The 144,179-nt window shown below is 44.7% G+C and overlaps 2 protein-coding genes across 2 annotated transcripts; one reads left to right on the top strand and one right to left on the bottom strand.

Annotated features, from left to right (window-relative positions):
* Positions 1-15,479: 15,479 nt before the first annotated feature.
* On the bottom strand, positions 15,480-79,521 carry LOC144142036 (lipase member K-like). The gene is made up of 9 exons (XM_077673461.1): positions 79,394-79,521; positions 67,046-67,253; positions 49,976-50,087; positions 39,563-39,713; positions 38,109-38,201; positions 36,220-36,372; positions 35,453-35,524; positions 22,370-22,438; positions 15,480-17,090 (listed from the first exon to the last, which is right to left on the bottom strand). Exons 1-9 carry the CDS (start codon positions 79,487-79,489, stop codon positions 16,836-16,838), a joined length of 1,209 nt encoding a protein of 402 aa, XP_077529587.1. The 5' UTR covers positions 79,490-79,521; the 3' UTR covers positions 15,480-16,835.
* Positions 79,522-89,207: 9,686 nt separating this feature from the next.
* LOC144141234 (dipeptidyl peptidase 1-like) lies at positions 89,208-115,778 on the top strand. Its single transcript, XM_077672793.1, has 8 exons — positions 89,208-89,454; positions 96,965-97,091; positions 103,617-103,772; positions 105,327-105,491; positions 106,571-106,689; positions 107,318-107,449; positions 108,861-109,032; positions 115,262-115,778. The coding sequence occupies exons 1-8, from the start codon at positions 89,295-89,297 to the stop codon at positions 115,596-115,598; spliced, it is 1,368 nt and encodes a 455-aa protein (XP_077528919.1). The 5' UTR covers positions 89,208-89,294; the 3' UTR covers positions 115,599-115,778.
* The last annotated feature ends 28,401 nt before the right edge of the window (positions 115,779-144,179 follow it).

The following is a 144,179-nucleotide window of genomic DNA, read 5'->3' on the forward strand; positions in this document are numbered from 1 at the left end:
AATGTTGAAATGTATTTGTGGTTACACAAAGCTTTTGTGCAAATACAGTATTAAACACAAAAGTTTTGCTAAAATGAATATGATTGCTTTGCAAACACTGAGCTTTACAGTTTCTGACTCTTGCAATTTTTTCACCACATTTTGAAATTTTTGTCAACAGATGGCGTTCTAAGTCAAAATAAATGCCAGGGACAATGCCTTCACTATTACAAATGTTATGTGCTAGTGGCTTCGTTTTTTTTATATTTATTTCGTTTGAAGTCTCCCAAGCTTTTACTGCGTTAAGTAGGAAGAGATGCATAGCTTAATAATTGTATTGTGCAATTCTAAGTCCCACACAAACAGGGCTGGTTTTATTCAGTATGTAAATACCCAATATTCCTTGAATAAATTGATCAAACACGTAGAAGAAAAGAAAGAACTACAATGTGGGATCATGTTGTGATGCGTTTAGATAAAGTATTGACTTCGCGAAAACTGACCTATGCCGGCGCAGGTAATATTAGGGGTCAAGTTTTGAATCTTGATTACCTTTATTATTACTTTACAGAAGGGCCACATCTCAACTGAGGAACTGTGCAATTCCGGCTTGCTGGTACGTATATGAGGACTTTAAAGCAAAGCGAGCAGTGGTGAATGAAGGGAGACAAAATATGGCGGGCCCATTGTCCTGTCACCATTCTTATTTCCCTTGAAGCCCCTGTTTCCTATCACCAGATCAACTAAATGCGTGGGAACGGCAGAGGAATAGGATATGGGCTTACCATGCCACTCTCCAAACGATTGCGTTGATGGGTAACACTATATCTGCCTCATCATTTAGGTCCTGGGAGAGCTTCTTCATTTCAGTTTGATAGACAATCACTTTTGTGTATTCCGAAGTTGGTGAAACAAATACTTTATGCGCCGAAATTTTGTGAGTGGGTACAAAATGTCTGCTGTTTTGGGTTAAAAAGTATTCAAAACTGCCACCAAATTATTTGTTTTGTAAATGGTGGTGCGGTCTCTTACGGTAGAGGCTTTACGTCTCGAGCCAAACTAAGAGAAATGTCAGAGAATAATTCTCCCGACAATAAGAATGTTTTTTTTTTTGTCACATAGAGTGAATGGCTCAGAGGTACAGAACTGGCTTCCTACTGTGAAAAAACCGTGTTTATCTCTCTGCACCGCCGGTTAACCACCGGTTTTTTTGTTGGGTACAGGAGTACAGAGAATGCATCCGAGTTGAGCGTTCACCGTGCCGTGCCCGTGGATGTCACCATGTGCATTAGTGTGCTCTGCCGGCGCAGTCCACCTTCCAATATAATAGAATCAAACGGCTCCCCGTCCTGCCATTCAGCTATTTGGCAAAAGCACAATGGTTGGAAAGTGTGCCCTGCTTGTACGCGAAATACCCCGGGGGAGTGGGGTGGCCCGAACATATGACTTTTGTAGCTTGAGCTGCACTGGCCGAGGTTGAGCAGTTTCGCGTGGCTCCAGCAGAGCCGTGCTGCGCCTGTGTGAGGAGCAGTGACGTCCCACGGCGCACAGATGGCTCGTCAGAGCCGTCGCCGCCGCCCCGCGCGCCTCGCCGGTCTGCGCTTTCCAGAGGAGTGACATCATAGCCGCGGAAGACGCGCTGGTGCCGGCGCGTGCCCAGCTGTGCGCCTCCGTTGCGCCGTAGCCAAGTCTGATGCTGCGCCGGAGTCGTTTGATACCACCTCTCATTTTGTGCGCATGCGGAGAGGTAATAATAGTGGGTGTATACTTGTAGCGGTGCGATTTCCAGTGTTGTATAGCCGTGGAGAAGGAGAGCGAAATTGCTGCTCAGCGGCCCAGAAGAGCGGAGAAGCTTAACTCATCAGATCACGAAGTATCTTTGCCTTTCTATTAGCGGTTGAGGGTAGGAAGACCGAACGAAAGGAGGGTAAACGTGCTGCGGAGACACGGGAGCAAAGGGAGGAACGTCAGCAAAGCAGCGTCGCAAGGAGTCTGTGCGGCCCTAATTCTAGACAACCAGGAAAGCTCAGAATAACGAGCTGGACCTTACCTCACGCTACATATATCCATGGCAAAGCCGAGCTAATCCACTGCTTATTTTAATTCAATAAAAGAAGGACACTTCGCTGGTCTTTTATGTACCTTCAGGTGCTTTGCGCGATTTCAAATCCTCAACGCCAGCACAATTTGAAGCGTAGCAAGGACATAAAAACCACAGTTTGTTATAAGAATGCTTCTTCCTTTGATGGCAGCGGAATGGTTGCTGGTGCCCCTTTTGCAGGCTGGCTGTTTTAATGGATGTAATTGCTACTTCTTTTTAGCTATGGTAGATACAGAAATCCTGCGCTCGACCGGATCTTCTACTTCCAGAGCGTACACCGTAACACGCGAACTGAAAACAGAGTGCCAGCTCCCTTAAATCGCTATTGACGAATCCCGCACCCGCTTGGAACACGGTGTCGCCAGATAATAGTCTGAAGCATCTCGGGCGCATTGTTTACTGGTGAAAAATACCAGTGCGAACAAAAATGACGCGGCTTCTGCACTCGTTTTTAATACCACCACTGGCAATAAACCTTCGCGATTCTTACAAATAACGTCGCCATGTTCTGAGAATTAGAAGCGGCTTGTATATTAGCCGGTTTTTTCGATAGCCTTATGCAATTGCCCTAAACGTATCTCTCTCTCTCTCTCTCTCTCTCTCTCTCTCTCTCTCTCTCTCTACATATATATATATATATATCCGCCTCATCAACGCCAAACCACAATTCGTCGACCTAGAGACCTGAAATAGTTCATTTGTGTTATGGTGTAGGAGCTCACCATTTTGTTGTAAGATCTTGGCCTTAAAGGGGCCCTGAAAGGCATTTTGAGCACGCTAAATGAACTAGCGCAACCGTTAGATTGGGTCGTCAACGTCCTCTGTGCCAAGTATTACTCTTTTGCGCGCAGCGGGAAGCTCACACTTTTGTTGCAAAGTTTGTCGTTTTTTTCTCACCCTTCCCTTCGTGTTTTTGGACGCCGCCATCTTCACATGTCTACATCATCGATTCCCAGATGTTCGTCATGAGCTAGACATCCTGCTATTGGGCGGCTTTTTCGCGCACTTCCGGCAAAGAGATGAGTCGTCTGCTCAGCGTCGGCTCGCCGGCTGATCTGCCAGCGGAGTGCCGGAGTGCTTGGGCATTTTACGACAAACGAAACAAGTGTAAAACAAATGCTTAACCGTTTGTATTGAATGCAACACGGCCATAACACGACATGGATATTCTCTTACCTGAGTACGTTCCATAAAGAAAGCGTTGAAGCCCCGTGGCACTTCTTTCGTGCAATCGCAGAGAACGCCCTGAGCCGAATGCCCAGGTTTCACGGATACATTTTATTCCACTTCAAAACAATCCAGAGATGCGTTTCGAACGAACACAACGTCACAACATGCGTTGCAAGTCTGAACCGCGATTGACAGACGATAGGTTGCCTCCTCCTGCCCGTCGTAAATTCGGTACTCACCTCGCGCGCGGTTTGCGGGGACGAACAGCAAGTCACTTAACTCTGGCGCACAAGCCGGTGGCTTTTAGCCACGCACACTGCACATACCCCATGCGAGGTTGAGTCGTACGTCGCTCGAGAAAGATAATCCAGACCATGGGAAGCGCTATCCACCCGCAGAAGCACAACGTCGCATTTCATCGCGAAACAAAGGCGCCCACAACACACACACCATCGCCTCCTGTAATGCCAAACGCATCTTGCACTTCCCAATGGGAGTGAGTGGTACGCCTGCAGTGCCCACATGTCGCGAGGTGGGGCCCCGAGCTGAACCGGGATCACGCAACCGTAACTGACTTCTGGAGTGGTTTGTGCCTTGTTGCCAAGGCAACCGATGTTTGAGATTGTCAAAGTAATGGTGCTCGCTCCAGCACTAGAAAGCTCAGAGCCGCGGCGGCGGAGCATGTTTTGCCAACGTTGCCGCTCTCCACCACGCGTCGCCCCAAGCTGAACTGGTCACATGATTGAAGCGTTTTGTGCACGGGTTCTGTTATTTTAATGACTTTTTCACATGCCGCCGGCCGGAATTACCACCGCCGCAAAATAAGGCCCGGCACCAGCGGGGCCACATCTGATAGGGCGCTTTTTGGATAAACAGTGCGCGGTGCATCAAGGGAACGAGCGCACGACCCTCCCCGTGCGGCTGCGAGTTCGCCGCCGATAAAAAGTCATGTGCCGCCAGCAACGTACACCGCAAAAGGGCAAGGCCAGGCCGCCGCATACATGCGGCCAGATTTTTCGTTCGCTTTTCCAGCCTTGAACGGAGTGCGGGATTCATGGTGTCAACAAAGCTTGCCCGTAGCAGACGACAGTCTGAGCAGCGCAATAGCGGAAGTACGTCACCGCTGCGGAGCGCAGCATCATGGGAGGCAAGGCTCGCGCGCCGTCAACCGCGGAGAATAAGTCGAAAGGAGGAGGAAACGCGGAGCGACGATAATGCGGGGTTTTTGATTTACGATTTCCCAGCTAATACTCATCGCTTTAACAAAATTCTTGCGGGAGGAGATTGCAAATACATTGCTTTATTTGGGTACATGTACATCCATGCATCGGCGGAAGGTATTTCAGGACCCCTTTAAGAATATATAAAAAGTAGCAGCACGATTTCGCCCGAACCAACACAACTGGGGCATTCGTGCATTTCAAAACAAAACGGATTTATCTTTTTGTTTTCGTTAATAAATATTCCTCATACAACTTCGCGAAAGAAATTTTAAGGACTTCGCACTTTGACGCCGCAGAAAGTGCGAAACAGTTTTCTTTAGGTTTGCGCCAATACGGGCCCAACCAATGTCTCATGCGAGTGCATTGTAGAAACTTGCTATTTGAGATGCACACTCCTATTCTGTGTAGAGGCTAATATTGTTGAATTTTTCGGAAATTTTTTTCTTGAGACAATGAGAGGCGATAATACATTCTTCCACAATTGTTTGTTTTTACTGCACGCATATTGATATATCGAACAAGTTAATGTTCATATAGGTAACTACTACAAATGTGTCGAAAGTTACTTTGCAAGAATTCAGTAACAGCCCTGTAGTAGCGAGAAACCGTATTTTTGCTATTGTACTTTTACAGATTTCTCAATTACTATTCAGACCATTGATTTATCGAATTGGTCATTGCCTGTCATGGTGTCCATAAAATTGTCAAAAAGACTTGAGCATTTTGTCGGTTGAACCGTTAAAACAGGCATGCGCATTTTTTTTAAAATTACACTCCTCGGGAAGTAGAATTCACAGTAAATTTTCCCTACAGCAAAACGATCGCGTTATGTTGAAAATTACTATAACCACACGCCTCCCCTAGGGGCCCGTGTTATTTACTGTAAAATTAATGAAATGGGTATTCTACGGTTTGTATTCTACTGGGTATTCTGCTGGTTAGGTATTCGTCATACCTATCCCTTAATACGGCCCATGAGCAATAAGTACTTTCTGCCATTCAACTTGGTACCATTTGCTTCGGCATAGCTCTAATAAAGCGCGAGTTCCAGCCGTGTCCGGTCATCATACGCCTCCGGGAGAAGCCCATGTATTCCGAGCAGACAGGAGTTACGGTTTGGTAGGAAATCAAAAGGAACAACCTAATCAGTACAAGTAAGAGATAAATAACCGCGTGGCAAATTCATTCGGGCCATCAGAGGCCAACTCCACTCAAAATTCCGACCTCTTTATAACCCCATTTCCGTACAGTCTGCTGAAAAAGAAAGCAGCATGCAAAATACAAAAGCTGAAATACGCTCGTGGACGCCGCAATCGGCCAGGAAAAATCGACGATTTTGAAACCGAAACCTGGGAGAGCGCGGCCACTCCTGTGACTTTGCAGCCATCCAGCGAGAGGCCGGGTGGTCGGTAGTTCGGGAGAAAGCATGCGCGCAAGCTCTACGCGCGCAGGGGGCAGCACATGGGTGAAGCGTGCGCAGCAGAGCTCGACAGGTACTGAAGCTGCGTGGCTGGCCAGATGAAGAAGCCCCCGTCGGCTGGAACGTCACAGGCACCTCATGGCTGATTACGCGATCCGCTGGCAGGTGCAGCGTGGTCTGCGGCGGAGCTTTTTTAAACGCTTCTGATTGATCAACGAGGCATTTCACAGGGCTACAACTCGTGTCCCAGCAGATTTGGGGGTACTTACTGCTCATTAAAAATAAATTCGCAGGAGGTGAAATTAGAATTGGTGATTTATCCTAAAATACAGCGCTGCATAAACAGAGACTTAAGCTGAGGCACACAGCACGAGCGCTTCGCTGCGCAGGGTTGGTCCTGTGTGCCTGAGCTGAAGTCTCTGATTCGGTCGCGCTATATTGGTAAGATTAATACAGGCCCCTCCCCTTTGCTTTCCGAGGTTTTCTTGAGTGCCAACCCTTATTTCTGTGTCATTTCAAGGAGCTCCTGGTTTCCTATTCTGATTCCCTACCTGCATTGCGAGGGCCTCTGTTCTGGCCATATTGGTGCCATAGGGAGCTTAAGAGGGTTCAACGCTGGTCGACCACTCTCGACATGTCGTAGACACTCGAGTCACGGCCTGGGGGTTAAAAAAAGGTCCCCTTCACCCCGAGAAGTCCGAGTGGCGCTGGCTATCACCCCGAAGCACAGGAAAAAAATGACATTGATATAAATAGAGAAGAAAGGGGAGGGGAAAAATAGCCCCCCTGTTAGCGTAGTGGTTATCGCACCAGATCGGTATTCTGGAGGTTGGGGGCTCGGATTCCACCTGGCGGGCATTTTTTCTCCACTTTTTTTCTTTCCAAATTCTTCATCTGTTTCTATGCCCTACTATATCCTCCCCCTTGCTTTCCGAGGTTTTCTTGACTGCTAACCATTATTTCTGTCTTATTTCAACGAGCCCCTCATTTCCTATATATATATATATATATATATATATATATATATATATATATATATATAGTAAAAATGGGTATAGCTTCTAACAAATCTATTTATTGATCGACGTTTCGGTCGGATGCCGACCTTTATCAAGACCTTTATCAAGTCTTGATAAAGGTCAACATCCGACCGAAACGTCGACCAATAAACAGTTGAGTTAGAAGCTATACCCATTTTAAGAGCGAATGCTCTTTATAAGCGACCCCAAACCATCCACCGCCGGCGGCGGCGGCGGCGGCGGCGTCGGCGGCGTTGGCGTCCGCAGTGCTCCTCTACATTTAAAAAAGAAACAGCATCCGGCGCCAGGTTTCGATCCGAGGACTTTGCGGCCGCAGCGCGACGCGCTACCGACTAAGCCACGGAAGCCACGCTGATATCAGAGTGAGTAACGCGCCTTATATCTTTAACGCATTCAAACTACGTCGTCAGCGGCGTGCGTTGGCGACTCAGCGGCGTTATAGCGGCTTGATAACTGCGTGGTGTACACGTGATACTACAAACCCGATGGAAGAGATGGAAGAGAAGGCGGTGGGCTGCGGGGGCCGAGCGCAAGCGCCGCAAGCGGGCCGACAACCGTGCATTCGCACTTTCACATTCTCCCCCTCGGGGAAATGCGGGGGAATTTTTTTACTATTTGTCACGGCAACCTAACACAGCCCTTCTCGTAATCAAATGATATATATATATATATATATATATATATAGCAGAGAAGGAATTCTTGGCTACTGTTTAAATATTCAAAAACTTGGGTGCGACCAATTGGAAAACACTAACAAAGACTTTATTTCGACAGTTTCGACCAGTGGCCTGGTCTGCTTCAGGGAAAATTACAAGTCTGTCTTATTGTAATTTTCCCTGAAAATTGTAATTTTCCCTGAAGCAGACCAGGCCACTGGTCGAAACTGTCGAACTAAAGTCTTTGTTAGTGTTTTCCAAGTGGTCACACCCAAGTTTTTGAATATATATATATATATATATATATATATATATATATATATATATATATATATATATATATATATATATATATATATAGGGTTAGAAGAGACAGAGACACACGAGAAAGACGTAGAAAAATAAAAATAAATTTACTGACGTTTCAGAAAGAGGACTTCCTTTCTTCAGAGTACAGAAAAGTTGGTTTCAGGGTTAAATACATACAGAAAATGTAGCAAGGGCGAGGGCAAGGGAATGGAGAGTTTGTACAATAGGAGCATGGTTGGTGGCGAGCAAAAGAATGAGAGAAGTGAAAGAGGGAGGGAAAAAAGAAAAAAAATTAAAAAGGAGAACAAGAACCCGCAGATACGCAATACGAACATGAGAAAAATAGCCAAACTATAAAAGAAACAAACAAACAAAAACAAAATACAAGGTAATTCCCCTTCTCCCATGGCAACATGAGTGAAAGAGGGGTAAAAACAGGATATGGGCATGCACGTGCTTGACATTTGCAAAAAAATTAGTCGCGCGGAACGAAGAAGGTCCAAAGAAGATATGCCCATGCACACAAAGGGCGAACATCCGCTCATACACACCCGTTCTAAGAATCAGGGTGTGCCTCCTGTTGCTGGGAGGCAAAGGCGCGCCGTAAAGCAGTAGTACAGGCAGTTTCGACAGGAAATGAGTGTACATTGGAATACAAAGAGCAGAAAAAAAAGCAAGGTAAACAAGTAATGAAAACAAAGAAAACTGAAGGCAGGTGCACGAGTATGACGCGGCACCGGGCGGTATGCATATGGCGGCGGATAGTACCAGTTCCGGAAACGCCGAGGCGGTAAGCAACGAATATGGAAAACAGCAATACAAAAAAGAAAAGGGAGAAGAAAGCAATCACGCTCCCATGCACGAATTGATTACAAGGTGAGACTGCCAAAGTTAACAATGGTACCGCAGCCATTCTACCCAAAACATGATGTCCAGACTTACTTCTCATTTGGTTTAGTGAAGCCATTGTGCTAAAAAACGCGGTGCTAGCACAAAACTATAACCATCTACTGGGGCTCGTCAACTTATGGGGGAATACTATCGAGGGATAGAAATGAACAGGCATAGTACTAGCCTGAGAAATGCAGCCGAAATTTTAATCCGCGGAAGGACACTTCAATTTCCCACAACTTTCATTGATGCCAAACGACGCTGACTTAAACTTATAGATGAGGTAGGACTCATGAACGTCGCGATCGTGATGCGTTTTAAAACTAGATTCAAGAATTGCGGCCTTCAGTTGTTCAATAGAATGACCAGGAGTGTTAACATGCTTTGATAGAGGCAAAGAAGGGCAGGTGTTTGCGTGAGAGCGGTGATTGTTAAACCTTAACCGAAAGGGTGTTTCTGTCTGGCCGATGTATTGTTTGTCGCACAGGGTGCATTCCAGCAGGTATATGCGTAGGCGGAATCACAGTTAAAGTTCACTTTTACATTACCATAATAGTTTGAAGCAGTGCTAGTGGCGCGCTGTGTAGTGGTCATTTGTGGGCATACCTTACACCGTGGTTTGTTACAGGGCATGCAACCAGTAGTCTGTGGTCGGCTGATGCTGGATCTGGTGAGAACGTCGCCTAAATTCTTGCTTCGTTTATAAACAACGCGTGGCGGCTCGGGAAATATTCCTTCTAGGCGCTCACTTGGAGCAAGGATATTGTGATATTTCCTTAGTATGAATGCAACTTTCGGAGAAGAGGCCGAATGGGTCAAAACGAGGTTTGTTTGTGGATTGGGTTTTGGTGCCTTTTTACAGCGAATGTCCGTGCGGTCCAACTCGTTAGCTCGTGGAATCGCGTCATCGATTGCCTGCTCTGGGTAATTTTGATTCAAGAGCGCGGTTTTAGGTTCTGTGCAGTTAGAATCTAAATCCGCCTGGCTTGTGCAGATTCGCCTAAAACGGTGAGATTGGCTATAAGGTATTGCAGTCTTGGAGTCCCTGACATGTCTGCTGTAGAAGTGCAAATACTGGCGCGTGTCCATAGGTTTCCTATAGAGATTAGTCTGAAGCGTGCCCTGAGAAACTCTGACAGTAACATCCAGGAAATTTATGCTTTGCATAGAGTAGGAATGAGAGAGGTAGATAGTAGGATGCGCAAGGTTAAAAGCCTCAATAAACGCAAGAAGTTCCATTTCACCGTGCTGCCATATCATGAATATATCATATATGTACCTATTGTAGTACAATGGCCTCAAATTTTAGGTTTCGGGGAAATTTGACTCTAGACATCCCATAATGATGTTCGCGTAGTTGGGCCCGATTTTGGTGCCCATTGACGTTCCGCTGACTTGCACGTAATTGACACCATCAAACTCAAAATTGTTATGTTTAAGGATAAGGGGAAGGAAACTTTCAAGGGTTAGAGAATCGATAGGTTTGTCACCCGCCGACCGCTCATCCGCACATGATACAGCGGTGATTCCATCCGCATGCGGAATGTTAGTGTATAGCGACACGACATCCAGGGTAACAAGTAAACAGTTGTTAGGAATTTCTATCTTCATAATATCCGAGTGAAAATAATTTGTATCCTTAATAAAGGATGGAAAGCTGGGTGGAATGTCACGAATAAGAGAGTCGACATAGCGCGAGAGGTTCACGGTGAGAGTATCAATGCCAGAAACAATGGGGTTACCTGGGTTGTTATTTTTATGAATCTTTTGGAGAAGGTAGAATCTACCTGCTATTTGGCTTAAGGGGATAAGAGAACGAGCCGTTGTTTTTAGTTATTTCGTGATTTTGAACAAGTTCAGTGAGTTTACTTTTGAGAATTAGCTTATAATCATTAGTGGGATCACTAGGGAGTACTCTGTAGAACGAAGATCCTGATAGTTGTCTGTGAGCCTCGTTGACATAGCTTTGTCGAGGATCACAATGGCGCTGCCTTTAACGGACGGTTTGATTACTATTTCGGGGCAACCTGCGAGTTCCTCCAGGGCTTACATTTCCTTGCTTGTGATGTTGCGGTTGAAAGAGATTTGCTTTTGGTACGCTGCTCGTACATCGCGATGAGCGGCTTTAATGTACATGTCGAGGCATGTATCGCGCTGCGTGGGAAGGGTCCAGTGCTTATGGCTAGGTAATGCAGTTCGGGCTTCGTCGGTTGGGTGATGGTCATGGAAGTACTCTCGCAGTCTCATATTTCTCGCGAAGTTATATAGGTCTTTAAAAAGCTGAAATTCGTAGAAACCGCCAGTTGCCGGGCCAAAATTCAGACCTTTTGACAGGGCGCTCATCTGATCTGGTGACAGGGTAATACTAGAGGAGTTCATATCATTTTCAGAGAGAATTTTGTTAGCCTTCATAGCCTGTGGAGAGCTGACAGAAGGGGGATCAAAATTTGGGTTTGCGTTTTCAGACTGACTAGTACCGGCACTAATGTGAGCTGGTGAATGGTCAGTATTTGGCGAAATAATCGCATTAAAGGGGCGATTTTCATGTTCATTCCCAGATAATAGACATCCATTACTAGAGGGGCTAACTTTATTCTTACGGGTGTAGTCATCGCTAGGAATATTATCTCGCGAAAATTTACGGACTTTTGTTTCGGGTATGGCGGATGCCTTTCTGGATTCGTAGCTGCGAAGAAGGCCTGATTCTCTTTCTCTTGGCTCCTTACGAAGAATTTCTTCTTCCTGGAGGAGGGAATGGGACATAGTCTCGTAGTGATTTAGAACTATCTGCGTTAATTGCAAGGATGCGTTGTCTAGTGCCTATTGCCACTTCTTCATGTTGGATGGAGGGAGTTCGGCAGTTGCAGGTCTCAGCCTAACCCTCAAATCCATTGGACCAACCTCGACAGACAAATACTGTGAAAGTGCGGACACGTGCAATTTGGAACGTATGCGTTTTTTAGTAAACTTTCTTAATTTTGAGAACTGTTTTGACACTTGGTAGGACGCTGCATTTCCGGGTTTTTCGGAGCCTAGTCACATTGTCGGCGCAGAAGACACTTTCTTGCGTAGGTTGTAGGGGGCATGGGCTGGCTTTAGGGCGTCCGAAGGCAGTGCGGATACGCTGCTGGCGTTTTCCAGTGGCTCGGTTGTGGTTGCGGCTCTGGTGGCCGCTGTTGATCCCAAGGGCGGGTGCGGCAGGCTGTGGGCGCGGCGCCCTCTCGGGGTAGGGCTGCAGGCGATGCGTCGGTGCTCCGTGGCCCTGGCCGCAGGAGCTCGTACAGACGTACCCCTCTTTAACCCCTGTTGCCACGGGAAAAGGGGAATTTACCTTGTATTTTGTTTTTGTTTGTTTGTTTCTTTTATTGTTTGGCTCTTTTTTCCCATGTTCGTACCGCGTGACCGTGGGTTCTTGTTATCCTTTTAATTTTGTTTCTCTTTTCCTCATGCACTACTCTCATTCTTTGGCTGGCCACCAACCATGATCAGATTTTACAAACTCTCCCTCGCCTTGCCCTCGCCCTTGCTACTTTTATATATATATATATATATATATATAACCCTTAAAACAACTTTTTCTGTATTCTGAAGAAAGGAAGTCCGCTTCCTGAAACGTCACTAAAGTTATTTTTATTTTTTCTACGTCTTTCTCATGTGTCTCTCCCTCTACTAACCTTATTTTTTCGTGCTCGGTGTGAGTTTTTATCTTTCCAGACTACATAAATATATATATATATATATATATATATATATATATATATATATATATATATATATATATATATATATATATATATATATATATATATATATATATATATATATATATATATATATATATATATATATATATATATTGCGAGAATTTAAACTTGGAAGATGGCAGGGAACACAAGAAACGACAACTTCGAACAAGACATAGAACACGATTGTTGCCATTTTATCAGCAAATGAACTTGCCTTCGTCAGGGAAAACCCTCCCCTGCAGGCATGCTTTATATAGGGCAGGTCTCTAAGAGAGAAGAGACTGGGAAGTGAAATAAAGGGACCGGATTGGTTTGGGATGATACAGGAGGTGATATTGACGGGGAACGAAGCTTGTGTAGTCTTAGCGGCGATGTCGGTAAGAGGGAATTAAGGTTGTCAGGTGTGGTGGATATTCCGTGAAATGCTTGGAGGGAATAGGTGAGAGGGGGTTTGTTGCCACGTCGCGTGGCCGACAGCAAGATTCTGAGAAACGGCGGAAGCAGAACAGGTGGTGAGAGAAGTTCTTATCAGAAGGTATCTGAAAGACCCAGGTCAGAACAGGATGAGGGAAAGGCGGAAAATAACTAGGTCAAGGAAAAAATACAAAACACCCACACACACACACACACACACACACACACACACACACACACACACACACACACACACACACACACACACGCACGCACGCACACACACACACACCAAAGCAATAACTGCAAAACCTAAATCGCACGTGTCTCCAACAGAAACATTCTTGGAACAGGCCTTTTCAGATACTGAAAAACAAAAAGACAAGGATAGGAGGACGTACCGGGCGCAAGACAAAGCTGAGAAAAAAAACAGAAAAAATAAGAATAAGAAAATAGAATTCCCCAGCAAAGGCTGGATGGATGCCGGCACATACAAAACTGGAACCTAAGGAATGAAAGCAACAGAAATTAGGTGACCAATAACGAACAGAGGGAGGGGGTCATAATGTTTGGATAAAGTACAAGCAAGCCAATGCTTATGGCTCCATTCCAGGTGAATATCGCAAGGATTACACGGCGCCCCTAAACGCAATAATTCCATCTGGTTCCATGCTGTTAAATAGAGTTGACCGAAACTAGTTAGCCGATATGGTAGAAGGGATACAATATAGAGTCCCCCCCTTCATTCAAAACGAACTTCTACTGCCGCCGTTAGTTAGGCGCCGTAATATTGCCCTTCTCTGCCTATTTCCCCCCGAAAATGGCAGCATCTCCACTCCGCGTATGATGGCGAGGGTGCGGAGTACGGGGACTCGAAATGACATCGAAGTTGCGCCCCAAGTGACATCCGATTTGCGCCCGAGACCATCATTCAAATTGAGCCGTGAGTTGCACCTTCATTATTCCCTAATGAAAACTGCAACTCACGGATCAAATCAAATTTTGCTTGATTTTTGCTTGATGGTGGTGTGAGCATGGATGGAGGTGGACGTATATGGGGTGCCCTAAAGTATTCCGCACCCCTACAGGCGTGGGTGTGAGCCGTTTGAATCTTGCTTATTAACTCACCGTCGAAGCCCAATGGGTAAGAGGATTGACACTAAATTTGCCGTGTCCACCAGATATAGGCTGGAATCCTGCCGGTGCCTCTGTGATTTTTTGCGATTGTAAATGCTATGCTCACAGACGCGGACGGACATTGTGCGATCCTAATGTACTCCGCACCAAAAATATTTTCACTAATAAACAAACCTGGCTTCATCTTCAAACCTCTCATTCTTTTCACACTGATTGCACAGTAACATCAGCTTCCTGTGCATATACGGTAAATCAAATGCATTTATTTCGTAACCGCTGCCTCGGGCCGTTCTTCTTTGGAATGTACTGCCTGATAACGTTGCCTCGATATCTGATCCCCATGCTTTTCCCCGTCAGCTACCCACGCTATAACCCACATAACAAAGTTCTTGATTTCTCAATGCATTGCGAATTACGTCAATTGGCACCTGTGTTGTCTTTCTTTCTTTTCAAATTGTAACCCTTTTTTCCGCCTTGAAATCAAGAAGCATTGAATACTTTCAAATTTCACTCACTTTTCATCTCGAAATTTCATTTTTTGTTGTTGCGCTGATCCTGCCTGGAAGTTGTACGTTGTGGGTTTGTAATATCTAGAATACCTCCTTGCGCAATGTCGTTTCATGGGTCGTCTAAGGTTCCTATAAATGAATGACTAAATAAGTGCAACCAGCATCTACGAAAATGAATTTGACGTGAGCTGCCTCGTCACTCTTTTTATAGATACCAGCATTCGGTCTAACCTGCGCAACCACTAACTCGGAAAGTTGGAACAGTTGGAAGCTAACAAATGCGCTGTGCTAGCAAACATCGAACTGCGCTCAGTGAAAATTTCAGGAAACGCTCATGTCTTGGGTGTCGTCTCTACTTTGTCTAGTTTGACGTAGGCTAGAACGATCAATTATTTACGCGACATAGAACACACTTGCCGGTGCTTCTTGCACAAGCCAATCCCGAGAGTCTTTTTAGGCCTATTTTCGCTTTTCTGTGAAACGACGGTAGCACAACCCTTCGGCTTGACTTCTGTGGACTTTCCCGTTCCACGGAACGTGATAGCCGCTGTTTGATGCGAAAATGTTCATGTTGTTTAGCAATTCCTTAGACTCAAAATTACAGCTACCTACCGTAATTGAAAACAATCACCACAGCAAAAAGTTGCAGGTGTGTATAGACAAAAACGTACCAGCGGGATGGATGCCTTTAATGATCTGAGCAGCAATACTCGCATGGCGTTACACACTCGCATGTTTCTCATAACAGTAAAGGTTTAACAATCAATCAATCAACCAATCAATCAATCAATCAATCAATCAATCAATCAATCAATCAATCAATCAATCAATCAATCAATCAATCGATCAATCAATCAATCAATCAATCAATCCATCAACCGTATTTCCTCTGGAAAAAAGGAGTAGGGGACAAAAGGTGCGACCAGACTAACGAGGTCTCGACACCGTTGCGAGTTGCAAAACAGCGAGATGACGGTCAGTCGCACAGCACATACAGCACAATAAAATCGATAAGTACCAAATAGCATCAAGCAATACAAAATTATGGCACAAAGCGTTAAACAATGGAGCATGATCATTTGCATGAACACAAAATCACTCCAACATCAAAAGCGGTGATCGACAAGAACCCGGACCAAATTCGGGGGAGTGTAGTATGCCGTGCAATAAATGAGCTAGGCAAAGTGTTTAACGAGACAATTTTGATTGTAGTAGGATCAATTTTTTTGTTTAGTACGTTCTGCAGGTTTGGTAGCTAGTTGCAACGATTGTTCATGAGTAGTTAGAGGGGAGTGCAGTCAACATTTTTTGAGGCTGGTTTAACGAACAGTTGTTTTTGCTTTTAACGTAGCAAGTATGATATCGATACCATACTTAACAAAAGCTTTATAGCACATCAGCATATCATTATTCGAGCAACACTCTTGACGAAATACGTACTCCGGAGAAAGGTGTTTTTCAGATGAAGCTTTATATACCACAACAATTAAAGAGGGTTTATCCAGAATTTGTTTTCTTTTTTTGCGAGTTCATATGCATGCACAGTGCAGCATACCAAATAAGTGGAATATACCCACAAGCCAGCATTTATACTGCTTTCCTCTGAGTTTTCGGCTTCATGCAGTTGTCAACACTACTGAAATGTTACCCACAAAAGCCCAAGAATACTTATCAAAATTTTAACCCGAGAAACTTTGCGCACGTGCGATAAAAACAGCTGCATCAATTTTTGTCGCAGTCCAATTTACTGTTTAATGGCGAAAGCTGACAAGCATTGCTGGTTGTCACCCTTCCTTATGGAGAAAATTCCACTTGCTGCCTGCAATAACCAGACCCAACAAAGCATTCAATAGCTGTCGTATTCAATATTTGGCTTTGTTAGGAATGTAGCAAACCATCCAAGAATCCAGCCCTTTTACAACACTGACCATGTGGTCCTTGCCATTACCTTCACTTCAGAGCAATAAACCATTACCTGACCACACACGTAGTGGTAGGTGTTTCACCACGCACGCAGCACTTGCACTACCGCAGTTTTAGAACAGCGAATGATTTTTGTGTCGTGGCACTGAACAGATATTTACAGTGGCGCGTATCATGCGGTTTCTTTTATCAAATCTCGATGCTCAATAAAAAGTCATATCGACTTCACAATGTGTTCAAATATAAATAAATCGTCGTTAAATTCACCGAAATATTCTCTTCTACTTTAATTGCTTTGGCTCTAGCCGCACTGGCTTCACAATGATTCTAGTAAATTCCACTGATTCATCAACCTGATCACTTGGCTGTACAAAACTTTGTTTGCTTTGCTGCCCAGAACAAAGTCAAGATGAGTGAAGTCGGGGTCAGGTACCACGTAGTCGAAGACAACATTTGGCAGGGCCTGTCGAAGCGTGGCGACGTCATCAGTATTGGCGAAGAAGTCGTTGCGAGCGCTAAACAAAGCCACTGGTGCCGTGACCTTACTTAGGTCATAAGCAGGAGTGTCCGCCTGGCAAAAAAAGAAATCGGCAGTTACACGGGTGTGTAAAAGAATCCGTACAAATGAACGCCAAAGTTAGCACATCACACAGGATGACTTGTAGTTCTAAACTGGAGAAACTCTGACCTATGTATCACACTCCAGCTTATCTAACGTGCACTCAACCATGTCTGTAGCCAAAGTGCTATGTATATATATATATATATATATATATATATATATATATATATATATAGAGATATATATATATATATATATATATATATATATATATATATATATATATATATAAACAGTCTAGTTCACTTATGACACTATCCAAGGGCCAAGGAAATCCCAATGTTATAACCGATGATTGTTAAATGCGGGTTACTAAAAAAACAGGTAGCAGAGCTCTAAACATTTTATTTGCAGCCAAGCAAGGTTGTATTGCTACCTATTTGTGGAAAAGAAGCCTTAAGCAGTCAGCTTTGTTTGCTGCACATGAAGCTGGCGCACATCTTTTGCAAGAGCATCTATAGGTGCTTCACCTAGCTGAGCCAAGGGGCCACGGTGGAGCCGAAGTCCCTGAGAGACGATCATGCGTTGGGGCTCGTGAGGAGGTGTTACCCGAGTAGGCTGTGGAACCGCGTCGTCTGAGTTGTCACTGCCACCGCTGTCCGCAGGACGCATCCGTGCAACGATCCCCTCTTCAGTGAGGTACTCAGACGTTTCCTAATCACCGCCCTTGATGTCTGATCCAGGGAAAAACCGATGTAGTTGAAGAGGCACCCAGTTAAATTCAAAGCAGCCGGCACGGGGACGGGGCCAAAGCGGCGGCATAGGGAGGGGTGTTTGGAAGAGAAATGTTCCCCTCCGCCTCTTGCTTCGTCGTAAGCGGCGCAGTTGACTTATTTGCTGAGGGGTGGACGGGATGCGAGGCGCATCGCGGCGCATGGTGTCGGCGTGGTTGGCGTGGAGAGTAGGCGGCACGTTGCATTTTTGGTGCTTACTGTTACCCGAGTCAATGGTTATATTCTATATATTGTTATAAACGGTATCGTTATAAGCAAACTGGACTCATACACACGAATTACAATTTACAACTCTGCGTAGAAAATAACATTGTTAAGTTTAAAACAACAACTCGACTGTGAATAGCTACTACACAAACTGTCAGAATTAGTAGTAGTTTTGCTGAAGGGCCACTGGCGTGTGAAGCTGCATAAACGTTTCCCGTCCATTTACATCTTCTTGTAATAAAGGCTTCCAAGCAAAGCCCGCGCCTACACTTTTTCAATTACTCCTCTACTGACGCGGTCCGATCCTCCCTTAGTGGTTCGCAGCAGAATGTCCATTCAGTTCGGACGAAGAATAAATGGTTAATCCGAACAAACGGAATTATACCACCACCTATTTTCTCCTCCCTCTCTAGACCTGCGAGCAGCCTGCGTCGGCCCTTCTGTTTAAGTCTGCTTGCCTTGAAACACACTTTACGCATGCCGCAACGCCTTCCACGAGTGGTGTAAATACGGGATCACGTTACCGAAACTAAAAGGCAAAAATACTAGTAGTTTTTTTAAATTACTTCACTTGCGAACTTTGGTCAGGTAACTAAAGTGGATATTCTTGAGTTTTTCGATATCGGCCAGTGTATCTGCAGATGGTTTTAGCACCTCTAGAGTGCTTCATTGTTTGATTTTTTACAGGGCTCCCGCCATCTTGCGTTTTCCAATTCACAAATTAGAACCGCTTGTGGCTCCGGATTGCCGAAGTATTCATAAAATTTTCAGGGCAAGTAAAACGAGATTGGTAGAAATACAGGTTTTATCTTAAATATATGTCTGGGTATGGGCAAGCATTTTATTTGGTGCACGCCTTTCAAAATCAGCGACTGTAATTTTGTAGTTTCGGAATAGACTATAGTGGCGCCACTTTTTACTGCATTCTTTCTCACACACCGGATTTTATTTTGTGTGGGACATTACCGCAAAGCAATATTCTTACTGCTGTTTATTAGTAGCCTACATTGGGATCATACGTGATTTGCTTACGGCACTCAACAAGCGGTAACAATCGGACGCTTTCGGTTTGCTTCTATCGACTGAATATAGAAGTCTAGTAAACACAGGTACATGGTTACTAATACGAGTTTCGCAATTGCCCTTAAGCGGAGTTTGTAATCTTTTAAAGAATCCGTCTTTAAGCGGTACTGTTATAGGCTCGGTTGTTACTGAAGCGGCGTGGTTGACGGAGGCCCTGTCGACAAATGTCACGGCAGAGGCAATTTCATGAGCAATGCTCTGTAGCTCTCTATTTAAGGTACGCACCTTAAAAAACATTATATAGAAAGTTGCTGCTAAGACGGCTGTACTATTAGGCCGAGTTTATTTTAGTTGTCACCATTACTTACAGTGAAGTGCAAACGTTGCAAAATTTTCGTCTGCTGCCAATACAAGGATATCTCACGAGGTAGCATGGTTACAATATACTTCAAACCTTTTTGCTTCACGGAAACTATCTTGAAACAAATTACAAACAAACTAGCCCTCACGAACACTCTTACATTGCGCCAAGATTTACTGTTGCTTTGCGTTGAGGTAGTTCACAGTGTGGTTGTGGATACCGTACACTTCTCGTGTACAATCAATGCGTGGCTTTCAACACTATGGAAATGACAGCCCAATGTTTGTTCACTAGGAAACAAATCGAGTCGTTCAAAGTTTCCGTAACACAATTCACTAATGCTCAACAGAAAATTAGTAACATTTGATTCGGGTACTCCTTGCAATGCCGCTTGCTTCTCGGAGCAATACATAGGCCTCCAATGTTCGTCCTCCATCGCAGTTTGGAATGGGGCTGTATTCTTCACAACAAGTTCCTAACCCTGAATTTGAACTTGAGTTCAAAAGTTGATTGTTCGTCATCGCAGTTGTGGTTTTATCACCGCACCCCGATATTTCAAAGTTCGTAAGAACATTACGACTTAGGTGCAGCTCTCACTCTCTCTATATACCGCAATTACCCGATTCTAACGCGCACCTTTTTTCCGGAAAAATAGGTCGAAAAAGCGCATGTGCGTTAGAATCGCATACGAAACCGAAACTGCCGAAACAACGAAAATTTCGTCTCGGCCATCGCCATCTCAATATGGCGCCAAAGCTTTTAGCAACAATTTTTCGGACGCAGGAAGCATAGGCGCCCAGGATTTTCTATCGGCGTTCACACAAATCGTCAAATCGTTCCACTTGCGCACTTCATAACAGCAATGGCAGCAGCGGCTCTCGCGCGTTCAAAACGAGTGGTCGGCTGAAGCGTGCGCTTCTGGAGAAGTTCGCAGGAGGGCGTGCGAGGCGTGGGCCAGGATCCCATCGATCATGGTTGAACATTCGTTATGAAGTGTGGCATCGAGAACGCACTTGACGGCACCAAGGACGAGATGTTGTGGTCAGCAGAGAGCGACGAAGAGGGAGATGAGTGAGACTACTTCGAGAAATAAATCGCCCGTTTATCTCGCATTCGTTCTTTTTTGCCCACAAAGTTCCGTGTGCGTTACAATCAGAAGTGCAAGTTTTTGTCGGTTTTTTTGCCAGGAAAATATGGTGCGCGTCAGAATCGGGGGCGCGTTAGAATCGGGTAATTACGGTATATATATATTTTTATATTTAAAGATTGATTGATTGTGGGTTTAACGCGCCGACGCAACGCAGGCGATGAGGCGCGCCGTAGTGGAGGGCTCCAGATTAATTTTGACCACCTGGGGATTTTTAAAGTGCGCCAAAATCTCGTACACACCGGCGTTTATGCTTTTCGCCTCCAACAGAAAAGCGGCCGCCGCGGCCGGGAATCGAACCCGCAACCTCGTGCTCAGCAGCGCAATGCCGTATCCACTGAGCCACCGCGGCGGGTATTTTTATATTTAAAGATACGAATCTTCATAGTTTATTTCTCTAGGTCCAGCCATGTATTTAAACGGGTTAATATTTATTTGTTATAAACATTGATTTCGCTGATTCAAAAATATTTTTTTCTAGCATAATGCGTCACAAAAAAACCTGGCGCCTTCCAACAACATGTCGCAGTTAAAAGTTTTCTTTCTTAACTACGTTCAGTCGGACATACGAAAGTGATGCTCGACGCCTTCCTTTCAATTGATGGTAGGTTTAAATATTGGTTAAAGCTGTTGCAACTAAACTTAGTACGACCCATACAAATCAACATTTATTCTTTCTGCTTTTCCCGGTAGACAGAGTTGGAATATGGGTGTTTTTACTCATCACATATAAGGTAAAAGGTGATAATTTCTGATTTTTTTGTCTGAGAATAGAGTGTTGTTTGCTGGCCTGATTGATATCCACTGCCCTCGCACCGGCGAATGGAAGGTGGTGCCCGGTTATATATCAATTAGAGGAAGTATTTTGTTGGCAGGTGAATAAGCGGTATTTACGCCAATTTATTCCGGCTGTTTGCGCTATAATTCAGTTTAGGCTGGAAAGGTAAATTTTAAAGGTGCAATGGGAGGAAAGCAGTGTTCGCAATGGAAAAAAAACTCTTCAACGTCAAAGTGCTAGTGATGGCTATTTTCATGAACGCTTCAACCTGCTAAGGTGGTAATAACAAAAACAAGCTGAACAGTTGCACAAATATCCGCACGAACTTAAATATGGGCTCTACTTGGAAGTCTGAAGGGCAGTGCACACAGGAGATATGTTTGGTACATGGAACCTTCTACCATGACGTTTCTTGAAAGCTTCCTTGGTTGGTCTGATAATACAGAAAACACAAAAGAAATTTCATAATCTCCAGCAAAAACTACCCGAGCTTCTTGGCGCGTGACAAGATGAAGTTGGTATCGTTGGTAGAGCCATCGGAAGCGGCGTTTAACAACCCCTATAGGCTGCCAGGGTAAATAGCTGGGCCAGTTTGTTCAGGATTATCGAAGAAACATTGCTAAAGACGCCTCACAAAGCGGGAAGAAGACACACACGGACGGGCAATAGACTTACAACTGCTTTTTGCAATTTTAGCAGTGTCTTGAGTCTATTTGGTCGCCCTCAGTAACTAAAAATTGAAGTAAAAACAGGCATCACTGTTGCACTCTCAATTATGAATGACGCCACTGTCCCAGCACAGAACATATTATTTTAGGCTTTGCAAACATTGGTTTTCTTCTCTGTAACTAATGTATGAGGGAACAAGCACAGCCCGACAGATGGAAAAATATTTGTCCTTCAAAATCAAACAATGTTACCCAAAAATTATAAAACAGCGAATTTTAAATAGAAAAATGTGAGATATTACGTACTTACCGATCCATAGAGAGCTAGGTTTCCTAGCTGTCCGTAATCAAACTTCTGAAAATTTCTGGCACGAATAATCTGTAAAGGGAGGAGCGAAGGCAAAAGTAATCTTCTTGTAATTCTATTAATTAAATAGCAAAAGTCGTCCGACACGTAGTACACTTTCTCCACAGATAAAAGCATTTGGATAGAAAGAGGTGCCTCAAACTTGATTTGAGGTACATAGGTGCCAGTTTGTGTTATTAACCAATGCAACATAATGACACCTTACTGCTTTGCCTGAGATGGTGAGGACGCGGATGGCATTATTTTCAGGAAATATGAATGCCCCGGCTGTGAATAAGGGTAACAAGGTTGGAAAAATATTGGAAGAGATGTCACACTTCAAAACAGTTGGGTTCTTGCAACGATTGTGGGTCCGAAACGACATGAACTTGAACATGAATGTCTATGATTTTGTGAACATAGAAACCGTTTGCATATGTCTAACCGACAAAAAAAAATCCACAACGGATTTTTAATTCACAAATTTGATAATACGACCCTGAATATTTACAGCAAGTGCAACAGGTTTACATATATACCAACACAAGCTGAACCTACGTTACAACAAAGTAAATGATCTCCAGTTTTTTTTTAAGATATGGAAGTTTCTTGCAGAGCGTTATGTCATGTTTGCAGTTCAAAATGTAGGAAACTATGACTTTTTTTTAAAAGTCTTTGAGTATTGGAAACAAGCATTTTAAAATACATTTGAAGAAATTATATGATTAAAAAGATTTTCCAGCATTTCTTGCTTTTTTCCTTCGGAAAGTCGGTACAAAATTGCTTGGAGCCATTTTATTTGTGAGCATAACGTGGCCACACAGACAAAGAACAATGAAAAACAAGTGATTATGAGGTAAAAAATTGCAGGTGTAAAAAAATCACAGCCATGAGGTAAAAAAATCACAGTCAGAGTACACTTTCCCTAGACGACGTTTCTCGGACAGCATGCGCCAATAACAATGCGGTTTGGCAAAACAGGCATTTCGATTTCAACATATGTTACTTGTGCCTAGCTATCCCAATGAGTCACAAAAAAAATAAATTAGCACGACGTCCCGACTGAACATAAACAATTAAAAAATTCGCGGTCCACGGTTGTACGAACTCATTGTAAAAAGTGCAGTGCTTCTCACCCCAATCAACTAACGCCATATGATCATGCCAAGACCGATGCCACTTCGTGCATTTGGTAGCAAATGCACACACTTCATGAATAAATGAGGTATATATTGCCAGGATATCATATGTTTTACAGGCATCTGCTAATATTTTTTGCCGTTACATACCACTGTCTGGTTCTGAGATTGGTACGAGATACTTCCGCATATGAGAGCCTCATGTACGTTTTCGATCGCTCATGTTACCGCTCATGAATATATTTCCAGGAAATACCGCAATTGCATTTGATGTTCACTCGCGATTGCGTTCATTGACGTCGCAGCACCTAGAGAGATCTCAAAGGTGTGTCCGTCACCGAGATTATAAAACGAATGCTCCCCTGTATCATCCTTTCAGGGAGAGCGTCCTACATTACTACCGCGATAGCGCTGCTCCCACAGTCGTCTACGCATAAAGATGGCATTGTTGCAATACGTAATAGGGTCGCATTAACCCCTGCGCTTAAACACGCACTGAAAGGGTTCCTCTTTCTCGATGTTTTTCAGCATTTAGTAGGACAGAATTCCAGGCGCTCCCAATGTCAGCTACTCTGCGGTTATCCGAAAAACTAGAATTCATAGTGGCGATTAGAACGGGACACCTGGTCTCCCGTATTTCTAGCCACAGACCATTTTCTCCTTTCGTCACTTCGTTGTGGTCATACTAAGCTGCACCCCTCAATGTTCAACGTGAAGCCCTGTTTCCCCCATTGGCTCCCAGAACAAAGCACTCGGCGCACCACCTGCCTACCCGCACCTTCAAAAGTTCTTGGAACACCTCTCCCCTTTAAACACGCATAATGGCATCGCGCTTCGAACTTGAACCGCTGAAATGTAGATCTCACACTCTTTTTTTTTCTTCTCTCTCTCCCTCTGCGCCTACAACTTTATGTATCAATTATGTACACTTTGACGCGCATTTGGCCGCAAACATGTAAAGTTTCGATGGCCCCGTGCGAAGCTAGTCGTATATTTCATCGGATGAATGAACTTTACAGAAAAGTGAAGTGCAATACAACTACGCCATCAAGCATGCAATGGCAACTGAAGCGAAATTGGTGACGTATAAGTCGAAATAGCTTATTTACTCCCACAGACGTGCTCCTAAAGCGGATCTGTCACTGCTAAAACCTGAGTTATCGCTGGCGCGATATTTTCCAAGGTCAAAAAAATGTTTCACATCGACTATGCAGCACATGGGCATGCAAAACTTTTATATATAAACACATAAGTATTTATAGAAAGCGTTATATAGCGCGTTGCAGGTAAACGCGATTCAGAATATGTCGCTTAGAAATGCTCGCTCATAAGCAATTCCGCTCTTCAAGTAATGAAAAACCTGGAAGGTTTAAGTGAGCAGCAAAAACAACATACATATATTCATACAACGCTAAAACCTTTGCGTTATCTTTTCGCTTAGCCTTCCTGGTCGTTGGTCGATTAAACATGGTGGCGAATAGAAAAGGATTCTGCAAAAAAAAGATGCTACTAATGAATCATACCGTCCTTGACGGTGTGACTTTTATCAACACGTGCTGCAAGGATAAGCGAAGTATTCGGTTCTTATGACAATGAATTTGTGGTTGAAGGAATTCAATCTATTTCCGGTCGATAAGAAATGCTGCTCCATCTTATCTGTTCAATTGTTCTCAACCCTTTCTGCAAACAGCCGTATCAGGAAACAAGAAAAAATAACGAAGGTGTGCAGATAATTTTCACAAAAAAAAATTGGCTCACTTGCTCTGAGCTCCACGGTTATGCAGCGTCAGCGTTGGTTATGAAATTTTTGTGTGCTGCTCAAAGCTGCCGGAATGAATGTTTAGCCAAAGCTCCCTGTTTCAAAATTGTCGTAAATTGCGCAGCATTTACAGATTCATCGCCGTACTACCGCCAACGTTCTTGTTCTTTAATTGTGTTGTTTGGGGGGGGGGGGGTGTGGCGGGCGCAGCGGCGGAGGAAATATTCTGCTTGTGAAGTGCTTGTTTATAGCTGCGTTTTGTGGATGTTTTGTGTCCTCAAACAAATCGGAGCCGCAAGATAGCATTGATCCAAATCCAACCTATTGCAAACACTAAGTAAGAAACACGTGTAACTCATGTTTTATTTCAATTTTCAAGAAGATGATTAAAAAATAACTGACCGCTGACACGACCGTAATATTACTTTGAGTATCATTTAGTTGTCGCAATTAAATACTTCACAGTGACAAGAATACTCCTCACAAGAGTTTTTCTCATAAAGCGGCTCCAACTCTTGTTTTTAAAACGGGCCCAATAATGCTATCTATAGAAATGTAATTTTACGACTGTAATTATGCTGAAATAATTTACTTGTCTTTATTACCTCCCCGAGAAGATGTACACGTTGTGGCACGTAGTCCTATCTCAACATCTAGCGTTTTATGGCAGGAAAGTACACTCTCCTAATTTTGTTAGCTTCAATGAAGCTGTAGTCCCCTTTCATACATCAGATCTTCCCAAAGCCATAGTCACTACGGTTGTCAATTGTTGAGAAAAATTAAAAAAGCGCCCATTCTCTAACCACGTGTGTAATACGTACTGTATGCATCTTCGTTGGTCATCCACGACCACAGAATTGAATACATCCTATTTTTAAATACACAGCATTTAAGAGCGCCGTTTGTCGTCGTAGCTTGTCCGCGGTGACACAAGTTGGCCACGGCAAATATGCACCGTACCTAACCCATAAAGAGTCCTGTGGCGTCACACATGAAAACAGAGGCTTTGAAAATATGTCCGCTTGTACCTCGAAATATCCTTGCGGCCAAACGTTTGTGGGATACTTTAACAACAAGTACGCAGAACCATTCGAAACTCCTAAACCCGCTAGCACTACTCATACATAGCCCTATTATTGAGCGGAAGGAAAACTACGGGTACATTTGAGGCAAATTATGTGCACTTAACCGCCATTCCCCGCGTTCATTTAGTAAGATGTGCTGGTTGGGTGGTTTTTTTATAGTAAGAGAAAAAAATTGACCACAGAAAAAATTAAAATAAACGGGTTAAAAATGCCGTTGAAAGGCAGCCCGTGTGAGGTAAAAGCAACTACGAAAAGAACAGAGCTTCCGCTCATGCGGTTACAGACAGAACAAGAAAGAAAAGATAAAAAGCAGGATGCGACGTTTTCCAGGAGAAGGCACACGATCGCTGCAGCAGTGGTAAAATTGAATGGCATTCGAGAAAACTTTGTTCAGTTTATCAAAAAAGTAGTGAAACAGTGAGGGGAGAGCGAAAGGTGGTAGCAAGGAGCGGCAAATGGCGCCACAGCCCATAATAAATCGCGGCTCAAAAGAAAAAAGAGGAGCGCGGAAACCGAAGGGACGAAAGAAGGGTGCACAACACAAGCGCCGCTGACTCTCAACTGAATGATTATTAGAAGGACGAAATAATTTGTAAAACAAATGTGCCCATGCGTATGCGCACTGAGAACGAAGTGTGGCGCGCAAGAAAATCACAGCGGGAAAAAAAAACATGAAAAAGCACATGGGCGCTTAGCCAGCAATACATTATAACATGTAGCTGATTATACAAGCTTCCTTTTTGTGAAGTACAATGGTTATTCAGCTGACCCATGTTTCTTAACTGCCATTAGTGTAGAACGGGTCTACAAGCTTTTTTGTCGTCTGACTTTTGCATTTAAGAAGCACATCAGTACTTTTAAAAAGTGGCTTGCTCCCATGCGACTTACACGTTTTACAATGGGTAAACAGGTTTGCAGATGTTGCATTTTTTAAGGTCCCCGGGTTCTCTCTCATCCGAATAGTCATTAAGCGGCCCGTGTGCCCCTCGTACACTTTCCGTTAGGACAGGGGTATTCTGTACAGAACACAGGTTCTACACGGCACACAGGCGTATGCGTGCTTAAGATTGCATTTGTTTATGTTTCTTCAAGATTTGTTGTCTTTTTATATTTTTCAACGACCTAAATCTGTTTATTTCGTATCTGGCTAAAAATATTACTCCTTCATCATAAGGGATCCAACTTTCCTCAGCCGGTGTGTAACAGTGCGTGTGTATGGTATGATCGCAAGTTTCTTTGCCCGTTCTTTTGTGCGGTTCATTCTAGCTGTACTTCATTTGTCAAGCTAAGCCTTCGCACACGGAAAAAAACTACTGTATCTGAAAACCCGGCGGCCTGGAACGTCTAACCTGCTTTTAGAAACTTATGTCTACAACAAGTTGGCACGACACCTTTTCGGCGGATCCAAGGTTTGGCTTGGGGATGCCTCTCATCACTTTTTGAGTGCCCAGAGGACTAATTCCCAAGCGGTTTTACTGATCTAGGTTTCTATCTCCAACCAGTATGTCTTTCTGCAGACTTTATCTCTAGGTCTCGAAACGGTATACTTTCTTCCACGGGAAGCTTGCCGGAAGAGATCAACCATATACTATTGTTTTCAAACACCTCGAGCATTCGCTCAACATTTGGGGGGTCATGAAAACCAAGTAGGCGTCTACGTATCTGGAATTCCGGATCACCTCCACGGCGAAAAGATTTTCCAATATATCATATACATTCCCTAGAAATATGTCTCTGAGTATCGGTGCTACCCTGACCCGAAGAAGACCCCTGGTTTTGTAGCAATGTGTCTCAGAAAGAAGCCTCAGCAAATGTCGAAGGAATTTTTGAGGCGCTTGAAAACAATCACAGGGGGTTAGTGTTCACTAGGGAGCTTCCGTAGAAGGGGGTATGCCAACTCTGTACCTAGAGATAAAGTTTGAAGAGCAAGATACCTGCTGGAGATGCAACCATAGGTCAGTAAAACGGCTCCGCAGTTGTGTCTTCGGGCACTCAAATATTGAACACAGCCATCCCAAAGTCAAACCTTTGATCCGCCGTGAGGAACTCTTGCCAACACGTTGTAGACATACGTTTTTACGACCAGGTTAGACGTCTCTAGGCAGGGGGCTTCCAGATACAGGGTTAATTTTGGTGTACGAAGAATTAGCAACACAGATTGAGGACAGTTAGAATGAAGCGCAAAAAGAACAGCCAAAGAAACGGGCGATGTTGCCATACACGATTAAGATGGCACACCGACTGGAGAAAGTTTGATCCCGATATTATGTAGAAGTGACATATTCTCGGACAGAAATAAAATAGCCACACTGTGCTTGTTGACAAACAAATATTATTTCATACCAAGGAAAAAAATAAAACAGATGCTCTGATATGGACGCACGCTCGTTTCTACTGTGTAGAACCTGTGTCGTGTACCAAGTACCCCAGTACGGTGGGAAGGTGTGGGGGGGGGGGGGGGGGGAGGGTGAGGTGGCGGCGTGGCGTGAGGTTGAGGGCAGACGGGCCGCTGCCTGAATTTTCAGGAGGGAAAACACTCGGGGACAATAAAAAATGGACCATCTGCAAACCTGCCTACTAATTGAAAACGTGTAAGCCGCATGGCAGTAAGCCACTTTTTGATAGAACAAAAATAAAACCTCAAGGTAGCTTGTAGAACTGTTCGTTATTCACTGCATTAAAATAAACATGCGTACGGAAAACTTAGATTACACTACACAAAAAAGAAGCTCGTATAATCAGCTTCATGTTCGAATGATTGGCCGGCTATGGGGGCATGTGCTTTCTCATATTTTTTTCGCTTAGTGCTTTTCTAGCCTGCGATTTTTTGTGGTTAGTGCGGATACGCATGGACACATGCTTGTATAAATTCTTTCGTCCTTCTCATAAACCTTAAGTTGAGAGACAGCGCATGTGTTGTGGACCTTTATTTTGTTCCCTCTGTTTGAGTGCTGTTTCTTCGGTAAGATATGCTTTACACGGTACGATATGCTTTTTTGCAGTTTTGAACAAGTCATCTTCATTTCCGGCCGCTTTCACGTTTTAAGAAAAAGTTATTTTCATATTGCTAACTTTCGTCTTTACCACAGGGTCTCTGACATCGACACTGGAGAGCCAGATACTATTCAAGGTTGCCGTTGGACAGTTTTGTTGATGCCTTCTATCTTCTTTGCAACGTCTTCGCCAAGTGCTGAAAAGATGGCGATGCCGCCTGCAGGAAGCCAAATTTTCTAGGTGCGATTGCTTACCATCATGCCCCTTTGTGACATTTACGGGTTGCCCTTCGGCCGGGAAACGCCGCTTGCCGCGACGTGCTCGCCTTGTGAGGGTTTAATGAGAGCAGAGCAGTCCTTCAAAAAAGTGGGCCCACGCACTGATTCTAAAACCTTACTTGAAAATAAATATTTTTATTGAATTACCTTGCCTGAAATATATGAGCCCTGGCCTACACGAACGTAGCTGCTTCAGCAATGAATATGTACTGCAAAGGTTTACCCTAGAGTCACAGGCTCTCGGAAGGGTTTCTACGATATGTGCTCGATGCTCGAAACCAATTTAACAGAGGAGGAACGCGCACTTTGTAAAACGTCCACCAATGGCAGCATTTTTAGGTACCCCAGCAAAGACAAACGAGTTAGACACTACATGCAAACAGAGGATGAAGTTTATACACCGGGAAGCCGGATACAATGCAGAATCTCCTTTCATTGCTCTTTTTTTCGATTTCCCGGTGTCCCTCTTCTTCTCCATGAGGGTAAGAGAACGTACCAGCGGAGGTAGTTTGTTTTTTCCTTCCTTTTGCTTATTTCCTTCAGCCTTGTCCTCGTAAGCAAACATATTCTACATTGGTGCAAACGTGCTTTTCTAGTTAATTAACTTCCATGGTTACTACTTCTTTACTACTGAATACGTACCTGTAACAAAATGTTTTAAGTCGCAGGCCGCGACGCATTCGTCACGTACAACTTTTGTTTTCCTAAATAAAGGGGGGCCGTGGTGCAAAGTATGCCCGCTTGACTCCCAATATCTCCAAACCGGTTTCAAATTTTAGAATCTGCGTAATTTTCTCTTCCCTCGTTATAACCAGCATGCGTGTGGCCATTTCTGGAACAAGATTTAGCTTACGCCGAGGCTGGATGCCGAGTTTTCTTTGTAAGGCGTTTTTTTTTTGTTTTCAAATTAAAAACGGTCATCTTTTGCGCAGCCCTTTTTGGCGCCTAAGCACAGTGCTCCCGCGTTACCGATTCACTGACACAAACACAAACGTTGGGAACGCAACTTCAAAACTCTAAATGATACAAATGGTTACGACGGCTTTCTGGGTCAGCAGGGTAGTCGCGCTATTCATCATAAGACGACTTTATTTAATGCGCCTTAGAAAAAAATCCAAAAAAATATTTGAACCAATAGCCAAAAGGGGGGGGGGGCGAGGTGCGAACGAACGCAGAAACACCTCCACGCCACGCAAGCCGCAGTAGCTGCGCCCATCGTTCTCCAAGCTAAGCTGGCATGATCACGCCATGCAACAATTTCCGTCATCTATGAACAATACTTTTCGCGTCGAAATTTCTCTTGACACGGGGTGTTATATAAAGTACCGGCCTAAGAAAACTACGCAGAGGACCACCGTGCTGTAAGAAAAGCATGCTTCTTGTATCACGCATACCTTGCAGGAATGACAACCAAAAAATAGCCGAGTTCAACAAAACGTACTTATTGCGGCTTCTTGTGTGTGCACCTTCTGATAAAATATTGGGGATGTTGAGGAACATGGAGGCTGATTTTTACCACATTTTGGTGCTATCTGTGTCCGCTGGATATTGGCCTCCTCTTTGGATAATGTTGATATCCACAACAAAGGAAGGCGCCGAGAGAAGCGACACATTTGTTGCCATATTGCATGCGTTTGTCACGCGTACTTCAAGAATACTTCCTTTATCAGAACTGTGTACTGTGTTCTTCCTCCTAGTAGATATTTCTTGAGGCAGAAACCATGTTCCTTTTTACGTGGCAGACGCTGCCCCAATTTTAAAGCATGAAGTTTTAGCTACGCCTTGTGCTAAACCAAAATAAGGCAAGACGTATCTGCATCGGTAGGAATCGGGTGCTGTAACGTTTACTTTCTCTGCATTCCTTTGTGTCTGATTGGCATCTTCGTCTAGGAATATCTGCGCTTAGTTTAAATGAATGCTTTTTGTTGGAAACAGTTTCAATTTCGAGGAGGAAGTTTAGTAATAAAATGCTTTCGGCGGACTGCAACATACAGGTAGCAATTGCGATGGACAGCTGGCAGCTGGTGTTTAATACGGCAAAGCATGTAGCGATTGTCTTTATTTCAAAAAGGATCCAGACAACTATCTTTGAATATGTATTTTATTGAAGCGTTCATACTTCTTCTTGCTATTTTAAACGGACTCTACCTAGAGAAGAACTGTCACTTCTCTTCTGGCAGTGCTCACTATAACAATGTATTTAGATATTCCAAAATATTTAAAATACCCCTTCTTTTCAAATCGGTGCGTAGCTTCCACAAATAACGACTATTATAGGTGAAGTTTAGTATTATAATGAAGGCGTGGGAACAAATACAAGTTGTGAACAATGTCACCAAAAGTGCACGCGCGATATGATGGGTCATACATCGATAGATAAAGGGCAGGGGACAGGTTAAAAGAACCATAAACGTAGAATCAAATTTTGTTTTCACTGTAAAATCTGAAGTTCGCCGATCTCTTGGTGTTTGTTTAACGAGCAACGATCCGCTATTTGCTAAAAAATAAGTAAATAAAGCTGGCGTTTCCTTCGCCGACTTTCCTTTCGTTCATTCGCGATTTAGCCCAAATAGAAGCGAAGCCCCGTGGCGGTGTGGAGCATAAAGTATCGCATCTGTAGCTGTTACGTCTGCCAGTCATGGCCGAATACGGCAAAGTTTCTCTGGCCCAGGAGACAGCGTGGGCGTTTTTGATTTTTCACCGACGGCATGAGAAACGCGTTTAGATGCTCGAGCGCCCGGTGTGACCGCCTACACCGGCATCCCAGATTGCATGCAGCCGGAAGCGAGCATGCAGGATACACCGCGACGAGCGCCAGTTTGAAGCAGCAGGGGTCATTTAGAATATCAAGCACGGCTTCGTTGGCTGCCGGCTGGCGCCGTTCAGGAGGGCCCATTCTATAGAGTTTCTTACTATACAGGAATCTGGCGCTAGCGTCTAAGCGGCTCACATCAAGGCCGTCTGTGTTCCCATGGGCCTCCATTGCATCATGCACTCACCCTAATTTTGTCATTGGCTTGGATCAAAACGTTTAATGAAAACAAATTTAAACAAAGCCCAAAAAAAAGCGAAGAATAGCGTAAAATTACGTAAGTACAAAATAAAACTGGCTAGTTGAAAACTAACGAAAAAGGAAATAACGGGTTTTTTTGTTGGAACGATTGTGCGTGCCGCTCTGTAGGCCAAGGTGGTAGTTACGAACAATAATGATATTTGTGGGAAACTCATTAGAGACTCTCCTTTTAATATTTTACCAATATTTCAAATAATAAGTTCTTTGAATCGCTTGCAAAGTTTTTTTGAGCGTTTGTAAAGCTTTTTTTGAAAACGTCACGTTCGTGGTGAACCAGTGCACCGACCGTCAGCTGCAGTTTAGCAAAACTTCCTGCTGAGCCAATTTCTTTATACTAGAAGAAAAAATTCCCCGCATTTCCCCGAGGGGAAGAATGTTAAAGTGCGAATGCACGAGTTGAATTTGCGCGGTTCGGTAATGTTCGCGAAAGAGAGATCACACACACACACAGCTACAAAGAAAGAAAGATGTATTTATTCACAGACACCTATTTGTGTTGTCGTTGTACTTGATTGCTAGAGCGGATCTCAGCTTTGAAATTCCGTGTCAGTACTCCTTTAAGCGGGTGCATTAGCCCTTCTCACGCCCGATTCCTGGCCAATCCCCCACGTGGGTATGTGCCATGTCAGCGGCCAAGCAGCGTGCGCCCATCTCCCCCCGTTGCCAAGGAAGACGAGGAGATTCCTGGCCAATCCCCCACGTGGGTATGTGCCATGTCAGCGGCCAGGCAGCGCGCGCCCATCTCCCCCGTTGCCAAGGAAGACGAGGAGCGCGCGCACCCGCAGCTGTTGCTATGCGGACGGCGGCGGACGCTTCAGGCTCGCTTAAGAAGTGCATTCGCACTTAAAAAGAAAACGTGCGTTAAACAGTTGTCGAAAATGACAAGGTAGGGCGGATACAGGCGCCCGTATGTGTAGTACGTTGTGTTCGCCGAAATACGTTTTGTGTCTTTTTTTCGTCCGCTACAAATTTCGCGGCGGCATATTACCCGCTCATTCATACGTCCTTCGACTTCGTTATGACCAACGTAAGGCACGATCCCGCACTGCCGGCTGTCTCGCTGAATACGGCTACCACAGAACAGGGAGAATTTCGGCTGCCTCGTAGCTCGTAGATGTGTAAAGCATAGTGAAGAAAGTAACTTCCAAAAACCGCTTACGATCCAATTGTCATGCCAAGACCAAGAGAAAAGCGGGGGTCTTCCCATAAACCGCCATGTCGACATGGATTACCAGGCGCCGTTTCCCCTCTAATAAACTATAGAGAAACTCTCTGAGCCAATTCACTTCACATCGTTTGGCGATCACAGACATGTCATATTATCCTCACTCACGCGTCGCGAACCTAGTGTGAAATAGTCTTCACAAAAGATGTGTCGAAGTCGTTGTTGCCCGCGATTCAGTTGGCTCAAAATTAACAAGGCAAGAGCGACACACGCTTTATGAATTACCAAAGGCGGCTCCAGGCAAACAGGTGGATCGCTCAGCTGACCATCCACAGTAGGTCCATTTCACGGGCGAATATGTTTGAACCGGGCGTACTTTCCGAGCTTCGTTTTAAATGAAGTGTTACCTCTCCTTCTACTACTCCTCCACCACACCCAGTAAACGACAGATTGGAAGCTCGGGTGGCTCGCTTATTACCTGCAGTGCACCTTGTGTCCTTTGCCGATTCTAATGAAGAGACTTCAGTTGCTCCCATTAGGGTATCATGCTTGAAGAAGCCCGCTCGGTCACCTTCGTAGGTGATCGACTTCGTTAATTGCGCACCAATGGTTTTCGAAAACGAAATTGTCAGCACGATAGCTGGCTGAATAGTAAGAGAAGCAGTATTCCTCGCAGTGTATAAAACATAAGTCAGTGTTTTTAGATACGATGAGCGCACTGGAAGCTTTGATTTACGTTTATTTCCCGTGCTCAACCACTTGGCCACTGTCTATTTCAAGACAACATCTATATACGTTCCTTCAGTGAGGTCTCGGCATACACCACTTTTGGGACGTCACAAACCGTAGTACCCAGAAGTGTATGCAGGGTCGTCCCTGTTTTCACGTTTCGGGCGTTTTATGCGTTATTAAACAACCTTTATTGGCGAGAATTGTGCATTTAGATTCTCGGAACTGTAATCCATTGATAAAGGGCAACGTTTTTCCACCCTTTAGCGTCTCTTTAATCTGCTGATGTGTCGCTAGACGAAAGCGTGCGTGCCTTGAGCGGCGCTCTCAGGATGAGTTGTCGATTTCAGAACGCACATGCGGTTGAAAGAGCCGCCTCCTGTGCAGTGAACCCAGGAACATTCACAGACATTGAAAAGGCAAGGTTGAGGCAGAGTGAGCATAAACGGCCGGAGTGCAAAGCTTAATGCGGCAGGTACTCAAATCCTGTGATGCATCTTTGCAAACGCGCAACCTTAAGACAGGCGTCAAGGCGTGTCCTACCATCGCCTATCCATAACACCGCGTGTCTCACCAGCACTTCGGCGAGTCCACTAGCAGCGAATGTTCAGTCCCGCGCCCTGCATTTCCTGGTGTTTGATTTCAGTAGTTGTTTTTTTAAGCATATGGTGCAAGAAGTTGCATAACCTGGCGCAGCAGATGAGAATTTTTTTTTCACCCCAACTGTTTTTTTTTTCTTGCCCTGGAGCGATGCAGGGCTTCTTTTTTTCTCCGTTAACCATGTATACTTACAAATAATGCGTGCTAAAAAGTTCCTATACCTACCTGGGCATATTGTTCAACGTTGAGTTTGGCCGCACCGGAAGGTATGTGACTAGTGTACACAGCCAACTTCGACTGAAAAGATAAAAAAGTAGTTCTCATGAACAAATATTGAAGTTACGTGCTTTGTTTGTGCGCCGTGTAGGGACATCGTTATTTGGCGCAATAAACACGTGAACTATTGCTAACAACGTTAGCTCAGGAAGAGTTTATTGTATAATGTGCCGTTTAAAGGAAGCGTGAATAGAAATTTTCGAATAAATCACTTCGAAAGCTTGTAAACGAAAACAATTAGTGGCCATTTGAAGGCTGGTGGTCATGGTACGCAAGGCAGCCTCCCTCTAAAACAAACGGAAATGCCTCATATTAACTGATATTAGGCTGTGTACACAAACACCACAACTATTTACGTTTCAATGGAATTACGAACGCTTCGCTTTTATGCAAGTGTACACCAGTTTTTGGATTACGCAAAATAAACTGCACAGTCCTTCTGCACTTGTTTTTTTTTATCTTGTGTAGGGTACATGCTTATTTGTGCTCAATGTATTTCTGTAATATGAACAAAACTTTGTTCATGCTTCAACCCCCAAGGGCCCACAATATTCTTTTCCTAAGTTATTTTTCATTCCTCAAATTACTGTTTACCGTTCACTTCTTGTTTAACCCAAAATTCAGAGGCACTAATTTGCATGCGCTAGTTAAGGTAGACGACAGGTGGCAACAATATAACGTAATCACCGTAATTGTGCTTCATAATCATAACTTACCTCATTGATCTGTTGCAGATTTACCCCGAAGAGAAAGAACGTGGGGAGCGCGCAGATGTAGCGAAGCCCAGACTCACAGACGACATACGCAATGTTCCGGATCCACGGCGGTCGAACCAGAAGGCGGCCACGGTTGAAGGTCTGGTACGCCGCCTGAGTACCGTGAAGTAAAAACACGGAACAAGCTTTATTCTGGACATAGTCTGCACGCTTTCTACAACCTTCCGACATATCAAAGAGTAAACAATTCTCGTTATGGAAAGGAGCGAACATAACCGAACTTTGACGTAACGTATTGACTTACATCTTTATTTTAAAACGAACACAAAAATTTCATGTAAAAAATGCGGGATGCCTAAATTACAAACTGGAACGACTAGAACCAGCCATATTAGAGCTGAATCTTTGTGTTTTCAACAATGCAATCCCTCAAAACATTTGTACAAGTCGTGTAATGCAACAATTATGTAAAAACCAAGAGTAACAGCCACGCCGAGCATTCTTTTGGATATCATGCACTATGTTTGTAATAGCTGGAAATGCAGTTTAAAATCAACCTGACATAAGCCTAGTTTCTCCATAGAACAACTTTAATTGATTTTCACTTGTATTTATTTTTTTCCACCGTACTTTTAGGTAAAGTGAACACTTTAAATGAGCTTTCTTTTATGCATTTGAACGTTGTTTTTTTCTACGGAGTGAAGCGCCCGCAAGGGGCTTTCATCCTTTATAGTAAGGCGCTGGTAGAGCAACCCTAGGTCTAAAAAACACTATTTTCTGCAGGGAACTGTTCATCATAACCCAAACAAACCAAAACGGATTTCTCTTGCTGGTTCCCAAGAGTGTGCGTTTTAGCAGGGATGGTAAAAGTGATTAGAATGATTTCTGCCGATATTTTTGAAGAAGTAAAGTCTATAAAACCATGAACATTGTGTTTTCAGCTGAAGCGCACGTTCGTAGGAAATTTGTTTACTCGCGTATTCACCGGGCAGCCGACCAAGCCACTTCGAAACCCAAAAGACTGCTGCTTCCAGTTTGCAATCTAGAACGCTTCCAAGCTTCCGAGATCATAAGCCTAATGAACCTCGGAAAGAGTGCAGCTTTGTTTAACACGGCTAACCACTGGGCTCTCTCTGTGGTGGTCACTTTAAAAGGCATCCAGAATCACTTAGTAGTTTAAATTTTGTATTATTTTCCTATGCACTGGGATTCATACGCGTGGATATAAAAAAAACCTGTATTTGTTTACCGATGTCAGCCAACAAACATTTTTTTGAGGTATTTCTGGGTAAATGCCAATCATTGCGTTTTCTGTAACAGCAGTACTTCGGTAGAAGACAGTGTGCTGCCCGCCCACGATATTTTTCAAACCTTTGAAACTATCATGTGAAACAAAATGAATATGAACATAAAATAAAGCAGCACCGTGCAAATACATTAGATCGTCCAATTTCACTGTAAGGTCATACATCTATATATGGCGATGCCTAAATGCCCCGAAGAGCTGGCCGCGAAGGGTTCTCTGTGTTGAGAATGACACCGAGCTGTCTTCACTCTAGTGCCCAGACTCACAACGGCAAGGTTAGCCCCTCCCTCCCCAACGTACTACTACGACTTTCGAAGCAAAGAACATATAAGCAGTGGTCTTTATTAGGAATCAAATGAGTGTCCTACTACCTCCATGCTGCCATATGGACAACTCACTATCAACAACAGAAATACCACAAAACGGTTTCAAAAATAAATCCTGTTGTGGTCGGACCGTTCATACCAATGTTTCAGTTTTTTTTTACCATAAGTGCTCCAGATATTATAACGCTAATCTATTTTTCTACACTAAAAAAATGCTTTGATTGTATTTACGCAAACTGCTTTGAACGTACGCTTACCGTAAGAACTGGCGAGATGGGGACTAGAAATCTCACTGGGCTCCGAATGAAAGTCATATTTGCCACTGGCGCCAACGCGATCAGTAGGCGTACCTGAAAAAGAAATACAAAAAAGGAAAGCTTAGTAAACCCAAAAGCCTTGATGAAACAAACCCACACTATTGTTCACCACACTCCGGCAGAAAGTTAATTATGAATTCGAGTATCCCCAAAGGACAAGACCAGTTAAGAAACATTCTGTCGGAACATGAAGGCCAACAACAAAATAAAAAAATTTTGCACTCGATGAAACCAACGTTAAACATGCGTGCGAAAACCAGTTGTTGACCTACTTCGGTCAACAAACATAGAATGACAGTTTTTACCGCCTAGTGTAGACATACCATTAAAATAATGCGTTTTCTGGCCGTTATTCCGGAGACAGGTCTTTAAAAAAATCCACAAGTTAAACAAAAACTCAGAAGAAAGATAAACGACTTGTCTTTCTCTCCTTGATTGCTGTTACAGCAAAAAGCGCCCGAACAATAAACTATTTATTCGTATTTGGATAGTTCTTTTGACGTGCGAATCGCCTCTTCATTAACACAATATAAAAAGGCAAATGAAGGCCCCAGTTGACGGCAGAAGAAAAGTTTGGAAGTCTATTAAGTATGCCTTCAATGGTGTATTTTCGGAGATTTCGGTGAAAACATCTTGCGCAGTTGAAACTCTGAGATGATTTGACATGTGTGGTTAGCTTGGTGCACTGTGACACAAATCTATACTAGAAACAGATTGTCCGTGAACAAGAAAAACACATATATAAAAAATCTCTTACTAAAATAGGTTACTGGTTTTGACCTCACTTACCAGAACGCCAAATACTCGGTGAACCACTTGCACAATAAACACGAAAAAGAGCTTCGAACTTTCGTTAGCCAATTTGTGGCCTAAGGGGCAAAACCACTCATTTATAAAGACTCCACATTACTACGTAAGGGGCGCTACGAATATGTCGCTGTATTCCTGGTCGTGAACGTCCGCCCGGGGAATACATGGTACAGTTGCCATAATGTTTACATAATACCTATTGACACTGAAAGAACCCCTAAAAAACAAACCACTCTTACGTTGAATCCCTCAGGCGTTTACTCCGCCGCTTACAAGGCCATGTGTAGGTGTGGAAGGATTGCCCAAATTGAATTTCTTTATCAGCTTATTCGCCACAATAAATATGTTCAATAGGTTGCCTTACGTTGCAGCTCAAATACAAAATACTGCTATCGAAGACAGTTGACACATTACGTGCACCTGAACTACTTAACGGGACTTTTTAGCGTCCTGTACATCAAGAGTGAACAAAGGAATAAAACCTTACCCAGCACATAAACTCCTGAGGTTGGTTTAGAATGAAAAAAATAAAATGTCCGCTCCCGTGCTTTCACATTCTCCACAAGAAAAGGCACCGTGTTTACCTTCGTGTTGTACTCTGGCCTATCGGCCAGCATGGCCCACGCCGCCGTGTTTCCCTGTGAGAAGCCGATCAGGAACAGCTGGACACTCCCCGACCTCGATAGAACGTGATCCACGAGGGCTGGCAAGTCAAAGATGGCCACTTCGTCCAACCTGCCGTAAAAACCACCACGACGGATAACAAGAATAACACTGAAACACTGCCTAAGAAACCCGCTGAAAACGTGAAAGAAGCAAACGATCGTATTATTCGGCGAGCAAGAATGCGACGAAGTGACAAGGCAGGCCTTCAATCAAGGAAACGCGTATTTCATTAATGGTCATGGAGCCTCAATCGGCCTGACTGATTACCATGGTGGGTATGTGACGTAGCTTGGTTGGTACCAATTTTTCTTTATCACCAGCTCATTCTTAGAATCAGTATAGCCAGGCTTCAACCTCGGCAAATACATTGTACGGTTGCCCGAAATGGTATGGAAATAAGTAGTATTCCCGGGCTAGATGTTGTTGCCTCCACGTAATCACCCAGGCCTAACGAGCAATGCGGCCAAAATTGGGCAAGTTCGGTACCTATTACTGCTGATTGAAAAAAAAATTGATGTCCTGTTTATTAAATTTTTAATGGCCAAAATATATTTATAAAAGCTAATGGTGTCTAAATTGGCGAAATACCTAGTTATAAACAGATGACAACTGTTGAAAAGGGTAAGATTTACCTAAAATGTACCTGGAATTCATTCAGAGTGTAAATAACCCAAGTCGACTGATTTTCAGTGACGGAAAGAAAGCCATGCGCAGTGTGTTATTGGTTATTACTATGAAGCGTTATTATTTCTTAGTAGGTGCTTTTTTCTAGGATAATAGTTTAGCTTACGTTCCGCCGTGCTGAACGCATTTTATGAATTGAAGGTTGATGGTTCCTTTCATGTTTTTATTTATTGCATGTGGCATACGCAGAAAAGTGTTCTCGGCCCACAGTTCGTTTGCTGGATATTCGTTCCGCAAAACTGAAGTGAAAATACCGGTGACCGCGCAGTTAAGAAAGAAAAGCTAGACAATGTATAAGTATTTATTCCTAAAAAGCGCGTAATAGGACAACCGCAAAACACAGCCATCGGTACGCAAAGCAACCCAAGAGACGTTTCGGAGCGAAAGCTAGATTACTAAAAGCAAAAACACATAAAACGCCTTTTCTAGCACGCCTGGTTATCTACCTAGCACACAGTAATCTTGCGCAGTTACAGAGTGTACCCGCTCGTTCACGCCAAAGAGTCAGGTTGGTAAGACTAGGAGGAAGAAGGCGAATGGGCCAGAGCCATTAGGAAATGGTGAAAGTGGGCGCCATGATGTCTACATTCACTGCCTATTCTCATCTACAGTGCCAGCTGACCCAAACAGCACCGGGAGTTTCTCTTACCGTAGAGTTTGGTGCACCCTCACGGCGTGCTTTTGGCTGGGAAAGCAAGCTACTTTAAGCAAACTTTGGCTAACCGCGTTCAAATACGGAATTTTTTCTTGACAAAAACGAATTCCAAAATCCCACTACTGGATCCCTAAATGTGTAATTTCAGACCGCTTCAGACCGGGCCAGCGTGTAACTACAGGGATCGTGGCCCTTCGCCCATCCAGCGTCGCACGTGCGCCCATAAACTTCATCCGATAACGTATCTGCAGTTGTAGCCCGCCGCGGTGACTCAGTGGTTAAGTCGTTGGGCTGCCAAGCACGAGGACGTGCGTACGATTCCCGGCGGCGGCCGCCGCTTTTCTGATGGAGGCGAAAAGCAAAAACGCCCGTGTGTACGAGATTTCGGCGCGCGTTAAAGATCCCCAGGTGTTCAAAACGTGGTCAAAACTAATCGGGAGCCCTCCACTACGGCGCACCTCATAGCCTGCGTTGCGCCGACGCGTTAAAGCCTACACTAAAATTTTTCACACATAGTAAGCGTGAAACCCACTCTATGGCGCCGTAAATTTCGTTATGAGCACCACGTGACTCAAAATACACGTCGTTTTCTTCCACATAAGCGTGAAGCGGGTCGGGAAAACATACATTCGCTTTCTTTTACGCGTGATGCAATATTTCATGCGTGTAAACCGCAAAAATCACGCCAAGAAAATTCTGGCACCAGCGATCCTACCTCGCCAATCACGCATATTATACCCTGATACACATCCAGAATGGAGCCGTGGAGCGCGCTGCTGTATGTTGTTGCGACTTGCGCTTCTTTTCTTTGTATTTGCATGCGAAATGATTGAAAGGTGGCGCTCGCTTCAGCGATTTGGCGAGAAAACGGAGTTAGAGCCCTTGCACGCATCGGGCGAAGCAGGCGCTTTGTGCGCAGTGTCCGCCTGCATTTGTACTGTGCGGAGTGCGCGCTTTCTTGGGGTAAAAAGCGGCCAAAAAGGAACAACGTGACAAGTAATTTGACACCGAGTGGCCCGCGCAGTGCGCCGCGCGGTAGGTGCGAGAACACCGAGTGTTGACTACGGGGAATTCTCGCGCGAAGCGGCGTCGTTCCACACTCCACTTTTCCTGCCGGATGGCGTTCTTACACTGGCCAGTTAGCTGTCATGCGCGGTTGCTTGGAACATCCAGGTAAGCAGATCATTAGATGCGACGCTGAGAGCATCTTTTGTCCGCGGCCCTGTCCTTCCTGCGTGCGTCCGTCGTCGTCGGCGTCCGCCCTCTCCTCTGCTGTCCCCCTCTCCTCTCCGATAGCGAACACTCTCTCACGAGGGGCATTGGATTGGATTCGATTGGCTTGGCTGGGCTGGGCTGGGCTTGGCTTGGCTTGGATTAGATTGGATTGAATTTGGATTGGATTGGATTAAAGTGGATTGTGTTGCGTCATAGCCGCGGCAGATGCACTGGCGCCGGCGCGTGCCCAGATGAGAGCGAAGACTCTCTCTCAACATCTGCGGGTGTGCGGCCCAGCGCGCTCTCACTCCACCGGTTGGCGGCGCTGCGCGCGGTGCTGCGCGATCGTGAGGTCGTGAGGTGCCCAGGGAACTTGGGCTTGAAGTGATAGACGTGAACAGGGTAGCGGGCAGCATCGGACATAGGCAAGCTTTTCAGTGGGACGGGATTCACTTCAGCCCCATGCTAGGAAACAAGGTGGGGTGGCGCTTAGGTGGGAGATCAGTAGCTTTTTTAAGGGGCCCCGCGCAGCTAAGGAAGGCAAACTAGGAGACAAAGGGGAAGCAAGGGACACATGCACACCTCCCGCTGGGAGACAGCCAGGCCTAAAGCTAAACGGAGAACCTAGAGACGTACCTGGGAGCGTTGACGGAAGCAATTTAGGTGGAAACAATGGACAAACAATTTTGTGAAAGACAAAAACAGACCCCGTAAGCGGAAAGGGAAAAACAAATGAAATAAATATTTAATCAGCTACATAAATATGCAGGGAGGCAGAAAGCCAGATAAAAAGGTGGAAAATCAAAAGCAACTTGAACGGGAAGGAATAGACGTGTACGCTTTAGCCTAGACTCACCTCCGGGACCTAGAAGCCCCACCTATCATAGACAATTATGTCTGGGAAGGTTGCAACAGGACCACAGGAATGAAGAAAGGGGGAGGTGTTGGCATGCTCATTAAACAAGGGACCGAATGGCAGAGAGTGCATGAAAGCTGTAAAGAGCATGTATGGGTTAGAGGCACCACAGAGGGGAAAAATACATGGCTAGGAGTAGTGTATCTGTGGACCGGAAGTAGTGCTAGGGAGGAAAATGAGGAAATGGTAAACAGTTTGAGAAGAGGTATAAACGAGTTTAAAGATTGGGGTGAAATAATCACAGTTGTGGATATTAATGCCCATATAGAAGATTTGGATGGATACACAGACCACAACGGTTCTCTAGTGATAGATCGATGTCAGGAAAACCGGCTTGTAATAGTAAACACGGAAAGCAAGTGTGACGGACAAATAACGTGGGAAAGCGGTAACAGACAGTCCAGCATAGACTACAGTTTAGTGTCTGAGACAGTATACGGAAGGCTGCGGGAACTGAGGATAGATGAAAATGGAACAGACAGCATAGGATGTGACCACAAGCGGTTTAGCTTGCACTTTTGGAGGCGCAACCCGGACAAATGTAGAAATAGGTACAATAAGAGGAACTAATTTGAATAATGAGCAGTTAAAGATCATCGCTGATAGATTGGAAGATGAAATCAGTAAATACCCAGGCAAAAATTGGGAGTACGACGAAATGTTTGCGTTCATAAAGGGTAAGATAAATGAAGCAAAGCAACGAAACCGATGGAAAGGGGAGAGAAAGCCGAGAAGCTGGTGGAATAAGGAAATAAAAGAGGCTATTGTCCAGCGCAGAAAGGTGTCGAGAGAACATAGAGAAGCAAAAAGAACTGGTATGGAACCTTAGGTATTGAAGGAGAAATGGGATATCTACCGTGGGAAAAAACTAGAAGTGCAGAAAATGGTGCAAGCAAAGATCAAGCAGAAAAGCGAAGAATGGATGGCAGAAATACGGAAGGACGACAAAAGCGCATCGAAGAAGGTTTGGAACCATGTAAAATCACTAAGCTCAAAAAACGATAACCATCAAAAATTCCTGATTGATGAAAATGGGGAACATTTAGAAGGAGAGCACGCTTTTGCACATATTCATCGAGTGATTAGTGAGAAGTTTAGGACAATAGTGGTAGGGAAACCAGCACCGATAACATCAGCGCCACAGAAGACTGCGGAAAGAAAATAAGTTTGAGCAACCTTGATTGGAAAAAAGCACAGCAAAAGGTTTCCGCCCAGACAGCAGTGGGCCCGGACGAAATACCAATGCAACTGATAAACCTGCTTGGACCTAAAAGTAAGGAATCGTTTATGAGGGCCATAGATAAGGTGATAGAAACCAAACAGATACCAGAGGACTGCTTAGGAAGCAGGATGAATTTAATATATAAAGGGAGAGGAGACAAAGCCAGTATTGATTCATACATACCACTCACAGTAACGTCAGTGGTGTATAGATTCGTAATGCAGGCGATAAAATCAGAAATTCAAGCATGGATGGAAGAATATGAAATACTTGGGGAACTGCAGAATGGATTTAGCCAAGACTGGCGACTGGATGACAATTTGTTCGTGATAACGCACTGCATTGAAATTGCGAAAGCACAGAATCGACCACTTAGGATTACGTTTTTGGACATTAAAGGGGCATATGACAACGTAAACAGAGAACGGCTGTGAAGAACGCTGAAACTCCAGGGATTAGATGATGAGTTAGTACAGTTCCTTGTAGCAATCTATAAAGACAATAGAGTGCACCTTACTTTGGAAGGACAGAAATGCACCCACCAGGTCAACATTCATCGGGGACTAAAACAGGGATGCCCTTTGAGCCCAATACTGTTCATGCTTTACATGGCAGGGTTAGAAAAGAAATTGGAAGAAAGTCAAGTAGTCTTTAGCTTAACCCATATGCGGCAAGGCGAAATGGTACAACAGCATATTCCGGGAATGTTATACGCAGATGACATGTTCTTTTAGCTGATAACCATACCGAAATGCAGCGGCTAATAAATATTAGCGGCCAGGAAGCCACCGACCTCGGGTTAGATTTCAGTGCAGAACAATCAGGAATAATTGTTTTCAATGACACTACCACTGATGTAGTGTCTATCCAGCAAGGCGAATTACCTAGAGTGAAGGAATATAAATATTTGGGAGTGTGGATAAACGAAGGGGATAACTACTTAAGTACTCACGAGGAGCAACTTAAGGTTAAGGGAAAGCGAAACGCAGCTATAATGAAGCAGAGAGCTCTGTGGGGGTATAACGAATATGAAGTAGTAAGAGGAATGTGGAAAGGAGTAATGGTTCCAGGCCTCACGTTTGCGAATGCTGTACTCTGCTTAAAATCAGACGTTCTATCAGGCCTTGAAGTAAACCAGAGAACGGTAGGACGTTTGGCCTTAGGCGCGCATGGAAAAACAACTAACGAAGCAGTTCAGGGAGATATGGGCTGGGCGTCGTTTGAAGTTAGAGAAGCTCAGAGTAATATATGCTTTGAGATGAGGTTGAGGGCAATGGATCAACGAATGTGGGCAGCTAAGGTTTTTAGGTACCTACACTTGAAAAGCGTGGACACACAGTGGTTAAGAAAGACTAGAAGGCTAACGATGAAATACGGAAAGAACAGTGGAGAATCAAAAACAGCCAAGGTAACCACAAAAGAGGCAAGGCAGATTGAAACGAATAAATGGAGGAAAAAAATGGTAGCTAAAACGTCGTTAAGATGTACAGGGCTGAGAAATTGAACATCAAAAAGGAAAATTTCTACGATAATTCCCAGGACAGTGCTTTGCTTTTTAAGGCTGGAGCAGCTTGCCTGCGAACTAAGAGTTTTGTGGGGAAGTATTCACAAAATTATGGGGTATGCGTGGTCTGCTGAAAAGAAACAGAAACTATGCGGCACATAGTGTTAGAATGTGAGGGTATCCATTCAAATCTACAAGAAGGGAATATTGGGCTTCCAGAAGCCCTAGGATTTAAGGGTATCACAGAGGAAGTTGACTACGAGGCTGTCGAGTGACGAAAAAAAGATTAGAATGCTGGTGGACAAAAAGCAGAGAGGGGAATATTGCCTAGGACAGTTACCACCTGTAACAGGGAAAAAAAGTATTTCGGGCCCAATAAGATTTAGTGCCTGCCCTAAGCAGCGCTAGTATTAAACCAAGAGTGTAAAACATAATTATATTAGTACTTTTTGGTAAGATGACATGTCATCACCCCGCGTCAAAGGGGAGACCAATAGCAATCATCATCATCGTCATCATCATCGCATGTGCAGTACTCTCTCTCTCCGCGGTCTCCTCTCCTTCGGGCTCACTGTGCATATAACCGGTGTGCCGCTCTTCGGCGGCCTTCCGGTCGACGGTTGCTTTCCGCTTGCGCTTGAACCCCCCTCAGCGTCGCATCACACCAGAGTTCCCGCGAGGGGAGGTGGGCGTAATTTTTTCCTAATGTTTTTTCACGTTTATATTTCGATCTATGTTTGGAACGACGACGATTATACCGTACTTTGTAGACCTTCCTATTGTCTTAGAACTTAGCATTTGTTAGTGTCATGCTCAGTTGTATAGATATAGCTTCTGTTTGACACGGGTCGCGTGGTCGGCCGGGAAGGATGAGAAGAAAAAAGGAAGGATTGCGTTTTTTTGTGTCGTGCCTGTGAGTCGCTTCTCTCATTCGGTGTCCGATTTCCGCCAGTCTTGGTGTCATGCGATCGGTATCTTTGGCTTGTGGACAGTTAATGTCGCGGCCGCGCTTGCGGTTCGCGTCGGTGGTCGTTCTCGAGCAAGGAGGCGGCACACCACCATTGAATGAGTGGCTGCTCTCTTCATTCTTCGCACAGCACTTCGAAACCGACGAAAAGTATGGTTTACCGCAAATTCACACAATCGGCGCGCACATTACGAAGCGTTGAAAATCGTGCCCCATGCTACAGAACAGCCGCTACAGGGCCAGAATAAAAATGTGCGCGTCATGTGCTGCACATCGCGGCAGAAATTCGCGTGTTCTATGAGAGTGCGAACACATCAGTCTGTAAGTATTATATTGAAGCCGCTTTTTAGCTTCGCCAGGTTACACCCGTGGACGTCGTAGGCCGGTGCACTGTGTGAGGCGACGTGAAGCAGCTGGTATGTGGCAGAACCCAAAGAAATTGTGAAGTTGCAACTGGACACGCAACTGGAAAAAGCCTTGGTGCTGCATTGGTGTGGGTATTAGATAGATGACGTTACGTATCCGCCTCCTTTCCGGCAGTTGGCAAGATTCATTCGTATAGTAGTTACACGTGATAGCATCCACGAAATTATATGGCCGCTAAAAGTGCTACGCGATCTGTTGATAAAACTCCACTTCTGAGTTTAGTTAATACCAATGTTTACGTGCTGCTTTAAAGCGGCATCAAAAGTTCATCTGGAATCTTGTTTGCAGTTTCTGTCTTTATTTCTTGGATTTTTTTGTTCGGAAGCATGCTTGTAAGCTTATGGGAATAAAAAGTTTAGCTCAAATTTGAATTCTTTTAAAATTTTTGTGCTGAGTTGGTCCCCGACTTTGATTCAAAATTTCAACTTTCGGAGTAATCCTCACCAGACTTCTTCGTCTAATTTTCTTTTAAAACGTATGGGTGTGGGGTCCGAAAGAATGCACATCAAAAGCTTAATTGTATGGGACTCGCTAGGTGCACTTGTGCAAGAAGCTTTGCGACGTTTTTTTTTTGTACTGCCTTCACAACGCTTGGGTTTATCACAACAGACATTTAGGAGCAATACTAAACTCCCTTATTCTGCTAACACTACTAAGTTTTGAGGCCGTGTAAAACGAACAATTTACGCCGCAATTGAAGCGTGAGGCTTGTGAATTCGTGACTGGCGACTTCCCTAATGCTTAGTGAAGCTGAAAAAGCGGATTGTTCTTATCCGATGCGGCATTCTGCAGCTATGTATAAGACGCCTCTATGACCGCCAGAAATCATTTAAAAAGAAAGCTTAAATAGCCTCATGTTTGTTTTGCCGTATTTATGAGCTTGGTTGGTGCTCCAAGCTACCCAGACCATAACTGCGGCACAGCAACTATTGTCTTCTTTCAGCTGTCCTTCAAATCGGTGTCTGATGGCCAGAGAGGCGACTTATATACAGCTGGAGAAGGCCGCATCGAATAAGAGCAATCCTTTGTTTTTCACTTTCACTAAGCGTTAAGAATGTCGCCAGTTACTGATGGCAAGCGTGAGCGCTTAGCGTGATAATTCACCACGCCTCAAACAAGCGTGCAAAAAATATCTCGTACTCACGCTTTGCAAGTGTGACATCCCGCGAGTGACGATTAGAAAGCGTGATTTCTCAGCGTGAAATCACATAACGCTTGCAACAAGCGTGCAAAAAATCATCGAGACTCACGCTTGCTAAGCGTGAAAAACTTTAGAATGTACAATAAATCAAGTTATTCTACAGTTGCAGTTATGCTGATTAGTGTGTATATAAAGGTTGGTCGTTTTTGGGTTCAACGCGAATTTACCCCATAATGCACCACAAAAATATTTCAAGAGATTCGGGCTAAACCGGACTTATCCCCGGAATGGGCCTTTTGAATGCTGTGATCTGCCCAATCGGGCGCTAAAGGTTCGCCGTTCTGAACAAGTCTACTTGCTAAAAGCAAGCCCCATAAATACAGCTTTCAAACTTGTTGAGTATTGGTGTAACTATACGGTTCTCTACCCCAGGCTGTCAAATGGTGTTCTGATATTGTTGTGCCTAGCTAATGGAAGATGTGATGTCACAAGAACGTTCTTCCAACTGATATACACTGAACATTCGGACATTGTCTCGAATTGAGACCGACATATTGCGGATACATATGATAATTAATGAAAACAAGGATTTGTAAAGAACTGACGACCAGCTTTTCGAGAATAAACTGTTTCATTGTTTGGAAGTTAGCAATGCTCTTTAATTTGATCATTACTGATTTGCGTTCCCAACAAACGCCCAATTTCAGAGAGCATATGCAAAAAAAACCCTGTTCCCTCCCAGATTAACATCTTTAAACAAAGAGCAATTTCAACACTAATGTACGATGCTTATGATACCTCTGAAAAAATTAACTGAATATAATACTTAACCCAAGCCTACATTTATCCCAAAAAATACGAAATTTCGGAATTATGTTTTTTGAAAAGCTGGATTTCTCCCCGAATATCCGCTCAAAACATGGCCATTGACTTTTACTCCAATTTTCTCCAATTTTACTCCAATTTAAAAATAGAGCCAGAACACGAACAGCCCTATGTATATATCACACGACAACACAGCCGTTGTGGCCGTCCCCGCTATGATACGAAACCTTTACAGCTGTGCTGTTCATCCGCCTTCATAGGGCGGTATGGTCTTCCAATTTGTTTTATTTATGCCAGGCGATTCGGAACATACGTAAGCGTTTGACACCTTGTTAATTAAAGTATGCTACGTTTTGTAATTTAGTAACAGAGTATGATTATTATGCCCGAGTAAAACGAGTAATTATAGTTAAGAGCTACATTGCTACAAAGCGTTCAAAGCAACTGAAAGTTATTTTATTGGAAGTTCTTTAAAAGTGCGCATAAAGAGACAAAAATAGATGAGAGACTGCCTAATTGTAAATGAAATAAAATTGAATTGTGTATTGTGTCAGCGTAGAGATATTAAATTATGAAAAAAAATCTAATGAAATGAAAAGGCATTCTCATGATCCCCAGCTTGCAGCAATGAGACACCCGAGCAACGTCCACGTCACCTCACACATCTCTACTATTACGCTATGTTTGATATTTGTTGACTCTAAAATGCCTTTACATCATCGCTATGACAGCGCAATACTCTGTAAGCAAAGCAGCAGCTGAGTTTATGTACCTACCGGTAGTCCCAATACTGGGCCTCGCCATCGTGATACCGCACATGTCTGGAATATGGAGTTCCGCGGCAGTTTCCCAACCAAACGTCGTAACCTGCGTCCGCAAGAAGATAGCCTGAAAAAACAAGCGTCCAATACCGGCTATTAAAAATACAAAAACTAGTTTACGTAAGAGACCTGTGGGTTTCATACACTGAAATTTATCAAATTGGTTACGTGTAGACATCTCCACCCCTTGTGTCCTTTCAGTCATATTGAACAATCAATTATCCTGTTTTATGCTGTGACGGCTCTCCATTTTTTGAAGCTTCCCATCTTGGTCATTGTTTTCTGGCTAACTGTAAATTTCGACTAATATTTGTGAACAGTGCACAGCTGAGGAACATTCTGCACAAGCCTATTGGAGAACAAGCAGCACAGTAAATAAGAAGAATCACCAGTAATATTTTTTTTCGGTGAAACATAACAAACTATGCTACGTCGATATGTGGTTCAGGAGAATGACGCGTGTAGTCGGCTGATTACGGCGCCATTTCGGTTCCTGGCCAGATTCCTTTGTATTTTGCCCAATGCAAAACGCAGCGGCATCCTTGTGCACAACAGTACGAACAAGTGTGGACCACTATTGAGTACGGTTTCCCAGCCCTCCTGCCCGCCTATTTGCGGCTTCAGTGATGTAACCAAAGCTTTTTCTCCCAGAACTGAACGCGCGAGCGTAACGGCATTCGGAATTTAACAAAGCCAAAGAAATAGTGTTAAGGTCTAAGTAACATAATATTGAGTTGCACAGCAATTTTGTGACGATGTCTGCGCTTCCCGATGCGCGTGTCCGCTTCCACCGCGCACATAGCATCAGTAAGATAAAAAAAAACTGGCCTAGAGTACACTGATAGTAAATATCGTTTTTTAGATACCTCTTAACTAAAAAATGCAATATACAAATATTAGAACAATAGTTTGCTCACTGCGGAGTTTAGAAGAATCTGGTAACAAACCTCTACGCGACTACATCAGTGGTATTGCCGGCTTACACCATAGGCCCATTGGCTGTATGATACCCGAAGATTGACCCCAGCCAAATCGGTTTGTCTTTTTCTTGCCAACAGATATGAAAAATTGCAATAGATTGTCGGGTTTAACGCGCCGAAGCAACACAGGCTACGAGGCACGTCTTAGTGGACGGCTCCGTAACAGTTAGAACTTCCTTGGGATGTTTAACGTGCCGCGAAATCTCGACACACTGGTGCTTTCGCTGTTCACACGCAACAGAAAAGTAGATGCCGTCGCCGGAAACCGAGCACCGGGCCTTCGGCTCTAAAAATGTCGGTAACATTCTTGGGTAACTGAGCTGGAATTACATTTGGCATACCTCATAGCACTGCAGATAAGGTCGTGCAGACAGAGGGTGGCTGGGTTCCGTTCGGAAAGGTTCTGTTGCATTGAGGGAACTGTTAATATATATATATATATATATATATATATATATATATATATATATATATATATATATATATATATATATATATATATATATATATATATATATATATGTGTGTGTGTGTGTATATATATATATATATAGTAAAACCCTAATAATACGACATTCAAGGGTGCGCGAGTAAGCGTCGTATGACCGGGGTGTCGTACGACCTTGCTGCAGGTAAATGCCGACCTAGTATATGGTGTCACGCGATAGGGGGGCTACGAACTTATATGTATATATATATATCAGCAGAGAGAGAGAGAGAGAAAAATAATGGTTGGAATTGGGAGTCAATATTGCTTCGGAATGCAAAGGGAAGAATGCGGTAGGTAATTGAAACAGATAAAAAATTTTGAATGAGAGAAAGTGGAGAAAAAATGCTCGCCGCGCCGGGTGGGTTCCAAACCCACGACATCCAGAATACCCGTCTGGTGCGATGACCACTACGAGACGGGCGGGGCTTTTTGCCCTCCACTTTCTCGGGTATTTATGTTAAGGTATTTGTTTTTTGCGCTTGAGGGTGGTAGCCAGTGCCACTCAGACCACTCTGTGTGAAGGGGAAATATTTTTAATCCCCTGACCGTGACAAGAGCATGTACGACATTTCGAGTGTGGTCGCCATCGGTGGCCTCCTTAAGCTACCTGTGGCACCAATACTGCCAGAACAGAGGCCCTCGCTATGTATGTAGCGAATCAGAATGGGACATAACTGGCTCCTTGAGTAAGATAGAAATAATGGTTACCAGTAAATATTGCTTCGGAAAGCAAAGAGGAGAATGCAGTAGGTCATTGAAACTTTTGAAGAATTTTGAAAGACAGAAAAAAAGTGGTGGATATATATATATTTATATATATAAGGCTATGTTGCCGCAGGTCTCCCCTTGCGAGACCAGCGGCAAACCTAACCATCATCAGAACAAAAGGGGGGCGAGACGGGGGGTTCCCTTTGTTCACCGGCACCATGCATCCATCATGTTGTTTGAATGCTTATTTGTGTTTTTTACGCGAACACTGTTCTATGCTGCACGCTTGATTAGGCTGACGCATGCGCTAGGCGTCCTGTGCGAGCAATGCTTGGTCCTGCCTGGGTTTTGTCTTTACGACGCAGAATTTTTCGCCCAATGAGACACCCACAGCTGCGCTGTAAAAGAATGAAAATTTCGGTGGGGTGTGGACTGTCAGATTACGGCCAGACAATCTGAAGGCAGCTTGTCAATCCGCATAAAGGAGGAGCCTGACCATGTTATCTTTCACGAACACATGAAATAATGACATACATAAACCATGACATACAATCATTGCTCTCCATTTCCTATAATGTGTTATCCACTTCAGCTTCCTCAGCCTTATAAAACATTATGAGGAATTTCATGCTCTCATTTCTTTAACAAAACATTATTTTAAAGCATCTACGTCTCAAGACCCAGGGCAAGCTATGGTGATAAGTACGTGCACTGTTTTCTTAATATATTTTAATGTACTCCCATCGTGAAGTTATTTACGCCATGGGGTAGTTGACTACGAATCGTTGTGGATTGAAGTTACTGATTCCGATTCGTCTTTTGCCATTAGAATTGTTACCATCGGTAGCATTTATCGCTTCCCTAATTCTGCGTTTCATAACTTTTGTCTGGAACTTTATTATTATTGCATTTCCTCTTCCACGAAGGCAAAACTTTAAATAAAGTTGACGACGTCAACATTAACCTTTTTATTTAACGGAACCTGCCACCATACCCATTACAGCGATTGCTTCGATAGCTATGGTTTCGAAGCTTTGTTTATTTACCTAACCGGTGTCCTGATTGTTTGACTATGAGGATCAACGAGCCAAAGCTATAGTGGCAATTAAGTGCGCTACCGGTGTCCTGAGACTGAATCAGACATTTTATTTATCATGCTTTCACAAATGCACTCCTTCGAATGGAGTGCATTTGACATCACCTACCACTTCTGAATTGGCCTTCGATTTCGAAGCCCAAGTCGTAAACGCGTAGCCTATTATACGAAATGAAGCTCTACGAAAATAAGATAACTTTCATCAAAAAACTAAAAAGGAGCCAGTCAAAAGCACACTAAACCTACAATACAAAATATACTGCACTGTACTTACGCCAATATTAAGAAATGCCAAAAGAGAGTACTACAACAAACAAATTTTCCGTGTTGCAGCTAAATTTGAAACAAATTGCGCTTCTTAAAAAAATTTATGCACAGCAACACTGGGCAGACACCTGAGAGTAGGAATAAATCCCGACCGCAACACGCATACTCACCCTTAAAAAAAACCTTTCAGCATCTTTTTTTTCGGCCCCACCAACCTAATCAGACGGGCGTACTTTAGACAATTCGCGACATGTGCCAGAGTGCTCCTTTTTTTTACCTGTCGCTCCCAGCGAAGTACATTCAACAATTCTCAACCTTAAATATTCGAGTGCCGTACTTGATACAATGCATGCAAGCTACACTAAAACCATTGTTTACGTAATTTCCCTATTTTGCGCAGATAAACTTACATTTGTGTCAGACGTATCACAAAATACTGTCAAAAAGCAAAATATTCCTTGTCCCCGCACGTGGCACCTTGAGTAATCTTGGTGACACGGCGGACTCCCAGCCACCAAACATAAGCTGGAACCAACCATGGCGATGTGTTTATAAGTGAAGGGCAAGAAACCACAAACGGTGGCCGTCGGAGCCGTGGTCAAGCTCCGGTGGATGGGCTACCTGTCTGTTTACCAGGCCGGGAGCTCCGGGACCTCTTACGCTATTAGGGTAATGCTGCAGAAGAAAGTATTCCGTCCCCTTCTTTGTGCTATATCATATGGTAGTTTCTAAACACCACCCCAAACAGGATCGGCCCCAGAAAAGGGGCCGCTTCCCAACTTGAGTTTCCCGAAACCGAACAACTACTTTCGCTTCTTAGTGATATAATAAGTTGACCAGTCGAACTGTCTTTTTTAAAGTCAGTATTTATCGTCTTCATATTTCTTGCAGATGTCACCGGCAAATTATATGAAGTCAGAAAACAAAGAACCGGTAAAATCCTTGTTGGGGTCAGTAGCCATGATCAGGCTGATAAACGTTTGGCACAAACCCTCCTCGCCAATCTGGCCATCCGAGTCAGACCCCACTGGCGCCTAAACAGCTCCCAGGGCGTGATCTTCTGAATAGGACCCACTGAATGAAACAGAATCTGACCTGCTGGAGAACCTTCCTGGTCAGAGCGTAACTAGGAGTCAGGCGTATAACCATACGACTACCCAGAAAGCACCTCAAGTTAACGTTAGACAGGTCGACCCTCCCCGAATTCGTCAACGTAGGTTTTATCCAATGTCCAGCCCACCCTTATATGCAGAACCCACGGCGCTGTTCCAAGTGCCAACGGTTCGGGCACGGCACAAACTCCTGCCGCGGCAGACATACCTGTCCAAAATGCGCCCAGCACAACCACCCATCCGAAAACTGTAACACCAAGAATTTCCCCTGTGCAAACTTTCAGGGTCCCCACGCTGCATACTCACGGAAATGTGAGAAATTCAAACAAGAAAAGCAAATCAACAATGTTAAGGTCACGGAAAACATTACATTCCAGAAGCGCGAAAGAAGTTCGCCGACGCAGCTCGCCGGCCGGTGGAGTGGCGTCTGGTTTCGGCTGGGACTTAGTGCCGTGAGTCGGACTTTATCTCCCCCGGGGGCCTCAGGCGTGGTCAACACAGCGGCTTGAGAGCTTACCATCCGAGCAGGACCTAGTCTTGTCAACTTCCATAGAGCCCAGTCGGCTCGCGACAGCCTATTGAACTTCCATGATGTCACTGCGCGTTACCGCCTTAACCGCCGTCGATACCCGCGTGCTCACCCTGAACTGATTAATCCCGAGGAGCGACTCTGGCGACTCATGCATACGAATACACTACCATGTCCCGCCAGGTTGAATTTACTTTATTCTTCTGTGTACCCCTCACCCAACTGCCCTGCATGTGGTGCGCACGACACCATCACTCATCTTATGTGGAGCTACCCCAAAGATCTTTTCACTTAATGCCCACTGGAGAGCACAGGACGGAGGCGCTGGACAGCTCAGACCTGCAGGTTCAGAAGATTCTAACAGAACGAGCGGCCGAGGTCACCGGAAAGATGCAGCTGCCGGTAATCACACCTCAGTTACCCAGAATGTACAAAATAAAGTTTTGTTCTCTCTCTCTCTCTCTCAGGGGTGCGCACGCACACGCACGCGCACACGCGCACACACGCACACACACAGAGAATGCGCACACGAGCACACAAACACACACACACACACACGCACGGGCACACGCCTGCAGGCACGCACGCACGCACTCACGCACACACGCGCTCACGCACGTAGGCGCACACGCGCGCACGCACACACAGCTGCGCGCGCACACACACACACACGCACGCACGCACGCAATAGCACACGCGCACACACGCACAGACACGCACATGCACACGCAGACACGCATGCACGCATACGCACTCGCACGCACGCAACGCACGCACGCACGCACGCACACACGCACGGACACACGCACGCAAGCGATCACGCGAACACGCAAACACACACACACGCAAGTACGCGCAGACGCGTCCACACGCACACACACAGACACGGACACACACATTGACACGCGGATGCACACACACACATACACACGCACGCGCACGCGCATGCGCACGCACACGCACAAGCACACGCACACGCGCGCAACCACAAACGTACACATACACACACACGCTCGCACGCACGCACGCATGAACACAGACACGCAGACACACGCACGCACGCACACACGCACGCGATCACGCACACAGGCGCACACACGCATACGTCCTCACATGCACACACGCGCACATGCGCGCACGCAAACGCTCACACACACGCGCATACACACACACACGCAAGCACGCGCACACGTGCACACCCGCACACACGAACACACGCACAGACACGCACATGCACACACCAACACGCACACACGCACAAACACACACATACACAGTGGCACGTACGCACGCACACACGCACACCCGCACGAACACGCACATGCTCGCACGCCCGTGCAGAGGTGCTCACATGGTCACGCCCACACGCACACACGCACACACACGCTCCCCCCACGCACACACGCACGCACGCGCGCACGCGCACACGTGCACACACGCACATACAGACAGAGACACGCGCATGCATGCACACACACACACCCAGGCACGCACGCAGGCGCACGCACATGCACAAGCACATGCACAGGCATGCGCACACGCCCACGCGCGCAGGCACAAACGTACGCATACACGCACGCTCGCACGCACGCACGCACACACAGACACACACACGCATGCACGCGCACGCGCGCATACACGCACGCACACACACATGCACGCCCCTCCCCCCACACAAATAGCGCACGAACACTCACACACACAAAACATGAGCACACACGCAAACGCGCGCACACACACACACGCACAGACCCGCGCACACGCACGCACACAATCTCTCCAGTAGCTCTTAAATGTCTTTAATGGGAAGGTAACGTATAATCTAATGGAACTGCAAATGCATCCTTAAAAATCTTGATGATGTCTACGAAATATTGCATTCCAATGAACCAAGTGTGATGTGCCTTCCAGCAGCACATCTAAATTTAACACACACAAATTTCCTGATTGGTTATATAATGTTCAGAAAGGACAGGGATTGCAACACGCACTCATCGAATGGGGTGATCATAATCGCCCGAAATTCCTTGCCAAGCCACCCTATCGCATCAAACACCGCCGTGGAGGCTGTAGAAGTTGGCACAATAATATCTATTGTTTAATATGGGTATGCTTCCTTTACAATCTCCTGAACATCTACGTTCAAGCTCATATTTTGAGGCGCTGGTTGACCAGCTGCCAGAACCATTCATCCTCACAGGCGACCTGAATGCGCACAATTCTCTTTGGGGCTCTTCTCGCACGGATTCCCGAGGTCGCCTGATAAAGAAGCTTGTAATTTCCCTTGGAGCATGCCTTTTCAACAAGAAACCGCTTACATACCATAATATAGCAGACAACACATACTCATATCCTGACTTCGCTATTGGTTCCGCAGTTCTGTTTCCTTGTCTTGAGTCCGGTGTGGGCATGGATGTGTATGTTAGTGACCATTTGCCCACTCTACAAACATCTATAGGTGAAGGCCCAAGCAGTTAACCTTCTCTTAATAGGTTCGATAAAGCAAGAGCTATCTTGAATACATTTACAGAGACCTCGTAAATACACTACACGTTTGTAACACACCTACGCGTCTAAGCAGGTACCAAACTATCACGGCGCACATCCTCGACGCCACCGAAAATACCATTCCCCACGCCTCTGGTGCCCCGCACAACCAGAGGAGGTCGTTGTGGAGTGAGAACTGTAGGCGGGCGTGAGAGGCCCAGAAAAAGGCGGAGGGTACCCGCCGTCGGTACCCCACATCGGATAACCTTTTATTGTTCAAAAGGACAAAGGCGTTGCGAAAACGAATGCGCCCTGAAGCAAAACGAGATAGTTTGCGCTTATCCATAACATCAATTAACTCCACAGACACAAGAAAAATATGAACACGAATACGGAAACTCAAGGGACAACAAACACACAGCCTGCCTCTGGTGATCACAACAGGGGACACACTCGAAGACCATGCTGACAAAGAGAGCACACAAGAACAGCACTAACTCTGAACGGCATTTACGTCGGAAAGCTTAGAGATGGATACAGGGTGTTTGAAGAAAAATTTTAATTAATTTTAAACACAAGGCTTTTGGTGGTAAGTATAATTTCTGCCGTGAAGGGATCAGGTTCCCCAGCGAGTGCAATAAAACAAATTACAATTTGCTTTTATGATAAAAATTAACAAATACTTTTAAATAACATTTGAATCATTTCAGTTTTGGGGGTAATTGTAAAGTGGTAATTGTATATGATCATAAGACAAATTAACATCCATCGTTACATTTGCGAGAATGAAACTGACTGCCGACCTATGGGCCACGTACTTCAGTCTTTCGTATGCGCACATCTGGACCTCGGCGGCTGCAAAGAGCCGGAAAACCACACCCAGTGTTGGCATCAATCAGAGCTGTACAAATCACAGGTACGTCGCGGTTTATCACGGCCGGGCTGGAGCGGAGACACTCGCTCGTTCGCGCCTATAGCTCGGCAATTGCTTTACCTTGTCTCAAAAAAAAGGTAGCCCGGCGTGCGTGTGACGTGTATAGCTCTGAGTGACGTTCACCCGGGGGCTTGGCTTTTCCGCGCTATGAATCAGCCGATCTGCAGTTGCGCGTGCCCGGGCGACTGAAGTACTGAGCCCATAGATCGTCGGGCAAATAAATTTTCGCAAATCTAATTCTGGACATTCGTTTGAATGGCGATTCGCAGCAATTTCCACATTACAATCACACGTTTACCGGCAGTAATTGAAAAGTAATTAAGAAGTACAAGCCGATTCTCGCCCTAAATAGAAATTGGAACTTGTTTTATGGCGTGCGCAATGGTCCCTGATCACTTCGTGCAAAAAAAAATATTTATCTGCGAAAGCCTATTTTTAAAATTTGCCTCAAATCTTCCCGGAAACAGCCCGTACATTTCAGAAGACAAGGAATCAAATTTATAAACTACAACATAACGTCGTGTGAAAACAAATTATACACCGCAATAACAAATTAAATTTTCGGAAATCGTAACGAACCCTCGAAAAATGCATTCTGGTACATTTAAACATTGAGGCGTAAAATCAAAAAGCGAAGTGTTATCGGCTGTTTCAAGCGTAGGAAAATAAGCTAAGCTGTAATTAATTTCGCTCAATTCGTAAACACGTCAAGTATTTATAGGTACGTGGCGCAACAATCGAGGACACGTGACTGAATGAGCAATACACTGCCTTGACATATACGAGCCAGATGCCCATTCATGGACCCTTGCGAAACGAGGTTATTGCAACAGTTTTCGGCGCCTTTTCTCGCCTGCTACTAGGCAGCCGCCGATAGTACATGTAAACTTTGTAAGCTTTACCAGCGCACTTCGGAGCATCTCGCCTAGTTGATTTCACTACACGCCTTCTTATACGAGGTTTCTGTAGGCACTGTAAATTTTAACGCGGCAGCGCCACCTTTAGTTTCGCCATTGTAGAGGCTTCTACGAATAAAACACAGCAACTTGGGAATGCAAAACTTAATAAGATGCACCCCTGACATACTAGTTCGATTATTTCCGCAAGACAATATTAGGGCGAAGCATTTTGTGCGAAAGAGGTTTTCGAGAATTTATTATTGATACAAAAAGCCTTAATATTTTTTTCGTGCACTTTTGATATCACAGTTGTGGTTCGGTTTGTCCAGCACTGCACGGCTGTTGAAATTATTTGCACTTCCACGTGGTAACGTGAAGCTACGCTCCCGTCTTTTGTTTCAGTAACCTGGAAGAATACTAAAGAAAACATTTATAAAACAAAGTTTTAATAAAATTGTACATATCTACAACACCTTGGCATCGCTCACATGTTATTACGCACGTGTTATATAAGACTGTATTCCCCTAATGCCGCAGTATCAGTTTAGTTGTCGCGAGAATCAAGTAAGTATAAATAATAGTTTGCATCGCAGTGCACGATGCCTTGTTCCACTGGGATGTCACGCCGCTTTTCCTTTCACCCCTTCCTTGCAAAAGCTAAAAGCAATAATGCCTTTGAGAGCAATAAAAATGTTTTTATTCATCCCGATTGGTACTTTTTTCCAGGCCTATTATTAGAATGACATTTTCACACGTCCCCGCTGAATCCTTTTAAGGCTGACGGCGTGTAGGGCATGCCTGCGCACATGACCAGAATTCAACGTATAGTTGTCTTCCCATTGTTCTGTGAGACAAATCAACCTCTTTTGAACAGCCCTATTTCATAAATGGAGGCGGGTCGTCCGTGTGTCAACGAGTGCACTTTGAACGTGTGGACCGTGGAGCCACGCAGTGACGCTATCCGTATCGCGTGATGGGCGCGCCCATGACCACTTACTCTGACCTCGTGAGCTTGACATTTCACGTGGAATGGTAAGGCGTGTACGGTTTTGTCCTTTTTACCCTCTAATAGCGTGTGCTCGAGCAGTGGATGGCTTCCCTGGCCAGCCCACACCCGGATACCCAGCTCAGCCTGCTGACCCGAGCAAGGACAGCCAGCCGAAGTGAAGGCATCCCGGAATAGGGATGCCTTCCACGGGGCGAGGCCCATTCTTCAGCGTCTGCTCGACAAATAAAATTTTTACTCCCTCTCTCTCTCGTAACCCACTCTACGATAACTTGGACATATTTTCTAACGTAACAAAGACGGGAGCTTAAGAGCACGGACGGCGCGAAAGCTAGACGTCGACTGAAAGTACGAAACATTAAATCATGAAAACGACGGGCCACCGAAAACCAGTCTTCAGCAAACATTACATCAATAGGCGCAATGCTTGTCTCGTTAATAATGCCAGTGATTTGGTGCTTATACATCTCTCGGACGAGTTGTTGACTTTGTATGCCTGAAAAACTTCTGTCAGCTGCGCACGGAAGCTGCGCAGGACTATTGTGGTAACAAACTCAGGAACACATTTGCCATGGCGGCAATGATTCGCCAAATGTCCAGTTCCCGCACCTGATTGCACTGCTGCTCGGTTCTCACTAGGAAGTATGCGCTAGATAATATGTCCCAGTTCTGCCAGTACCAACTTGCCCAAGTTTCCGCACCACACGACTAATAAACGATGAAGTGTAACACGTTTAGATGTGACGTAAACAGCTAGTAATACAAATTTGGTGCATTAATCGTTGCCTTATCCCAATAACAAGGTTGCCACTTTTTGTGAAAACGTCCACACATATTCTAAATATCAATAAAACGCTTAATTAAGCACTTACGAATCTCCCGCACTTCCCGGAGACGGCGGTATGAAATCACGGTATCATGTTAGCACTATTTACGGCCGCCGACCAAAGCAGCCGCCAAGCGTCATGACCGGGAATAGTAGTTTGGGCTATCGTTATCGATTTCGTAATTCGAATTCTCAGGGGCCGTTACTAAAATAACTACGTTTTAGTATAGCCCTGTAATATGTATTTAAAGACGATAGTCTTTCTAGGGCTACTTAAACCCAGAAATTTTGGTGTGTCTGTATGTCTGTCTGTCTGGGTGTCCGTCTTTCCGTCTGTGACTCGATTCAGCCACCCGGCCAAAGCAAAACAATGCCTACGCAATAGTCTTATATAGTCACAGCTAAATCTACCCGTCTATGTCCCGTGTAATGTTCATACATGTCAACATTGTTGAAAAAGAACAAGACATTACGCAAATATGTGAAAACAAATCAATACAGAAGTGATATTTGCAGTGTTCCTTTATAAGAAATCAAACATGCTTGACTTTTGCCAAAAAAAAAAAAAAACTTCATAAACTGAAGAAAAAAAATTCACTCCGCCGTCGACTGCTGTAGCCCGCGCCACTATAGCTTCTGGCGCCATTTTAACAAATCAACCGGCAACAGTTGCGCAAGGTTCCACTAGAAAGGTTCCGCGTTCTGCTTGAAACGCACGTGGAGAAGGGAAACGCGGCTCTATAAACGTTGAAATAGGGCGTCTCGATTAACGCTCGTCTTCGCCGTACAGCAGCGTTCGCATCGAGACACCCGGTTTGGATCAGTGGAATGCGGGAAATTTAAAATGATTTAAGCAAACCTTTGGCGTCTTTACCTTGGGAGGAGCGCGACGCAAGAGGAACAACATGAGAGGTGAGCGGGAAAGCGAAGGGAGGCATTTACTTCGCAAAAGCCGATAAAGACTATCGTCTTTTGACGGCATTTGCAACTAAAGGAGCAGATACGCGGCCAATTTTTTTCTTGTAATAATTCCTGAAAATAGCACCAAATTTTCGTTATTCAATAATAGTTTGTATTTTTTGAATACTAAATCGTCTTTTCTGGTCGTGACTCGAATGAGAGAGTTAACGGCCCGTTCTATATTTTTCAATTGAGAGTTAACTAAACCCCTAGCACTTTTCCTTCGCTTCCTTGCCTGACAAACTGACCGCTTCGGTGCATCATATCGCAGGCTTTTTTTGTAAGACGAAAAGCTTAGGTGCCCCAATGTGCAAAATGTCCTCGTTGTTCTGTCAAGAAAATGTGGGCCTCCACAAAATGTAAATAAAGCCATTCAAGAAAAATGACCAGCAACGCTAGGCGCAGTGTATTGTGTACACGAAAAAAACAGGGTTTTTTATTTGGCGATTCAGCATACTTCCTCGCTTTTTGTTTGAATAAAACTCCTAAGAACTACTGTTTTATTTTAGGGGAAAACATGGGTGGATGCGTCACCTTCCGGCAACGTAGGCATCTTACTGGCGTTGTAACAAACCAGCTGAAACCGCTCAAAACCAGTCTTGTCTCATCGGCCCATAACACGTGCACGTTCAAACCCTCCCTACCCCCCAGCAGGTTGTGCCCTCCAACGATAAGCGCGTAAAGCCTGCCGGCGTGTGCAAGCCCCACCATTAAAATGCACGCATAGATATAACAAGGGGTGACAGACGCCGCGCGTCGTGAGCATTACACACGACTCCGTAACGAGGTTGAAGCAGTGGAGAGGAGTAAAAAGTGGGGCTGTATCCACACTCACACCGTAGATGGCCCTGCCCCACTGGCCAACTACTATGACGAAAAGCCAGTTTCCATCGACAAAGCTTACAAAAATCCTCTAACGTCAGCTTTATCTGCGAAAACAAATTCATTGCTGGGAAGACTCTTGTATGGCCAGTCGAAGTCATTGTAAGGCCAGTAAAAAATTCTAATTTAAATATATTTTACATTCTCTGAGTAAAAGTACCCGAGCCTTTGTCCCACACTCGAAGTTTTCTTTGCACACCAGCGCGAGGGAGGAAAACCAGGCATATACAGGGTCGTTTTTAAAGTACGATTCTGTTCACATGGCACAGGAGCCCGGACCTTGACCGTATGAGCCACCTACTGTACCACTAAGCTATCATGGGACGCTGGAAGCTTTGGACCAATTTGTTCTTGCTGCTTACTTCTTTGTGGACATACCCAATTAGAAATTATCCAGAAATCGACACCATAGTGGAGCTAAAGTTGCCTCTTCGCAACAACCTTGAAATGGAAACGTAAAGGCTATAAACAGTTTCTGTGGCACAACATATGAGCCCGGGATAACTGGGCGGCACGTGAGTGAAAAAGTTAATGAAGCCGTGTGTAAGAGGAGCGCAATGAACGCGAAGCGGCGCCAACGCAGGCCCAAAGCACTCCGTGCCCAATACTACCGTCACCGAAGCAGACGTCAACAGCGCCATCTCTCGCCCCCGCCGCGGATACTCCCGCGGCGAAGTGCGAGGAGGTGGCGCCGCTCGTCGGCACCCAAGCAAAGAAAGAACTGAAACTAAAGCATGGCAAACTGCTCGCAAGGCGACGCAGTGAAACATCCCCCTCGCGAGGGGCACGATCAAATGCAGAGCATTTCCGGGGGCGCACGACGTTAAGTAGTTTGCGTTACGTTAATGTTGTGGCACTTGTGGCAACTGCTGACGAGAGAGCGCTCGTCAGCAGTAATCTGAATGAGTCAACCATATACGGCGCGTTCGTAGCGTCCCATTCTGTGTCGGCTTTGTGGCGCAGTGGGTAGAGCACCATGTACATTTCGTTCCGCCCGCAGGGTCGAGGGATCGAAACCAGGCGCCGGATAGTATTTTCTTTTAAATGCAGAGCATTTCAGTAACTCACGATGTCACCCGCGTTGTCCCGTCGTAGTCCGCACCGTTGTTGTCCGCACCCCTCCCCCTACACTATATAAAAGAAAATACTATCCGGCGTCTGGTTTCGATCCCTCGACCCTGCGGGCGGAACGCAATGTACGTGGTGTTCTACCCACTGCGCCACAAAGCCGACACATAATGGGACGCTACGAACGCGCCTTATATCGTTGACTCATTCAAATTACTGCTGACGAGCGCTCTCTCGTCAGCAGTTGCAACAAGTGCAACAACATTAACGTAACGCAAACTACTTAACGTCGTGCGCCCACGCAAATGCTCTGCATTTGATCGTGCCCCTCGCGAGGGGGATGTTTCACTGCGTCGCCATGCAAACAGTTTGCCACGCTTTAGTTTCAGTTCTTTCTTTGTTGGGGTGCCGACGAGTGGCGGCACCTCCTCGCACTTCGCCGTGGGAGGATCCGCGGCGGGGACGAGAGATGGCGCTGTTGACGTCTGCTTCGGTGACGGTAGTATTGGGCACGGAGTGCTTTGGGCCTGCGTTGGCGCCGCTTCGCGTTCATTGCGCTCCTCTTACACACGGCTTCATTAACTTTTTCACTCACGTGCCGCCCAGTTATCCCGGGCTCATATGTTGTGCCACAGAAACTGTTTATAGCCTTTACGTTTCCATTTCAAGGTTGTTGCGAAGAGGCAACTTTAGCTCCACTATGGTGTCGATTTCTGGATAATTTCTAATTGGGTATGTCCACAAAGAAGTAAGCAGCAAGAACAAATTGGTCCAAAGCTTCCAGCGTCCCATGATAGCTTAGTGGTACAGTAGGTGGCTCATACGGTCAAGGTCCGGGCTCCTGTGCCATGGTAACAGAATCGTACTTTAACAACGACTTTGTATATGCCTGGTTTTCCGTTCTCGCGCCGGTGTGCAAAGAAAACTTCGAGTGTGGGACAAAGACTCGGGTACTTTTACTAAGAGAATGTAAAATATATTTAAATTAGAATTTTTTTACTGGCCTTACAACGACTTCGACTGGCCATGCAAGATACTTTCAAGCAATTAATTTGTTTTCGCAGATGAAGCTGACGTTAGGGGATTTGTGTAAGCTTTGTCTTTGGAAACTGGCTTTTCGTCATAGTAGTTGGCCAGTGGGGCAGGGCCATCTACGGAGTGAGTATGGATACAGCCCCACTTTTTACTCCTCTCCACTGCTTCAGCCGCATTACGGAGTTGTGTGTAATGCTTGCGACGTGCGGCGTCTATCTCCCCTTGTTATATCTATGCGTGCATTTCAATGGTGGGGCTTGCAGAGGTCGGCAGGCTTTACGCGCTTATCGTTGAAGGGCACAACCTGCGGGGGGTAGGGAGGGCTTGGACGTGCACGTGTTATGGGCTGATGAGACATGACTGTTTTTGAGCGGTTTCAGCTGGTGTGTTACAAAGCCGGTAAGATGCCTACGGTGCCGGAAGGTGACGCACCCACCCATGTTTTCCCCTAGAATAAAACAGTAGTTCTTCGGAGTTTTATTCAAACAAAAAGCGAGGAAGTATGCTGAATCGCCCAATAAAAAAAACCTGTCTTTTTCGTGTACACAATACACTGCGCCTAGCGTTGCTGGTCGTTTTTCTTGAATGGCTTTAATATATAGTGTAGGGGGAGGGGGGCGGACAACGACGGTGTGGACTACGACGGGACAACGCGGGTGACATCGTGAGTTACTGAAATGCTCTGCATTTAAAAGCTATCCACATTATACGGAAGACTCTGATTCAAGGGACGCAGAGCCGGTGCGTGTTTCCCTCTGCCCCCTGAAGTAATTTGCTTCCTAAACCATACAACAAAACGGAAGAAAGATACTTGAGCACGAGGCAGCAGAAAAGAAGCAGGTCGTAGTAATCTTTGCTAAAAAAGACAAAAAAGAAAAGCGAAGAAAAACATGTAAATGCGATGTTTTAAGGGAGATGGTGTTTAAAAATACCACTTAACTATCGCCTTCAATGTGCGTATAGAGAACGGGATATCGACAATTGTTTGGGCCTTGTATCAATGTATACCCCTGGTGAACGATGTTTGCGGCTTTCGAAATGTGTAGGCATTGTTGTCGGGAAGAGGGTCGGGTTTTCAATATTATTGTTTTGTCGTCTACCTTACTTTTAGCCTTCTTTATCTCTACGGATTTATCAATCTAACGTTTCTCTGTTGTACAACTTGCGGGCCTTTTACCTGCCTTTCTACTTATTTTCATTCTTTTGAGGATTCAACAATTACTTCTAAGCGGCACTCCCATGGGGGCGGGGGCGCTGGCCACACATCACCATTCCAAGAAAAAATCCCAAGTCAATCGCTTATATGACTACATAACAATTAAGATTTAATAGCATTGCGAAATTTCTTAGTGCACCAAAAAGCACCTGCATTACCGTTGAAGTATTTGTGTAGGTATGCCGTGTGTTAAGAAATTTTGCAAATAACGAAGCTCACGGCCGGTTCGCGTACATTAATAGGGGTATCATGTAGCTGAACCTGAATTTCGACTGTGAAAAGAAGAGCGAATTGTATTGACCGATTAATAAGGCATCTTCAAGATGCGGTACGTTTTCACAGCTTGTCCACACAGCGTCAAACTTTTGTCGCCTCAAAGATGGGAAAAATGGCACCATTCTGGACATTGCCCACAGAAGTTTGAAAGATAAAATTGGGGTACCGTAAACATATGCACTGTTCTGCTGATTGTTTCCACCATCCTAGAACCGGCTGTTGCTAATTTAGGAGTTTATTTGCATTACACTTGCCTAGGCTTTGGTGGGACTCATTGATGACCCACTCTACGGCCGAAGATAGCAGTCCATGCACCAGCAGCACTGGAGGCTTGCGGACGAAAGGAGTGAAGAGCGGGGCCTGCCTTCCGAAGGGAATGCGCTGAAGGCTGAGGATGTAGCCGTCCTGTGTGATTGTCTCGTGCTCCTCGGCTACGTAACCGCGGCTGCGAATCAGTTCAGCCTAAAACAAAGAAAGAAAGACCGGATTAGTTTATGCCTGAAAAGTTGGCTAGGGCGGCGAAATTGTAATCAGGCGGACCGAAAATTATGCCCAACGGCATGAGCAGGGGTGGAGCAATGCCTCAAAGGGTAGCAGTGTTTGTGATTTAGTAAGGACTGAAAGGAACTTTTACACTATTTTTTGTTCAGCGTACAACGCCGTTTACAAATCAGCTAGAGAGACGCTTAAGACCGCTTCGGCGCGAAAATACGAAATCTTTTCACTAGTTCCAGTAAACTAAATGCTGTAGGATTCATCACATATTTCCAAACGCTCGCTCAAACCATAATGAAAAGTAGAGATGGTCCGGTCTCATTTACAGGTAGTAATACTGAGCTTGAATCAGCTCTTGCTGTGGGTGGGGTGCAGGTGTTTTTTCTAAGCAAAATGTTTCTTAGTGTGACCAATGGCATCCTGTCAAAAATCTAAGGCATTTCCTCAAAGACCAGTTAGTCGACCGAAAATCTCTGGTAAGATATCTGCGCCCACAGCGCGTGCATCAAACCGGGCGTCCATTGTGTCAAAACGGTTACTTCAAAACTGCGAAAAGGGAACGGTTCTAGATAAGACAATAGACGCAATCGTCATAAAAGAAGGGTAAAAACTGCAGCCTTACCTCAAAAACCACGTATCGCTGTGCATTTGGATCTGTCTCATAGACGCGCTTACTTAATGTGCAAAAGGTGTTTGTTGCATGGGCTAATTCTTCGTTAGCGATTTGGGTCTTTGATGATTTGAAGATCCATTTGAACTACTTCCTGCGAAGACTGCTGCGCGCACTTTTAACGAAGTTTTCGACGCACTTTTGACGCAGTTTGATGTCTGGAAAATTTCCCGATTGTCGGAGTTTTATTTACGAAGGGATGGTAAGTTTTTTGTCACGTCCGGTCACACTCGCCGGCCGGCACTTGCACCTGAAACCCAATATGACCGGAGCGCCGCACGCACTAGGCCCACTTTTTATGCCGCAGATAACGTGCTAATTTAACGCTCACGTAACGTACTCGGCTGCTAAAGTGGGGGCTATGGTTAGATTCCCGCAACGACTCTATAGTGGTCTGTTGTCTTTTCAAACAAATATTTGATTCGTTTTTTTTTCCGAAATGAGCCAGATCAAGAAAGTAAAACTGAATCGGATAAAACGGCAGTGACAAGAACAAACAACGTGGCACATTTCCTCCGAAAAAGGGGTGGCTAAGAAATATTTGAGATAACCCCGTGACAACATGTGCGTAGATCGTAGTTCATATCGAAAATGAGCCACATCGTGCTGTTTCACGGATGAAAATGATCCAAATCCAATTGCCAAACGGGAACTTGCTTTTGGCTTAAGGTCCAAACACTTCCGTGAGTGTTTTTGAAAGTCTTTTTTGGCTGTTCGGAGCTTGCTTACTACGAATTCAGACGGGAAATAGGATGTCGGCGAAAGATCTGCGCGAAAAGTTCCTGCGACGAAGGGCACGGAAGAAGGAGTGAACGAAATATTAGTGAGATGTGAAACAATGATTTTCTTTCATCTCACCCGTCCCTACGGAGTAACTCTGCTTATGTTTTTTTATTGCGACATTTACCATTTTAGAACTTAACTAAATAGGCACCGCTTACAAGCCCTGGCAAATTTCCCGCCTCCAACCCTCCTTCTGAGGCATAGAGTTTCTCACTAACTTAAGTTCTGAGGGTCCGAACCGCTTTAGTAAGGTGAAGAAAAAGATATGAGCAGGCTTCTTGTGAAGCGTTTGGAAACAATTGAACCTTTTTTTCTAGCCTGTCTCGCTTCTAGGCAGATAAACAGCTACTTTTGAACGACACAATAGAGCGCTTGGGGTTGACTTCATCGGTTCCACTTATATTGTCTATTGGCGCAATAAATTTTGGGTATGCAAAAAAGGACAGTTATATAATAATGATCAAGCTTTTCGTTCAGCTTCAGGTCGCTTGAATTGTTGAAGGTTAAGAATTAGTGAGTAATTCAAGCTTTAATCTAAACAGTTTCATTTTCGGTCTCGCTCTTTCCGGTAATGAAATGAATTTTAGGTCCTCGCAAATTTCAGCAATTGATTTACCCCAGGCCAATATCCCTTGTTGGCACGTTCCAGAAGCTTTGAGGGTGTTCCCATCATCATCATGATCATCATCATCATCATTGCAAAGCAATAAAGGACTGGCTTACTTCGTGAGTGCCTTCAGACGTGCCCAAGAAAATTATCCTAGGGAGCATCCGAAAAGAGTTGCTAATGGTGCCAAGACGACTCACCTATTCTCCATGTCCTGTTCTACTGTTCTTGAAGCCCTGTTGCATATTTTTTATGACTTTTCCACCAAAACTCAATCGCGCCATGCTGGAAAGTCAATTTAAATAAAGTTTTTGTAACAATGTCGCATCGAATTGAGTGTTTCAATTCAATACGAACCAAATCCCCACTTATCACCACAATTTTACCCCCCTTTACGGCTTAATTTTTAAATGCTTGGGAGATAACCTTTATCTAGCTGACATGTAAATATATCATATATTAGCTTTGGCGGCGCTGACTTTAGGTCTGGTAACCAAGTTTCGCTTGTTTCTCGAATTCGCGATAGGTGGATCTGGCTCATCTCCAAAAAAACGCCCCATTTTCTTTAAAGATGTTAGTTGAAATGCGCACCTTCGGAAAAATTGTAACAGAAAGTGTTTTCAAGAAGCGACCCTGTGATGCGAATCGTAATTGTTGCTGTCCGCAGTTAAAAATACCAAAAAATTCTCGAGCGCTAGCACGTGAGAGCTCGGCAATGACCACCCGGCAGTTAACAAAACCAAGAAAATGCCGAACGCTTATGTGTGCGCCCCTCGCGTTGAGCGCTAGAGTCCCAGGCGCAGTTTCTCGGGCCAAGCATAGCCACATAGAGACATTGGCCTAGATGGGCCAAAGCAAAAAGGACTTCACCGTTCACCGTAATCGTGGCAATCGTTTCTTGGAAAGAGAACGAATCCAGAGATCAGCGTAATCCTTGATACACTTGCTCAGAACGAGAAAGACACATAGCATACGCCCCTCCAAGGTGATGTCCAATGATTACCATTACTAAAAAATTGAGGCAAGCTCACACAGCTTCAAATACGGAGTAATGGTCGGTGCGGCCGCGAAGAAGTTTGTCGGTTGCAATCGTGCACTTAAATCTTAGTGATGGTCGTGACGGTTCGGTACAGCTTCGCTACTTTGAAGTCATACACGTTAGTGTAAGCTTCCTCCACACGATATTTTTTTTGTTTTTCACGGACGGACTCTACCACACCGGAGAACGACAGTGGTATTTTTAGCACGTTTGTCCTGCTAATGCTTTTTCAATAAAATGATTTGTAACTTAAAAAAAGAATGTATTAGTGTCTACTCGTAAGTTCCTGATATGATATATGGGTAATTGTCAGCATTCTCCAACTCCGTGCTTAAACGTCTGCGTACTTACGAGATAATGGCGACCATAACAGTCCAAAAAAACTGTTAGACATCTACATACAAGTGAAAGCGGTCCTTCATTCAACCAATCAGGTTGAAATACTACACATGACACTCAGCATGTGTTCAATATAGATGCGGCCATTCCCATGGCCACAATTTATTTTGGACAGTTTTGTTGCAGATTGCTTAGAGGCAAGTAAATTAAGCAAAAAAAATAAACAAAAAATATTAAGACCTGAGGGCGTAATAATTTCAAAATAACAGGACGAAACCTGGAGGACGCCATTAGCACAAGTAACAGTGCCTTGTGTATATTTTGTCCACTTTATTTGTTTATTGTCAACGACGAGAACAGGCAAATAGCCGTTTTATGTACGGCTGCGGCTGTTGCCATGGGCTGAGGAATGTCGAGGAGAAAGTCGGAGAAAAGGGCGCGCTTGCCCGTAGTGACTAGCTTAAAATTACTAATGCCCGGCAACTCAATTTTATTAGTAGCCGCGGCACATTTTTCGCGGAATGCGCGTGGCGGCAGCAAAGATCGGGCCCCTGTCGCCAGGACGCACTGACGGGACTCGTTATGTCTACTTCCGGAAATAGGCCTGGCCAGCGTCGTTTGCAACGTTACAAGATTGGACGGAAGAGAATGAAATTGAATGTTTTGCCATTTTTGGAGTTTGAAAACAGAGGGGAAGTGGAGGGGAGCAGTCTTTCTGTTTCGGCGTTCAGCGCGCATGCTGTGCACTAACGTACAGGGCGACCAGCGATCTCAGAAATCTACTTCGTACATATCTGCCAAATTCAGCAAGTTGAACATGTGTACGTTTTCATCCCAACCCAACCGGCCTACGTCGTCGCCGTCACGGACGCATCGCTACAACAGAGATCAGCCAAAGGCACGCAGGCATTAGCTACACCACCAGCTCCATTTCGTTCAACAGGTACAGCTGAACATTGATCGTTACTGCCGTAGTGAGGCGGGGGACAGCGCGACAGTGAACCTGTCGTTGTGGCGGATAGGAGCATAGACGGGGTGTTGGCTCCATTGTACTTGGCTCGATGACTGCATCGCTATATATTCTCCCTGTCGAGCTCTCTTTTCCTCATAAAGCATCTGATCCCCCGTAGTGGCCGTCAGCGTTATGCTTAATGGCGAGAAAAGAGGGGCCACATTGACCCTTTCACATGGTCCCCATGCTTCCACACGCCGGAATCGCACTTCAAACTTTTTGTAGAAGAACGGCCCGGTCACCCCCGCTCCCCCCTCAGTGGGTCATTTAATGTGTCCTATTTTGCGTAGCGTGGCCAGAGAAAACTCTGTAGGGTAGTGCTGGTGCTTTGTTTTGTTAGAAGTTCACAGGACGTATGGTTTGCTGTTTCATGGTACCTGCTGAGTGCCTGTACGTTGGAAAAGGAGATAGGAGAGGGAATTTTTTGTTTTAATTTATACAGGACCCTGTTAGGCCGGACGGGCGACGAGCAGCCGCAGCTTCTCACGGACTTTGAATTCTCTTTCGGGATTTCTTGCGTAGTTACGGCAGGGCAGCCCTGAGCCGGGTCCCATAGCTCTGGCTTGGTTATTTAGTGGGGGGTGGTGGGGGAGTAATTGTGAGATGTTTAAGATTTAACTTAACAAGGGTAGCATCCTGGGCATGTTGATCCTCCGAAACTAAATAAAATATTTGCGCAAAAAAGAGGACACACGGGCGAAGTGAAGCGTTCGTGACTCCACTTTTTTCCGAACTCATTTTATACAGCTATCACACATGACTTTTTCATTGGAAAAGGAGAAAATCCGCGGTGTGCCCGAGTTATTGCTGCAGCAGCGGACACGGAAAACTCGGTGGTACTTGGCTCCGACAATATAATCTCCCGCGCAAGTTTCTATCAGTGGTATTTGACTTTAAATTTAGAAAACACGGATATTACGTGACAGCTTCAAAAATATAAAGAAGGCATGGAACATGCGGTGTTGGTACACTCAGCATGATGCAACCGAGTACCTGGTATCCCATCACAAGCACGCGAGAATGCGTACAAGAGCAGCCGTTAGAGTAACGAGAAACGCAAGCTCACACGTCCCCCTCTCGCACGGCCCCACGGGCACACGCGCCGACGTGCACACTCAAGTAAAAACAGAATAACACTGTTCTACCGCTTTCACGGCCGTCGGGCCGCCGCCAGTGTCCCGAGAAGCTGCAGCCTGCTGATTCAACAGGATGTCAAACATGCGTGTACGCGCACACTTCTTGTTGTTTTGTATATATTTATGAGTTATGGGCGAGCCAGGGAATAGTGCAGCAGCGCAATCTATTTTCCTGTGGAGTGAGCACATCGCCACATAAAAAAAAAATTGCGAAGGTTGCGCGGGCGAAAAGCGGTTCCCGGCGGCTGAATTGTTTTCAAATTTGGGGCCTTGCGCACGGCAAAGTCGTATTGTAGTGTCTAAAATGTGTAAATGAAACCCTTGCCTTCTGCGATGAACAATATACGTAGAAAAAATGGCAAAATTGCTCCAGACGCAAGATTGTCGCTGCGTTTGACGACCTCTATCTCTCAATCTGCATTATTGACAAGCTTATAAGTGTTCTGCTGGGTGCGAACAGTGAAAACGGCCGTTTGTTAGAGATTTCCGCAAAGGTTAAAGATTCCCAAGAGTGAAAATTAATTCGGACTGCTCCACTATGGTGCACTTCATTGCCTGTGTACCGTCATAGCGTTAAACCTCCTCATCAATTGAACATGTGATTGGCAATGTCGGCCAGATACATCTAAAAATATCTGTAAAATATCGCTTTTCTAGAAATATTACGTATACCCAATAAATATTGACTGCTCTGCTTTTTGTAAAAGTGCGTGAAGACAAAAATCAAAACAAAAAAAACCGTGGTCGCCACTTTCTTCTCACTAGGGAAAATCACACCCCTCAAAAGGACGAACAACCCTGCCTAAAAACATCCATCATTTTGGATGAACACACACGTTCGAGGTGCGTGTCTGTTACACTTGCTCAGCTAGTTGCGCTGCTTTTCTTGCTGCGCGCGTTGATAAATAAATGGCCGCATCTCCTCTCCGTGGATGATGGCGAGGTTGCGGAGTGTGGGGACTCCAAATGACATCCATGTTGCGCCCCGAGTAACACTCGATTAGCGCCCCTACCGTCATTTGATTTGAGCCGTGAGTTGCACCTTGATTACTCTCATTTTGTCCAACCTCGACTTTGCTAGTGCAATTTGGAATTGTTGAAGCCCTTCGTCCTCCCTTCGACTAGAAAGGATTCAGAAGCGCTTTACTAGAGCCGTATTTTCTCGCCACTCACCTATGAGCCGATATGAGCACGGTGGGCTTCTGATGATCTTGAATTTAGGTGAGCTATCAGCGAGGCGCTCCAGGCGCGACCTGGCTTTCCTGTTTAATTGTATTCACTCGAAGTTCGACTGCCCTTGCCTCGTAAGCTCTGTCCATCTGCGAGTGCCAAGCAGACCACTACGGCCGCATGGATGCTTTGATGTTGACAGATCAATGAGTTTGGCACCAGCCAGCCGGTGCCAGCTCACCTATAACAGTCTGTTTCTATCTCCCATAGACGTTTTTTGCAGCGATTTGGTACTGTTTTGCGCTCTCTGAAATGTATGATATTTTGAATACGCATGCTGTGGAGAGGTCGCTCCTGCACTTCTCTCCCTGCTCTCGTGTTTCCTCACATACAGCGCTACCTTGCCCATGTTCGTACGTGTTCTCCTGCGCATACTCCAGACACGTCCTCCGAGCCCTTACCGTTCAAAAATGTTTGTGTCTCCTTCGATAACACTACACTTTTGTATATATCTATCTGCACTTCCACATTTACCAATTTTTGATTTATAGGCTGCCCATATTTGTACTGTTTGTATTCCTTGTATTCATGCATCTATGTATGTTGCCTGTTCGTATTCTTTGTACCTATGTATGCGGTGCATCACCCGAGAAGGCCTTGTGCTGTTGGTGAGCCCTTCAAATAAATAAATAAGTGAAACTGCCACTCACGGCTCAAATCGAATTTCGCTTGATTTTCGCTTGATAGTGGTGTGCGTGCGGATGGACGCCGGCGGACATTGGGAGGTCCTAAGGTACTCACCACCGTTACAGGCGAGGGAGTAAGCCGTTTGACTCTCGGGTATTAAATCACAGTCGTAGCCCAGTGGGTAAACTACTGACACTAACTCTGTCTGGTCTACCACAACACTGGCTTGAATCCTGCCGGTGCCTTTGTGATGTTTTTGCGATTTTAAATGCGATGCGTACGGATGCGGACGGACATTGTGCAGTCCTAAGGTTCTCCGCACCTAAAAAGTCTATATTCGTATTCTGCCGCCAAACCAGGAAATGGTGCTCATTAACGTCCTTGTAAACGAGGTATCCACGGTAGTACTTCGTTTTATTTCCGATTTTTCACTAAGTCAGCGCTATAGCATCTAATTTTGGTGCGAACAAAAAAAATGCAACATGTTTTCAGGCAGTCCTGTTGGCCCCTTTTAGGACTTTCATTCCCAGAATTTCGAAAATAAAAACAAATGGATGTCGTAGTTCTTATTTTGATTTTTCAACTTTCGATGTTTATTTACAAAACAGAGCACTGAATATTTTTTCCGTATATTTATATGTCTTTTAGACAACCGGTATTTTACAGATATTTTTAAAACTATATGAGCGACATCGCCTTTTCACTTAAAAGTTGTTAATAATGCAGATACGGAGATAGCGGTTGCGAAAATCAGCGAGAATGGAGCCCCGGCTCAATTTCACGATTGCTCTGAATTTTTTGTTCATGGCAGAACAAAAAGTTTTTTCTGAACTGTTTTTATGTTACTGTAGTTCTTGTTTTTAAAGGCGTTCTAATAAAAAAACACTAGAAAGTACCCTACCCAAACCCCAAAGTTGGGGAACACTAGCCGCCGGACACAGCGCGTCACCCGCACCGGTTTAGCAGTTTTTTGTGTGGCAAAGTGCGCACGCTGGAGGAAAACGGGTTGCACTTCTTGAGTACTCCTTGACTTTCGTCCAATTGATAAAAATATGAGAAAGCACAAAAAGGGACCATTTGCAGGCAACTTTGACTTCTCGTTGAAACAGCCTAAACTTGCCTTAGTATGACTGACGTACAGCATAACTGTGGAACTGCACTCGCTACAGCACTCCTGGGTGCCGTTGTCTGACCAACGTAAGAACCAGGACCATGGCCTATGTCTCTCAAGTCCTTGTCCTGCCCGCCGCCTGAAGCGACTACTGTATACGGTATTAGCTCGGGCGCGCGCTGTTGATGTTCCTCCTGAACCCCGAAACACCTATCGTGATTGACCAACTTTGCGGCGCTGCCAAAGCGACGACAACCACTACGCCTCCCAGCGACCGAAGACTGGCCACCAGGCCTCTGACCCAGGAACTGGCGGCATACTTATCCCTATCGTTTTCCCCGCCCCTACATAATCCGTCAACAAGTCCTAGGCGTCCATGCCAACGTCCAAGCGCAACCAATTGAATAGACCTGGTGGCTAACTCCCTATTGGCCAAGCTCGATTTCTTATTTGTGAATAACTGTGGTAAGGGTAGTCGGCTGCTTTGTTTGAAAAGGAGGCGGACACGCGAAAAAGTACGGAGAACATACGAGCAGTACAAACGTAAAGAAAACGGCAACATGAAACAAAGCGATGTCTCTAGTGTGCATGTGGCGTGCGGTAAACAGGTTTTTGGTAATTTCGCATTCTGGTTTTTGTGTGTATCACGCGCAATATAGTCAGTCACAGTGTCTGAAAGCACGGCAAAGCCAAACGAGCTTGTTGGCACGCTTTCGACGATGAAAGAACGAAGGAAAGTTATACGAGTTTTGTTTACACATTACGAGAGTTGACGATGGTGGATATCATTGCGGTGATTGAGGACCAGGGTCCTAACCCTGGGGGTCATTCACCTGCCGTTACATCTCGTTTTACATTCTGTTACATCTCGTAGGCTGGATACTAACTTATGTTACACGCGTATTACAGGGGTCAACTGACGCCTTCAACTCATCGGGTCTTCCTCGCGTTATCCGCTTGTGGAACGACCTCCCGAATGACATCGCATCTCAATCAGACCCCGAAAAATTCTTACAATTTCTCCTATCTTTCGTTCAGTCATAAAAATTTAGACTGTTTTTTTGCAACTATTTGTGCCACCTCCCTTATCGCTCCAATGTGATTATATTCATTTGTTATTACTCCATTTCTTCCGGATGACAGATTAAGGTCATGTGTCGTTTGGTAACACAGCAGGCGTTCTTCTTTTCTTTATCTTCTTTTGTTTCTTTTTAAAGCTTCACACTTTGTGACCGCCTGCATTTTTTCACGGTATAATGTCGTTATGCGGACGAGATAATCTCTGCTATAGCCCTTCACAACACTGAGTTTTCGAAACAAGAACAACTTGCTTTTTGTGATCTCTCGAAGATAATTTTTGGCTATGTGTGTACAAGATGCTTTCTACTAAGTTGCATCGCGCATATCTGTATGTGGGAACCAATGTTACCTTGTGCTAGTTCAAATGCCTTTTTTTGTATGTTTTCGTTTTTTCTCTTTACTGGCATATAACACTTTATGGGTTGTTCCGCTTTTTGTTCATTTGAAGTTTGATGTGACCTTACAATTCTGTCGTGACCCTCACCCTTTGTTACCCCCCTTAAACAATGCCCTGCAATAAGAACCAGTAAGGTATTTTTAAATAATAAATAAATATATGTGACGTTAGTATGAATAAATCTTTCTTGGGCTTGACTCTTCCAACAGAGTGCATGTCGGTTCTTTTTTGCCCTTCGGGGCAGTCGTCGACGCGGCACTAAAGATATAATATTAATGATGTACGATTGATAAGTGATCTATGAATATGGAAGATAATAGATGAGGATAAGGTTGATAATAGTGCACCTGAAAATTTTAATATTCGCTGGTTATACGAGTAATTCGCAATTATTCACAATACGGATCTAAATATATTCGCGTAGACGAGTAGAGGTTAATGTTGATTATGAAGTAACATTTTGTAACGAAATTTCTCATCAACAGTGGAGAACTAGTATTTTGTACTCCTACATCTTCCTCGTCTTTACTCTCCATAAAACTTATCGCGATCACTATCTCTATTACTCTCTCCCGTTTAGCCGGCGCTTCGACGTGAAACTGGCCGGCATCGAAAAGCTAGCAGGCACACGCTTTCCAAAAAATGAGGGAAGAAGGCCTCAAATCTCAATCACAGTAAACAAACTAGGAACGAGAGGATTTTTCTATATGTCCCCTCAGGTAAAGAGTTTCTTACTATATGCACGAGAGAGGAATGTGGTGCTTGCGTCTATGCGGCTCATATCAGTGCCGCCTGTGTATCCATGGGCCGCCATTATACTGTAGGCTCCCCTTTCTTTCGTGACTGGCTTGGATTCAGACGTTTTAGTGGCTGTATACTCGACCACAGTGCCACAAAAACACAAATAATGCTGTTGTATCATATAAGGGGAAAACAAAACAGGCTGTCTTAAAGCTAAGAAAAAGGAAGTGAAGCGTATTTTTGGCGGAACGGTTGTGCCTACTAATCTGAAGGCGGAGAAGGTAGTAAAAAAAAAAGGTTAATATTACCTGGAAAATTATTAGAGACGTATTTTGGTAATGTTAAAATTATTTGCACTAATAAGTGGTTTGGACAGCTTGGAAATGTTTTTGAGCATGCCTAAGAAAATGTCGCCTTCGTGGTGCACCGGTGCACCGACCGTGAGCTACAGTTTATGAAAACTTGTTGCTGAGCGAGTTTGTTCATACTTGACGAAAAACGAAAATATGGCGCTAAAAAGGTAAGTACGAAGACTAGGTAGGACGGACACAGGCACCCGTATCTGTCGTATCTTGTCTTCGTCGCCATACGCTTGGTTCGTTTTTCTTCGTCACGTAGAACTTTCGCAGCGTCATATTGCCCCCTCGTACGTTCCACCGAATGCTGTAGGATCAATGCTAGGTACAATTACGCACTTTCTGCTCTTTCACCGATCACGTAGTTGCCATGGCTCACGGCTACCACAGAACAGGGAGGATCTCGGCTACCTCGTAGCTCATAGACGTGGTAATGCCCTGTGAAGAAAGCAAATCCCCAAAACCGTTGAAAAATTCAATTGTCGTGCCAAGCCCAATCCAGAAGCTGTGGTCTTCTCATAACCTCCATGACGACATGGATTTCCAACAGCAGTTTCCTCTCTAATGTACTTACTACGAAACTATATCGCCTCAGGCACTCTGTCAAGGCTGGTATTGCTCATTTTCGAGAATTTATAGGGAAACTAGTTTTTTCGTGAAGTAGAAGTGAGTTTCGCGACCATGTATTATGCGAAGAAATACCTCGAGGTATAAGATTTCCCTTCATGCAAAACCCGCAGGATTAAACATCATTTAGGCGCTTGAGGCCAAGCCAAACGAAAATGCGATAATGTGTTAAAGGCCACAACTTGAAAAGTGAAAAAGAAAAGCACGCTGTCAATGCCGGGGCTGCGACGAGACGTTAGGTGTCAAGTCACAGATACTCCCAAGAAACCTGCGCCTGCACGCGAAGGGTTTTCATCGAAAAGATAATAAAGTCCACACTGCTTACAGACAGGCAGGACACCAGGGCACTTACCGGGTTTCGAAATGCGTCAGCTTGAAACTGCCGCGACGCGCATGATGGTCCCGGTTGGTACACAACGCCGACTACGCAGAGGAAACACCAGAGCATGAAGCCCAAGAAGCAAAAACCGATGCGTTGAACCGAGCGGCTCAGTTTGAAGAACGGCGTTCCTCTTTCCAGTACCTCCCTCCCCTCTACCACCGCTTCCGTTCTTGTTTCTTACGTAAGGTCAAGGTTTTCCTCTCCTCGAAGTGCGCCCCAGCCATCGAGGAAAAAACAGCAACGGTTGCGCAAGCAGGTCACGCAGTGTCCTGTCGGGGAGTGGGAGCGGGCTTTCCTTTCTGGGCCATCAGGCAATCGGCGGAGGAGCGAAGACATGCATTTTGTTCGAGATGACTACTGTAAGCAAGGAGCACTTTCCTGAGCTGCATGAAAGAGAGGGCAATTTTTGATAAACTGATACACACGTTGTATCCACGTTTAAGTTAGGTTGTGCCTTTTCCTTGCGGGGCCATGCACATATATGTAGCATTTAAAACCTGTTTAGCTTTAATTATTTCGCAGAGGTCGAGCAGCAAAGCTTCTGGACTAGAGCCTTATAAACAGCGCTGGCTAGTAGCCACCATAACTAAGAAGGCTTAATTCACATTCCAACCCTAAACCTTCAGTCAAATAATGGTTATTACTTCAAGATGTAAGGCTGTAAGACAATATGTAAGATACAGGACTAGATGTTCCTCAGTCGTTGAAGAGGAAGACTCCAGGTTTTTGACACGGTGTTGTTCGTTTATTTACCGTTTTTATAAAGTTGATACAGTCATGTCTCATTGATATGGACCCCGTTAATATGGGCAATATGGATGAAATTTTCGGCCACCGGCTCCTTGCCATGCAATTCTGCCACGTTAATATGGAAACCCGAAGTCTGGACTATGGATGGCTATTTTGGGGACGAAACGCGTAAATACACGCACTTTTGTTTCGTTATTATGGACACGGGTCCACCAAGAGAACGACAGAAAAGATAACTGGTGACCCCCGAGGCCCCAGTGCGTACTAGGAAGTTACATTTTGCCGAAGCATACAAAGCAGAAGCGTGCATTTATCTCGGAAAGCAGTACCATCGAGTTAGATAGAGAACATTCGAGATCAGTGAACATCACTCTAGGGCAGTGACGACACGATTTCCCGGTGCAGCATGCGCCGGAAAGAGCCTTGTTCTGAAGCTCAGACTAGATGACAGGACGCTAATCATTCGTGCCAATATTCACTGCGCATAAAGGGCAAGGCTTCTCCGGTCAGTTCGGTGGAGGCAATGGCCGGCGTTAAGCGTAGATGGACCAAGCTTTCCCTAATGTTTCCTTAAATGATTCTTCCTGAAACGAGGCTTTCTTAAAGAAATATTTCTGAATGTTTGCGTTTTTGACGTTGATTCGTTATCATGGATGACTCACATTATGGCCGATTTTTCAGAAAAACGGAGGCACCCATATTACCCAGACATGGCTGTACATTTCTCACAATAAGGTTGCAGACACCAATAAATGTTTATGGAGGGCACCTAAGATGGCCGACATGTGAGATTTGGAAAGTATAGTTGAAGCTGCGCGATCACCGAAGTTTTAACGTAAGCCGGTCGTAACCAAGGCCCCCTCTTCGGCAGAGAGTCACGTTATATTCCCAAATATCAGCTTCGTTATTGACGCTGAGACATAAATATGATGCTATGATTGGGCTCCGCTGCTTGATCAGAATTTCGCTCAAGCAGGAGTTATGAAATGAGGAATCCGATACAGACCATTTACCTTTTTTTTTAATTTAGACGTTGCGTCGTATTGTAGAATGATCGGACTATAATTGTTAAATAACTTCACTACAACTCCTTCGAGAAACTTGAATTTGACACTCTAAACTATAACCTAAAACAGTAAAGAAATCAGGGTCCGATTTATTGTAGCGCCGTGGAGAAGTGTGGGAAGTGTTTTGATAGTAATAGTGATGCTAATACACAAACGATAAAAATCCTAATAATATAGCTATTACGGAACTGGGCCTAATTTTGTTCTCAGAGATAACTGACAGGCCTTTATGGGTTGGCGATAAGTTGTTGTTTCTAGGAGTGTATTGATTGTAAAATACACTAAGCCGACAATAACAGGAGATATGTTTGCTAAACATAAGTGCGAATGCATGCACTGTTCCAACTGGAGGTACAGGGCACCATACGGAATATCTACACGTCAATTTATTGTCCTAGAAAGAAAAAAAAATCAAGCAGAAGGATGATCAAACGACCCACACCGAAAATCTCATAAAATGGGACTCTAAAGGGTGATAGAAAGTTAGCCTACTTCGATTGGTTACAGTGATGAGAATTTAAATGCACCTTTCTCGCAACTACCAATGCGAGAATGGTGTATAAGACAGAAAACTCTATAAACGTGAAAAGAGGGGACAACACCCGTCACGCTGTTAGGTATCACGGTTCGGGACGTCACAAAAGTGGTAATTGGCGAGAGCATATTGGGGAAGCGTGTATTGATGTATTTCTGGAACAAACAGACACTACGTGGTTTCACCACGTGAAATAAACGTAAATCAAAGCTTTCCGTGAGGTTATCGTGTCTAAAAAACACAGACTATAGCTTTTATACACTGCGAGGCAGGCCGCTTATTTCGCTATTCCGTCAGCAATAATGCTTTCAGTTTCGTTTTCGGAAAACATTGCTGAGCAACGAACGAAGTCATTAATCTACGAAGGCGAGCGCTCAAGATTTCGGAAGCAGCATACCCGCGTGTATGTCTCTAAAGCTAAAATCCCTGCAGCTAAAGTCTCTGCATTATAATCAAAAAAAGGAGTAGACGCACTGCAAGTGGCTGATCGAAGCGCCCGAGCTTCCACTCTTTCGTTTTCCGCGCGGTGGAGAACGAATAGAAGAAGTAACAATTTAGTTAAAATGTTCCAGCCAGTAAAGCTCACTCGGCTGGAACGTAATCGCCAGTAAAACGAACTTTCTGCGAGTGGTTACCTAACCGATGAGCCCGTTCTTCTCGAGCCGCCGTTGATAATCCGCAAAGCGTGCTTTACTCGGCACGGGCGACGAGGTCAACTAGGCTTACTGGACACGACTGCCGTGAGGAGGGTTTATGGTTTTATTCCCCGCTAGGTTCGCGTGGCCCAAGAGAAGGTAATATGAGATGGCTGTGACTATCGGAAAAGGTAATGCAAAGGCGGCATTGTTAAGGGCGCAAGCCGGTAGCCCATAACGCTGCGCTTGATTTTCGAAACGGCGCTTGCTGCTTCAAAAGCGGCTTCGCCGGAGCTTTCCATGTTCGCAGCCGGCTCGATGGAGTCTGAGATGTCGTCGGAGAAAGCGGGCACACCGGCAGCTCGAGCATATGCACGCGTTTCTCATTCCGTCGGCGCAAAATCAAAAGTCCAAGCCAGCCTCGTCGGCCAGAGAAACGTTGCGTAGTAGACCTGCGTGCTGCCGCACCGCGCCGCTTCCGCAAGCAGTTTGAATCGCGCGGCTGGGCGCCGCCTCCCATGTCCACAGAGGGAGCACGCTGCCGGAAATTCGCTGCTATTTTATGAGGCAATCTGTAGATTACAAAAAATTTCAAGGAACACGAGTGAGAAAAACGCGACCTATATTTGCTGATTTCTCAGCAAATCACGCATCGTTGCTTGCCGAACAAAAGCCGAGAGAGTTACGAAAGATATGATGTTTAGGTTAAGACAAATTTCATTCAGCCTTTAGTGTCCCTTTAAGATTTGAATCAACGAAACTCTCCCGATGTAAGACATGACTTGTCAAACATAGTTAAGTTTTATATGTTACCCCTCATCGTTGCATGCTAATTGGCGCTCACAATTTTCACACTTGGCATAGTAGCACTGACGCGAAATAATAGCGGAATAGCCGTAATGGTCTCCATTAGAAACTTTTAACGGGACATGGACCTATATCAGTGACCTATATCAGGGCTTATAGGTCTAAAGGCAGGTTGCCACCTCTAAAGGGGACAGTAGCCACCGAACATCATATACACAAGACGTAAACAGCTGCGAGACCTCACAGATATCTGGCAATGTAAAATATACAGCACTGCTTGCACGTCCCTTACACCCTTTTTATCAATTTTCAGGGATATCTGGCCAACAATGTTGTCACATTTTCCCCCTCGCACACCATCATTTCCTAGCCGAATATTTTAGTTATTACTAATACTTCATAGATTGAGGGCATCTTATGATTCATTGAAATTGCAGCGATCACCAAACGATGACCAACGTACTTTTGAAGTTTGCATAGGGTGGTATAGTGCTGCGTGAACTGACGTGATTTGTCCTGTTCCATAACCACGCCAACGGAACACAAGAAGCAGACGCAGAAAACGTTTGCAATTGCGAAGGGGAGAAAATATTACACCATATGACAATTTGCCACTGCCGGTAAGATATAAAACCGGTGCTTGTCTTATGAGTTACTTCTCCTATGAAGACGACGTTATTGGCGCAAACAATTAACGACAGAGTGGTTTTTGTTTGCTGTTTAAGAGGTTGTTCGAGAAATAGGCGTTTCGTAACGCTGTAATGCACGAACAACGAATACGGTAGATGGAAATTTGTATCATTTACTAAATCATAATTCCTGACTCAGACAACAAATTAACGCGAATGAGTTCTTTTTTCTGCAAAGATGTCAAATTACATATTTTTTAATGAAAGATACAGTGAGCATAATAGCAAGATAGCCGTAAAAATAGAAAAAAAATCAATTACGGTTTTTGTTGACACACAAAACAAAAGTTGTATATCCAGCCCTTCCCGAATAAAAGTTGTTTTGAAAGGTCGGGTATATCTTGCAGCGTTGCCTCCTTCAGGATAATACGGGTAGGAGGCCAATTGCGTGTTGTTGAACTTGCAACAGCTGTACTTCAAGAAGGGCTTGCGTTCGGGCTAGTTGGTATTCCATAACGTTCATTTTAAGCGCAGAAAAAAACAGGGATACAGTTGACGAGGACAAGCGCTTGTACTCGTCTACTGTGTCCCTGTTTTTTTCTGCGGTTAAGATGAACGTTATGAAGCTGTACTTCGTTTTTAACGCATGGGCACCAACATACGTTATGCAGGAACGACCACTAGCGCGTATCGTGTTTATCTTTAAGTGGATCATGTCTGACAGCAGAGTCCGCCCCCTCACTGTGTTCCCTCCTACGTGGGCAGCCCCTGGCGCTGCAGAACCCATGTTATAACATGAGTAACACTGACGCCAAATTATAACGCAATAGCCGTATTGGTCTATATTACAAACACAAAAATGTATGTTCATATTGGTCTAAATGCAGGTTACCACCTCTAGAGGGGCCAGTAGCCACCGGGCATCGCCCGAGCCCAGGTGAAATAACCCAAATTCCGGACTATTTTTAAAGATCCACAGAACCCTATTACACTGCACTTTATGGCAGAAGACAAAACAACTGCCACAGTGGTCCGCTTCTCTACTTTTTGTTCGTTTTTAGGAGGCTGTATTTGATATCTGCAATAAGGAATTGAAGATCTGTTGGTGCCGCGGGAAGCTTCTCCAATGTACTTTAGAATTGCTAGAATTAGCAGTGTGGTGGCAGAAATACTGGCAAGCTGTCTCGATGTACACGTGATGGCGGTGCGCTCCACCCGCCTTTCCATCAGTCCATGCACTTTCACCGCTTTTATATAGCTTTTATTGCTCAATCAGTCAACGAAGAATGCTGAAGGCATGAACCTTGATTGAGACGCACTTTAGGTCTCGTAGGGAGCTGACGAGCGTCCCCAGCCGCACACCCCTTTCCATACTCATCCCTCTCCGCCACTGAATGACCTCCAACCTCTTAGAAGGCCTTCATCCGCTCCTCAACGAAAAAAATTCGCCTGAATTTGTGTTTTAAAATAGTTTATCGTCCCTCCCTTCCCTGAGCTGGATATTTTATGTAAGAAGTACGGATATGCCTAAAGCTTCCTATGACGGTGATCTAAGCTTAGAGACATATCTACCATGCTCACCGTGCAATACGGCATCAAAGTAGGTACACAGACGGCGCCTGTGGTGATCCCCTTTTTATAAAAGAATACAAGCTCAGTGTTCATCAGCGTCATTCACTCTGTAAAATATATCTTTTATAATGAAGCTTTCTATGCCTGGCTCATAGTGTCTGGTGTACAGCCAAAAAGACAACAGAAAAGCCAATGCTATAAAAACGCTTAGGTAGTAGGAGGAAGAATAAACATTTATTGAGCAAAAAGATGGGAGTGAGGGTTGGTGGTCAACTCCCTACGTCCAGGAGGCCGCAAGCCTTTGCTGATTCCAGGGCTCCTTGCAACAGGGCTTTTTGGCGCTCACGGGCCGAGCTAGTCAGCGAAGACTCCTACTGCTCATGGGAAGTGGAGGGAAGGGGTCAGTGTTGCGTGAGTAGGAGTAGACGAGGTGATAGGTTGTGAGAGGGGATTGCCGTAGTGCGGGCAGTTTTTGGAGGAAAAAACCAAATAGAACATGTTCCGAATCGAACTTAGGTCCTCGCGTTATCAATTCCACGTTTATCGTATTGCGCCAATAATACAGGGTCGGCACGGAGCGCAATTTCTAAGCGAAGCTTTCGTCGTTTCGCTTGTTCTTGGTCGTTAGACGGATGGTCTCGCTTATGTGGTGAGATGATGTGAAGTGAACGCGTATAAATGATAAATGCTTCTCGATTGAATAAGGAGAATCTGTATTGCGCGGATTCATTCAGCCTAACGATTAAGAACTTCCCTTAGCAAACGCTCCACTGCATTAATTCTTGAATTGTATTTGGAAGTTCGCCGTTTGAATCTTGCATATAAGGAGAATCTGTATTGCGCGAATTCATTCAAGCCTAACGATTAAGAACTTCCCTCAGCAAACGCTCCACTGCATTAATTCTTGAATTGTATTTGGAAGTTCGCCGTTTGAATCGCACGCAAGAAATCTTCGCGCATAAAATGTTGTCAGACTGAGGGGTGCTTGAATTTTGTTTTTTTTTGTTTTCTGGTTCACCTTAACCTAAAGCGCTATATATATATATATATATATATATATATATATATATATATATATATATATATATATACATATATTTGATCTCGAAGGCCTTACTGATTTGGTAAGGCATTAGAGATTAAATCGCAAGGCGTGCGTTCGCTTCCCACCCTGGGCGCGTGTTTTCCTTTCTTTCTTTCTTACGTAAACGTAAATAATGTTAAATTCACTAACTGTAGTAAAAAAAAGAACCTAACCATACCTCTCTCCCTTATTTGGTGACGTAGGCTGCAGACCCATTTTCCTAAATTTTCCTCAACGAACACCTCATTTTCATACATATATTGAACAGACAAAATGGTTTGGAAAAAAAACAGTAGGCAATTCTTGGTGGCCCCTCGTGGTTGTTATTGAAATTGAGCTGAAAAAATATGAGATGCATGAAATGGTAACATGCCCATGCCCTACTGATCAATGCCGGTTTCGAGAAAACAATTTATTGTTCAATCTGGTGGGTCAACGACCATGCGGAATAGCCTGGCTTAGAAACACCGATTGGTATTCCCTCACGATTGCATATGGCAAACAGCACAAAAAGATTTTATACTGAACGGTTTTACATTTTTTGCCACCACGCTCTCTGAAGCAGGCTTCAATTGAGACTAAAACACACAAGTCTCCTGTAAACCAGAGAGGAGAAGAGTGTACACCTGCGCAAGCGGATAATGAAAAAAAGGAGGGAGCGAAACCCCAGCGACCTGCAGCGAGTAGCACCACCTGGCTGCCAGAGAAGCTGCGCTTGCGTGCGAGGAGTCCTTCGCGCGCGACGGGCGTGCACGGTCATTAACATCACGGCAAGACGAGACCGTGCATACCGGTCGAAAGAGAGGCGTCCGCGCTTCAGGGGCGGTGCTCGGCGAGGTGGTGAGGTGATCGTTCTTATCTATGGAGAGCTTCATGAGGGGCTCTGTTGCGGGGTCCTGACGTCACTTCTGCGGAAGCCGCTGCGGTATGTTGGGATGCCTACGGAGCCCGATACATTTTTCTCATTCTCGTCCGCTGCGCCACGCCTTTGCTGGCGCTAGTTCCGTTCAGCTGCTGATGGGGCACGCCGGGGCGCGTATTTCAAAACGCTTCGCTGCACAGAGCCTCCACGTGACATGTCTGTTCACGCGATGCAGAATGGTAATTAAATGTCATTGACTGCGCCCCAATCTATAGCTAAATAAAAGATACCAAATCACCAATATTAACAAAAACAACACGCAGATTTGTGTTTAGAAAAACATAAAATTTAGAACAAAAAGGTAAACAATTGAAAAAAGGAACTTGACATACAGTTGCCGGGGCTCGAATCTAAGCCGCCAGAACCAGGACTCAGGGCTGTACATCGAGGCCAGAGAGCCCGAACCCTGGGCACCTTTTAGCAGGTGCTTAGCTCACGCAGTGACATCACGCATGTCACGTGGGTGCTCTGTGCAGCGAAGCGTTTGGAGACAGGCCGCCGGGGCAGTTAAGCGCTGAAGAAATCGTTTGGCAAAGAGCCACATGCGCCCTCCGCCGATGATTTCGTTCATGTTTGTTTGGGCGCCGTAAGAATTGCCTTTCGAAATTGGCCACAATTACCCGACGCAGCCCCACAGAAGCAACCAACACCGTCCATGGATCTCCTATAATGACTTAACAACCGCCCCGCCCCCACCCCCTTCCCCTTCCGAATTTCTCCAATGCGTTTGGGGTAAGAGGGGATCCTTAGGTCTCTTCTCTCAGTGCCGTGAAAAAGTTTTATCCTAACTGTCCTTTCACTGAGTCAATAATGGAAAAATATGTGACAGTCCACCCTTGCCTACGAGCCGCAGAACCAAAGGTCATACATTGTCCAAAATAAACACCGCAGTCATGCAGCGCTTCAACTTGCAAAATGTATGAAGACTTTTGACTAGCAATACGACATTTGCTTTAAAATGCGGAATAGTAGCTCCGTTAAATGCATACGACGCTTTTATATATTTCTGTAACAATCACTGTTTCGTGAATATTCAATAGTGGTGGTTCTTCGTAAGACACATTTCAGTTTTTATGAATCAGTATTACCCATAATCTAAGCTCTCTATCCGAATCCATCTCACCTTTTAATTATTTTGTAGCCCGATTCTTCATTTTGCCCGTGTGTACGAGATTTCGGCGCACGTTAAAGATTCCCAGGTGGTCAAAATTATTCCGGAGCCCTCCACTACGGCGTGCCTCATCACGTGCGTTGTGTCGGTGCGTTAAACCCCACAATCAATCAATCATTCTTAATTTAAATGACTAAAATATTCACGGAATTCATAAAAATTGCGAAAAGTATTGCTTGGCGCATTTGTTTCTTACCGAGCAGAGGCAGGGAGGGGTTTCAAATAGGAATGCGTTCTTACTCTTATCCAGACAACCATGTCATTGGCAACGGCATCGAATGACTGTTTATCACAGCCCCGCCTCTATGGGCCAAGCTGATATCAGCGGTTTTATTACAAAAACAGTGCGAGCGAAACGATGCACATCAAGCATTATGAAGAGCTGTCTTGCGATCTCAGCAAAAAAAAAGAGCACCCCGAAAACGCGTCACGTCATCCATCTGTACGCTTTATCGCCGGTTCCTTTGGGTGTTTATGGTCTAGTTTCCTCCTTTCGCTCGGCGGCCACTTGAAATCGAATACTCATTATCGGGGAGTTGGCGCCGGAGCAAGCGACGGCACTTGTGACTGCTTATCAGAATCCTGTCTAGATAAAAGGGGTGCAAGATGAAGCTAAAACTCACCCACTCCCCGGGGAAACGAGGCGGGCAGTCGACGGCGAACTCGCCCCGAGTGAACAGTCGCCGACTTTCTACGAACATGAGGGCTCTCGGCTTAGCTTTGCTGGTTTGCGGCGTCGCGTTAGCGGCCGCCGACACACCGGCCAACTGCACCTACGAAGAGACCCGGGGATGGTGGACGTTCACGGAGGGCCCCCGCACGGGTGATCGGAAGATTGTCTGCGACGACTGGACTCCAGGTTGGTTTCATTATTTACTCGGTTTTAGGGTACGGATATTGGGGCAAGTAGTCGCGTCGTAGCGCAGCAAGGAAAGTCTTCAGTGTGGAACAATTTTCTTATGCATAATGAAATGTGAACAAAACGAGTATCTCAAATAGCAAGCAAAACAACAAAAATACATGCCGCATGTGTCGAAACAGTTTTTTTGCTTGTTTCAGATGTTGAGCCCGCTGATGATTTAACTCATTCGCCAGAGTGACGTGATGTGTTCACCGAATTGACTTGCATTTAAGTAACCCTCAAAGTCACCATGACAACTCGGAAATGTCTTTTTCTCGCGGTTTGAGCGCTGTTTTCGTGTTTACGTACAATCCACGCTTGCTCCCCGCTCAATAGGGTTCTAGCCTTCCCCGTCACCTTTGTAAATATCACTCCGAGCACAACCGCCATATTTCATTCGTTGCGGATAACACGTCCCAACAGTAACGTATTTTCTATGTTTTAAACGGCACAGACTGAGCTTGAATGCGGTAAGTCTTCCAAAAAAGATATATCTATCTTGCAAACGGTCGCCCAGGTTGTATGATGTTTGGTCGAAGGGCGGCCTGACCGCCATGAGGCTGTTCAAACCCGGGCACTCAATAAATTCTGTAATAGCCAATACGCCAAGATTGCACACCTAACAAATTAGGGTTATATAGTGCCCTCTTTGCGCAGTGACAATGTAACTATGCTTCACAAATTGAACAAATTGACTATAGCGTACCACACAATCTCGTCCTCTAAATTCTTCTCAGAGAATCCTGCTAACACGCCATTCCTTCAAAAAGCACTCATACTTATTTTGGCGCCAGGTCCTATCCTTTCTACGCCACTAGCAGTTTAGCATAGAGTTTCTTACGATAATAACCAGGTAGCAATCTGGCGCTGCGATTGTGGCCGCAACGGACGTGGTGGTTAGAAATCGGTTCGGATTGACGCTCGCGTCTTCGTGGAAATAGCTGTGTTGGATCTTGCAGCCAGCTTCGTTTTTGTCTCGGTCTCGCATCGACGCCCTTGCTTATGTAAGGTGTTACGAAGAAGAGTTCAAAGATACGTGTCTCCTTGAAGAGAATAGTGCTCGCGCTTACGCCGCGCTGGGTGGAAATGCTGTATCAACAAAATTGCGGATCGGGTGGGGTATCCATTCATTGTCGGCACAGCCAGATCCAAAACACAAATTGGGGTGCCATGTGGGACGAGTTTGCCTGCGAAGTAGGAGTTCCGGCAGCGCTCATTCGGCACAACAATGTATTTTTAAAGCTGACGACGAGTGCGAACTGTTTGGGGCAGCCACACTTTCGCTGAAAACGCCAGATCCTACGGCGTAGACCAAGCGGATCAGCAGCCGATCGTAACGCCGCTTGATGATTCTCACAAATTCAGGCTAAACTGACTTTTTTCCAAGGTAGACAGTTGAGTTTTTAGGAACACAAACGCTTCTCTGATATAAAAACTGGAAGCGCCGAATTTTCACAATGAATTTTTAAAAAAACCGGCCTCACGTGAAGTCGGCGGCAATTGGCGAACGTTCTCCGGAAACATCGGCGACTCTGCGTCGGCTTTTTATCGAAAAGCGCCATTTTATTTACTTCGCCTAACACCATTTCTGAGGAACCAAATTTCTAGTGCACGTAGTAATTTGTAAATATGAAACAGCGCATTAAGTGTTTCCTGTTACAAGAACTCGATATGCACATCCGTTACCACGATTCGATTCTTCGATCTGGTTCCACTGCACAGTTCTGCAATATATACGAGCTCGGAAACTCCGCTTCAGAATGCGTGGGGCGCGGGACCCCTGCTCCAGAGAATCTCAGGGGCCAGTGTACTGGCGCTCCCCTAGAGGACGAAAACTAAACTTCTCTAAAGTATAGCTCAATCAGCACATTTTTGTAACTATATATCTGCTTATTGCATTAAAACAGATCAAATAAGTATTATCTACTTATCTTTTTAGCGTTTTTTAAAATTTTATGACTTAGAGCAGCAGCCCCTAGCACTTGGGTGCTTCTTCAACTATCTGCCGGCAGAAGACAGGCTAGTAAATTTCCCCGTGCTTGTTTCCCAGCGCAGGGGGGGGGGGGGGGGGGGGGGGGCAACCGCAGACCAGCTTTTGATACCTCGGGCCGATTGAACGTTTCGCAACTGGTATAAATTGTTCAACTTTGCTTTCACTACTACCCATTGTTCCCATCGAAGCGTAAGCGCCGCATAGGAGGTTGCGTTGCCACTAGCAACAGTTTAATTAATTTATTATTGTTTGAAACTCCATGCAATTTAAATATCCTTGCTCAGGGATATCTCGATCATCCAAAGCGCCCCAGATTCCTTCAAACCTGACAAATAATGGAGCCCCAAACAAAGAAATGTACCGGCTGCCAATGACTCCTGCCACATAACCACTCGACTCCACGGATATCGGTGCCTTCATAAGTGGATGCTTAGGCACTGCTTCTTTTCATATTGTTCCCCATTTCCCCCATAACACCATTGCAACCAGCAGCAATTCGTAATTTCTTAAAACGATCGTTTTCGTAGTTCATACCGTATGCGATTTTGCCCTATTTGACGCATACGTACGCCAGTTCTTGGCATCAATGTACCCCCGAGCTGTCCTACGTGAGTTTCACGCTTGAAATACTGTCGCCATATGGACTCTCACCAGAGCAGCTTTCCTCGCTATAAAAGCGTAAGCACTTATTCCGAGGGCAAATCTTTGCCCATTCGGAGATATCTGGGTATGAGCAATGTAAAAATTTTCCCCACGTGTCTTCCAAACCGGCTCCTGAGATAACCATGCTCATCGATCATTGTGTTAGGAGGACCTTCTTATCAGGAAAAGCTATCCCCAATCTTATCTCCAACGATAGCATTAACTTGCCGCTCTGCCTGTCGACGGCACCGCCTGTGTAAATCCCAGAATGGTTTCCTTACTGTAATTCAAAGAAGCCTGGAGTATGCATGGCAGAAATTGCTTACATTGTCCCTTTCTGTACCTCCCTTAACCAGATGTTCTGACTTCTTGGAAACGACACGGCCACTCCGATTTCGCTGTTGCTTACCAAGCTTCTGTGGATACTCATATTTCGAGCGCAATCCCCTCCTAGATTGCTCAACGACTTGAAATAGACAGCACAATGTTAGCGCATTGTATTAGGCGAATTACATTTTAAAAGTTAGATTTGTGTTTTGCTGTCAAGTGGACCCGTAGGTACTTCTGGTGCTTTCATACTCATAATACTGCTGTCAGGTAGTAGTATCAGTATGAAGTAGGAGGCGTAAATCAAGTAGTCCTTGATAGAAATTGTAATCATGGGTAGAAAAAAAGGTACCAATGGTTTCGCTGTTCCAATGGGCAATATCTGTAAGCGGGAATTACATTGAATCTTATTCAGTTTGGTGGTTACGACCTTTTTGCTTTGCTTCTTCTGCTTCCTGAGTAAATTACATGCGAAAATCACGTGAATTGTAAACAGTGTACGGAAGGTAGTTTATTTTTCGCCTAACATGAAAAATGGATTGTGCTTTACCTTGCTGCAAAATGGTAAATTTTAGTAATGTTTTTGTTAGGGGGGGGGGGCAAGGGGGGGGGGATTGCGACGTCGCTCCTAAAAAAAAGAATAGCGTCCATGAACGTGCCACAGTATACCATTCCATATGGTATTTTTTGAGGGTAGGCGGGGGGGCCCTAAACCTTGTTTAATTCCACAAAAACAACGGAAAGAGTAACGCGCACTTCAGAGGTTGGTATTTCCAAGTCGTTCTTCCGAAGATAGTTTTAACAATTATGCCTTCTGTGTAACAGCAACTCTGCGAAATTGTGGCAGCTTACTACACCCGGAAAGATAGACTTTCTATGCGTGAAATGCAAAAATAGGCCTCGCGCCGAACACCAAGGTTCTAAAACGGAATAAACATACCGTGAAGAGCAGTGCTGCATATATTAGCTCTGCGTGTGGTATAAAACCAGACACGAAATCACCAAGAACTCGCCGCCGAACGCAGTGTCGTCCGCAGGAAGGGGGAAGGAAGTAACGGTGCACCTCCCCGAAATTTTCGAACGCAAGGTGGAAGGGTGGGAGGAGGGGGGGCGAGGGTTGTAGTGCGGAGGGCGCTGAAAGCCGGAGTTACCTTGCCTCTCAAAAGTTATTTACCACCCACATTTGTTTTTCTGTGGATGAGCTGGGCACTCGCCACCTGCGTCTCCCATGTATGTTCTCCCAAGCAAGGAAGTTTCGCCCATTAGAAAAATCAGTGGCGACAAACACAACAATCGCAAAGTTACGTTCTGAACAACGTCATGTACATGTATGACAAGCATCAATACTATTTTCCCGCGTATTTTAGCTCACGTTTTGAACTATAATGCGTTTTTGCGTGAACACCCCACAATTGCACTAATTTCAACAAGAAATACACCTTAAAGGCCGGAAATCGCTTCTATACATGTGTTTACACAAATGAAATCAAAGAATTTAAAAGAATCAAAAAGAATTTTTATTTTATATCTTGTCATTCACAAAGGTAAAACCTAACATGTCACGTGAATCGGGTTGGCAGATTGGATCCACCGAAATAAATCTAATTAACACGCACGATTTTGATAGGACTAGACGCGACAAATACCAAAATGCTATGCTAAAATGCACTTGCCATTACAGTTCGCATACTATAGTTCTTATAGATGGTATTCTCTCACGTCAGCTGGCGTCGTTCGATTTGTGGCTGCCTTAGGAGAGATGAAGACATGCATCAAGTCATGTAGGTCGTCGTCATAATGAATTCAACCTGCGCTGCACAGAGTCTATCGTTCGTAGCCCCGAGCGTCGTCGGGAAATGATTCAGGTCCGCAAGCCGCGTGTTCAAGCCGGGCAGCCCTGCTGAAACTCGTGCTCGCAGCAGCCGATGGTGCGTTGCCGTGGGGTTCTCCCTCGAGGATCACAGCCTGGAACATGTGTCGATAGCCGTGAGGCGCCGGCAGGCCTCGATGAAGCAGCGGTCCATTCAAGAAGCGCACCCTGGTTGTTGTTGTTGTTGTTGTTGTTGCGCATTTAGATATGGCACATACCCAATGACGGGATCGGCCAATCAACCGGGGACGGTGAGAATAAATGGAACTTCTATCGAATGGCGAGACGCTTAGAAAAGATAATTTAGACCGGTTGGAAAGAGTTTTGGTTCCATAAACGACACAAAAAAACACTGGAAAATTATGGCGAGGTTTACTAATCGCAATGATAAAGAGTATCATTGGAATTTTCAATAAAACGCGGGAGGGCAGAGCATACATCCCGGTGGCAGAACCCCAATTCAGTGCCCCGAATGATAGTAGAGCCGGAACTGTTAGGGATATCCCCAAACTGCAAAGCGGCACGTCCAGTGTCTGACGTCTGAGACGTGAAAAACATCGACATGTCAAGAGGTAGTGTTCCACAGACTCGTCTTCGTCACAATAGCTACAAAGAGCTGTTGGCGCCAGACGAGACCTGTGTAAGTACCTATTTAACTGGGGTACTCGACAACGTAGGGCTGTAATTATCCCATGTAAGTTGCCCGAAGGGCACCATTAAGGTTTACATGAGAATTTCAGATCATTAAAATCGCTTAATGACCATAAAACTGATTCTTGTTGTTCTTGGAGTTTCAGCTTTCTCCAGTACCTAGCAGCGGTTAATAATGGCGTCGGCTCAACGACGTCTACAACAGGCCCAGAAAGTGCGATCCTTGCTAGAGCCTGGTCTAGCTCGTCTTTATCCTTCTCCAAATGCTTGCTGTCTTTCTCCTCTTCTTTTTGCCTGCCTCTTCATCTAAATGTTGGCATACGTCATCCCTTTTTGTTGGGCACATAAACTTTCGCTGGGTTGCTCATGACACAACAGTACCTTCTCTTGGTGCAAAAGTAGAATTCACAAAAAACAGCGATAATACAGCAAAGCCTGTAATGGCCTTCTCTAGATTTAGGGGAGTCCTGCTGAGGTTTCCTGATGTACTACACTTCAGGTTTCGCCGCCAAACATGCTGAAAACCGGTACGTCTTCTTTGATAACCTGCAAGCTTACAGTAGTTTGTTGAGGTATAAGAACGCCACGGTAATGGCTAATGGTTTGACTTTCGCAAAAAAGAATTCTCGCTTCACTTAAGACTAATTGCGTGATTTCTAGGGGAAAGCCTGGGTATACTTATTGCTCTTTTGGAATTTCTGTATCTTTATCAGCCCTCATTTCGGCGTCTTTTTGTGCAAACTCGTTCCGCCGGCTTCTATGCCTCTACTCAGGTGGCGGTACGTTCAGGTGTCACATGACGCGGAGCACACTGCCGCTTTTGTTTACCGTTGTTTCGGGAATATTGTGTAGCGGATACGCCAGGCACTGAATTCCCCGATTCCGGGCCAATCCACCAATTGGCCATGCACTCCTAACGAAAGGACAACATCGACAACGTTTTTTTGTTTTAGCTTTGGTGGCGCCTGGTGATATCATAGTGGTCGCGCAACGGGCTACTACTCTGGAGACCCAGTTAAAAAACACATTGGATCACGTGTATCTTTTAATTTGCGACCTTTTTACAGATGCAACAGTCTTCTGTACAGGTAAACAAGAACACCATCAAAGACGAGGGTTTTCCGCAGAATGGGGAACTTAGGGGCGCCTCCTTTAAAACAAAAATGGTCGGGTGAAATACTGACAAATCGTAATAGATGAAAACAATTCCGATAAAACTATGTTTTATTCGCCAAATGACTGTTTGGCCATCGATGCACTGCACTGCTTAATAGATCTGTTGTAAATAAATTATATTTGGACCAACATTTTTGAATGGGTTCATAACCCTCACTTTTTATGTAAAGAGTGCAATGGTTTGCTCGCAAATAATTAACAAATCACTGCGCTTCTTCTTTTTAATAAATTGCTTCTCCCTTTCCGCAAGGACACGATGTGGGCAGAGTGAAAGTGTTAAGATAAATAAAAGAGCCATGATTTGATCTGCCGCGGAAGCACAAAGATATATGACCTCCCTCCTTCCCTCACCTATTATAAACGCTAAAAATATATACATGTTTGTACTGAGGCTCGAGATAAAAGGAAATAAACGAGAGTGCAGTACAATACATTCTCGCGAATGTTTTTTTATGCGTGATTTCTTGCGAAACCGCACGATGAGGTTCGTCGCCGCCGTAAATTCAAATAATTCACCACCGAATTGGTGACTTAACTTTTGCCAAATCCTAAACTGCGTGCTTTCAGAGCGCATGACTGTTGTTTTTCTGCGCGCTCGGAGCGCAGCAGTCTCTATCAAACATATTATTCTTGAAATTGGGATATCGGCATCGACATAAACATTTGTGGCGTTTGGGGCCATGCCGTTTCTTAAGTTTTGCTGGCGCGCTGGGCAGTAAATAGAAACATTTTAGTCAGACCACAATATTTTACCTCAAATACTTGCAAAGCATAACGACGATGTATTCATTTAACATTTTATTTACCAGGTCGGGATGCCACGAAAGTCAGGGTTTTTCTGGAATTTCCGAACATGGCTACTGACGAAAGCGGACACAAGGGAACATGGACGCTCATCTACAACCAGGGCTTCGAAGTCATCATCAACTTCAGAAGGTAAGTTAAATCTTTGCCATATACTTCTTGATCTCGCTCCAGTGTTTTACGACCCTTTAGCAATTTCGTTTATGTGGCGCGACGTAAAATCACAAATGCCAACAACGTGATGTTCGTTGGCTTTGTTTGGAACCTCGTAACGGTTGTTTGCACGGACGACCTAGGTGTTTGGTAAGAAATGGTTCTTTGCCTTACAAGCCGCAATTCCTCAGTGCCTAAGGGTCTTGCTGCTGAACTCAGGGCCACGAGTTGGATCCTTGTGGCATTGGCTGCTTTTCGGATACAGGCAAAAAGAAAAAAAAAACCTGGGTGTCATTCCTGCACATGGTAATGCTTCCGAAGTTGTGAAAATAACACGGAGCGCGTGGCAGTGCACGTGTACATTTTTTGTGCTTGGGTAAAATAGAAATTGTTTGGCGGAAAAATATGTGGTTTATTGAGAAAAACGTCCTGAACGTCAACAAATTTCGCTATTTTGGCAATTGAGATGAGAAGACGGAGGGAACAGCGGATCTAGTGGTCTTAACTAAAGTTTACTTGGCTTTTCTGAGGTTATCTGGTTTCTTAAGGCACACGCGAAGATTTCTTTTCGCAAAATGAGATAGTTCATAGGCCAATATCTATACTCCTGAAGTCTGACGTCCAAATTGCCAAAGACCGAATCCAAGGTCCTCCATACCTCAGCAAAATACCAAAGCCAACGCACGCGCTGCGAACCCAAAGGAAATGCTGCGCGCTACGAATGCGATGATAGCGCAATTAGACAGACGCTGGTTTCATAAAGCGAGGGACTCAGGTTCGAATCCGACCTTAGGGAGCGCTTGTTTCTTGAGGTGGAAAATCGAAACACCTGCACATGGCCGGCTTGCTCCTCACCACTTTCTGTTAACGATGTGCACGTGCAGAAGAAAGCTTAAAGAGCTCCGCTGTTGAAAAAACTAGACAAATAGCTCCGTGACCTATATTTTTTTCGGGACACCAGTTCTGAACAGGAACAGGACAAATGAGCGCATATACGTAAAACAAAGCACGTAATAGCAGTGGTTACCCACGAACACAAAATTTATCTCCAAAATGCGAGCGCCCAATCAATATGGTACTACGAACTCTGTTGCACGCTCAACATGTAATGAAATCGCTGTTTCCATCATGCGCCTGCTCACACTGCACTTTTACAATCTTTCTCAGTGTTACAATATTATCAGAGTACATGCAGTTTCCTGTTGTTTCATATTTATCCGAGTACAACCGGTGAGCCTATATCAGTTCGAGAAATTGAATGGCGTGCTGTAGAAACAAGGGTGTCAAGCTGACGACACTGAGGGCCACTCTCAGAAGGACTATCACGTGGAAAGTATAGTTGCGACTACAAGAGTACCAATATAGCGCGCTTACTAATGCCTTTTTCCTTGAATTGCGTATAGGGGAAAAAAAAGCTGGGGGCGATTTGCACATGTTTCTACTCCTTACGCAGGTTCACACGGTGCAAAAGAAACCACAATACAAAACATAAACTGCACGCTCGCACAAGAAGGAAGCAAGAAAGTTTATTATTTTTTAGCTGTACTTTTATTAACTGTGACGTACATTTCCCTGCTGCTTCCGTATATGTAACACCTGGAGATGTAATGTGTGAACGCATTTTTAACGGCGCATTTACCTGCGCAAGTTCGCCCCTTCATTTGGTTTCTGTACATACTCGGCTACCCAATTCAGTGTTTTGTAGATGGTTTCGTACGTTAGCCCTATTTCCGTTAGAAAATGTAGAATATAGAAGTGATGATGCCAGTGGTCCCGATGTGCCATGTCTACACGAAAAGACATGCCCAGAAAATACAAGAAAATGGCAAGCGAGGGCATGGCGGGGGGAGGAGGAAGATGGGGGCGCCAGTGTGGCGGTGCCCGTCGTCTCAAGCGTTCCCAGAAAATGTCGTACGCGGGTACTTCGACGCTTCATTAGTACATGCGCACAGCGTCTCACAAAGCTAGCACCTTCCGCCGTGGACCAGTGGCTAAGGCGTTGTGCTGCTTAGCATAATGACGCGGTTTTCAAAGGGAAAATGCCCGTATGTTGCAGTTTTTGACGCCCGTTAGACATCGCCAGGTCGTCAAATTTATTTCAGGGCCCCCCACTACGGCGCGCAACGTCGCTTCCGTGGCTCCGACGCGTTAAACCCAAAACAAATGTTATTTGCTACTACCCATCTGATCAGTAATGTCACCTTTGTGTAAACCAGACAGCCCAGTGACCGTTTTTAAAGTTTGAATGACGAGGGCGTAGCTAGGTTTCTGATATAAACATTTCTCCAGTGCGTTGCTTCGCTCTATTTGAAATACGTCTGTGTACTTTGTTAGAGTTATCTGTGAACGGCGGAAGGAACGAAGGAATAAGTTTTTTCGTCCATCGGGATCAGGTATTGGGGCTTGAGGAGGCCCACAGGGCCGCAGCGACCGCCAGGGCGCGGGTGGAATCATGAGGGTTTGTCACAGCCCCATTTTTTTCTGCAAAATTAGGAAAACAACCTTTTCTTCGTCAGCTACAGCAAATTTTCGTAGTTCGGTACTGGATGATAGTGGATACATCCTGAGTTTAAAAACGACTAACTTAAGTCTTGGGTTAAAAATGCACCTTTCTGAATGAATTGAACAGTGTTGCTAAGCTACACTTTTACGGCGCTGCATATTGTTAAAAATGTATTTCACAGATTATAAGGCGTGTAATATAATACTTGAGGTCTTGTAAATTGGCGAAAAAACTTGTGATTTGCTCCCTCTTTAGCTCTCAATAAAATCCTATTTCTGGACTTAACCTGATAGTGGAATTTGAAATATACAAGCTAACGCAGCTACTGCCTAAAGGAGCCATGAAGAGAAAACACAAGTTTGGTTCATTCAAAAGATTGCCTCGTTAGAATCATACTGACACCACTTTTAACGTAAACTTCGGTCAAATAAAGCACATATTTAGAAAAAAGGGAATGGCCATGCGACCCACTAGCTCATTTCCCGCAACAGAACCTTGACGTCACACGAGACAGCTCTGCGATTGGCGGAGGGCGGCAAAAGCAAACGAAAATTAGGCAGAGTATAAGCCTGCGCAACGAGCTATTTGCCTTAAATTTAAGGCACATTCTATTTTAAGCCGTAAGAATGGTGGTAAGTGTAAGTTACGAAAGCACATGTAAACAGAGAAGTACCGCTGCGTACTGCTGCTGTTGGTACTGCGCGCACTATTCTTGTTTAGCTGCACAGGACTGCGGGGCTTTGGGGTTGTCTCAGACGACACTGGCCGATTGATTGACGCGACGGTGTCTTACGTGAACATATTTGTCGAGCGAGCAGTATGTTTCACGAAACGATTTTCTCCCAGAACGAAAAAAAAAGGCAGAAAACGACACGCCATGGTATGGTGGCGCCATCTAGGTTGAGTAACGTAAACAAACGCGCGACAACCTCGATACCAACTCTGCCGTACAGGGTGGAGACACCCTTTGAACGGTCCCGTGCCGCTGCGATTGGGTCAACATGCTCAGGGCGTTGTTCGTTTCGTTTTCCACGCGACCCAGCAACGCGAAACAGATGAGTTGATTCAAACTTTGCCAGTTAACCGCGTTGCGGCGATACTTTTAGCGCGATTTTGATACAATGACTTGCTTCGGCGGCGACTGAGCGATCCAAAATGGCGGCCCCAACGTGTGCGTGTCTACCCTGTACGGCGGACGCGCGAATCAAGGGATCCTAGGCTGCAGAGCGGTCTGTGATGCCATTGCAGCTATGAAAACACACGATTTAGCGGGAAAATCAAAATTTTAACATAAATTGATTAATTTCTCAGTGAATAAAGCAGTGTTTGCATTCGAACAAGCGCTGGTGACACTACAAAACACGAAATCTTTCGAATACAACAAACTTGTATTTTGTCTTCATGGCTCCTTCATCACCTTCATCACCTTCATCTTCATGGCTTGTCTTCATCACCTGTCCAAACCTCGCCTCTAAATTTACCGGAATTTCCTCTCAAGCACGTAGTGAGCTGTGTTGTTGACATAGAATTTTTTTGAAGCTTTCGCCGACGGCGTTGTCCATTTCCTGAAGGCAACAAAGGCTCTCAACTTACCCTCAGGGATATGATGTATTTCTTCTTAACTTTTACATTATTGCGGGAAAAGCTTTTTTGTTACGGTGTTCGAGAACCATTCAGCTCATGACAATCAAAGAGGATTCGTTATAATCACTTGAAAGCAATCAATCCTATATACTGGCAATGGTTCTGCTCTTCATTAAGGAGCGCGACGTGCTTTCGTAATGCTCCAATTACGTATTATGGGGGGGCTATTAAGGAACAGTTTTGAATAGATTTTGTGTCAAAACTAACAGAGAGGAGGGAAAGGTTCTATCACGATACATATAATTTGAAGAGCACGGCGCGCATTTTATTTAATTCTCGCATTCTGGCCACACGTGTTGTTTAAGCAGTAGAAAAAAAAGCAAAGTTCCTGTCTAACCTTGGAATAGAAAGACAACTCTTTGGCGCGTGGGCATTTTCATTTCTGACACCTGCAAACTTGGCTACCATTGACCATACCGTTTTATATCTTCCCCAATAAAACCAACGCTTTTAACTGGCAAAATAGCGAACGTCTTGGTAAACTTTTTGCCCGGCGCTGTGCTCTCAGCGAAAAATAAATGAATACAAGGACTTTCGCCCTCTTTCCCCAACAAAGAATGCCAAAGAGCGGCCACGGAAAGTGGCAATAATACTGATGGTGTTAACATAAAAACGTTTCCACGCCGAACGATAGTGTTTCCATGGCAAAGTTTCCCACAAATTCTTGTGAATTACGCATACTGCGTATATGTGGCCCGCTACTAAAATGTGAACATGGGCTGAAACCCACGCGCTTCTTTGTTTGTATTTGAATGGTGCTGCAGATAGTACTTCACAACTTCCTAATTGGAATGGAGGTTCAATTGTTCACCCGATTTATTCGGGTTTTACTTATACTCTGTCCGCTTATACTCTTACAGTCGTCCAAGAAGCTATGGGTGTGTGAAAAGCTGCCGCTGTGTTTAGGTGCGAAGTGCAGCATGGTCTGGCGCAACTTTCCTAATGTACAGAGACCAAAGCAATTTTCAATAACGCGCAAGAGACCTCGCTCCGGGCTACACGGGGGACATTAATTCCTATGGATGGCATATAGACATGGGCGGCAAAACCCACACGATTGCCATCCATTTTGTCGCTCCAACATACCTACCTGCGCTAGGAGAAGAGCTGCGCACAGAGCCAGGCCAGGAAACAAAAGACGAGATAAAAGCAAGATAGCTCCTACGCTCTCCTATGCTCCTGTTGATCTCTAGCTTGGCACAGAGCTATGGAGCTTACAACAAGGGTGAGCGATAATAAAAGATAGAATACAAAAAGGCATTTATCTGCTGGCCCTTCTTGCTATCAGTTCTTCTTCTCTGCCTTTGTGTGGCGACCTGGTTTTTCTACTGTGACATTTACCGGCGGCATCGAATCTCAAAGCCAGTAAAACTTTCACTAAGCTTTTCCCACCATCATAAACGTGCTATCAAGAAGTAAAAAAAACGAGAATATGGTTTTAAAAAGTCTACATGGTGGCTGCCGGTGGATAGATTTTCACGGACTTCGACGTTGTTACGAACGGACTGCTAACCGGATAGCGCAAAAGCAGGAACTTCTGTACTGCACAAAACTTTGCCAGGTAGTTGTGATTGCAAATCACGTCGTGTACAAACTAATGGGAAGCTGGTGCTATTGTGAAACAACAAAAATGCAAACCGAATAACTGGACGAGCCCCACAAACATGTTCGACTCGACGTGACGCGAAGCTTCAATGGCATGCTTTTCCAAATTCTTTTTTCGCAAAGTGTGTTTCGGAGTGTTTGCGTGCCACTGCCATCAAGACACGCTACTATAGCAAGGTCACAAGAGGATGACGTTGTCATTGCCGCATGAGGAATACTTGTGCAGTCGCATACTTACTGAGCAGCCTGACTCAACGCCACCTTCAAACACTGTTTTAGATCGCGCTTCGGCCAACGACTGAAGCAATCGCAGTCATTGCTGTCGCTAATTGGTTCGCCAGCCTCCCTTAGCGCGGTCGGTAGCGCCGCCGTCAGACACGGCGAAGTGGTCGGGTAGGTGGGGCATGCATTGTCGGAAGTGCTGGCTTCGGCGCAAAAATAAAAAAAACGGTTCGCTTTGTGACATCAGAAGACTTTGAAACTCACATTGATATTACTGGGCGTTTACTTCTCTTCTATATAGATGATTATAATTGACGCAAATTTGCGGCACAGCCAGCGAACGCAAGCGGCCACAAAAGGCTGGCCAAAGCAGAAATAAAGAAGCAGTCTCCAGATTAAAAATAAGGCAACAATTGCGTACTTAAAAAATATTGTTTCGTTGCTTCCTGCAGGAGAAATGGTGGCATGAAAAATTAGCTTTGGCGTTCGTTAGAGATGCTCCAACAAAAGAAAACACATTTTGCCCTCAGGTACTTCGCCTTCTCCAACTACACGAAAACGGAGAGCTTGTGCGATAGCACAAAGGCTGGCTGGGCACATGACGTCCTGGGCCACAACTGGGCCTGCTTCGAAGGACAGAGGGACGACACCGTCGGAAGAAAGGGACTCCAAGCTGAACCTTTGAGGTATTTTATCTTCATCATATTCATCATCATAACCAGCCTATCTACGCCCACTGCAGGGCAAATGCCTCTCCCATTATATCTGACTATCCCGGTCCTGTGCTTACCGTGACCAATTTATCCCCGCCCACTTTCTGATCTCATCTGCCCACCTAAATTTTTGCCGTCCCATGCAACGATTGCCTTCTCTAGGGATCCACTCTTTTACCCTTAATGACCAATGGTTATCTCGCCTTCGCATTAAATGCCCTGCCCACGTCCATTTCTTCCTCATTTATACTGACATTTCCTTAACACGCGTTTGTTCTCTTACCCACTCCGCTCTCTTGAGGTATTTGTACCTGCGGAGCTCAAATATTAACGTGGTCCACCAACGTGACAAGGAGATCATAAAGCAACCGTAGCTAAATTTTTCCAAACGGACCAGTTTCACTTGTTTCGATGATGCATTTGCTAAGTGGAGCCGTCTTAGGGTACATTTTGCTGGAAAATTGGTAATGACAAGCAAATATAACGTTATGGTTGGTGTAATGATGGTTGCCCCAAAGATGCCCGACGGGGCGATGTCTCATCTACCGTTCGTTATTGATCACCTGTAGTTGTGCAGCTTGAATCTCTGCCCCTTTGTATGTGCTGAGGGTACTAGTAGCTTTGCTTTCCTCCTGACTGTCAAAGACAAAGGAACAGAGGTAAAACCCCTAAGGGGTATTTTTGCTTCTTCTGGTGGCGGCCTGGTGGAAAGGGGTGGATAGGCGATTGAATGAGCAAACAACTTGGACCTGCGGCGGAGAGCAGTCGCTAGCTGACTCGTTCCCATGGTTGCATCTGGTGCCAGAGGTCCACTTTTTTCTTCAGGCAACCGTGCGGCGGTTTGGCACGTTTTCGCCTTACGGGCCACGTCAGGGATCGGGTCGTGATAGCCTGGTCCTACGCGGAGCATGTTAATTTTAAACCCGGTTGTTCTTTTGCCTTTTGTCGTCTGCAATTCTACGGTGCAAGTACCTTGTAAATACGGGTAAATAAACTTCATAATCTGCCTGCCCGCGTCTCGCCACCGGGAACTTAACACCGCTATACTGTCACACCACCCAATCTCAACAACATACCAAACTTTTCTGTTGGGCGTGCCTACTGGAATGTAAACAAGTCTATCTCGTATATAAAACATATACAGTCAATAATAAGGCATACTACTAAAACTGGCCTAAAGGAATTCTTTAAAATAGAAAGGAAAATATTATTGTTTCTCAAAGGAAATGATTATTTGATCGTCGCCTTCAATTTAAACATGATTTTTTTAGCGAATGATGCCCGCTTAGATTGCTCCAAATATATCAAAATATGTACGTAACTTTGCTTTTGAAACATTTATAAACAACTCGGTGGTGTTAGTTTTTAGACGATTGGGCAGCGAAGATGTTTGCTCTTATGCCTTCAATATTTTCGTATTGTGGGCATACGTGAAGGGTATATTTTTTTGTAACAACGTGTTTATGTTTGTGGCCTGCAGAATATTTCATTTCAAACGGAAAATTATTTCCACTCATTGTAATGCAGGAGGCCAGTCGGCGATGTCGTCGACCCTTTCAACAGCGAGGAGTTTGTGGCCCTGGTTAACAAAGCGCAGAACTCCTGGACGGCCAAGGTGCACGAGCCTTTCCGCGGCAAGAGCTTGAACGAGATGATGGCCATTCGAGGGGGCCACCGGAATAGGAAATTCAGGTATAAGCAGCGAGCGTTTCCCGTGATGATCTTTTGGTTTCTATATACTGCGCTATTATCACAAGACACGTTTGGTGCTAATATCTGATTGCGAATAAAACGACCACATTTAAAAATCCCTTGCCCAGTGGCTGTCCCCCTCCTCTTTATAATTTGGTAGTAGCGTATGCATTCAGTACGTCAAGCATTTTCTCCCATTTTAGGTTTTCTCTTGGTAGCTTGTTTTTATATGAAATTTGTTATTACCGTCTACCAGCTTACTTAAACATTTATATAACTGCCCCTTCGAATAAATACCCTGAAAATAGCTGCACGTTTGCATACACCTTAGCCAAACACTACAGCTAGGCCTATGCAGCTGTGTGACCACGGTATTTATGTGCAGCATACAGTAAATGAACGAAGGCTTCGAAAATGCGTACCTAACCCTACTTCTCACGGACGCCTCCTTTATGAGCATGACCTGAACAAACCAACGCACAGTTGTTTCCACTTCAGAAAGTTTTGTTTTGAGTTGCACCAACAAAAATACTTTGAAAAAACATTCACACTCTTCAGAATGATGAGTATGTGTGTGCTGTTTTTATTTACTTTTATTTTTAGCGTAGGTTGTCTGCTCTCCCCTCGTGCACAATGTGCCTGTTGCCCGAACGTACAAAAATATTGAAAATGGGATGTTATTTTAACCCGGCAATTTGGCGTTTCAAAAAAAAAAAGATTTGGTTTTTGGTCCCATATCTTAATTTTTTAAAGCTTAAAAATACAATAGCCTTGCAGGAGAGGGCATTTTTTGCCACTTTCTTTCTTCTATTTCATTGGTAAGGGGGGACCGCGATGCCTACAAGGTTTGGTAAGGCCTTTATTATTTTTGGTGTTGACATCCTTTGCGAAAATCAATACAGTATAAAAGTACAGAACCTTGCGCTTGACGTATATATCTAAGAAAACATGTGTACGCACTTTTATAGGTTGCCGTATCATACGTCGCTGTTCGTGGATCGGGCTAAGAATGCCCACAGAAGCCTATAAAATTAAGCCCGGCTGCTCTCACATGTTTGTTGTTATGGGGCATTTTGCAGGAACCCGAAACCTGCACCTGTGACTGAAGAGCAGAAGAAACTGGCCAGCAGCCTTCCTGAGGAGTTCGACTGGAGGAACGTGAGCGGAGTAAACTACGTGTCTCCCATCAGGGATCAAGGTGCGCTTCAATTTAGAATTACACGCCTCGGCACGTTTCATAGCAAGTACTAAAACTGAATAAGAGGGGAACAGGACATGCTGCGCACACAAGAAAATAAATGTTTTGAACTTAACAGGACTTAACAGGTAAGATGAGTAGTTTTTGCGGTAAGCGTGGCAGAACGCTTAAATTCAAGGCACCCAAGGATCAATATAGTCACCTTCTTAACAAATAATATGAGAAACAGTGTTTTATATAAAGAAAGCAATATGCTCTTGTTATAGAACATCACTTCTGTGCAGATCATTGCTATAGAAAAAAAAAATAAGTGCATGAGCTAGACACTCGTGTTGTTTCATCATTGGTATTGCGTGATATCATCTCACCACTCGCAAGAACGTTACTTGGTAATACAGAAACGATGAGGTACCATACGAAAATAGAAAAAAGTGCTTTCTGTGCCCTAAACTTTATTTATCCATAGTGTTTTATTTAGTATTGGACATAAACACAACTAGAATAACCACTGGACAAATAATGTACAGAAGCCCCCATTACAATGTATTTGACAGATCTTGGTAGAATTAGTATTTTCATGCCTGTGAGCAGTTCGAGTGAATACCTACTTTACTGTTGTTTTCTTTAGGGGGTTGTGGCAGCTGCTACGCCTTCGCTTCCATGGCTCTCCTGGAATCCCGGCTTCGCATCGCCACCAACAACAAGGTGCAACGTGTCTTCTCTCCGCAAGATGTCGTCTCCTGCTCTCCATACTCTCAGGGTAGGATTCCCGTAATTATGCAAATGAGCTTAGTATCACAGGTTTGTTTAAGCAGGGGCGGATGTCGAATAGCTAGGGGTTGTAATTTTTGAATTGCGATCATCAAATGAACTTCGCACAATTCAACATTCATTCCTTTATTTTAGCACAGCACTTCGTGGTAATGGGGCAAGCATGTTGCATTACCTGCGGATTCTGAAATACAGGCATACCCTCTGCAAAAATACCTGCATCCGACAATGCGCTACTAATATTCTGCAAAAACTATTGTGATAAAAATGGTGGCACCGATGTAGTAACAAAGTATAGCAGGAGTACTTTTTATCGTACCTCACAGTGATCAGTAAATGAAACTTGATAAGGTATAGTTAGCCTTTTGAGAAAGAAACAAGCAACATCTTTATGCATTCCTTCGGTAGTAGCACGAGGTATGTTGAGCTGAAGGGTAGACGATAAAAATTTGTGTTTAAAAGAGTGTCTAATCAATTTGTGTCGTACTACAGGCTAGAACCCCAATGATTTGGTGGGTTCCTCTACAATTCATATTTTTATCTTCGGAGAAAGTTGCTTTCTAAATAAAAATTTTATCTTCGGAGAAAGTTGCTTTCTAAATAAAAAATTACGTGCCTCTGAAAGAGGGCATCAAATCCGGCAAGAGCAATTATCGCTGCGAATATTTGTTGGAAAATTAGTTTCACTATTCTGATATTTGTTCAGCAGAGCTTATCACCTAAGGTCCGCAACCGTGAATGCACAAAAAAAGAATAACCTAGAAGTGCTGGTTATAGTGATCGACTAATTCTATTTTACATCAGGGTCCTTCTCTAAAGGCAGAAATTGCCGTAAGTTTGCCATAGGTTAAGACTCTCCTGGGTACGACTTTGGTTTTTATCGAACTTTTATGAGAATCTTTACCGCTGAACTCTCAGTTCTTTAAAATACACGTGATAAGAAATATCAAATCAAACTCCTGACCATATGTGCTACTCTACTTTGTTCTAATAAGGGAGAGCGTATTGTGACAGCATGTAAAAGGCAAACTGAACTGCTAAAACATTTACTTTTATTACCAAAACTTGCGAATTAAACTTGATTTTTTGTTCAAAAATAAATAAACAGTAGTGCCTTTTTTTGGTGTTCCCTTTCTGACAATCAGGCCAATGCCAGCCAATGAGTATCTCTTTGTCTTCCCGTCAAGAGATGGCACGCTTGCCCATTTTCCTAATTGTTTGCTCACTATTCAAGGGTGCTAAGCGAAACCTGTTACGATGTATGTATCAGTAAGTAGTTTCCCAACTAGAGAAGTTCGAATAAACCTAGATCAAACGTCACTTACCACATCATCAGACAAGCAAACATTGAGTGGCCTTTTTTTGTTCTCCTTATCAAAACAACCTTCAATTGTATGCAGGATGCAGCGGAGGATTTCCCTACCTTATCGGTGGAAAGTACGCCCAGGACTACGGCGTCGTCGATGAGGATTGCAACCCATACCGGGGCATGGACGGTCCCTGCAAAACAACTCCGAACTGCACAAGGCAGTACGTGGCCAAGTACCGCTACTGTGGAGGATACTACGGCGCGTAAGTGACTGTTCTAGCGTATAACAAACAATTTCCTCTCAATTGATAGGTTAAATAAAACTGTCCTCATCCACACTCTTAGGCAAAAAGGACTAAAATAGGGACTAAAATACAGCTGTTAGTCTTCGCGGGCGACCGTTCATCTTCAAGGGGAGTATCTGCGGCAGAGTACATGCCGTGTGCATAAATGCGGACTAACTGTTCGTCCCCGCCGATCTATAAGGAGTAACGGGAAGATGAAACGCATGCAGTTAGTCTCTTTGCTGCGTCGTTAATCCCCTAATGGCGTCTTCGTTGCCCTTTCGCGCATATGTCTGCGAACAGTTTTATATTTCCAAAGCACAAGCCATTGCAGTCACTGGGTGCTTTAGATGGTGCCACGGGAGAAAATATTGATGTTAGTTATAAGAAAATCGCCTAGGGTTAGTAGAGCAGCGGATAATGGCAAGGAGCGGCGAAGCGCGATTGCCATACGCTTCTCGGCGATGTTATGTTGATACGCTGTGTTGCATACGATTCGTGCGAGGTAATAACGGCCAATGAAAGCTTTCAAGCGCCTTAACAGTAACGCAAAAATTAGTGACAATAGGAAAAGTGGATTCCTGAGCGTAATGAAGACGAGAAAAAACGCATGTTGCTGATGACAACTGCAAAACAAAAATGCTCGCTACAGGTAAGCGTCTCGAAGTTATCTTTTACACTCGGTACATAATTGCCTTGGGCACCAAAGCTATAGACAATGCTGCAACTGCTGTAAAACCCGCTTGCATTTCCCAGTCGCAATCGTCTAGCGACGCGAATTTGAAGAATTCAGGCTAAGCAACACCGAATTCGCTTTCGCCGTTGCAGGAAAATATGGCATGTTTCCTTATTCTGACGCTCACATAGACGACACCTTTCACATACGTTACATAGAGCGCTTAACATATGTATCGAACGCTAAGAAAGCACTTAGCTTGCGCTAATTTATGCGGAAACAAATTAGTCGTCCGATCGCCCAGCTACCTATCTCAACTAGGCGACGACGAGTTGATTGCTATTTACGAGAAAAACTATGGTTGTGAGGCTCTACTTCGAATCGAACTGAGCAATAGTCCCTAAACCTAGCAAAGCGCTAAGCGCAAGGCGCAAAACCCGGTCACGTTCGCTTGCACAGATAGAAATTCGGGCACCAGTTGCAATGGATCTGTTGCGTTATGCACAGAACTACACGCTGTACACTTGAATATTATCGTCTGCAGTTTCCACTCGGCGGCGTGGTCTAGCGGATAGCGCGCCGGGTTCCTTGTGCATAATTACGGGCGTCAGAGGTTCGATCCCTGCCGGTGCCAGCTTTTTTTTTTTGTTTCGGCACTCTACGCAGTTCCTCCTTGGGGAGTATCGGAACGGACCATCCGGGTGGGGGACTAACCATTCGTCCCCTCGCGGTTAGTCCCCAAAGGAACTAATGATTGTGGCAGAGGCCGTTAGTCCCCAAAAGGACGAACTTTTAGTCCTTTTTGCCTAAGAGTGCAGTAGTTGAACGCCTTCGTTCATGTTGCTTTTCACACTACTGCATTCTTCTTCATGAGGGCAGAAGCAAATAAGAACGTTTGGATGCTCCCAAGCTTTCTCGCACTTTAAACAAGGCTTGTTTGGTCTCCGTGATGGCGGTGTCATAACCAAAACTCCCTGCAGGGGAGCCATATTAGGTTGATGATGGCACAAGAAAAACAAACACTTCCCATTGTTGAAATTGAGCATGTGTCCTTCGTGCTATGATGACCACGTCAAAAAGCGTCACTTTTAACTCCGTCAAAGCAGTTTGGATTTGCTACACCTTTAGTGCACTTTTTTAACAAAGTTTAAATCCCCTCTCTTAAATGACAACGAATGCCGAACAATGACAATGTGTAGGGAGAGGGGTGTGCAATTTCTCATGAGAGACTCGTTCTCATGAGAGCAGTCATCTGAGCCTGGGCTTTAACTCGCAGGAAGTTTGCACTTTGACCTTTGACTCTTGGGGAGTTTGTGCTCTCCTCGTTTGTGATTTAGCCTTGATTGTAATGGGTTTCACTTTGGCACTTCCCATTTTGAACTTTGAGTGCAAGAACGTTTTGAGTTTCAACCGTCATTGTCAACAGACGGAGGAGATTTGAAATAATATGCTTTCCCGTTTCATCATCATCCGCTCATTTATATCCACAGCGGAATAAAAGCGTCTCTTAGTAACCTCAAACCATTTCTATCCTAACCACCTACGTCCAGTCTCTTCCTTTGAATGTTCCTGTTTAGTCACTCCATCAAAGTAATGGCATTCCCAGCTTTGACTGGACCTGCCGTCAAGTAACCGCTATATTGCCTTAGTGGTCCACACGTTGTCATTTCGTCTCAGTACTTGCCCGCGCAATTCCAATTCCTTTTCTCTTTTTTTGAAAAATTATGTCTTCTATTCTAGTTTGTTCACTAATCCAGGAAGATCGTTTCGTGTCTCTGAGCACTACGCCTATGATTTTTTTTTTCATAGCCCGTTTAACCGTACAATGTTTTTTTCCAAGTGTTGAGCAAGGCACCAACTTTCTGCCTGTATGTTATCTGTGGCATGCAGTGGTTGTATTTTTTTCACTCACAGAGGTAGCTTCCTTTTTATTCTTTTGTAGTGCTTTCCGAGTACCCCTCCGCTAATCATAATATGAGCCGTATATCTTCTTGTTGGTTTCGATGAGCACTGATGAGATGTTCAAGGTAGTTATACCCTTCTAACTGCTCTAGCATTGAATTACCCCGATGAAAAGGGCGCTTTCAGCCCACCTATTGGTGTATATTTCAAACGTATTGATATTTATTTTAGTCCCAAAGCGAACCTTCCGGGCGGTAGTTCTTTAGGCACTTTTCCCTGCAGTATGTGGGACACACACCGCATGATAAATTCGTCCGCAAACCATAAATGGCCCAAGTGTTTCATATTTATCCACAATCATTCTCTTTCTCATTCAAGCTTTTAAATATTCTCCCCAGGCATACTGTGAACAAATTTGGCGAATTGGAAAGGCCTAATGGAATATATTTCTGAAGAACAATTTTTTTTCTTTTCAGTGAAGCATTATCCTACCCATAAAAAGTTTATAAATGCAGTCTGGGATTCCTATTTTGGTTTTCTATATTTCGTGGTATTTTAGTGATTCAAGGACTGCTGTGGTGTCCACTGAACCAAAGCTTTTTTCAATCTACAAATTCCCGTGAAGCGACTTTTTATACAATGCAGATTTTCGTAATACTTGAATATAGACATTGATGCAATCTATTTTAAGCATCTTTTACAAAACCCCGTTTGTTCCCGGTAGTGTAAGGGATCTAGGCTGCCGCATGTGCGGTTGCCTACTGCTTTGGGAAAAAGCTCGTGTAAAACTTATAAGTCTGTTTTGTTAAGGTACATCGATTTTACTTCCTTAGAAATAGTCATTACTTTGACAATATTTCAGGCTATGAGCACCCATTAAGTTCCTATGCATTCGTAAAATAGGTTAGCAAGCGTTTCTAGTATAAAATTACAGCATCTTCCCGTAGGGGTACCTTGGGTAGTATGCGAAGCAGCCATGGGGTATACTGAAGATCCCATTAGTTTTCAGTTCGTCGTTTCCATTTAGGATCAGCTTCGCGTGCATTCGTTGTATCAGTATCTTCTTGACATAGTTTGAAAGAGTGAAGGACATAAGGCGCGTTCGTAGCACATGCTCCCGTCTCGGTTTGTAGTGCAGTGGCTAGAGCCCCACGTACTTCCCGTTGCGGTCAGAGAGTCGTGGAATCGAAACAAGGCGCCGCCTAACTATTTATTTTTATAGTGGACTGCGCTGACGTCAGCCCAAACGCTGACGGGGCTGAAGAGAAGCCCATGCACAGTAGAGTGCGGACGGTGGACAACGACAACGTGGAGGGAGGAACACAGCCACGAGCATGAGATGCTTCGCATCAATATATCTCCCCCCTGGTTTGAAAATTCCACTGTTATGCCGTCAGCATCATAGAATGGTTTGGTGCAAAATAAAGATGAATGTAAAAAAAGCTGCAAACTAGGCGAAAATGGAAAACCCAGCATTGAGTCAGAGCCAGGGTGCAGGAGTTTAAAGTACCCCTTCTTTACTCATTCGCACATTTAGTCTGGACGAAAATAACAAAGTCACAGCCTTTTAAACCGCAACTTAGCAACGGTATTCAAAGAGTCACCTGAAACTCCAGAAGAAGCCGCCTGCAATAAAGAAACTGGAAACAAACTCAGTCAACCCAGGAACCTAGTTGAAAGCACAAAAACACTGAACTGTCTAGCACGGCGGACTACACTGAATTTGCGGAACTGTCCAAATTGATTTAACAAATTTAAAACAAACCACATCCGTGCCTATCACATGGCCGGGATTGACAAAACACCGGAGGGGGTTAAAGAAGCCTAAATGAACCTGCGAAGAAGGTAGCCATTGGCAAAGACAATATACGCACTCAGAAATGAACAAGATAACATTATTCAAAACATGAACGAGACAGTAAAAGTAGCGGAATGATTAAAAGGCAAGCTTTAGGACAGCGACAGCAGTCCACGGAAAACTTTTGAGACCACAAACGAATGTTGCGATGTCCCAGTAATTACTAAAGACAGAGTAAGAAACTCACTGAAGGCGATAAAAAAGGGAAAATAGTTGGCGATGAAGGCATATTTCTGGACCTTTGCTTCTTGGTTGTTTATTATTTTTAATTCTTTACGCATATCTTATTATTCAACTTTGAAAATTTAGTGAAATTTGGTAATAGGAAGTCGATTAAAAGAACCGCGAAAAATGCGATCATTCTATATTAAAGGTTGTTTTAACAAGTCAGCATGAGCTAACAGGGCTTTTGCTCTTGTAAGTTGTAAGAATTAGCGCAAACACCAGAAATAGTCTATTTGACAAAAGGACCGTATTATACCCAAATAATTCAAGTACATCTACATGGCGGCAGGTTCTATCTTTTTATTTCGAGTTTGGCTTCACAACTCGGAAGTTACCTCGGTAATCTCTTTCTGTATTTTTGTATTTCTTTCTTTTTTGTTGTTCATTTTTTGTATTCACGTTCTGTATTTTTTTCGCTGATTTTAACAATACACTCTATTCTTTTTTTGCAAAAGTGTAGGCTGTCGACAACTGAAAAGATATAAATTGCACAGTCCTTTCAAATTGGTTTTGTGTGGAGGGCGAAAAAACTTCTCAACAAATTTAATATTATAATTACCCTACGGTTTCAAAAAGAATCATTTTCCGTAATTAGGAAAAACGTTCGGCTGGTGTGGAATCAGGTATATTATGTCGATATGACCGGAAACAAAAGCCTGCCACATTGACTTCGGATGAGCAGCGGTACTTTTGCAGATCTTTTGCGGCATTTTGAGGAGGGAATAAGTTGGGTAATGGAAACGCCGCACCTCGCGCGAGAAATTCGGGAGGCAGTTAAGTCTGAGTAAATTTTGAAGCCTAACTTCTATCGATAATTTTAACCCTTGGTTTACTGCGGCGCTGTTTTGCCGTTCCTTTTCCGCTGTCTGTTCTTTGTTTTACGCGAATTATTTCGACTCGCCTGACTTACTCGCGTGGCTATGCGTTGAGGTGTCCCGCGGCGCGCACTGTACTACAATTGTTGGGTTTCCAATTCGTAGCTTTGTGCACTTACTGAATAGGGCGCTTTAACAACCTCAAAGCTCTGAATTCGTAGCCAAGCCCAATCGGCTATGCCACAGGAAAGAAGGAACGTTAACAACTATCACAAGTTTTTCTTACCGCTGGGAATGTGCCGGGACAGAAAATAGATAACATATCTGGCTACACCATGCTGCTCCCGTAGACACCCGGGTTATATCACCATCAGATTACACTTGTTTATTTTACATACAGTATTTTTTTTTTGTGGCGGTGGCAATTTTTATAGCCGGAAAATAGGGACGGATTTTAGCCTAATAAGTGGTGTAAGCCTTTTGCCTTAAAAAAATTGAAATGAGGTTTTCCGTTGCGAGGGTACGGCTTAAAACAGAAATGTAAACATACAATACGGTAGGGGACTTAGCACGAAAAAAATCCGGTCTCAGTTGCTTGAAGTCGCTTTTTCGACGTTCAAACATTTCTCAAATATTCGCAAACGAATCACGAAGGCCTGAATGCTTATTTGATGTGCAGTTGGTATTGTACAAAGGTTTAATACTATATGTGCTCATTGCCTTCTCGCCCAGATCGAACGAAGAAGTGATGAAGCTCGCACTCGTTCACGGAGGCCCCGTTGCTGTCGGCTTCGAGGTGTACCCGGACTTCCAATCGTACCATGGTGGCGTTTACCAGCACACCACGGTGCACCGCCAGCTGGGTGCCCCCTTTGACCCCTTCGAGCTCACCAACCACGCCGTGCTCGTGGTGGGCTACGGCAAGGATGCCCAGAGCGGTCTCCCCTACTGGACCGTGAAGAACTCCTGGGGTGAAGGCTGGGGCGAGGGCGGCTTCTTCCGCATCCTGCGAGGCGCCGACGAGTGCGGAATTGAGAGTCTGGCCGTTGAGGTCGACCCCATACCCTAGGCAGAAGCCAATCCTAGGTACATAGGTTTACAATGCAGCAATTTGTTTCACAGGGAAGATTGCCTAAGGACACGAAAATAAGGCATACCTGTTACAAAAGCAATTAGGGACTACCTCAGAAGCTTTAGTTCTGCAGGTTATATTTGAAAATTTGAATAAAAGACATGTTATAAGAAAAGATACTGAAAACGTGGTTGTGTTAGCTGGTAATACCTACTTATCCTCCGCAGAGAGAGCCCTTGGGGAAGAATGAATGACGACGATGGTGATTCATTCGGTGACCGTTATTCGTAGTGAATCGTACTACACCACTCAGCAAACTTTTTTTCGAGGGTGGGGGAGCGATAGTTAAAACTACTTTTCTCTAGCACACGCGTATCGTGATCATCCATTTTGAAAGCAGAACGGAATACCAGAATCTCGGTCTCAACTTTGGTTCAAAGAGACGTTGGAAGGCGATTCACGATAGCGTGAACAACGCGCACCCCAAACGACAGGTGAACTTTCATTATCGGTCCTTCTCTCGACTGCAACTTCTTCTTACGCGTGCTTGCGCTTTTGGCACCACACAAAAACGTCGCTTTGCGCTGGCACAGTACTGCAACCCTAGTGATTGCGGGAACAAGGAATGCGAGCACCGGAGGTCTCTTACAGCGTCTACTCCGCGTGAACCTTTTGATGAGTTGTTTTGGGGCTGTACGACGTGGTCTGCGGAGGATCCGGGTGGTGGTGGAGCTCGACGTGTTGCAGGTACTGCGCTGTCCGTGTCCACATTTGGTGGTTTTATGCGGCCCACGGAAACCACGTCGTGACGGCCACACCAGTAGATCGTAATGTTCTTGTCTCCACGTTTCAGCACCTTGAAATGCCCATCATATTATGACCGGAGTAGACGGTGTAGTGCGTCGTGTCACACAAACACATGAGGGCAGGAGGACAGTTCACGGTGTACGTGGTGTGGCTGTGCGGCTGGCGGACGCGAAGGAACAGCACGTTGGTTGATCATTATGTCCTGCATACGCACGGCGTAGTCCGTGTTCGCGTACATGTTTTCATCCTTACTGTCAGTGATAAGCTCCCCTGTTCGGCGAAGTATTGTTCCGTACACCAGTTCAGCTACGCAGCATCCATTATCTCCTTTTAGAGGCATCTTAACTCCCTCAAGAACGAAAGGTAGTGCCTCTACCTAACTGTGACTCCCAGTTGCCATCAGGCTAGTCTTGGGACCCTTCCCGATGGAACCTTTCCACAATACCATTGCTGATCGGATGGTAGGCCGTTGTTTAAATGCGGTAAGTATCGAATAGCCGTGTGACGCTCGTGAACAGGGCGTACTAAAATTGCGTTTTGCGATCTGTAGTAAGGGTTGCTGGCAATTCGAGCCGGGCTACAAGGTGGTATATAAATGCGGTGGCAACGCTGTCGGCTGTGATGTCGGGAATGGGCACGACCTCCGGCCATCGCGTGAAGAGATAGATGCAAGGTAGCAAATATGTTTGCTTCTGAGAAGTGGGCAATGGTCCCACCATGTCCACATGCACGTTGGAAATCGAGCGTCATGCAGGGGGAATGATCGCAAGAGAGTCACAGCAAGTCGCTGTACTTTTGAGCGCAGGCATGTGGGTCACCCTCGTTCCGAGAGTCGCTCATCGCGACTTAGTCTTGGCCACATAAACCTCTCTGTGCACAGCCTTTGAGTGGTTCGAATCCCCGAATGGAACAGGCTGTGCAGCGAATCAAATTTGTTGCGACGCCGGTTCGAGGGGACGAGCGGTGTAGCCCTGCCAGTCGCATGTCAAAGCATACGAACCCTGTTGGTCCAGCCAAAAACTGCAGCTTGAAGGCGCTGTTTGAAGGAGTCAGTAAGCGACTCAACTCACTGTCACTGCGTTGAGCCGTCTTTAGTGTGGTGAGGTCCACGCCGCTCAGCAGATTGTTGACATTTACTGGACTGCGCGAAAGAGCACCTGCAGCCGCATTGTCCAAACGCTGACGTCATCAGCCGTGAATTCTGCGATGTACGACACTTGGCGGAGCTCCCGTTCCACGTGCGCAGCAGTATCTGAGGTCACATGAAATGCGTAGGTGACCGGCTTGTGATTCGTTAGTGAAAATATGCTTGCCCTTCTACATAATGGCGGAAATATCGGATAGCAGTATATACGACCTGCAGATCCCTACCAAAGGTGCTGTATCCGCGTTTGGACGGGCTCAATTTTATGGAGCTGAAGGGAATGGGTCGCCACACTCCGTTCATTTTCTGCTGCAATATGGCTTCAATCGCTGCAACGAAAGCGTTCACCATTACACATTGACGACCGCCTGGCGGCGCGTACGTGTCCAGGGTAGCATCTGGAAGAGCCCCCTTAGTTTTCCGCAGGGCTTGTATGCATTAATCATTCCATTGGATGGCAGTTGCATTAGTTGCTGGTGCCGCCAGTAGGCTGTGGAGATGGTAACGAATGTGGGAACGCGCTTCTTCACAGATCAGAGCATGTGAACAGCGCGCGTTACAAAAAAATTGAACATTTATTATCAGCCCTTCCTCTTAAGCGCATGCACTCTTGGCAACACACATGAAAGCTCCACGTTGCTTCGCCCAAGAACCATAATACCACGAAAAAGAAGATGATGACTATGTTCAGGATGCAGCGCGTGGTCTGTGCGCTTACGGAAGGAGCGTAGCGCAGCCGCAACAATAACTTTGCGTTGCCTATGCGCTTCCTGTCAACAATTTGATAATACACACACCCTCCATATTCCATGATATGCAAAAAAGCCAATCTGCCCTATTGGGGAACATTTGGGAGAACGAGATACCAGTCAGATGTTGTTGCTGACTCAGTAAATGTAGCGTGTCCTATGCGTCTTGACTCACGCTGGGAGCCCCTTTAGTTGCTCACATTTATCTTAATTCTACAAACAATGCAGGTTTTCTCGACAATCAAAATCACATTACTGCCTTCCTAACACCCTGTTATTTTTTACTTAGGCCAAGGTCGTTAAATAGAATGCCTACTGTGGCGAATTTGTATGAGCTCTGGATGTGAATTTATGTAACAACTATATGGCTAAAGCACACAGAACCCGCACCGGTTAAGGTTGGGGAAGGTGTGTATCATCGTATTTCGCTTGGAACACAAACTCTATTGCAAGTCATTGGCGCAGAACCATTTAAGAGCACTCATTGAAACACCTGTCACAAGTGTGTGCTCAAGATTCCCAATTCTCTAAAAAATCACAAAAAGACAGCGGCTGTTTAAAACCGTGGTGAATTAACGTGACGAATGTATGGCTTCCTGCGTTCGCGAGTCCTCGCAACGCGAACTAAAAGCAGAGCCCTGCCCCCCTAAGAAAAGGAAATTTCAAAGACGTACGCGCTCTGCTGGGATTTCCTATGTAGGAAATGAGTATATTTGGATTTGATCTATTGAAATATAAGAGCAGTGGCTTGGTCATAATGCAAATAATAATGGAACACACAATTTTAGTGTACAAACCACGACAGTTTAGATAGCGCGCCTATTCCAGTCGAAGCGCCGGACCAAGTGCGCGTCACAGATGGCCACTGAGCAGCAGCGGTGGTGGAGAGCAGTGTGGCGGAATCGGCCTCCCCATTACATTCTAATACCATTCTGTGGAATAAAGACGTTCCTAAGTCTGATTCCTTTATATTCCTCGCAATTTCAAAAGTTCACCAATTCCCACACGGAGAATGGCCGGGCAGATAGATTTCATTTATCTAATTCTTGAACGAAGGAAAAACATCTGGTTACCTTTCTCGGGTTACCGATAAGCGCATCATAAAGCTGAAGTATCCGACTGCGTAAAAACTGAAAATAGTGGTTTGGTGGTACAGCTGGTGAGTACAACCACCCTACTAATTTCCTTTGGGCCAGTCATTCCCCTGGTTATTACAGTATGTGCATTTCCAGCATGTTTTACCGGGATGCGAGGTTATAATATGCTCAAGTGGCGACGTCGCCAATTTTTGATGAAACCTTTACGGTTGAAGTAGACATAATATTACTGCGCAGTTTTTAAATGCGTGCGAAATGGTTGTGAGAATCGAGAAACCTACAATTCGGTTACTGGGGAACAGAAGCTCTGGATTTGGTGGTATTAGTTGGAGCAGTGCACCAGTCGAGCACATCGTCCTGCTTTTGCATCAAATACGGAGCACTGGGCCGCACTGTTGTTCAGCCTTCAAGCTTGTCAAGCGCTTTTCGCAAGCATAGATTGGGTGAGAACTTTCTGTGTTCACTCAGAAGCAGTTATGCAATGTGTTGCTTGTAGCAAAGCTTACGTGTGTCAATTACTCCACTACGCACGAGCTAAAGTTTAGGGTATGATAGAGTATTTGCGACCTTCGTCTGGGGGTTAATGCAAGTTGCAAATCGTTCAATTTTTACGCCACGCTGGCCTTCGGCTCCAGCTTATTAAAGATGGACCTGTCGATTGCGTTGCGGTCTTCCACATAGCAAAACATGTACTGATGCCTCCAAGACACATTTTACCACGATAATTACGGAACTGGTAATCGGGCGACTAGCAATGTACGCTCCCTCAAATACGTCCGTTGCTTCGCAAAGAAAACGCAATTATGTGCCGAGTCGTATGTAACGAAAGAAATGATGTAAAAAAAATAACGACATAATGAAAGCACACGAGCGGCCACTGGCCACTGTTGCTTTGGAAATTACTGCGTTATGAAGAGTGACTATGTATTCTTGCGATTTTATACGTAGAAAAAGAGGAAACAAACGGGGCAAGCTTCTAAAAACAAGCATAATTTTGTTGTAGTCATTCAACTTTTGCAACGCAATGGCTTCAGCCTAGTTGGCGGTTCGCCGTTTAGTTCTGAGAACACAAAGTGTAACTGACAGCTGCGTGAACCGTCACATTTAAAAACAAGGAAGTAAAATAAAGCAATTGGACTTCTCCATATTTGTGGCACTTTACACGCATGTTCTGCCCAAAAGGTGTGTTTGACAGCCAATTTCGAATCGCTATCAATATTACTCATGCCGTAGAAAATCGCGCACACGTCAACTAAAGCCGCATTTACCGAGAAAACTACCCTTGCGAGATTGAAAAGCAATCTAAAGCGGACAGCGTTTGCTTTCCAATGGGTCGGTTGCTTAACCGTGTCGGCGCAAGTTCCCGCTCCCAGGTAATGAAAAGTATCTTCTGAAATAGATTCAGGCATATTGTGTAGCTGAGAATTTTCATTTTACTTGATGTTTAAAACAACAGTCTGCTTTGCCCTGCTTCACAGTATGCATTCGAGACGGTGCTGACGCTGTTCTGCCCTAGTAAAAGAGGCGGCCACCCGAGAAGCGCAGAACGCGTCTCCAAGGCTGTTGCAGCTAACACATACGGCTACTAAAACCATGGTTGTAGGACAGCGCCCACCAAAAATCAGAGTCAGTTCAGTGCTTTCAGACTGTTTCTACAGGCCACGCTGTAGGCCTTTAGCCGCCTATTTGCAAAGAGGTGTGCCTTTGCCTAAGATTGCCGCAATGGAAATGTTGACGTTTCGCAATATGGGAAGCAAAAGCCCTGCCGTCGTGTGCCCTTACTGTATCAATTCCGTGGCTTCTTTTACCGTGGTGAAGGAGCTCAGTCAAGTCTTAAGCAACCCCCAGTTTAGTTTAGGGCTGCTTAAAATTACGGCACACCTCCTAAGTTCTTATTAGTCCTGATGAATTTGTAAATATATTAGGCATTCGCATCATTCACAGCCGCGAGTTCTGTTCGCTTTGTGAACTCTCAAATGCAGACGCACCCCATTGAACCCTTATTTCTTGTCGGCGGTGCTCTTGCATATGCATGCAACGGTAGCACCGAAATTTTCTCCAGATTTCTCGGAAATTGGGTCGTAAAATAAAGCGAGGATCCACTGCCACTGCAAAGACCGATAGTGCCAACGGCGAACACGCAATGCAATAGAGCCTCAGAAAGAGAATGATGAAATAAGTGAATCGTAAAATATTTCTCTCGACCGCACACTGACGTCCTTCAAAACTGCACTATACAAGTAACGTGAGGACAGACACAGTCCCTTTCTCTACTTGTACAATAACCTGAGTGGACATTATTGCATAGACTGCACATTTCTGTTCTTCAGGAAGAAATTCCCATACTTCGGGTGGTAGTATCCTAATAAAATTGGCTTGGTCACTCAAACATAGTGACAGTAGACTTGCACTTCTCTGGCTTGGACTGTACGACAGGCAACTGTGATTACAGGCAGAGTGCTTTGTACCATACGGAGTGGCGCACGCACGATTTCATTTCCGTGGCGGGGTGAGAACGGAGTGAGAGAAATTGAAAGGGATATCACGAAAGACGGGAGATATCGAGGACCATAAAACAGCATAAATAAAATTAGCCTAAACAAAAAAGTAAGAAAATCTGTAGAAGGAAACTTTGGGACACCGTGGCCTTTCATTAGTTAATGTACAGTTCTGTTCCATTTTGTTTCTTTTTAGAGGTATTTCAAACGGCTGATTGGCGTGGTGAGAGCAGACCTCGAAGTCGCGCAAGCATGGTGCCAAGCCTATGGCATAAAAATCCTCCGCAGCCAATAATCGATCAGCAGTAATCTTTGTAGTCTCGGTTATGCCAGTTGTTTACAAATCTCTAAAGCATCGAAACATCAATAAGTAGAGTTGGGCTCCTCTTCTTTATAAACTGGCAATATCATATTCCTACATTTTTTGTCATATTCCTGGCAAAATATTTATGCGCCCGTCCGACTAAGGACGTCGAAGGTTTAAACGTAAAGCTTTCGTGTGGGCGAACATGAAATTGCGAAGTGGCAATGTAAACCCGTTTCAAGCAAACCCGAAGCTTCAACCACGCAAAGCAATTTTTTGTGTATCATCATGATCATCACCGCCGTCATCATAATAACCATGGTTTGTTCTCCTATTGTGTAAAGGGGACTTTCCTGCAGTGCGTTTTGGCTACGATACGGTCATCGCAAAGAGCAACAAAAGGTATACCCTTTACTGTAGCAGCATATTTAAAGATATAATTTAAAGCTAGCAACCAAGATATAATTTAAAGCTAGCACCTGACGAATGCCTTCCTTTACGGCGAGCTGCAGGTGGTGGGCGGCGCAGCAAAAGGGAAATTGCTGCAGTGATGAAACTCGGTTAAATGTTCCTTGAAGAACTGTTCCGGGCTTTCGTCGAAATTGTCACCGTCCTCGTCATCTTCAGCCTCCCACCCGGGAAAAGTTAGCGCTTTTATAAGTGATGAAGTCTTATCGATCACCACGCGAAGGTATTTTACCTTGCCAACAATGTTTTCTTGCAGCAACCCTCCGTCGTAATCGAAGAGAACCCGAGCATCTGTTTGGCTCTAGTCGTCGGGCGAGTGAAAGCGAGTCAGTTCGTGTGAGCCGTGAGGTTGCTGTCGACGAGTGTTGCCTCTGCAGCCAAGAAGCCCTCCGTAAACCACGGCGTCCACACTTCTCGCGCGATAGAAACGTACTCCGCTACCACCTGGACAATGATGTTCTATGCAGCACCGGTGCCATCGCGGGCAGGAACTTCTCTATGAGGTCATCTCGCGATTGAAGCGCGTGTCCTGTTGCGAGAACCTAGATTTTAAAGAGTTCTAAATGGCTACTTTGCAAAAAGATTGCTTATACCATGCTCAAAGTTACAGTAACGAAATTTTTGAATCCCTCCCTCTCCACAATACGAAGGGTCCCATGTCAGAGCACATCATATGTTTTTATGGTGCCATTCAGAGCAGCCTTCCGATGACGGGGCACAGAGGTTCACCCAGCGGTGAAGGGAGACGTTGTCTTCGCCTGCCTTGCCAGCCCTTTCTGTTATTACATGTACTCAAGGTCGTGCTTTCCTTTTTGGTGCGGAATCACTTGATGAACCGTTGATTGTAGCATGTGTAGTTTCAGCAGGAAGATTGCAACTATGAGGATGAGATAATTCGAAGAATAAGAATAGGGTGCCGTGCATTCGGCAGGCATTCTCATATAATGAATGACAGCCTACCATTGTCCCTGAAGAAGAAAGCGTATGACAGCGGCATCTTCCCGGTACTCCCCTAGCGGGAAGAAACTTGGAGGCTCACCTAAAAGGGTTCAACTTAAATTGACGATGATTCAGCGCGCAATAGAACGGAAGATTATAGGTGTAACATTAACGGACAAGAAGAGAGTGGAGTCAGTCAGGGAACAAACGCGTGTTAAGTGCGTATTATTAGAAATTAAGAAGAAGAAATGGATGTGGGCAGGGCATGTAATTCGAAGGTAAAATGACGGTCGGTCAATAAGGGTAAGAGACGATCCCTAGAGAAGGAAAGCGTGGCAGGGGGCGCAAAAAGTTAGATGGGCAGATGAGATGAAGAAGTTTGCGGGGATAAATTGATTCCAGTTTACGCAGTAGTGCGGTAATTAAAGATTAATGGGAGAGGCCTTTGTCCTGCAGTGGGCGTCGATAGGCTGATAATGATGATGATGATGATGAGTAGAGGGAATAAAGTCGTCGCGACCCTTGGGGTGGCAGCCACTGCGCCATGATCATTTGCCAGTAAACGTTATTTCTCTTTCTTCACCCACGAGAAGTGTTACGTAACCATCACTCGCAGTTTTATAACTAACACAGACTCCTATTGTAGGCCTGTGGTGACAAAAATTCTCACGAGATGGCGCGCGGTGTACAAACGCATGAAATTTCAACTGTAGGTTACTTCTTGATTGGTGTACATTAACCAAAATCCCTTTCACCTCTCTATAATTTTGTTATCATAAACTTCCAAAATTTATTTTTATAGATATTGTTTCAGTGACGTGAAGGAACACGTGAAACCAAGAGGTACAAGAGGTATCCACACAGTGTATTTACAATCCTGAGGGCGCCGTGCAGGCAATGCTCAATATCCACTTCTGCTTCTACGTCTAGCTCGTTCCCCGAGTCCGAGCGTGCTACCACCATCTTCGTTCGGCTAGCACCGGGAACATGTCCTAATGTTGCACATGGACCATCTGACTCTTCCTCTGCTTAGCCTCTTCGGCTATGAGACCATGGCATAACCCCCGCGATAGAGAACGCCGTCTCGGTGTTAAGTATAGCGACGCCGTTCATGGGCGTGGTAAGGTTTCAGGCAAGCTACGTGAACAACGTCCATTGTTGAACGGTGGAAAGTTGGCGATGGCATGGCCAGCGATATTTCGTACGTGACATCTGTCACTTGTCGGATGTCATGGTAAGGACCAGAATAGGAAAAAGGAGTTTTCAGAAAGTTCCACACGGCGCGACGGCGACCACACCAGGACAAGTGATCCCGGCACAAAGTCAAGGTTTGGGTGTCGGGAGTCGTGACGCACCTTTTGGGAGACTTTTGATGAGAGGAGGTTAGATCGGGCAACTTGGCGAGCGTGGTCGGCACGAGCGATGGCGGCTTCGGCCTACTCAGTTGTGGGCGTAAAGGGCAGTAAATGGGTGTCAAGTGGCAAAGCTGGCTTGCGGCCATAAAACAAGTAGAATGGGGACAAGCTTGCAATGTCACGATGAGACGAATTGTAAGCCAACGTGACGTGAGGAGGCAAGGCCACGTCCCAGTCGCAATGGTCGGTGGAGACGTACATAGAAATGTATGTCAGGGCCCGCTTGAGCCTCTCCGTGATGCCGCTGGTCTGCGAGTGGTGAGGGGTTCTGACCTTGTGTTGTCTCCACGTTACAATATCAATGGGCAGCATCTGCAAGCAAAACATTAGACATATCAACGGCCTGAATAGTAAGAAACTGTAAAAACGCAAAGTGTTTCTAAAATCATAGTTTTTTGGAGACGGCTGTTACGTTTTCACACATTGTTATCGTTTACCTATATCAACAAAAACATTTTAGATATCTTAACTGACATACGAAAAATAAATATTCTCTGAAAAATTAAGAACCGCTTTACAGTATCTCAGGTGTGTTATTTAGCTACTTTATGGCATATAGATCTTCTACACGCTAATATCTTTGTACTGCTGAATTTGGAACACCTAGAACCAGCGTTTTGGATGGCGTGTAATATCACCGCTTAGGTGGTTTCGTTTTGTCCGAAATGTGATTTCAAAATTTTTTTTCGCCCTTGAAGCGGCGTCGCGGGAACAAATCCTTAAAATTGGTTGGGTGCATTTGCTTTAGTAACATTTATCAGCGAATGCGTGGGTGTATTAAACTGTGGAAACTGATATCGTGGAACATTGAAAAACATAATTTTGCAAAGAAATGTCGATTTCCACCATTATTTTGGTCAGGGAAAAACTGTAGTATGGCATTTTATAGAGTCTCCCGGGCTATATAGATTAGCAAGAAGCACTTCAATATCAGAAACCGGTGAGGGGTATAGTAAAAAATTTGGGAAAACACAATGTCTCCCTTTTACTCTGTTAGCAACATAATTTCGAAAAATTCCGCCACAGCGGGCCTCTACGGTATGAAAGAAATAAACTCCTCAAGTTTGCACCCTATAAGTTAGCAAATGGCTGGGCGTTGATAAATCAGTCAGCCAGTCAATAGGTCAGTCATCAGTCAGTCAGTCAGTCAGTCAGTCAGTCAGTCAGTCAGTCAGTCAGTCAGTCAGTCAGTCAGTCAGTCAGAGTCAGTCAGTCAGTCAGTCAGTCAGTCAGTCAGTCAGTCAGTCAGTCAGTCAGTCATTCAGTCAGTCAGTCGGTCGGCCAGTTTGTTTTACAGGTATAGATAGAAAGCTAAAAAGAGGGCGGGGGAAATCGGACAGAAATCTGAGAAAGAACCTTTTTTTAGGCGAGCTGATAAAAGGACCGTTGAACTCCGCACGCCGCTTTTTCGGGTTTCATGGAGGGTTGTCACTTTCTCCCTGATCCCCTTCCACATTCCCATCCAATTACACATCTAATTGGGTTTTCTATACGTTCCTGGTACGGTAGAAGTAATATCTCTTACCGATGAGGCTACACTAGATACGTACAACCACGCCAGTAAAACTACCGGGACAGAAACCGCGCAACCATAACAGACCATGACTGACCACCCTTATGGAGGAGTATTTTGCTGAAACCTATCCGATGAACACTGAGGTGAATTTCTATTAAGAATAGCCTGTAGTTTCACGTGATAGCAGGAGATCTTCTCTTAGTGCACAGGCACTCGGTCGGCTAAGCACGAGAAATATATTCCTACAGAATAGAACCTATCTGGGCAGGCGTATTGTACAACAGAAGAAGCATAGCTTTATTCTGAGGTTTAATGCGCCGACGCCACGCAGGCAATGAAGCGCGCCATAATGGAGCTCTGCAGATTATTTTGACCTCCTCTGGACCGAAATGTGCCGGTGTTTTCGCTTTTCGCATTTATCAGAAAGGCTGCCGCCGCGGGCGGAGTTTGAATCCGCGTGCTTTGGTTCAGCAAAACAGCGCCTTAGCCACTGATCCATCGTGGTAGGCACAACAGGTGTACCGGGGGAAATGACACCGTGGATAGTGGAATATATCTAAGGAGACTAGGATAATTGGTTATAGGATGAGGAAAGGAGTGTAGGGAAGACGGCAGGAGAGAATGTAGGGTTAGAAAAGAAACTGGAGAAAGTTAATTAGGGTTTAACCTAGGCTTATGTGTCAGGCGAGGTGGTACACCTGCGTATTCAGCGAATGTGTTGCGCAGACGAAATTTTTCTTTTTAGCCATGTGCCACGGGTCATACATATTAGTGGCCAGAAAGCCACAGACCTTGGGTTAAAATTTAGCACTGAAAAATCGAGAATAATGGTTTTCAATGGCATCAGCACCCACTCAGTGTCAATTAAACATGGCGAATTACCCGCAGTCAAGGAATATTAATATTTGGGCGTTGGGAAAAACGAAGGGGACAACTACTTCTGAACTCACAGGGAGCATCTTTAGAAAAAAGGAAAGCGCAACAAAGCTCTAATGAAGCACACAGCCATGCGGGGGCATAACCAATACAGAGTAGTGAGACGAATGCGGAAAGGAATAATGGTTCCGGACCTTACATTTGCGAACGCAGTACGCTGTCTAAAATCAGACGCTCTCTCATGCTTTCAAGTGAAGCTGAAAAGGGTAGGTTGTTTGGCCTTATGAGCGCATGGTAATATAAATAAGGAATAAGTACGGGGAGATATGGGTTGGCCATCGTTTGAGGTTCGAGAGGCTAAGCGTAAACTATCTTTTGGGAGGAGGTTCAAGGCAATGAATCGACGTATTTGGACAGCTGAATCTTTAGACACCTATACATAAATAATGTGAACACCCCGTGGGTAACCAAAACTAGAAGGCTAACGATGGAATATGGAAAGAACAGTTGAGAATCAAAAACAGTCGAAATAACCAAAAAAGAAGCAAAGCTGGTAGAAACGAATAAATAAAGAGAAAAAAGTGAAGCTAAAACATCGTTAGAGATATACAACGCCGAGAAATTGGACATTTTAAAGATGTTTTCTACGATAATTCTAAGTGAGGTGCTTCGTATCGTATCGTATCATATCGTGACGTAAGCCATGGTTTACACGGATTACTTGAATACTCCCGAATACGGCAGGAAATTAAATGGAACAAAGCCTGCTTTTTAACTCAATTTGTAGAGAATAGCACGCGTTATCCCAATAGATCCAACACGGTGCTATAACTGATGTCATTGCGAGGTGGACGAAATTTATGTGAATAATAATCGCTTGTATGAAGTAGCCAACGGGCTTTCCGAAATTCTTGCGACGGACTTTTTGACCCTGCCAATCAAGAGCGAGACACGAAAAGTTTAGTACCTTGTCCTGAAAGTGTCTTTGTAATACGGACACTTGAAATAAAATTTATTCTACGTGCAGGGATATGGCGTAGCTCAAAACATTGGCGTTTGGTCCCTTACCACTGCCTAAAATTACTGTGAAAGCTTTGCTTTTTTAAGTTTCGCTAATTTTGTTAAAACGTTGCAAAACTGAATCATGAGTTGTGAGCTAATAACAGTGAAAAGCTTTTGTACTCAACCCGTTATTGGTGGATAAAGATATGTATCCAAAATAAACGCTCACAGTGAAGCCATGCTCAAACAGGAAACTGATTATCAGATTTCCCCGCCTCACTGCACGGCTGCGTTGGCAAGTTATCGCTTATTTGAAAGTTCATAACGTAAGTAAGTTTGCCACAACACATTAGCGAGTGGTATAAGGAACGAAAACATAGTTTGCGAAGCATGTTGACCTGTACATAGTACGGCTATAATCACTAAACCAAATCGAAAGCAGTACTACCTTTTGAACGCGACCCCGAAAGGCCAAAAAAACTTGAATGTGTCTGCGCCCGAAGGCTAAATGCTGCAGATCCCAAGGAGACGTCAAAATGCTAAAATGTGGTTATTACGTCAACTCCTCGTAAACGCGATGTGGTCTACCAGCCGCCTGCGCAGAAACAGCGATCTGGATGTCCAGATTTTTTTGGCCGCCCGAACGAAGGGCTTCCTGGACTAGGTAACGGCCTCCTGGACTAGGCAACTACCCCCACTTCACCGCCTCTATCAAATGTTTTTCACTCACGCACTCACTCTCTTAAGAGCACCATCTTCGTGAAATTTGCTCAGCGAGAGAGGCTGGAAGGCACAAGTTTTCTACGCTTCCCATTACGATGACACGCCTCTGGTTGGAGCCCATCTATTGACAGCAGGCAGGAGTTTGTAATCGTGCACAACTTCACAATGCGCTAGCCAGTTATGACCACTAACAAATAACTGAACACGTGTTATATCATTTAGTGTCAATAGTATGCCGGCCCACACGGGTATCACCGGGTACTACCGCTAGTTTTATATACTCCGAAAATTCATGCATTGGATATGTTTATTCGGGTTTTTGCTTTTACCGCCCGGCTGCACCCGGCTGCGTTATCTGTGTGCCATGTGAGTGCGTGTTCATTGACTGTATTGTATGCCACACATGTTATCTCTTGATATGGAGAGTGTTTCAAAGTAACATCACCAGCTTAGAAAAATCTTGTTTGATCTACAGTGTTCTCCATGTAATTCGACGGTTAAAAAAAACACCCGCGCCGGACGATAAATGCTCGCCGAGGAGGCGCCGTGGCAGTCGATCGCCTACACTCGCCTGCGCACATCACTTTGTTGACGGCTGCTTCGTCACCTCTTTACTCAATGAGTTGTTGGGGGAACACAAGATCGCTCCAATAAACTTGCTTTTTTCAAGACCACTGCACACTAAACTTTTTAACACCCTTTAAGGTGCTAAAAGGGTGCACTCAACATTTTGCACCCTTTTTGCACCTTTTAGGGACCAAAACATTGCTCCGGCACCCAATCATGAGGGTGCCACAAATTAAGGGGTGTAAATCTTAACATTTTACACCCTTTGAGGTGCTAGGAGGGTGTACTGAACATTTTGCACCCTTTTTGCACATTTCCAGCGCCCAAATTTTTGCTCGGGCACCCCACCTCGAGGGTGCCAAAATTCAGGGGTGTAATCAACAGTTTCAAAGGGTGCTACGACCGTTAAAGGGGTGCTAAAAAGTATTTCTTCTCGATTCGGGTGTTACCACAGCACCCTATTGTTAAGGTGCCTAAAAGAACGGTGTGTGAATGCAAGCATGCAAAATTGCACAAAAATTGGGCCCATCTCCCCACGATGGGGGACTCGAGTAAATGCGTCGCGTAGGGGGTGGGTTCATTGCGTTAACGTTAGTGTTTGGGGGTGGTGGTGGGGTGGTAGTGAATGTGTTAACTATTATTGCTAATTACTATTAATTATTATTATTTCTTTCATATAATAATTATTACTTTCGTGATTTTGCGACTCGAGTCCCCCCTCGTGGAGAGATAGGTTTTTCTTTTTTTGTGACGCAAGAAGTGAAGGCAAGGAGTAGGTTGTTGTAAGTCGTTATTTATTTATTTGTTGCTGTTGTCGTTGTATTGGACGCTGAGAACAACGGCTTCGTGGTCGCTAAAGTGTTCTGTTAAGGGGTCTTTACGCAGTGGTCGTGCTTTGCAGCAACTGGTGAAGACGAGATCGATGCAACTGCTGCCGTGTATCAGCAGCTTCTTGACGTAGTTTGAATGAGCCAAGGATATAAGGCGCGTTCGTACCCTTTGATTCTGTGTCGCTTTTGTGGCGCAGTGGGAAGTGCACCATGTACCTCACGTTCCGGTCACAGGGTCGTGGGATCGAAACCAGGCGTCGATAACTATTATTTTTTTTATATAGTGTAGGGGGAGGGGTGCGGACCTGTTGTTGAGAGCGAGGAGGGTAGCGTGATGCAGGAGAGGAGGAGTGGGGGAGAGGGCGCACCTGCGCGCTGAGCTGTTGCGGACGGACCGCGGACGCTACATGTGAGTTAAAGAAATGCTCTGCATTTAAAACAGGCTGAATGTTTAAACCGCACATTGCACTATTTCACCTCCCGTTGAGAGGTTTAAATATGAACTCTCCACATAAACCAGGGGAAATGCTCTAAAATTGCTGTTCGTACATTGAACAAAACGTGCTGAATGTTTAAATTCCACTCTGCACTAATCTACTTCTTCGAGTGTATCACAAGGTTCGTTTCAATGTCTGGGTGCACGGGAAGGCAAGGCTACAAAATGCCTCTTGTAGTCCCATAAATAAAACTTTTACGCGAGGCATCGGTGTCCTCAACGAAATCGAATTTACCTAAGAATTTGTTCCAGTATTATTATGCCCCGGGCAAAAAGTCCAAGAAGACTTTCTTGTTGGGCTCACAGCACGCCTGTGGGGCCAATACGAAGTTCTGTCGGCACTCTATCGTTCCAATAGCCTAGTCTTCCAACAGGGAATTTAACCTTGATGGCGTTTGTGGAGCCAATAAGAAGCTCTGTCGGCACTCTATCGTCCCAACAGCGTAGTCTTCCAACAGGGAGTTTAACCGTGATGGCGTTTATCGGCTCGCCAACACGATCAGTGAACGCCAACAGACGCCTTGTTCGTAATCAGCGGCGCGAGCACGCCATCAGACAGAACCGACAGACGCCCTGAAGGTAGTTTTTAGGGCCTAAACAGCAGCGTCTATGTCTGGCATAGACGCTAGACGTCAACGTTTGTGCTCTGAATTTTCCCTGAAAGTAACAGTCTGAAAGTAACAGTCAGACGGACGATAACATAACGATGTGAAGATATGATTTGGCTCATACCACGGCAAGCACAATCGTTTGTGGCTGTAGCCTCGGTTGCTCTTCGTCCACAACAAACTGAATCGGCCCTACAGCTTTCTTCGAGGGCGTGTATGCAGGGGTTCTATCTTCCTTTTTTGCGCAGGCCGACGGGGGCGGTCGTGTAAAATCATTTTCGCTCGTCGCTGCCGTTCTGCCTACCTGTTTGCTGTACCTATTACGTCGCCGCCACCGCATGATTCGGTCGCTTTCTAATAATCCCCACTTGCTACATACTCAGAGGTTTTCGCACTGTTAGCAGTCGTTTTACACGACGGGTTTGATGCGGCTGACATGCCAGGAGTGACATCGCTTGTAGTATTAGCGCGACGATGCTTGTCTGCAAGACGGTGCCGGACAAACAAGGCACAAGCGACAATATTCGTTGACAACTTACGTAAGTATAGAGTTGTTTTAGGTGGCCCAAAGACCGCCCGCCGAGATAGCTGAGTGTTAACCGGTCCATGTACTGTTTTGTAGGTCAATGGTTCGATTCCTCGTCGAACCTGGTTTTCTTTTTTTTTGGGTGAGGGTTTCATTAGCTCTTTTTTTTACGACCAGGGTAAGCGCCTGTTCCTTGCTTTCTATCACGCCGACATTTACCGCCCTCTTCCTAACCCAAAGTAGCTCGTTTTCTCGCACCTTCTCTCTTGAGAAGCCCGCCGTGAAAACAAAACCAAAACAAACGTCAAAACGTCTTTACAATATCAGTATATATGTCAATTACTTTATGTGTATTCACTCTTTGTGTTTAAAAACCTTAAATTTAGGTTATAAACACATTTCAGACTTTGAAAGCAGAAAGACAATTAGTAACATTACAGTACTAACACAATTTTCGTCAAACATAGAGGTGCTGCATTTGAAGTCTGGCAACTATCTCTCACTTTTTGTGTGTTTTTTCATGGCGTTTTGTGCCGAGTGGTTGCTGGCGTGACTTGACTAGTTTTATTTATTTGAAGCTTAAATCATAGTTATAAAAGCTTCATAGGTGATGTCTACCCTTCCAACCTACGCGTGTGTTGAACATGGGGACCCCGGAAGAACGATCATCGCCGGATAAAATACTGCGCGTCAAAAGTGGATGACATTGCATCAGAACAAAGCGTGTTCGTGTGTCCGCGAGATGAAGACGACAGTGAAGGAGAATTGTGAAGGTGAAGGAGAAAGAGAAGGAGAAATATCGTTTTTGCTCGGGTAAGTACGCATTTTTTATTATTCTGTATTTGCTTGGAACGAGTTCTGGTGTTTATGGGTCAATAATTCGCTAGACCCCCATCTCGTTTGCTCTGAGAGCCTACGTGAGTTAGTATACTTGTTTGGCGCCCAGGCCACCGTTTCCGCAGAAGTCAGCATCAATTTACGCTGAAGCTAGACCTTGGCTACGATGCTCGCGCTGTGGTACACGGCTGCTAATAATTTCACATCACGCAAGGCTCTTTAACACCGGGGCGTTTGTTTATGTTTCTCTCAAACAGTGCCTTTGCGGTTGCAGATCGCAGTCGCAATTTCGCGTGAGTGGCACAACGTTTTGATTAGTCCTCCCTCGTGAATACCCGCGGTATACCAAGAAATAACATGAACAGGACTTTCCCTGGAAGTGCACGTGAAAAAGCGTACGCTTTATTCCATGGCTGCCGTCTCGTAGGTGTTGTGAAATCTCCCCCCCCCCCTACACGAATTCCGTGCAGTGCGCTTCGCAGTTATTGCGCTCGCGAGACCGGCGACCGTACGCCTCGCGGTCTTCGGGCCTGCGAAGAATTCACATACGTGCAAATTGAAGGTGAAATGCGCGCATGTGGCCTTCCAGGGAGTTAGCATAGTCTCTGGGTAGTGGGGGAGATTTCACAACGCCTACGAGGCGCCTGCCGATTCCGTCAGAGTAGCTCTCGGGAAGTCTGGGGCTTGATATCAGAGGCATTTGTTTTGTTTAAATTAGTGCAGAAAATTGAGCGAATTCGAAAGTTCTCATTTTCGCAAAACAGCAGGCCATACAGAGAGTAACAAGAAAGCTGTAAGCACTCACTCAACTCGATTTATATTGGAGAATTGAATGTGCAGATACAAGTCAGACATTGAAATGGAGGAGCCTCAACTATCACACACCAGTTCCGATTGAAAGCAAGGGATACAGATAAGCTGCTACCATGAGTTCCGTGCAAATTTGCTCAGCAGTGAGCTTTGCATATATCATGCATACCCCACTCACAGTACCTGCGGGTCTAATAAATACATTCTTACTGTGACCTAAATTTCACTTGGGGTGTTCTGGGAATGTTCTTATTAGTGCCTTGGAGGTTACTGTCTTTAAACGATTAAAAATCTACTTGATGTAAGCATTCGTGCTTTGTGTGTGCTCTTCTTGTATTTCAACAACTGTCAGCACACTCACAGATTATGCACCTGCAGGTGCTGCTGCTGGCTGTCCTTGGTCAGCTGCCTTCCAGTCCAGTTTCAAAGGCTTTGCCAGGGCCTCCCTTGGCCAACCGACACTGCACCTGCTGTACCCAAGTTCTGCCTGGCCTTTCGTTGGTGCTCCGTACGCTTTTCCGCCAGGAATGGTCATTCATCCATCATCTGGCCGCTTGGACCACCCGTTCCGAAGTCAGCGCATTTGCTCGACACATCACCTCCAGCCACTGCTGCCATATCGGTGCACCCACCGATTATGTACTTTCAGGTTAGTTATTGCATGTTGTGGAACCTGGCATGATGTCTACCAGTTAGCAGTGCTGTGGCCTCTGATTATTTGAAACATTTTCATGAAGCAGTGCTGTGCGTTTTAAGCGTGTCATTGCTTAGCAGAGATATTGAAGAGAATCTGGGGCCGATGACTAAAGGGCAAGAAGAGAAATTGAACTGACTTTGAAACAAGTATTCATATGCAATCAAGCCAAGCAAACATTTAGGATCTTTCGATAAGGTTTTGAACTTGCAATACAAACTGGTCTACTTCAGATCATACTGGTATTAATCATACTATACCGAAAAGTACATCGCGCAGTCTGTAGAATTCCGACAGCGCTTTTTTCGCAGTCTCTCATGACAGGCACTATTCTCAATGATTGGAAGATAGTCGAGGTAGCACCAATCTTTAAATCAGAAGACGGTACTTCACCATTAAATTTCCCTAACAAGCACCATATGCAAGGTCGGGAAACATTTCATCCACTCCCAGGTCGCTAACTATTTATAAAATCACAATATCACATTCGAATATCACCACGGTTTTCACAAGGGTTACTTGAGAAACAGAACTTTCAGGATTTGTTCACGATCTACATTGATCCATTGATGCAGGCTTACAAACTGCGGTAGTTTTTCTCGATTTTTCTAAAGCATTCAATCGCATTGCTCACCACAGACTACTTCTCAAACTTCACCCTAATGTCCTCACTTGAGTGAAAGATTTTCATTCTTCTCAAATGCAGTTTACTTCTAATAACTATATACTTCTTTTGCTCGTGCCACTTTGTTGTCCCCCCAGGCAGGTTGCTTGGTCCTGTCTATCTTCCATGTTGCATATCCTCCCATGTAGGTTTATTTGCAGATGATGTTGTAATTTATCACACAATTTCTTTCAACTACTACCGTCAATGCTTTCAATGTGATCCTAACACAATTAACTCCTGGTGCTGAAAATGGCTAATGTCGCTTATCTCTAAAACAAAGTGTATGACTTTAACAGTGGCAAGTCTCGAATTGTAAATACTTACTTCATTAACAGCAGCCTGATTACCTCTTGAGACAAAGGTGTTTTGGTAGGCCGGTAGGGGAGGGGGGATTGCATGGTGGATTTCAAAAGGTAGATCGATTGGGAAAATAAGACGTGTTATTAATATTTTTATTTGCACTCCAAAACTCGCTTTATTTCATATGTTTAACCCACTGCAGTGGCTAGGGTGGTGTGCTGTGGAGGTGAATGTCGGTTAGATACCGCTTGGTGTGGCCGCTTTCGGGATGTAGGGAACACGTAAAGACGCCCGTGTTTTGAGATTTCGGTGCGAACAAAAATACCCAGGTGGTCAAAATTAATGCGAAGCCTTCCCCTACAGTGCTCCCCATATCCCAACTGTAGCTTTGGCGTGTTAAACCACAGTTTTTGTTTCATGTTTTTGGTATATTACCAGCTGCTGTAGCAGGTGAACATAAAGGTGAAATTATACATAATGTTTCCAAGATCTAAATATAATGGCCATATTGAAGTGTGTTTATGGGTCTATCTCATAGCAGTAGTGAAAGGTTATATACTCTGGTGCAGGTTAAGAACGGCAATGGCTCATGTAGTTATTAGTCCAGTGTTTGACGGAATGCCGTGTAGGCAGGTAAAAGCATTATTGCAATGATGAAACGTAGGTCACTGACCAAGTCAAGAAAGCCATTTAACGGTTTGGTGCTTGTTCACGGTGAGCATGTGTCGTGGAAAACGAAGCTATATATTGGGCATTACGCGGCGCAATGAGTTTGCATAGATATGGTGCAGATTGCCATCCATTATGTTGATAATGTTAGGCGTCGTCTGAATGATGAGGGACTCGAGCAGTAATCGAGAAGATAGATAGCACTCAGTTGTCAGTAATTGTGTCTTGTTCCAGTCGACCACGTGTCCCGTCCTCTCACGGTGCTCTGCCAGTGGACTTGTTTTTTGCATGGCCCTTGTTCACTTCGTTCCAGTGCTGCGTTAATCTTCTGTGCAGATTGCCCGTTTCGCCAATGTACACTGATTTGAATTCAGCGTATGGAATCTAATAAACAATACCCGGAAGCTTGGAGCGTGAGAGCGGGTCTATCACGCTGACAATGTCAGAACGCAGCTTGCTAGTGGGCAAATGCACGATGTATGCACTGCGTTTCTTGAAAATGTGTGCGAGAGTTTCACCGATGTGTGGGACGTAAGTAATTTTGCACGTTTTGATGCAGTCCTTGTAGCTGCCTAAAGCATTATATTCAGAAAGAAGCGAAGAGGGCGACTAGCAGGAATCCGCATTGACATTAGCAGGCTGAAGCGTCCACAAGGCCTGTGTCAAAACGTGCTGCAATTCTCGTCCTACACATCAATCAAGCTTTTGCACGCATTTTCAAGAAACACATTGTGCACATCGTGCACGTGCCCACTAGCAAGCTATGTTCTGACATTCTCAGCGTGAAAGACCCCCTCTATCGCTTCAAGCTTCCAGGTGTTGTTTATGTTTTGTACGAAAAATGTGCCATTTAAAGTGACACCTCCTTCCTTGCCGATTTCTGATGCCTGATTGTTCAGTTTGTGGGGATGAGTTTAGCAGATTCCTCACATGTCTAACCTGTATTTGCGCTTGAGTAGTCAAACGCTGTTGTTAGCAGTGAAGTAGGGGAAAATTGTAGTTTGATTGCAGTTGTGTGCAGATTACCTACATTGTGTTAATTCGTAGAAAAGCAAAATTGAGGTAACCCTGCTAACTGTTCCGCATTGCAGCATTTTATTATACGAACGTTAAGGAGTTCAGCTGCTTGTTAAAGGTGAAATCAACAGTGGTACAAAAAGAAGAGCATCTACTAAACAGAAATATCTTCACAATCGCAGGATGCCAACGGTCCGCCTACCAACTTGTGTCCTGCATCGTTTCTGCTGGCTGGAGCGGCTCATGGAGCATTTTCCAGCTTCTCAAAGTTTGCGGTCAAGCGCTCCTCCAAGTGAAAGATGCCGCAGAGGGATCTTTTGTTTTAATGCCACAATTTCACGTGCTCAGCAGCAAATTTACTCGTAAGGCTTTTTAAATATTCATCACCCAAGAGGGCATGTTACCTTCGTCTTCGGTGGAATGTGTCTGCACTCAGGTTATTTGTGACAGAAACAAGTGGACCACGTCGTGAGAGTCATTGAGGCCTTGCTGATTGTGCATGCTTCTGAAATGACATTTTCATTCGGCTGAATGCTTTCAATAATTACGATTTGTGAACAAATTATGGTAAAAGTCATGATTAGTTCTCCTACAGTGCAGGAAGGAAATGCCAACATACGTTTAAGGCGCCTCTGATATTCAGATCTTTTGCTAGTGAGCAATAAACAAAACTGAAATTTTTTTTAAGTAAAATCAAATATTCGTTGTCACCAGTGCAGGACCATAGTAAAAGCTATGTAGTCACCAAATTTAGAATTAGACACGAAATGCCAAGAAAAATAGGGAATAAACTAGACAGCTCGCTACAATACATCAATTCGTAAAATTCCTCAATGTCTATAAAGTGATGATTCAGGCGCGTTAGTTAAGATGTCAGTGGGTTTACACACCCATCCTGCAGGGAAGCACATGAGCTCTCAATATTAACACCGTCTTCCTTCATTAAGCTGCTTTGCACATTGATGCCAGTCTGATAAATGTATTCCTGAATTTTTGTTATGATCAATCTTTGTATGGGAACCATATATTTTATATGATGTCGCTGTGTATTTCTGAAACTGTATCTAGTCACTAATTCCAATTTGTTGTGGTCAGATTTTTTCAACTAATTCGTAGCTTTTTTAACAATTATGGTATTTTTTCTGTGCCTAAAGGAATGCCTCATTGCATCTTTAGCCTATGTAGTGTTGAAAGCGGACATTTTGCTTCAAAGTGGAATGTCGGGCTAGCAACAAGGTACTTCGCGTGCTGCTCACTTTCATTCATGCCATAATTTTTATAGTGTCATTTAAAATTAAAAGCCAGACAATATGCTGCCGTTTTAATTTTGTCACCTACTTTATACTTTTTTTTTCAACTTTCTGTAAGGATTGACTATCCATATTTTTATGATACCAAGGCGTGGGACTGGGCTAGCTGGTACATGTTTGAATGGATGAAAAACCATAGGAAAACCCAGGACACAGAAGAGAACGACGGGAAAAACTGGGGCCGTCATTCTGTTTTAACTGTTTCTTGTGTTTACCACTGGTTTTTTATGCATTCAAAAATTTTTGATGAGTTTGTTGAACAGTGATTAGTTTACGTGCTCAAACAATTTTTGGCTGCGAAGGCTCCCTGTAGCATTTATATAAGTGCTCGAAGTGCTCTCTGCTCTTTTTTTGAGCCAATACCCCATCACCAGTCTTCATGAGGTGGTCTTTTGTAGAAATGAAGTTGAAATAAATATTTGTTTGCATTGCTCTACATGTTTTGAAAGAATTTCTTGTTCATTCTTGTTTCTTTCAACCCTGTTTCAGAATCCTGCTTAAGGCATTTCCTCTGTTGTTTTTTTTTCAGAACCAGAAAAGGTGCTCATCCTCGGTTCTTGCTGAAGCAGCAGTGTCCATACTTCACACGTGAGCTCTGAACACACAGTAATTATGGTATGAAACATTCTATCAGTATAAGCTTGCTTTGTAGACGTCATTGTAGATGTCAAAGTTCTTGACAGTGTAGTCCAATGTCTGGTGTAACGGGCAATGTCTACAACTTGTAAAAATTATTTTGTGGCTATAATGTTTGAGATTATTGTAAAATGCACGTCAACTACCATTTAGAATCGCTGTTTAAATTGGCAGCCATTTTCCTGGTGGATACAGAAAGTGAAAAAGCGCATGTGTAGAGATTTCAGTGCACCTTAAATGTCCCAAACTTACTAAAGCTAATCCAAAGCCCTCCTTGTGGGGCACTTCATATCCTATGTACAGTTTCGCGTAAAAACAGCTAAAAATTTATGATCAATTTAAACTTATTTTAATGTTTTTAAATGCAAATATTCTCAGTTTAAGCTGCCATGTTTAGAGTAAAATATTTTGTAACAATTATATAGCTACCAAAGGTTTACAGAAAAGCTTTTTGCTTTTGGTTATGCACATTCTTATCAAAAGAAAAATGTTAAGAAAGGCAGAAGAAACCCAAATATGGAAATTAGCAAACCCTAAAGCTGCAGATAGACTGAATGTTTTGTAGAGAATCTTTTGCTGATTTCAGTTCTAGTCAACTCTAAAAAAGTCTATCGACGTAGAATGCTTGCCGTGAGGCACCTCGTAATACTAGCCAAAACTAATGGGCCCTGGCTGTTGGCTTTTCATTTGCAACAGTGACAAATGACCCCACATCCACCGGCAGGGACATAATGCAAGGCACCATGTACAAGCTAGCCTCATGGTAAAGTAATGTTTTCTGAACAATGACGTTACATTTCAACCATGGGCTTCACCAGGGAACTTGTATGCATTGTTCTGTGATGTTTGCAGTTCTTGTTATTGCTATGTGGGGTCATTTAGTCTAAAGGTATGTTTATAAAACTCCATATACCACCAAACATTGCAAGTGCTGTACCATATGAATACTTTTTCGTAAAGCAAAAAGAATAATGCAAACGAAAATAAATGGCTTGGGTACCCAACTTTTATAACTAGATTATGAGCCGCAGTACGGAGGGAACTATATTATGAGCCGCATTACTGAGTTAACTATACATTTTGCATTTGGTCTTCCTTCATATTGAACCTTCCTGCTCAGCTCAAGAATAAGTCACTAAACATTGCAGGTAGCTACCTTGATTGGAAGTTTGATGCAATACTGAGAAGCCAAGGGTTTTAAGGTTCAAGAAAGTTTTGTGTGGTTGAAGTGTTGTACACCTAATTGCTTTCACTGCACAGCATGGTTAGGCTGTGCAGTGAAGCTCGAAGGATGTGTACTGCAGTTCGGCAAAGTGAACATATAATTGGTGTTTTACGAAGTTTTGGATAATCAACTACCTCTACAGTTATAACTCTGTACCGAGATGTGGCTCCTGAGTCTTTAAATTGATGTTTTAACAATCGGTGACACAAGTTCAAGCAATTATCAGCTGACGTTGAGCTTTAATGGAATGTCTCACGGAACCGAGCTTGGAAAGCACGAAAGTTTCATACCATAATCGTGTGTGATATTGTGCAATATGTGGTCTCACACCTGCTGCACCATTTGTGAACCGGGGATGACACACCCTTCTTGTGCCCCTTTAGGTGGGTGCTTTTGCAGAAGATGCTCCTACAGATTGGGGTGCTAAGTAGCACCCTAGGATACTTTTAGGCCGAAAAGGGTGTTATAAGGCACCTGTCTTCTGGGGTGCGTCACAAAGGGTGCTCCTGCGGCGACAGAATCCAAGCACCCTAAAGGGCGTAAAATATTCAGTTTTTAGGGTGCTCCTGCGGCGACAAGCTGAAGCACCCTTTTGGGCGTAAAAATTTTTAGTGTGTGCGTCTACTTCGGCTTCGTGGCAATATTTTATTGACCGAGTGTTCATTGATCTTTGATGGGCTAGCGACGACATCACGCACAAAACGTGGCTGTCTCGAAATATAACCACGCACAAAAACAGTTGAACCAAGAACAAGCTAGGCGGGCCCGCAAGCTTCAGTCTTCACGCCACTGATGCGAAGCCGGCATGAGTTTTTTGAAGTTCACTCCCTTATTTGTACTCTGACTTTGTTTGCGGTAATTGGCAGCCATCACTCAAGAAACAGTCCTGGAGGAAAATAATGTTTTTGGTTTTAGTTTTTTCCAGCCAGACGCAGCAAGCGCACTTGCTCGAACATACTACTTTATTCACTTCTGGCTAGACGATGTGTCGCTGTAGCATTTGCATTCGCAGCGTGTTTTGTAATGAATGTTTCCGTCGCAAATGGACTTGCCCAGTGAACGTGGGTCTCAAGTTATCCTGCTGGTGACGCCTTTTGTAGCTTTCGCAACACATTTTATTTGGAAGAGAAGCTCCTGGGTGTAGTGCCTGTAGATATTGTAAGGGGTTTACTTTCTTCTTTACATCCACATAACAGGCAAGCCAGTGGTGTTTGCTGCAAGTTCCTGTGCCACCGGCGTTGGAAGTTGTGGTTTTCCTAGCAATTATGCAGTCACCTACTGCTTGAGAGAGTGGCGTGCATAGCAATGAGCAATCTTTATTTCTCCTTTAGGCAATGATAGAAATTTATTTTATTTCTTGCCTCGCGGCGCCCGTTATACGACATGGGGTGCAAAAGCTAGTTGCGCATGATTGACAGCAAGCGATATGTTTTCGTAGTGTGCTTGGCCATGCAGCCAATCCCGTGAGGCTGGATTAGAAATTGAGGTATTTATGGTCCAAAATCTGAGCCGTGAATTTTTTTGCCTTTGGGGAGGGCGTAGGAAATCAATCCGCGACAAATTACCTGATTTATCATAGAAATTGGTCTTTCAAGCGCCATGATGCGAGCTGCATAACGCTGACCATTACATTAAAAGCTCGCTAATTAGAACTATTTCATATCTAAGTTATGTGTAATTCAAAGTGCACGATTTTTTCCGGCCAAGTATTCATGACGTATAGGTGGTATTCAATGAGAAGTTTAGCCCGCGATTTCTCCGTCTGGCAACACTAAAAATCGCCATGTCGGTGGCCACCGTGCCAGCGCATGCGCTTCGCGCCCGCATCTCAAAGAAAAAAAATACACTAGCGTTCATCGCCTGCTGCGTTTCGGCCCGATTATCGGTAGTGGTGTAAACAGATATACCGTTTTTACTCGGGTAATGTTGGCACTTTTTTTTTCAAGAATATGATGCTAACTTATGGGAGCGATTATTACACGAGGTATATTTTTCGGGAAAACGTTTCAGCGCAGAAAATGCAAGTTGCAGGTCGGAATGTTTACAATAAGTATTATGAACATAATAAACATAACGAATAAAAACGTAAACACTGACCACCGAATGATCACCGAGTAATGCGAAATGCAGTGTTTTCATTACGGAACGCCCCGGAATTACGGAAAACAAGATGCTAAATTTCTATGCAAGTGCTCCTTTAAAGGGACACTGAACTGATTTGTTAACATTGCGGGATTACTAGCGCAAATTGTAGTCCGGAGTCTCTAGGCCATGTTTCGACGCCCGTGGGTGCGTACGAGAATTCATTCAGCAGAAAAACCAATTTGAAATTGCTGTACTCCTCTCTGCGTCCTCGCCCATTTTCTGTGGCGTTTTCATGTGACGTCAGAAAAAAAATGTCCTGGCTTGACTGCACTACTGCACGGCTTCCCGAGTACGTTTTATGTTCTAATAGACATGGTAGATTGGAGTGGATGAGGGCCGTGGCCCCGGGAAAGTTCATGTGCGGGAATGCGCACTAGGGAGCAGGCCTCCATGTAGGGGGCACCCACTGGTTTCTTCTTTTGCAAACAGTCACCTCCGGATCAGTTACAGTACTCAGGGGTAGCCCTTCTGTGCGAAATAAAGAAAAAATGGCAAACAAAAACAACAAAACCCAGACACCCAAGGAAGATACATACATAAAACACATGCTACGAAAAGACACAAACAACACAGCATCAGTATGAGCTGTTGTGAGGGGGCGATGCGCAACGCTGTATTCGCAAGCGGCCTAGGTTAAAAAACAGTCTGATTTTTTACCCCCCCCCCTCGGCTTCACAGAGCCGGACTACATTTGGAGTTACCACCAGGAAAGTCCAGAGCAAAGGCGCAGTTGACCGAATAACAAATAAAGTAACCCCGCACATCATGTATCATGATGTGAAATATGAGTGAAGTCGTTAGTCATGAGAACAGTACAGCATGGACAGTAGCACAACTGAAAAGTAATAAAACCAAAATTGAATTGGTATAATGATGTTGGGTAGGTGGTAAAAGCAATAAAACGTCGAAAATGACCAGTCACAAAAAAGGTTACTGCCCCCTGACTAATGATTCCTAAAATAATGATGGGGAAATAACGAAGGGACAGCAATGCAAGGATGAGTGAGTTACATTCAGAGCCACATTCACACTCCAACTCACATACACATTCAATCCGTTCAGTCACACTGAGTCCATTCATACCAAAGTCACGCATACAAAAAAATTAAAAAAAGCATAAAAAGGCAATTAGGGCTAACCACAAAAATCGCCGCAAAAATGCAAGAGAATACTAAAAGAATGCTCATGAAAGATTGAATAGGAAAAGAAGCTGCTGTGGTATTACAAATAGTGCTGCCCGGCCCCACACCTAAGCGGTGATAAGTTTGGAAAAACGATTAGGCCAGATTAGGCTGCCTACCATGATCCAGGCTGCTAGCCCGCCCAGATCCGCATCTGTCAAACTAATTTTATGGGCAGCCCTCCTTGTGCCAGCACACACGAGCCCGCGCGCACCGAAAGTGAGCCGCTAGAACTTAACGGGCTTGGGACCAAGCACCGGTATTCACGCGCTCGAGGGAACCGATGGTTGCGTCCCAAGCTACCGCCACATCAATCACATCGATCCATTCGTCAGCTCGAGAACGATGTCTGGCCGAAGCCAGACTCCCGATCATGGGATTAGGTTAAGCGCCAGGCTCAAGGGGAGGAAGGAAAACAGAAAGGAAAGGGGCGCCCCTTTCCTTTCGCTTTTAGCTCAACTAGCTCGCATCGACACTATCATTCATTTAACCCCGAATTGTCGCAGGTCATCTTTCCATCGT

Source organism: Haemaphysalis longicornis, unplaced genomic scaffold, assembly GCF_048455015.1.
Source record: "Haemaphysalis longicornis isolate Haplotype H1 unplaced genomic scaffold, Haemaphysalis longicornis Haplotype H1 scaffold_6, whole genome shotgun sequence".
NCBI classification, from domain to species: domain Eukaryota; kingdom Metazoa; phylum Arthropoda; class Arachnida; order Ixodida; family Ixodidae; genus Haemaphysalis; species Haemaphysalis longicornis.

Bases quoted from the DNA above. Each gene is read 5' to 3' on its own strand.
- LOC144142036 (XM_077673461.1), bottom strand. From the start codon at position 79,489: ATGCTCTGGTGTTTCCTCTGCGTAGTCGGCGTTGTGTACCAACCGGGA. The intron at 38,202-39,562 runs GTAAACACGGTG...TTTCTTTTTCAG, and splicing joins GGCCAGAGTACAACACGAAG to GTACGCCTACTGATCGCGTT. The intron at 17,091-22,369 runs GTAAGTACGTAA...TTTTTTTGCCAG, and splicing joins ACCTAGCTCTCTATGGATCG to GCGGACACTCCTGCTTATGA.
- LOC144141234 (XM_077672793.1), top strand. From the start codon at position 89,295: ATGAGGGCTCTCGGCTTAGCTTTGCTGGTTTGCGGCGTCGCGTTAGCG. The intron at 103,773-105,326 runs GTATTTTATCTT...ATTGTAATGCAG, and splicing joins CTCCAAGCTGAACCTTTGAG to GAGGCCAGTCGGCGATGTCG. The intron at 105,492-106,570 runs GTATAAGCAGCG...GGCATTTTGCAG, and splicing joins CACCGGAATAGGAAATTCAG to GAACCCGAAACCTGCACCTG.